This window comes from Ciconia boyciana, chromosome 6, assembly GCF_034638445.1.
Source record: "Ciconia boyciana chromosome 6, ASM3463844v1, whole genome shotgun sequence".
In the NCBI taxonomy this organism is placed as follows: domain Eukaryota; kingdom Metazoa; phylum Chordata; class Aves; order Ciconiiformes; family Ciconiidae; genus Ciconia; species Ciconia boyciana.
Genome location: NC_132939.1, coordinates 48,872,576 through 49,016,754, shown reverse-complemented (window position 1 = coordinate 49,016,754; position 144,179 = coordinate 48,872,576). Strand labels below are relative to the sequence as shown.

Genomic DNA, 144,179 nt, shown 5'->3' with positions numbered 1-144,179 from the left:
TTTAAAGTCACAGCATCTTTTGCTAACCTTCTCTTTCTCCTCAGAGAATAAAAAAATAACATAAAACATCCACATATGCAACTGTGCACAGGTATCTGCATGATGTACATTATATATAAAGAAAGTCTCTATGTAACTGTAATCTTGTGTTGTCTTATTCTCTCCCTTTCTGTTTGTTCAATTGAGAACCCAACATTTTTGCATGGCGAACAAGTGAAGAATTACGTAGTTACACATGGTAATCAATTGTATGTTTCATTGCTCATCCATCCACTTACTGGTGCAAGAAACTCTGAAAGAATCCTTCCCCAAGAAAGGGGGAACTGACCACCTAAGTTATACAGGGCTTTCTTCCCCTCCTCAATCTTTCCTCTAAAACACCCATCAGCAAAATCTCAGCAATCCAAAATTCCACTCTGAATATGACACACAAGCTGAAATCAGACAGTGCTGCAGCAGGTGGTATGAGGTGTAGAATCAGTTCTTTGCAGCATCTGAACTGAACACATACTTGAGCTGTATGGAAAAAAATAGCCAACAAGTGTTCATACAGTTCACTTAATTTGAAGCTCCATAGTACATTTTCCATGTGCAAAAGAGCAGCACATACAGGCCTTTCAGTGTAGATAGCTTATTTTAAAGAAAAAAAACTAGCAAGTTTTCTTCAGCAGGTGCAGTATAGGTTAGATGCTGATCCATTTCTGCCCTCACAGTATGCTGGTTCACTTCAGCAATCCATAAACAACTAGGAACAAAGAGATAAAACTTGAGATAAAAATGAACAATAATCATTACAAAAGTGAAATTGGATGAACTCGTAACATCAAGCTTCAGCTACATCTCCAGCAAGTCTGAAAGACCAGTTTTAAATTAGACAGCAAGCCTTAGCAACAGTTAGTCTGGAATGCATTATATAAAAATTACACATTCATCTGCTTTTCAGTCTCAAGTCAGAAAAGCATGCTTTTTCAAAATAAAATTATTTTGAGACATAAGTTGCTCAGAATTCAAAAGTAAAAACCAAGTTACCAAAGGAAGTCGGTCCCATCTGGATTAAAAAAAGGGTCAAAGTAAAGAAAAAGTGTAGAACCACAAAAGCATAAACTGTGCCCCATGTCTTTGATACAAATACTTCTCAGTCCCAGAAGTCAGATAAAGACACTTCAAACATGTTTAGAGACTGAAATGTCTCAGTCTCTGAATCATTATGAAGAAAACAGCTATTATTCCACAACTTGGTGAGGCAGATTATGCACAATGATGCTACACGTTATTTACTGTACTGAAGTTAATTTTGCCCTGCATTTACTTTTATTGTGGTGTGTACCTAGAGATTTAAATAGCCTTATTGTTAGAATATCTGAATATCGCTCCACAAGCAAGTTCTTGGTCAGTAAAGAAGGGATGCATTACTAATGCCATTTCACAGTTGAGCAACTGAAGTCTTGAGAGACAAAGGCAAGACTTCTCAAAAAGTGGACTCTGAACCAGAAAAGCTTTTCCTGTTATTTTCTGGGATACTAAGTAGCAGTGCCCTTGCTGAAGCTTACAGTACTCCGCAATCGTTAACAGTCTTCAAGACGTTTTAAGACACTCAAACCGAGATCCGCGTGCTAAGTGTAACCGGCAACGGAAACCCCTCCAAAAATGCTAGACTTCCAGAATTTTAGGTGAGGTGACCTGCCGAGCGCTTCCTCTCTGCCCAGCAGCCTCCTGCTCCCAGCAGCCGCGTGCGCGCTTGCAGCACCACGGCCGAGGCAGCGCCACCTGGCGCGGCAGCGCCACCTAGCGGCCGGCGAGCGCCCCTGCCCGCCGCGGGGGGGCTGGCGCCGTCGCGCCCGGCGGGCGGGCGGGCAGAGCGGCGCAGGGCGCGGCGGCAGCGACAGGCGCAGGTGCAGGCAGCAGAAAGCGCCTGCAGGTCCCGTGGGCGGCCTCCAGCTTCCACAGCTTCCGTACGCTTTCAGGCGCCTGGAACTGGGCGTTTCAGGTTGGTACCTAGCAGGAAACTTAAGTGAGAGCTTCAGTAGAGAGGACCGCCCTAGAATTCAGGACAAATCCAATTTACACCCCAAGCGAGTTTCTTTAAATTGTTAAGATTTTACTTCAGTGTTTAGAACAGGCACTGCTGAGGAAAGACGCCCAGTTACTAATCTTAAAGTTACATGTATGGCAGAAGCAGCAGTAAAGACAGCTTTCTGCTGAAGTGAAAATTGCTCTTAAACCTAAACTGTAATGCTCCTCCTGCACAACAAATGGATAGTTGGATCTCTAATCTAGTCAGTTTATAGCTGAGCGTACTGAAGTTTGTAACATGAACGCTGAGCTCTATCAAAACTGTTTACGCGCTGTGGGTTACAGAGCAGCTTAGCAGACAAAAAACAAGGTCGTGACAGAATTAAGCTGATCACCACTGCAACTGTCCTGAGGGAACGCTATCGAGTCAGAAAAGACTGACACACCAAACATTCAAAACTCACAATCACACCAGAGGAAAAAAATCTGAAGTGCAGTTTGTACGCCCTCCCGCTGTGAGAATCATCTGTCTATTCATGGCGTGAACTGATGGATGCTTGCCCTGTTGAATCTGTAGGCAAGCTCAAACTCCTGGAGCAAGAAATTAATAACCCCTCTTAAATAATCTCTGACTGATGATACCTTAACCTGAGCACCATAACTCTAAAGCTATTTGTGACACCTGTATGTCCTTTAACAAGGCCCAAAATTCTATGACGTGGCACACAGCGATAAGAAAAGTTAATTCCAATTTATTTCCCCGCTGCCTCTTACAGACATAGCACCTAACTCTGTTTTTGAAAAGCAGAAATATGAGCCACTTACAGGCCAAAAGCTGTGTAACCATATTAGAACAACCTCACTAAAGGCCATGCTTATGGCCTTAAGAACACAGTGTTATAATGGTACAGTTACATGTCTTCCAGATCTCAGTTGGCTTTGTCTCCTTAGAACATGCTGAATATACAAAATGAGCCTGATTCACTGGCACAATTCTCTGTCTCAGTCAAAAGTAACATGATTGTTACAGAAATTATGGCCCATTAAAATGGACCGGCAACATGTACACATTAACATTGTCACTCATTTGCTTGATAGGGGATACAGTTGTGATTCTCCAGTAGCCAAAGCATCTGTGTATTATTTACCTCATTCAGACACCAATGGAAGTCCATTACATGAAAACTAAATGAACACTTCCCTATCTAGAGATACTGGATTTCTTCACTGAGGCATGAATTTGTAAATTCTCCAGCTTACGTGTGGTGGCAGACAGGGCACTTAGCCTTAATGAGCTAACACATACCTTAGAATGATCTGCTCTGTGCCTAATAAGTCTTTTTTTACACCAAGACATAGGAAGACCTACATTAGAATATATTAGAATAAGAAAAAAGTGCCTGCAGAATGCAAGGGAAGTCATGAGCATAGGAGATCCTTTTAAACTTTATCAGGCAATTGGCAGTTGCAAGAACTGTTACTGATAACAGAGGAAGATTAATTCCACTTCCTCCAACTAAATATGCTTTGCCAGTTAAGGTCATATACATCTTCTATAAGAATATGCAGGACATCATTATTCCCCAGTATTAGTAATCTGGCAACTTTTGTTGCCTTCACTAGCAAAAAATATAAATATTATCACAAACATGAGCCAGAGAATTTGGCTCAAACTTTCCTTTGCCTTTTTCACCAGAAGTTCAGATTCAGAATTCCAACTCATTCCTAAATATCAGAATCTGAAGAGATTAATTGTGTATCATAAATCTCCAGCTGCTGGAAGCCTTTGACATGAGCATCCTGAATTTATTTTAATTTTTTTGAAGTTTCTAACCACAGCAGCTGTAGAGCAAAGCTTGAAAACATTATGAATCATTCCACGTGGCCAAAAAGCAAGTAGAGATGATACCACAATGATGTTTTTAAGGTATCATTAATTTTAAGCTATGGTCATGCATTTTTTGCAGCTTGTCTCACCAAAAGCCAGTTTGAACATTCCATACAGGATCTGAACACACCCCCCCAAAAAAAACCCCCAACTCTTAAGTGTGTCTATACTCCAACAAATGCAAAACCAAAAGCATACATACCCAGCTTTGGTATGAAATGAAAACATTATCTACTGCAATAATCTGAAATAGAAGCTTTGCACCTGTGGCATGGCCCACAGCACAGATTAGCACCCACTACTATATTCCATTACCAAGTTACTCTTTCAGCTTTTATTGTTCAGGAGGTAGTTATAATGCTGATCACAGCTACCATTTGCAGAGTTACTGAAGTTCTGCATGGGCACACTGCTATCAACCTCAAGAAATTTGCCAATTCAAAGTCATTAAGACCAATATTTACTGAGAAATACAGTAATTATAGCACTATCTGACCATAAACAAACAGGGATCACTGAAGGCCTTGATCATTCTCAGGTTTACGTACTTAAATTATCTTTCAGACAGTTTATAGCGTACCTGTGACTACTTTCAGCCCCCCATCCCCCAGGCCCCAACTTCACCTAGTGTTTCACTAAGTCATTTAGTGGTTTTATCTCTTGATTTTAAGGACAGCATAGAAATAGTGGTGTGTGAAAATACCCCAAAATATTGATGCATTTTAGTGGGGAAATCATCCCTGCAGCCAATGACAAACTTAATTTTTACTTAAATCACACTTAGAGTATCCAAGGAAACTGTATGATAGGAACAAATACATAAAATAGTTATCAGAGCCCAAATTTCTTTCATTTAATATACCTATTTCCCTGCTTCCACTGCTATGATTAATTTTCATGTCATCTAAAGGCTTGTGAGTTGAAGAAGTTCTACTCAATCAACTACAGAAAGTCCACTTTGTAGCCAGCTGAAATTATGGCAAGCCTCTCTTCCCTTTTATAACAGACATAAAAAGACTGTGCATCTTTGCTGCATGCTCTCAGTTGAACTAGCTAACCTGTTTTCAGTCTCTGATTTACTGCTACCTCTTCGATCCCTTGGAAAAACTAATAGCAATTAAAAAAGGACAGAAATCATGAGCAGGCTTTACTTCGCAATTTGACACTCACACCTTGGATTTCATATGTCACTATTTATTTTGACCTGTTTGTCCAACTTTATGTGCACATGACTCTACAGCACCACAATTTTTACCTGTCAAGGAGAATCATCTGGAACAGACTAACACACTGAGAATATATGAATATAATGAGAACCATACAGTGCAAGGTCAGCTGTTCACTGAGGTCAATATCCTGTCCTCAGTAATGGCTTGCACAAAACATCTAAGGAACAAAGTATCAGAAACAGAGCTTCTCTTGGTGATTTCCAGCTTTCTATGATCAGAGAAGCGTGTACTATTTATGGTGAAGACCAGACCCAGGTCATCAAGTTTAATCACCAACATAACACCTGCTCTTTATAACCTTCTTCACACTTTGTCACAAAAACTCGGGGAAAAAATTTCCATTAAGCTTCATTCCACACTGGGTGAAAAAGGACTCCCTCCTCTAGTTTTAAACCTGCTCATCATTCCTTTCAGTACCTGCTGAACTCCTTGTCACGAATGAGTGATTTAGATCGCTTTAAAAAATCACCGTCAAAGGTATTAGCAAAAGTGGTTTTAATGTGATTTATAAAAGTGCGACTTAACAAAGTTCAATGGCAAGTTCAATGGCAAGTTCACTCTATTAATTACTGCATGGAAGAAACATACACAGGAAAATTGGGTTACACTCAAGTTAAAGTGATTCACAGAAAGACCGAGGATACAAGAGGGTACGGAGGACCCTCCCATTGAGTCATGAGGTTCAGAATAGACCCCTTTGCTTTCTAAACTCCTGACGGAGCTTAGGTGTGGCTAGGTCCAATCTTAGTCTCAGACTTGGACAATGGTTTATGTCTAATGGAAGGAATATGAAGAGTAAGGAAGACCCTCCCATTGAGTCACGAGGTTGAGAGTAGACCCCCCCTTGCTTTCTAAACTCCTGATGGAGCTTAGGTTCGGCTAGGTCCAATCTTAGTCTTGGACTTGGACAACGTTTTATGTCTAAGGGATTATATATGCAAAATTTATCAATTCAGCATGCAATCAAAGTTACCAAGACAAAATCAAAGTTACCATACTACAAGGTTATGCAGAATATCTGTCGCTTACCAAAGATCTGCTGTTGGTAAAAGGTGTCTCTGCCTCGAGGAGCAACCTTGAGAGGTGTCCCAGCTCAAGGGGAGATCACCGCCATACAGCCACGCTGCCTAGCAGGGAGAGCTCAAAGAAGGCTCACTTTGGCTGTCATATTTATAGATAAAGTGGTTGGCTCATAGTCAAATTACATGCGATAGGAAAGACATGCATGAGGCTCCTTGTACCCACAACTTTCTTTGTTCCTTGATAAATGAGTCTTGGAAAAGCCACCTGCTATTCATGCGTTAATTGTATGATTGGTGTTCCAAACTCATACGCATCGATGCTCACTGTGTCACTCTGCTCCTTTGTGGGTTTTCAGAGAACAGATTGAAACTAGAGGAGTTCTTGGCCCGGCTACTGCTCAGGCCTTTGCCTGCTTTGGAGCCTGTACCAAATGACTGCTAGTTTGGTTAAGAGGTCGAGTGCATTCGTCACACTCCTGTGTTAGAAATGGTGAGTAATCATTCTCTACATATCCTCCCCATACTACTTGTGATTTCATGAACCTTTAACAGTTTTTTTCAACTACCTCTTTCCCAAGACAAAAAGTTCCAGTCCATTTTGGTTCCTCCCACACTGAAGTTGGTCCATTTTCTGAACATCCTCAGTGCCTGTGTACCTTCTATTAAGTCCTATTATATCCTTTTTAAGATACGATGAACAGAACTGTGTAAAGATTTGGACACACATTCCCTTTTATATTCTATTATTTTCCTGGGAATTCTGAATGTTCAATCTGCCTTAGTGTTGCTGCACACAAAACTGACATATTCAGAGAACTATCAAAGATAATTCAAAGATTATTGTAGGGCTACAGCCAAGCCATGCAACACAGGAGTTTGTGGTACACTTGCTGACGCCAAGCAGTGGAAAGCTAACGTTTCTGTAAATCCTCTCTATCTTCCCCACCACCACAAATCTGCACATGGAAACAGCTGGGCAGTCTCTCCTATAAGAGCTTTGTACAGTGATCTCCTCTCACATTGTTCCGGCTCTTGCAATCATTCCTCAACCACATTCTCTTCCCAAACACTTTTATTATTGCTCTCACTTTCCTCGCTGTTTCCTTTATTCATCTCCCTGTTCAATTATTGATTTCTCTTTTGTCCTTGAGCCTTCTATTTCTCTCCCATGAGACTTTTTTGGTTAAAAAGTATGTAAAATTGTCTCTTAAGCATATGAGCAGTATGCAGTGAAAATGAAGTCACTTAGCCCTGTATTAGGTTATATGAACTCATGAATGTCAAATTCAGTATAAACTCAACCACAGTTCACTCACACACTGCATGCAAGACCCTCTCACTTTGCAGCTTACACTTGTAACTACAGTTAAAACATAAACAGGAGCAGCTAAACCATTAGAGAAAACAGCCTTTTCACCAAAGCAAATGTATTTAAAATAAAATTGGTTTGATACTCTTCCATTATTGTCTCACTAGACATCTGATCACTAAACCGTTTCCCCCTAGGACAACAGTCCAGCTTTCCTTTAAGTCTCAGATGTTTGATAGAGAAATGCCTTTTTAATGGCTTTTAGTAAACTGAACATTGATTTTCACAGCCAAAACAAAGATAAAAAAGCACAACATTCTGCCTGATTTTACTCCCCTGCTCCCTACCACATGCTTTTACCACCAGAATCATGTCTGAATACTGTAAGCAGGCCAGCTTGGTAGTGCACCAGGGGCCTGACATGAGAGAGAATGACAATTCTCAATTGTCAGGCAGGAGAAACTTTGTGTGAATCAATGTGACAATATAATTTGGTGGCAAGGTAAGACCAGTGCAGGCTTTGCTGGAAGCAATGAAATATGGCTGCACATCTAGCCAGCAACCAATGACTTTCATCTTGCCTTCTTCAAAGCCCAGTAGCCCATTCTGCCCCACGGGCACACAACTAGTTACACCACCTCACTCATGGCAGCTACAGAATCAAGGCATGACAACAGCCTAATCCTGCAATGGGGAAGTCCTCCTCAAAACTCTTCCGAATATCCCTTGGCAAAACTTGTGCTGCTATTCCATTCCCAAGGACCAGAGGCCAACTCATAGACCTCAGTCCCAATCTTGTACTAGTCCCATTTTTTGCACCCCGAGTTAGTTCTCTGATGATGCGCTTCAAACAATCTTGGGTGGGCTGACATCTATCCTGAATATTGACATCTTACTCTATCACGTCTTAGGTTCTTTTAGACATAAGTTATTTCTACATACGTGTTTCTAAATATATACAGCTGATCAGTTTTTACCATTTCCGGTTCCCGAATAACCTCAGAAAAAAATTACTCCCCTAAGCATGTTCATTATTTGCAAGTGTTTGTTGAATCATTTTTCTGCATAAATTACACCCTGCATGAGTGCTAAGATTGTTTAATTATGATTGATAGTTTAAACCTTGTGATTGTTTTGTTTTTCCAGCTGAATGACTCAAATTTTCCAAGCAAAGCCTTATGAATAGTAAATAACCATACTTATGAGCTAACTCTGAAAAAGCCCCAGAAATAACAGTGTTGCCACAATGTAAACACAAGTTAGATACCCAAGAGTTCACAGAAGGCTAGGGGACAGTCAATATAGCAAAACACGACATTCTCAGAGAGGCACTCTTCTTCGTCTGGCTTTGTGTTCCCGCCAGAATTACAGCTCTGGGGATGTTTACCAGTTAATACCCAACCCTACTCCCATAATGAATACCCTGTGTGCATCTTTGCCTGCTCACCTGATCACTGACCAGAGCTCTTGCTTTAGTCCTGGGCCTGCACTCAGCGCAGAAAGTTTCAAGAACAGGACTCACAAGCTGGAAAGGAAAACATCACATCCAGGTCCCACTTACCCCTGAACCCATCTCCATGCTGCACTAGTTATCTTGTCCTATTTTACCTTGAAGGTTTTCAGTGCCTTTGAGCTTTTCTTACTTTAAATTAATTCAGATTACTCTAGAAATTGCCATTAATATAACTGACACCGCTACATCCATAAGTGCAAGTAAAGTGCAACATATATGAAATTTTTAGGTTGCAGACAGCATTAGTTTTAATCTCCTTCTGCATCTGCACTGCAATGCATGAGACACCTCTCAGGAAATCATGTCAAAGACACTCTAATATACCTAAATTCATATGTATGTGCAGCAGTACAGAAAGGGAACAGACTATCTCTTGCAATTTCCAATTATAGACCCTTAACTGTTAGACTATGTTTCTTCTAAATAAAACAGTTTTCCTCATTTCGTCCAGCTTCTGAAATTTAGGGGCTAGAATAGAATTCTACTGATTTTACACAACATTACTTCAATAATTAAAATGTTTTTTAAATTATAAATACTATGTTTTTACCAGACTTGTACACAGATCAGCCTGATGTCACTACACTTTATCTCTAGAGTAGGCTGGTGTTTGTTATGCTGTAACACATTGCAAACTCATTTGTGTTTGCTATTCATTGTCATCTAAAGACAGGACTTTGAGCACACAGCCAACTGGATAACATTATTTTTAGTGCAAGCACACCAACTGTCCTTTCCGGAAGGTTTCCACACTAAGCAGAGAGCTGAAGCCCTTAGCACAATTCAGAGACATAACAAATCTATACAAGCAAGTAACTCATGCCCCTGGGACTGTAACATTACAACTCTGGTAAGCATGTAATACTCAGGTTTCATTAAATCCTATAAGAAATCTCACTGAAGATAACTGGAGCTCTTCCCTTGAGAAAATGAGCAGTAAAAAAAGGAAGTGATAGCAGTAACTCAATAGCAGAGGTAAAACCAGAACCAATACAAAAAGCAGCATGATTCCAGGACCTTAAACAAACAAGAGTATTTTTCTCTATGCCACTGTAAGAGTCCGTAGAACATAAGAGCACTTGGTTCATTAAGCTATCTGGTTAAGGACTATTCAGTGTAATAGAAATAACAAGCAACAAGGAAAGCGATAAAGCAATAAAGCAAACAGACACACAAATGTTAATGAGCAGGTAATAAGGTAGACAAAGACCAGGACTCTTCAGTCACTGATTGATGGGCTCTTAAAAGCAACTACTCAGGCATAGTCTGCAGTGGGGGGAGATCAAGATTGTTGTGAGTATGATAGGATATTTGAGGGGGTTTGTGGGAGTGTACCAAAACCATGGAATAATAGAAAGAACTTGTGGGGTTATGTAAAAATTATGGGATCTTTATGGGAAGTGACAAAGGCAAGGAAAAGTGAGGGATAAGGATGGATAGCAGAAGAACAAACACGGGAAACTTGTCTGAGCCCTAGACCTGACACAGTGTATCCTAACTTCTTATTAAATCCTATTATTGATTTTGCCTTTGTAATCTCACTCTATCCTATACTAGTGCTACAATGTCCAATGCCAGCAGCTGGAGAACAGACCATGGGCCACCAGGCTTGTAGATCCAGGTGCCAACAATAGAGAGACCAGAATACAACAGAGATCTGGGTGCCAGCAACTGGGGAAGGGATCGTGCACCATTGGGAGTGGGGTGTGTGCTGCTGGGGTCTACATGCCAGCAATTGGAGCAGGGACTGTGGTTCACAGGGCCCATAGGTCTAAGTGCAAGCCATTAGAGAGACCAGACTGTTTATATTTCCCTAGGGAATTTAATTATGTGTACATGTGTGTGCACGCATGTGTACACATACACATACTTTGCTAGCAAAGCTTAAGCTGGACTAGCCAGGAAGTAGCAGACCTGTATATGGAAAGACTCCAGATCTGAGTCACAGGGTCCATGCATGAGGGTCCATCTGAGACACAGGGTTCATGCATGGACATTAGATCACCACCTGGTAATCTAATATTTGAGGGATGCATGAGCAACGGGTGCATCTGTTTTGCTACTGAACATCAAGCCAGACTACCTGGTAAGTAGGGGAGGCCCTGCATACTGAGTAAGGGCCAAGGGTCTAGGCATGGATATTAGAGTCCACACCAATATTAGAGAGATCTGTGAATGTGGATGTATTTGGGAAGCTAGAGAGCAAGGGCTGATGTTTTCACCAATGAGCTTTAACCCTTACCAGCTGGAGAGGAGAAACAGGACTGGGCTATCTGCATTTCTGTTTATGCAAATGCTGGTAGTTTACCATGTTGGCTAATTAACCTCTACAACTTGTTACTGGTCTAGACTGGCTGACAGCTTAGAGCTACGTCCTTCTTGTTCCTCTTGACTGGAGTTCTCACAGAACCCATGCCAACAACTTATTTTCTAACATAAAATGGAAGAATGTTCCTCCTCTCTCCATCACTGCTTCTCTCTCCCTCATTCCCTGTGAGTGTGCACTTGATTATCACAGATCAGGCGATATTAAGCTTGGCAATTTTCAGCTTTGCTCCCTCAGGTTGCTTAATTAACATTTGTATTGTGTCTCTTACTTTGCATATAGGCCTTGCTAGAATCTTAACCCTCCTACAGCCATGAACACTGGAGATTTAGGAATATTATTTTCCTTGTAATTGTTCCCTCAGACATAGGTGTCCAGAAACTTTAAAAACATATAGTAAAACAAAGAAAAGCAAAAAGTATCATTAAAAAGCTATGAAAATTAGTCTGTCTAAAACTATATATTTTGCACTCTAATAAAAAAAAGAGAAAAAAGGAAAGATGTGTCCTTTTTGTCAGAAAAATCTGTCAGAAAGCCAGTGTATTTTGGGACAGAAATCTTCCCTGAGATGTGGCTGAAGCTTGCTCGTTTTTATTTTTTTAAAGTAAGCTGAAAAAACTTCATGAGAATATTCTGCGAGGATGATTCTTGGGAAATTGCGCTTTGAAATGCACCAAGCTTCATACCTCTCCCACTTCTGCAGTTTTACATTAAAAAAAAGAATCATACAAGAAAGTTTCCACAATCAAAGTAAAAAAACAGTGTTGCTACAAAGGAGAAAGTTACGTGATCAAACTGTAGAGACAGAAGACAAGCAAGAGAGTATGGGAAACACTCAGAAAGTTATCATGCATATCACTAACTACTCAAAACTTAACTCACACTCTTCCATTCTCCTACCTGGAGAATGACTAATATTATATCATGCCATACAAGTACTAGGCAGTATTTAAATAGGTCCAATTCAAAAACCTCTTGAAAATTTAGATTAGATAACACTTTGAGAAACTAAACCTAAGTGTAACTAAAACACAAAGGATGCAATTTGAGCCCTTACTATTTGTCTGGTCACTTGGACTGGTGCATAAAAGACAACCACATTTTGGCATAGAATAGAGAGGAGGAACACAGCAAAAATACCTAAGTTTCCATTCAAAGCTTCATAGAAGAAAATGCAAAACTGATTAAGAAAATTAATGGGAATTTTATGGCTGCTGCACACATAAATGGAAAGGCAGCAATAAATTTACCGCACTCTTAGAGTACAGCATATACTAAATTAATTGGAAATAACTCAGTCTGTAATATCATCTGATTTTTTTAATTTGGAAGGTGATTAATTAATTCAGAAAAAAAAATCTCTTTCCCCCATTATACTTTTCCTCTTGTTCCTCCATTTCACTTAACCCCACACACACAGCTTTAGATGTAGAATAAACTTAGTTAGAAGCGACCTCCAGAGGTCAGCTAGTCCAAGCTCTGCTTGCAGGAGGGCTGATTAGATCAGGCTGAGGAGGGATTTGTTCACTCAAGTCTTGAACACCTCCAGGGCTGGGAACACCACAAGGGCTCTGGGCAGCCCGCCCCAGCACCTGACATGCCTCAGTCAGAGGAACACGGGCACTGCCTGTGACGGTGTGCTTCCCCCGTCCCCGACCTTTATCTCCTGCAACCCTGCTCAGGTGATAGCCACCAGTGGTGGTCGTAATGGACGCATCTGGTCATGACGGCTGCATCCAGCTCAAAGTGGATTTGGGAGACAGATAACAACACAATAGCCTAGGGCTATTGTGCAATGCACCCACCGAAGAAACTAAAATCTGTGCTCGGCATGCAAATATGACTATGGGTCAATCATCTTATCCCCCATAAATAGCGAGCAGCCCAAGAGCCCTTTGAGCTCTCCTACACGGCAGCAGGCTGCACGCCAGGATCTCCCTTTGAGCAGGGACGCCTCTCAAGGTTAATCCTCGAGGCTGAGAGATTCCTTGCCACAACAGATCCTCGGTAAGTGACTAATAGCGTGCTAAACTTTGAAATCTTAGCTAAGTGATATAAAGGATTGATTGCGCACATATAATCCTTTAGACATAAACTGTTGACCAAGTCTGGGACTAGGACTGGATCTAGCCGCACCTAGACTCCTCTCTGAGAAGGAGTTTAGAAAGCAAGGGGATCCTTTTCTGAACCTCATGACTCAACGGGAGGGTCTCCCTGACAGTTTTGTCTGATCCTGTCCTCTATGCAGTAAATAATCAAGTGTATCTTGCCATTGAATCTTGTTGAATAACTGTTGCATTGAACTTTGTTAACTCCCTATTCTATATCAATAAAGTATATTTTTTCTTCTCTCTTTACAAGTGAACTGCACTCTCACTCCTTCCGTGACACTGCTGCAGAGCTCCGGTACCGCAGCACCCGTGGACGGCCCCAGCGCCTCCAAGACACCCTCACACCTGTACTGCCACGCCATGCCACAGTCAAAGCTTTCACATCACCTGGCCACCCTGCCCCACGTGTGTGAGCACCGTCACCGCCACACGCGGTGGGCCTGCGCTGCTCCCCATGCAGGGCAAGGCCTCCCCCGCACAGCCAAGCTGCTCAGCTCCGTGCCGGGGAGCAACATTCACAAACAGGCGGGCTTTAACGCTGTTCTACTTAGCACGACAGAGGTTAAACTTAGGCCTGATCCAAGCGCAGGGAAGCGCTCTGGTGAAACCCCTTCAAGCCTGTACTGAAACAATAGTGGTCCCACACCACGGTGCAGCTTAGTTTTGCCTAAGTTGATGGACGCTGTTACAGCTGTACTGTAGCTAGAAAAAAATTGACTAGTACTTAGCATTCTCCTAATTAGAATCAGACCTACTTACTAGATCTGTGCACTTAAATGCTACTCGGAAGCCTCCTAGCTGAAGCAGTACAGGTGAAGCAGACCCTGTCCCAGCAGGCAGAAAACCCCTCAGCCAGCCCTGGATGGGACTGCCTGTTCCACGGATTCTGCTGTTCTCTCCCATGGGGAAAAACATGGCCACTGGTGGCTACTCTCACCCTGCAGAGACCACAACTGTAGAGCTGTAAGGATGAGATGGCTTAATGCTATTTAGACAGCATGTGAGAAATCCATTTTACAATCCAGCACAGCATTGTGTAATAGCATGGTCCTGCGATGCAGTAACATTTACTACCCAGTCGTGTTTCAGTCCATTACAGGTTGGGACGCTGGTGCCCCTTCCTTGTTTGTTGTTGCTTTTTAACTGACCTACATAAAGATGTGATTCTTACAAGAACTGAAGAGTTGTGTCCCACAGTCCTCAGTCCCTTCCCAGAGCTGACACCTTTCTAAAGAGAAAGTTCAACTAATTACATCCTTTGTGAGTTCCACGTGCTTCAGCTGGGCTGGTTTAGACAGATATTTAATTTACCACTGCTTCCCAGACACCTAATCAAGAAGGTGTGTTCAGCTGCCTGAAATTCTGTTGTCTGAAATAGGGCTCCTTGTTGCTTTTAGAAGCAAATCAAAGTAATGAACCCTACAGTTGTCCACAGGGGGAAAAAAAGGTTGATATAGAAACCTATTGACAGGATAAAAATGTGTCCTGGTTTCAGCTGAGATAGAGTTAATTTTCTTTATAGTGGCTGGTATGGGGCTATATTTTGGATTTGTGCTGAAAACAGTGTTGATAATACAGAGATGTTTTAGTTGTTGCTACACTGGTCAAGGAATTTTCAGCTTCCCATGCTCTGCCAGGTGCAGAAGCTGGGAGGGGACACAGCCAGGATAGTTGATCCAAACTGACCAAAGGGCTATTCCATACCACATGACATCATGCTCAGTATATAAAGCTGGGGAAGAAGAAGGAAGGGGGGGACATTTGGAGTGATGGTGTTTGTCTTCCCAAGTAACCGTTATGCGTGATGGAGCCCTGCTTTCCTGGAGATGCCTGAACACCTGCCTGCCCATGGGAAGGAGTGAATGAATTCCTTGCTTTGCTTGTGTGCACAACTTTTGCTTTACCTATTAAACTGTCTTTATCTCAACCCATGAGTTTTCTCACTTTTACTCTTCTGATTCTCTCCCCCATCCCACCAGGGGGGAGTAAGCGAGCAGCTGTGTGGGGCTTAGTTGCCGGCTGGGCCTAAACCACGACAAAATGCCATAAGAAAAGAAAAATAAGACTTAGTAAATTAAGCTAAACCTTTAACTTCCCTTTCCAGGTGCCCCATAAGAGAGGCTGGAGCTACGGCTCTGACTTTCGCCCTGCCGTGTGTCACGAAACCTGCAGCCAGCCGCGCGGCCCGAAAGACCCACCCCGGAGAGGACCGTTTGGAGGAGGTTTGCTCGTCACAGCCGGCGAGTGTTCTTCCCTCCCCTCTCTCTGCTACCCCCGCCCGGCTCCTCACGGCACCCCTACGGCACGGTAAGGCCGCACTTTTGGAGTTGGCGCTACCGCCCCCCCCCCCGCCCCCGCGTTTCCGACCGCTACAAACGGCCACCGAAAGGCCCCTCGCCCTCAGGACTAGCCCCGCGGCACGGGGCCGCCACCCCATTCCCCAGCCGGCCTCTAGGCTTCAAGCGGCAAGGCAGGTGCTGAGGCCGGGCCCCGGCGCCCAGCTCGGGGCTGCGGGCGGGCCGGGGCGGCTGCCGGCCGTGGCCCGTCAGGGGCGGGCCGCGGGCGCCACCGCCGCCGCTCCCTGCGCAGTTTGGCGCGGGGGGTTGTGGGTGACGTAGTCCCTGCCCGCCGTAGGTCCCTCGCTGTCCCTTCGTCACCGGCGGCGCCGTGTCCTGCGCAAGGCCCTGTGGGCGTCGTAGGAGCGGCCGCGGGAGCCAATCGGCGCCGTTATTCCGCAAGGGCGCGCTCTCGTGGCCGGCGCTCGCTGCGGCACGTGCTTTCCTTTTGCGACTCCATTGGCCAAGAAGAGGGCGTGACGGACGATCCGTACCTCCCCCGAGCCAATCGGAGCGGGCCATGTAGAGCAAGCCGTTCCCTGGGGGGTTGCGTGCGCTGCGGCCAGCAGTCGGTAGCCGATCGTCAGCGCGGGCAGCGCATTGGTGGCGGCGGGGCGGTGGGCGGGGCGAGGAAGCCGGACTCGGAGCCCCTCGGCAGCGGCAGCGGCGGCGGCGGCGGCGGCCCCTCAGGAGCCCGGCGGGATGGGGCGGCGGGCGCGCCTCGGGCTGGTGCTGTGCCTCGCGGCGCTCTGGGCCGGGGGACTGGCCGCGGCCGGTCAGTACCGGGGCTCCACCTCTCCGCGTCCTGCTGGGCCTGAGCTCTGCGGCGGCCTCGCCCCCCATGGCCTGCTGCGGGGGAGGGGGGGCGTGCTGCGGCCGCCGTGGGGTGCGGGCGCCCGCAGCGGGGCGCGGCGGCGGCAACGGGGAGGGGATCCTGTGTCCTCGCTGGGGCTTTGGGGTGCGTGGGGGCAGCGCCGTCGTCGGCGGGGCGCTGAGGCGGCGGAGGGGAGGGGAAGGGAGCTGCGCTCCTGTCAGCTGCGTGGCCGCGAGTAGCGGGGGTGGCGGAGCTGGGCTCTCCGGAGGGGCGGCGGGCTCATTGCTCGCCCTGTACCTGCTGGAGTTGGCTCACCGGGAGGGGCTGTTCGGTAGGCCTGACAGGGGTGGACACAGTGTTTCCTCTGGCTCCTGCCTTTAAGCAGCTCGTTAGGAGCCTAATTTGTAGTGCTGGCTCTGCTCAAAACCGAAAAGAGACATCTTTTTTCTCCCTAGTACGCATTTTCTTGCTGAGGAGCTGGTAATGCGGATGTTGGCGTTATTGGAACAGTTTTCTCACGCAGATACATAGAGAGCGTTTGGGGGGCCTGCATTATGTTGCTATAATACTTATTTTTCTGCTTCTTTTGTTGTTATGCAGCTTGGGGTTTGTGTGCTTCTCATATGTTGTCATGTACTTCCTTTCCTGGGGTTTCTACTTCCCACACCCTTCTTTACACCATGGGTGGGTGGGGGGAATGTGCAATGCATTTACTTATGTAGTGTTTCTAAAGCCAGAAAGCATTCCTTTAATAGACAGTCTTACCCGGTGCTACTGGGGATGTGCTTTTAGGCTGTCAATGATATTTCAGGAAAGTAACTTAACGTTTTCTCTAGAGGTAAGTTCTGTTGTTTGGGGTTCATTTGCATGTATGCAGTAGGAAGTTGAAATTTAAAGTTATGTTACTGGAGTTCAGATTAGATGTCAAGCACAATTATATGAACTTTGTAGGTAATGTTATAAGCCAGCAGGGCACTTCCCAAGGTGTAGAAAAGATACATACAAGTTCTGTGAAGCCAGAGAGATGTATCCAGACCTTGAATGATGTGTTCTCACTGATAGTGTATATAAAGAAAAAAGCTAAGATTCATGTCAGATGAACCATCTGTTGTGTACGTGGAAGATAGGTGACAAAATTAAGGGTTGTTCAGATGTGCATCTATGGCCATGCTAGTATGCAACTCTTCTGTCTTGACTGCTTTTCTACTATCACAAAGTTGTGTTTCTGAATATGAAGTTCTGATAGCTTAATTCAGCCTTTAAAAACCATATGTTTAGAGTCAATTCAACTAAGACAGTTAGTAGGCCCAAAAGCACATGGTACAGTACAAGGATTAAGGGCTGTTGCCAAACTTAAATTGCTACTGTGAGGTAAAACTGTTCATTAATAGCCAGAATTAATTAGGAGATAGTGTTTGGAGTCCAGCTTTTGGCAGCAGATTATAACAGGAAGACCTTTCTTGCTCCAATTTTTGTCAAGAATAATTCTGAAAGAAAATAAGTCATCATCACTTCATCAATGTTTTTATTTCCTACAGTAACAGTACCACTTTCTCTAGTAGAGTCTGGTACAAGCCTAGAGACTGGGTGTTAAATGCTTCCTTGAATACTTGTTCATTCCTGATGTCTGGTCTGGAAACAGTCATCTGGAATGTGAGTACATTGAAGGGAGGGGTTTTAAGAAGGATGAGTAAAAATGGTTCAAGTATTACATTTCCTGACTTCAGAAGATGTTTTTAATGAGGATTTTTTTTTTAGTAGTGAGTCTTTTAACTATAGCTTTAAACCCTAACTTTATAGTCATAAACTTTGCTTAAATCAATTTATTGAAAACTTGAGGTGAATGCAAGAAAACTCAGGCCTAAAGAAATAGGCGCTATTTTTTTAAAGATATAATATTAATACAGATTATGAAGAAGTTGAACATTGGGGGCTGGGGAAAGAATATTAAGGAGTCCATGGGGAATTGGCAAAAGCAGCTAAAAAAATGGTAACTGTGTGTGTTCCAGCCGAAGCTGGCTATCTTCTGCTTATCACTGCAGCAAAGGCCTTCTGCTTCTTCTGTTGATCATTCATTAAGAATGTTGAAAAAAATATTATCTTTTTTTTTTTCTGATTGCTGATATCACTTGATTCTTGGGGGTTTTTTCCCCTTGTTCGCAGACTAAGAGATAGAAATTCTCTCATTCTACCTGAAGAGAGGAAGTGATTCTTCCTCTGACTATCCTGCACCTTCCATGGCTATCTTCAGCGATAGGCAGAGATTTTCATACCGTCTCATTAACTGGTAGGACAAATTAGCATAGGAGACTTCTTGTAGGAAACTTCTGTACCTATTCCCTCAAAAGACAGAACTCAATGGCTTTCCCTGACCCTTCTGATTTTACTTGCCTAACTGAAAAACATTCCCTAAACTTGTTGCCTTGTTGCCTGATAGGGAATCTCAATTCCTACAGAAGAACTGCTGGAGAGTAAGTTTTGTAAATAGTTAGCCAGCAATTGCAAGGAGACTGGAAAAAAGATTTGTATTCAGGGTGAGGGTTGACCTATATCTTAATGTTGTAGTTACACTAAAATGAATACGCTGCACAGATTGTAGCTGAGAAGAATTTACTTGCTGCCAAGGATACTTTGAAACTAGTCTTGCTGAATAGATGCCACTTAAGAGTTTTGCTTAACTCACTGCATGTTTTAGAGGTTCATGTAATAGGAATAGCATTTATGCTATGGAGTCTGTTTCTGTGCTGAATTTAACAGCTGAAAAATTGATGAGAAGCAATCTGAGGTAATTTTTTTCTTAAGATTTCCTTTTTTCCTGCAAGAATAGGATAAACAGGGTTTGCATTCTCTTTCAAAGCCTAACTAGTCACTTGCACAAAAAGAACATTGAAAGAAATAACTAAAAATACCACAGAAAATCTCTGATGGATGCTCGAAAGCAGTCCTTGCCAAACCTTTTTTGTTCATGCACCCCTCTCGGTAAAAAAAGTTTTGAGCATGCATCCTGAATGCTTAACTTATTAAAAAAAAAAACCCAACATGTATGTACTACTGTACATACATAAAACATGCACAAAAACGGAAATGAAAAAAGAATGAGATAAAGGTGAAATAAACACTATATTAAGAAATGTTTTATTTATTAATGGTACAAAAAGTAATTTCTTCCTACACCCGCAGTGGGTTGGCTAGCGCGTGCCCTGGGGTGTACACACCCCACTTTGGAGATCATTGCTTTAGAGCATGCAAACTCTTACTAGTTGTTTTGTTGTGATAGTGTTTGAAGCTTGAAGAGCTTGGTAAAAACTGGAAGGAGACTGACTACAGTGATCAGTGAAGGCATTCATCAGAGCTTTGGGAGATTGCCAACTGCTTGCACTTACTGAATTTTTGGCTATTTCCCAAAGATGAGTGACCATTCTAATGTTGAAACTAATGGTATTTCTTGCCTGGTAGTAGCAGTACTTTAGCTTTAGAGGCTGTCAGTTGATTTGTTCTTCTAATACAGGAAAACTTTGGAACTATTGGGCTCCCTCAGGGTAATGACATTCTTGCTGAATCCCACTGCATAGCTTTTCTTGTTTCTACCCCTCTCTCCATAGTGCTCTCTTGAAAATGGTAATTCTCACGAAATGGTAGGATCTTTATCCAGCATATGGTAGGATCTTTTTATCTAGTATAGGCTGCCAGAATACTTTTGCTATATTTAAATAAACTGATTGAACAGTGGTCTTTCTAATTGAGGAAAAATGAATACATCTTAAAGCTGATTTTAATTATACATGAAGTGGTGGGTGGTTGAAACAAGTGTTTAGCTGTATGAAGTGCTCTGGAGTCCTAGCTGGGCATGAGAGCACTCAGCAGTGTCTACAGCTCAGCACTGTTTGTAAGTGCAGCATTCTGTACAATGTTGTCAGCTGCCCATTTCAGCCACAAGTATTTTTGCCTACTTTTTCCTTTTAATATATTACTGCATCTCCCTAATTTGTTTAACAAATGGTAGGATTAATTTCCAATTGGCCTTTTCAGAAGGGGTTTATAGAATTAGGCAGCCTTGGTAACAGACCGAAATTTTAAAAAAAAAGTCAGTTACTTTTTTTAATTTAACTGTGGAAAAACAAACTAAGCTATCGGCTTTAATCTCTGAAGCAGGTGCTCAAACACAACATCTGTGACTTTGTTCAGTAGTTGAGCCTTGACTAGTAAGCTGTTCTTAGGTCAAACTGTGACCTTCCACAGATCTTTCAGAATGGTTTTCTTAACTGTTTCTTAGAAGTAGACACACTTCTGTGAGTAGTGGGTGCATATTAGTCAGCAGTTCTGTGAAATAACAAGGCTGTAAGTGATCCTTCCTCTAGTCACAGTATCAGTCATTACTGCAACCTCATCTGCCTAACTTAGAAAGTCCCAGAGCTAAGAAAAGTTAAACTAATATTTTGTTGTTGCTTTAGTGCTGTTTTGGAACCACTGTTTTGAAAACAATTATTCAAGTCCAACTTCTTAATAACAAAGCTGTTTCCTTCAGAGATAATTTAAATGATGCAATAGAAATGAAATGGGTTTATTTACTTTTGAGGAAGAAGAGCAAACATTTAATGAGCTCTACCTTATGTGGCTCAGATGTCTCTTGCCTTTCAGTTTAGTAAACCTTTTGCTTTGCATACGAAGTTACAATAAAACTGCTCTTTGATATGTGTGCATAGATAGTATATCTGTTTATATTTGACCTGGTGTGGTCTTTTGTTGTAAAGTCAGCCTTCCACAAATTGAAATCAGTTAGTAAAGCCTTTACCAAAAAGCTAGAATGGTCTAGTCCTGTCAGGCATATAGGCCAGTTTTGAGCAGATGAAAACAAACACCCTAGCTGGTATAGCTGTTAAAAATAACATGATGTTTCTTACTGCAGTAACAGATACTGTATAAGTGCTTTGCATATATTAATAGCAGCATACAAGCTACTGGGTACGTTAACCCTGTCTTAGTTTTCCCCTACTCCAGAAGCATGTCTGAACCTCTTGACAAGCTCTGGAGTTTGAAGTTGTAGAGGTGGCATTTGTTTTTAGATCAAAATTATTTAGGATAGTAGAATGTAATTTGTGGGAAACATGGTAAATTTAAATTTGTCTCATAGTTTCAAAACAGAAAGGACCAGCAAGTATCCTAAATGCATACGTACTTTTACTGTATTTAAAAAACAACTGTTGTATGGTGATCTGAAGTGTTGAAGTTCAGTGGTAGAACTTCCTAAGACTTACCGCAATCAGCCTTACCTGTTAGATTCCTCAAGCTGATAAGCACTGTGGTCTCTGCCAAAAATGCAGCTAGCCTGTTTTTTTTTTCTTCCGCCTCTTTTGGTGTTTTTTCCAAATTGGTGTTTGTTCTTATGCTGTCTTGATTGCTACTTGCGGGGTCTGTTTCATCTGGAGTGCTCTTTGCTGTCTCCTAGTTTTTCTGAAGGGCTCTACGTGCTTTCATTTTCGGACCTGTAGGGTACAGCTGCTTACCCACACCGACTGTTCTAGATAATTTTTAGTCCTGTGTCTGCTGGCAGTCAAACTTTTTGAGCTTTATGTCCTCTTCAGTATCCTCAACAGACTATTAGCTATTTGTCTCAGTTGCACTGTCAAACTTCTTGTCACCTTAGTTTTGCAGCTTCATTTATAAGTCTTAGCATTTTTTTTCTTTATTTTTATTACACTGTTACAACTTGAAGTCAATCCTCATCTTTGGTATTTGAAGTATAACCTTTGATTAGAACAAGTAAGTACAATGTGGAAATGGCTTTCTGGAATCTGGCTTCCAAGATTAGCCCTTTCATTGCAGATACCCACAGTTGCTCTGTTAGACTAATAGTCTTCAAAACATGAACTGATAAAGTGTCATGTTTGTAGTTTGTCGCTTCAGAGATGATTTATTTCTGGTAAGACACTTTACTTGCATGAGGATGAAAAGTATGCGAGTTTTGTTTGCTGCCAAATGCTTACAGAAAGTCAGAGTTCTATAAACTTTGGGAGAGTTTTGTTAGCATTCAGTATTTGTGCAGGTAGTCTTTAATAGCTAACCATAACATACTAAATGGTGTATCTCATGTACAGGGCACTAACTTCTATCAGTTTAGGTACCTTTTCTAGTCATAGTGCAGGTCTCCAGCCTGTCAACACCTTACCACTGCTATAGGGCATTACACACCCCGGAGTCTCAGAAGCGGGGGGGATTTCTAAACGTAGTAGGAGTTCGTGGTGGCTTTGCTTAGTCATCTGTTTATATTTTGAGCTTTTATTTTGGTTTGAGTTGTGTACCGGAAAGAGGGAGGCCTGTAGCATCTTCTTTCAAATGGGGTGGGGGGCGGGGGTGGTGGTGTTTACCTAAATGAGGTGGTATCAGATACTGATGACTGGGAACAGTTACATTTCATCTGTGATAATTTTAGAGGCTTTCAGTCAAGACGATAGTGCAAACCAAGTTGTTCAAAGCACAGTGAGTAGCCCATTTAAGTTACAGGAACAAAGAAAATAAGAGACACAATTGTGCAAAACAATGGTAAAACTGTCATAAAAATGTTTTCTGATTAACTTCTTTATTGTTTTCACCTCTGTTCCTTTAGGTGTCTGCCTAATAGCCTTTCTTCTTTACCATTTCTTCTCTTTCCAATCTTTCTAATCAAATGTCATATCATAGCCCATTCAGGTAAGAAAGCTGACAGCTAAACAAGGCTTGCAGCTCTTGAACAGTATCTTAAAGACAAACTAATTTCTCACAGTTCTGAAGAGAGACCTCTATATAAATGTTTGAATATGCTAGTCAGGCAAAATTAATTGGCATTCTACAAAGAACAGTGTTTAATCATAAGTGGGGTGGTATTAATGTAACTTTCTGGTTGCTGCTGAAGCTGTTTGTACTAAAGCCGATTTGGTGACTAAAAACCTTAGGTTCCATAGGCCCTTTTCACTTGATGCATACCTTTTTAAGTGGTTTAGTTGGAGTGGAATAATTCAGACTGTGTAGTAATCTAGAGGATTGATTTGGAATTTAAAAAAAAAAAAATTTCCCCACTTTTTTCCAGTATTGGGGACACAGTTGTGTTGGCTTAATTTAAGGAAGAGGAGGATCATCCATGAAACATTTGGCTCTTCCTGACAACACTAACAAGGTCTTTCTGAAGTGCATTAGTCAACTTAGTACACTAGAATATTTCAGAACCATGCTACAATGTCATAGCTAAATTTATTTTTATTTTTGAGAAAACTACTCATGGAAAAGCTTTTTACTGACTTATAACATCTCTTCTAGATGAAGAGGGAAATCAAGATGAATCACTGGAGTCAAAGGTGAGGAAATAAGTTTCTGGTCATTCTGTTTTTCTTGTGGGGTGAGAGCAAAGGTCTGAAATTCAGAACTATGAGTTGATTCCTGTTTTAAACTGTTCTGTGGCCATTGCTGTCCCATTAATTTATTGAGTACATCAGAAGAACTAATTTTGTGCTATATCTTTGAAAAAAAAATTTTTTTCAAAGAACTGAAAGGGATAGAGTCAATGAGAGCTGATAGAGGTAGCTCAACTTACTTTGGATGCTACTGGTTAAACTTAGTGTGTTAATTAATCATATCTTTTAAAAGTAATGGGGTTTTTTTGCCAGCTGCTGCTGTTCTGTTTCTAATCTTCTAAATTATGTGGCTGCTTTTCTTCAGACTTTATCTGCAGAGGACCAGGTAAAGGACCATTCCACAGGAACTCGAGTGGTAGCAGGTCAGATCTTCCTTGAATCAGGGAAATCGGACTCTCAATCAGAGGATGAAGAGAACTTTCAAAGTCAAGAGGAGGAAAAAGAGAATTCGCTGGAAGAGTTGAACTCTCTAGAAATGTCAAATCTATTAAATAAAGATTTGGAAGAAGCAGAAATACAAAGTCCAGGTAACTGCTCACAGACTTTTGAACAACTGGCAAGAAAGATGCATCTGAGTAACTTTGGCATGTGGATGAACACAAATAGTAATTTCAAACATATGAAATAACTAGTGTCTTAACCTTTCTGGAATGGAATGGTAATTGCTGCCTTTTCCATTAGAAAGTAACATCAAAAAGTTTTCAAATATATTGTGATTGAAATCCAAGTTGTTATTTTTAGGTGCATTTGAAAGGGTTTTCCATAATTCTTGTTGTTTCCATCTTCTTGGAAAGCTTTAACTATCAAATGGAGAAAGCCCTGATTTCTTCAAATAGGACTCAGGTGCACATGCTATGCTGTGTGTATGTATACCAACCATAGAAGGAGAAATTGCATCAGTGTTTCAGCCTGCTGGCTGTTTACCTGGAGAGTCAGTTGACAGAGAAGGAACAAATTGTGATGCAAAGACAAGCTTTCTAGGACAGCATTGGGAGCCTTAAGGCAACATCTAAATTGCATGTAAACTTCAGTAAGTTTTTAAATATAGATAAAACCTTATGTCCTTGTGCCTAAATTCCCAGGAAATTGTAGTATTTCTTTTTTACTACTAATAAAAATATAAATGTAATGTGATTTTTTGACTTGCAGTTAGTAGTGGATGATAACTAGATGGCACAGTTGAGTACCCTAGCCTATGCAACAAACACTTTTCTTTTCACTTGTCCCTAAAAAGTGAATCTTCAACTTCACTGAAGAAATAGTTACATGGTAATATTAGTATTTGCCTATCTTCTCAACTCAGATTTGAATGTCAGAAGAAAGCAGGAGTTATGAAATGAGCTCTGTTATATACTAACTTTCAGTGTTTTCTAATAAGCCTTCCTTATTAATGCAGAACGAGTATACAGTTTGTGAGAACTCTGATAGTGAAAACAGTCTTGCTGTCAATAGGTGTAGTGTTGTACAGGAAAAAGGTATATAAAATCCACTAAATAGCTTGCTGCCACAAAACTGAGTTAAGCACCATATTTAGTCAGTGCAGTCTATTTCAAAAGTAAACTTCAAGATACTTTTAATCTCATATCAGAAAGAGGTAACCAGATGGCTTGCTTCCTGGCAACTAAGGTTTTTAACTGCACTTGTCAAAGTACTGCAAGTGACTTTCAAAAACCATAAATTTAAGTCTTGCACAGTTTTTGGAACCTCTTATGAAGTAAATAAGTGATGTGGATGGAAGGATTACTGGTTTTATCTAAAAAGCATTTCTGAAGGAGAAGTGCTTGTATTCTGGCAGGAAAAAGAACTGCTGAAGGACAGCTTTACTGGCAAACTTTTTAATGGAGCAGGACAGGAATCTACCTCAGGTACAGATGTTACATCTGTTGAACGAGCTACTGGTGACAGGACTGCATTAAGGGAGATTAAAGCTCTTCGAAGTACAGTTTCGCTCCTGTGTATGGTCATGAGATTGCATGGAAAAAAGTAATACTCTTCAAGCTTCCACGTGTATTTTGCAGGATGTTGAGCAGAAAAAAATGTCATCTTCAGTAATTTAGAATTAGTACTAGTAAGGCTTTTAACCTTCTAAGAAAGAAGTTGTCCTGCTTTCTTCTGATTAGTGAGAAGGTCTTGTGTGTAAAGAAACTGGTGAGTTTTAGTTATTTATCTTTCGTGTTGGAACTTGATTGTTACAAAAACATACATACTAACAGTTTTTGCTGAAAACTGCCCATGAGTTTATACAGAGCTGGCAATTCCTGCTGCGTTTCTTTTCCTATTTGGAGGAATCTTACAGTAATGTAACCAATACTTATAAGTAGTCTTTCCTGCAGCATAAAATATGAGGTGAGATATAAGTAAATAAGGACAAAATATAATTATAAAATACCATATACTTTATTCAGACATGATAAAACCGGTAAATTGCCACTTGCACACTCAGTTTGACAAAAAGTAGTTTATCCTCTGAGTAAATTATTTGCCTCAATTTGTATTTATCATTCTTTAAGTACATGATAAAATAACTGTGGTGAGCATTTTATCCTGTGATCACATTGCTGTGTTGCTTTAGGGGTTAGTATTTGTTACTGTCTGGGGGGTAAAACACCATTATGGTTGAATTTAGAATTAAAAAAAGGCAAGGGGGAGGACTGGGGCAGAGTAATTTCATAACTTTAGTGTACAGTTAACTCTTATGCAGGGCACTGTGTAAATGGTTCGTGTCCAATTGCTTTCAGTACAGGAGACAAGGTACTAAACAAAACAAGTAAAACTTCAAGTTCTCAAGTAGTGTTAATATCCTGGACCTGGAGTTTGTTCAAATGACAGTGATAAGAGGTCCCATCCGTTGTAGTTATATGTACCCTTAGCATGAGTTTGTGCATTACTCTGTGGTTAACAGATATCTAAAATGATTCTAGGCTAATTGCATCTGGACAAATTATTTTTGAACGCAATTTCTGAAAATAATGTTTTTCCTTGTGTGTTATGGGATAATTGACTTAGAGTGGTGTGGTGGAACATCTGCCAAGGAATCAAATTATGAAGAGCAGTTTGAACAGGCTAACTAAACCTGAAGACTTCCTTATGCTTCAGAAAATCAACATGAAATTTTTAAATTAATATGGTCTCTAGGCCTTACAGTTATAGACCCTAGAAAAAAGAACTAGCTTTCTTTATAACCACAAGAATTACAAACTTAACTTGAAAAAACACGGTATAATTGACACTCTCAGTTGCATGACTTTGCAAATGTCTTCAAATGAAGCAGAACCCAACTGCTGGATTTAGCTTAGTGAAAGAGAAAAACCTTTATACAAGGCTAATTGAAATAATTTCGTTTTCAAAAAATGAAGATAATTCTTAGTCTTCATAGAAGATTGATTTTACTGAAAAATATTGCAATATTGGAATTGGTAACCTTTGAAGTTCTAGTGCATGAGAAATGGTAAGTCATGCTGTTCAAAGTAATTTTGAATGCAACGTCAATATATAGGTGAAGTGAAATAAAGTTTTTAATGTAAGTATATGCAATAATAGAAAATGACTGGACTTACAGTGATTTCATTTAAGTCTTTTCTTACAGTTGCATGTTCTAAGTGTACTCCCTGCTGATACTCAGGTACTTTCAGCATCACATTTAGCAATGTGAGTGGTTCTGTCATGATTATGTCTAACCGTAGGGCTAAAATGAATATATGCACTGGAATGCACATCAAGGGTAGTCTTTTGCATGAGGAGGGGAGTGCAGAGTAGAGAAAGTGAAAGGAAGGGCTTGTTTATTTTGGTAGGCAATAAAAATGTAACTGAGATTTGCTTTCTCCAATCTAAACAAAAATATTTTCTTTGCTTAGACCTAAGGAATATAAGAAACCACATACCTTCTGTTTCATTTCCTAATTAAAAGTAAGAATCATATTTTTTTCCAGTGCTATTTAGAAAAATAATTGCTTTTTCAGGCTTTTGTAAATTAGCAATTTTATGGAAAACTTGATTAAATGTTCATAGAAATTAAAACCAACTTAGGACTGCTTTCCTATATGTAGTAGATGACTTTAATTTGTGGAATAAAGGAAAACAGTCTAATTCCTGGGTATGTATTTTCAGTTTTGACAGCTATTGGAGGCACTGCAGATGGTGAACCTTGCCACTTCCCCTTTTTGTTTATGGAGAAGGAGTATGCAGAGTGCACTGCAGATGGGAGGGAAGATGGCAGGCTTTGGTGTGCAACAACCTATGATTACAAGAAAGATCAAAAGTGGGGCTTCTGTGAAAGTAAGTAACTTGATGTCTTGTTATTGTCCAAGGAATGCTTTCTTAACCTAGTGTTTTCAGTCCTCTTAATGCCCTTTATTTCAGGGTCTAGAAGTCCCTGTCATATATTCATGGCCACTTTATACTGTAATGTACAAGTAACTATAAAGACAAAGTTCTCATGATGGAAAAGATGATAATGCAAATGCCACTTCCCAAAGCTATTTGGGAAATCTTGCAGTGGAGGAATCTATAAACGCCTTAGTTTCTGAGGCTGTAGGAGTATAGGGGTTTGACAGTGTTTCCTGTTTTACTTGCTGATTTATTGCACAAAGGCAACCCTTCCCTAGGAAACATCCTCCTGACGGAGGAACCTTTCTTCCTTGCACAGCTTGCTTTGGAGCAATGAAAAGAACATTTTAAAAGCAAACTCATAGATGAGAGACATCGCGTAAGAAGAAACTGTCTACCAAGATATCCAACACCTCCTTTAGACAGCTTTTTATAATCACTTGGGTTGTTTATTGGTCTTCAGAAACATATTTCTGGCTGTATTTTCCCTTTAGAACCAATAAGAATTTTGAGAGAATAGTCTTGAGCTGTGTAATTGGAGCTTTTAATGTACTTTTTTTTTTTTTAGCTGAAGAGCAGTCTAATAAGAGAAGGCAGATGCAAGAAGCTGAGGATGTTTATCAGACTGGAATGAAAATCCTTAATGAAAGCAGTAAAAAGGCTCAGAAGAAAGAGTAAGTCTACTTCCTCCACCCCCACAAGAGAAGGATGACATGGCTGGTCACTCCGGCTTAACTGAGTTGCCCTGGGACTTTGCACTTTATTGGACTTAGCATCAAACTATGCAGTGATAGTACTGAAAATAAATAGTAATTTCAGGGTATATGGAAAAACAAATTTATGCCTGCTTTCCTCTGAATCCACTAAAATTTGCGTAAGATTAATTTCTGAAGAGTGGATGTCGTCAAAACATTGACTTAATGCAAGATGGTGCTGCACTTCCCTAGCTACAATTTATATGTGGCAACTGCCCAGAAAAAAACTGGGAATGTGATACAAGATAATTGTCCTCTTTCAAATGTTTCTTACAGTCTGGTTCTCATTCTTCTTCAAAGATTAAGTGGGAAAAATCAGCATTTCTTGTCCTACTCTGTTTTTGTTCCTGCTTTCTGATGTTTTCAGTCCCCATAAAAATAGTATCAAACTTAATCTCAACAAATTGTTAAAACTCTAATAATTAACATTGTATGAGAGAAAAAGGTAATGCTTGTAGATGAAAAAAAAAAAAAATGAAATGAGTGTTTTGTTCATTCTGGTCTGTATATATAATTTCTACTCTGTATATATCCAATTACTGATGAAATAGTTGTCAGCTTAATTAGGAATAGCTATGTTTAATCTAGAACTCCCCGGTACTCACGTTGACAACTTTATCAGTAAGTGGTGACTTCAGGCTCCTGATTATTATGTGAGCACTATTACCACGTTAAACTTGTTTGTGGAGATAAGGGAGCTTATTTCTACTTTATGTATCAGGGAAACTGAAGCGCAGCTAGAGGTTGTCCATCACACCTTGGCAAAGACAAAGGGAGCCAGCATCTGTTAGACTCTGACTAGTATTATTTTGTATAAAATAGTGTAGGAATTGTAAAATAATGTTAGATCTTAGTTCTTTTGAATACCTTACACTTTCTTAGAAGATGAAATTATGTGAGGAACCAGGTGTGCCTCAGCCTGTCCTAAAGAAAGACAACAAGTCTGAGGATAGAAAGGAGGAGAGGTAAAGAAGTGTCTTGGAATGCTGTCAAAGGCCCATGAGAAATCAAGCTGAAGCATGCTTGACAGTACTGTGTTATGATGGTTAAGGTTACAGTTTTTTAAATTGCTGTGAAACCAGCTGCTGTGAAATTACTTTGGAGGACTAGTGTAAGTTCTGATGCTGAAACAGAAAGGGGAGTTTCCAGAGAACTTTCTCATTGTTAGCATGACTGTTTCATCACAAAATTGATCATGCATGCAGTTGTATTGGACCCAACACTTAGTGTTTTCATTGGAATGATTTTGTACTCAACAAATCAAAGAGGCTCCATAGTCTTTCAGGCTTCTTTTTTCTATCATGATCTGTGAAGCTGTCAGAGTAGTGGTCCTACTAGATACCTAGTACAGGACTTAAAACTGTTGCTACAAAACCATGATCATTTGACCTTTAACTTTTCATATACCTTACAGGGGAGGAAATGCATACTGCTTTGCATATGGAGTAGAGTGAACATTAAAATCCAGTTTGTCTATGATCTAAATCATATGGGTTGTTGCATAGATTGATGATTTGGAGATGAAACAAATAACTAGTTAGATGCATTTGTAGAAAATAGAGGCTAAAACAGAAGAACAAAACACCTCCCAAGAATCTTCAGGTTTATGAATGGAATCTGCTTCTTTGCCTCAAGGTGACTAAGAAATTGTTTTCTTTTAAGAGCATATCAATATCTTCTGAAAGCAGCTGACATGAATCATACCAAGGCAATGGAGAAAGTGTCTTATGCTTTGTTGTTTGGGGATTACCTGAAGCAGAACATCCAGGCATCAAAAGAACTATTTGAAAAACTAACAGAAGAAGGTTCTCCTAAAGGACAAATGGTATGTATGTCCTTAGATTCTACAGACATTTTTATAGGTTTATAAATTGTTTTATAGATTGTACTTATTCTAAGGTGGTGTTATAGATTGTTCTTCTTTCCAGAATAGAATGAGAACAGTAAGTGGTATCTGTTGCCTGGTTAAAAAAGACAGCAGAGAGAGTGCTGCTTTTTTAAATTGTTTGAAAATTTGATGTAAAACATATGTTTCAGGCTCTGATTCAGGAAATGTATTTTATTAAGGTTTGCCTAAGCATTTCCTAATCCTGACTACTCATTGGCTTTACCTTTTTAAATTTCACCAGTGCCTTGCTTTGGTTCAAAGATTGTCCCCCAAATGCATTTACCTGGCTTCTGCATGCTGCTAGCATTACTGAGGGTGCAGTAACAAATGACTCCTGCACCCTCAAGGTAAACTAATGGAAACAGGTCTTCTCTTTGAGTATAACGAAACAGCAATAAATTACTAGTAATATAGTATGGTGGTGGTCTTTCCATTTAATTTCTTATCTGTTGTATGACTGACTAGATTGGATGTTTAAGTCAAAAAACGGGTAGACACAGGTGACTCCAGCCAGCAAGTCTTCTCTGAAACACTGTGTTACTTTTTTCTTGTGGTTTGTGTGGGATGTTGTGGCTTTTCATCTGCAGTTTTATCTTTGACATGGGTAGATGTACACACACACAAGTTTATAATCTAGGAAGTTGTAAACTCCTAGGAATCCTGAAAGCTGTTTAGTGGAATGGGACTCACTTTGTTCATGTGCCTTTGAACATTATAGAATTGTTCATATGTAATTGTTCACGTGTAATGTCATAAAATGTGGGTGTTAGCCATTTTAATGTCTCAATATCTGCATATACTTATTGTTTAGATCTCTCTCTTGTTTTGGAAGTGTCAGCTTCTTTAGGAATTATACAGTTGCTTTTAGCTCTTTGGCTATGAAGTCACCTGCTGTTCCCTGTTTAATGATGGAGTGCTGATTTACTGTAGAAAGCAGGAGCATGTTTTCTCTAGAGACTTTATATCTCAGTGAAGACCTTGACTTTTATTAGCCTAGAATTCAATACTGTCTGCATGAGGTGATTTTTTTTTTTTGTGCGTGCGCTTTCAGAATTGCCTAGAATAGTCTTGGAACACTCTGAAATACAGAAACCTTTATATATACATACTGTTATCTTCCATGCTACTAGTTTCCTCTCTGAGCCACACAGCTGTAACAGGTGTTATAGATAGAGCAGTAATTATGTAAATTTTAAGAATAAAAATAACTTTTGAAAAAGCCTCGGCCTAACAGCTCTGTGCATTCTAACTGCTTATATTTATAGTCATAAATGCAACTAACCTGTGGCAGAACAGATGCAAAATAGTAAATTCATAGGATCTGTTAGACAGTAAATCAAACAGTAAGACTTCTAGAGAAGGTCATGGTTCTTGTATGTTTGCACTGGTGTATGAGACAAATAGGATACATGAATAACCTGACAGATATTGCTGATCTTCACTTGAGGGACTTTAAACTGGGATACTTTTACTGTTCAGGACCTTTGGATCTGCATTTGGTATTCAGGGAAATAGTAGTTTCTTCCTTGCATTCGATCCACTAGACTGAATTCTGGTGAGATGTATTTATGTTAGTGTCCTAGGTGACTGAGTAATGTAGAAACTTCATACTTTAAAAAGGGCACGGAAGGGTCTAGATATAGGAGGTACCAAAGTGAAGGTAGAGCTTGGCATATTCTTTGCAGCTTTGAATTGTTGTTTGACTTCTTTATATGTATGTATTCCAGGAAAACTGATCCTGAATTTTTCAAAGGATGTGCTGACAAACTTTATTTTATTTCTAGGCTCTTGGATTTCTATATGCATCTGGTCTAGGAGTCAATTCTAGTCAAGCTAAGGTAACTTAGAAATCTTCAGTTTGTGCTCCTGTATTTTATCTTGGAGGCAGATTTTAAATAACCGATGATTTTGTTTTAAGGCCCTGGTGTATTACACTTTTGGAGCTTTAGGAGGAAATCTGATCGCCCATATGATCCTGGTATGTAAGATAGTTAATAACTTTACACATGCAAGAACTTTTTTGTATTCTTAAATTTTTAATGTAAGATTTGCATTCATGTGAATACACTGTTCAAATATTAGATCATCATGCATGCATTGGGTGGGCAATAGTATCTTCCCCATTATTCCTTGTTAACTTAAAGAAAAGTCTGCTCATTTTAAGCTGTATACAACTATGAATTTAGATGGACCATGTTTACATCTCTTGACTTAAAGCAGAAGTGTTGGGCTTTTAATTTTTATAGGCTAATGAGAACTGTGAAAGCCAGAGATCTTTACAGAACATGCTGTTTTAATCAGTATTGTGAGATCTAAGACAAAGTGCAACATGTGTAAGTAAAAGGCTTTAGGTTTTCACCCATAAGTATAATTCTGCTCACTTGCTTTTTCCTGAGTAATATCTGAAGTATATTGGCTACTCTTAATCTTTAATGGTATCAGTCAGTTGCTTTTAATGCAGACACAATGGACTCGTGGCCTTTGTTTTGCCTATTGTCTCATCAAATCTTGCTTGAGTAATGTGAAAAAAGTTTGTAACCTAGCAAGCAGTATGTTGTCCAATAACCAATAGCCCCATATTCTTATATTTTCCTTTCTAGGGTTACCGGTACTGGGCTGGGATAGGAGTCCTTCAAAGTTGTGAATCTGCTCTCACTCACTACAGACTTGTAGCTAATCACGGTAAAACCTTTTTACTAGGCTTATGTTCTCAACTTTCGATGTATTTCAATATCATTCACCTAGAAGATACTAGAAGTACTATCAATGCTAATAGTAGAAAAATAGAGAATCCCTGCTATTAAACAAGTTATCTGTTTGGCTCTGAATCATGATATGCTGTTTTTATCTCTATCTGTTGAAATGTCTTTAATTAGAGAGTGTCAAAGTAATTCATTCTTTCTCCATAACAGTTTGAAGCTCTGTAGGGATCTGTTTTTACTAAGTTGCAGTGTAATATTTGTATTGAACAAAACTGTCTGAAAATCTATCTTAATCTGTTTTCCAGTTGCTAGTGACATTTCTTTGACTGGTGGCACAGTGGTTCAGCGAATTCGCTTAGCAGATGAAGTAGAAAATCCAGGAATGGCAAGTGGGATGCTAGAAGAAGACTTGATTCAGTATTATCAGTTTTTAGCAGAGAAAGGGGATGTACAAGCACAGGTAAGATTAAGTTCACCTGATGGCATGCAGAGGTTTTCAAGAATTACAGGAACAGCTTTATGAAATATAGAAAGATGTTGGAGCTTTAGTTTTCTTTTCAGCCTAAATCCACCTGGTTGCTATTTCCTGATTAGTTTTTATGAGAAGACACTTATATTTTAGTGTGTTTAAGGTAGAACTTGGACAGAAAATGCAAATTTTTGTGGAAAATAAGTCCAAAACTTTACAACTTTAGGAAAGAGGATCTTGGCTTTCACTAGAAACCAGCCAGACTAGTTTAAGGATAGCTTTAGATGTTGTGGAGGAAGCCTTGATCAAAAGAACTGCCCTGACAGGGGACCTCAATTTCTCACTGCTTCTGCTCTTGCATGACTTCTGCATGCTGCAGGCTGGACCATGCTACAGTGCATGGTCCAGTGCAGGATGCATGCTACAGTGCAGAAGGGGAGGACACTAATATAGGCAAATTGACACAATTCAACTTGGTCATATATGGCTTAAGAACTAGGTAGGCAGATTTCAAATTATTTTGTATGTAGGACAGTCATGTCACTTTTATCTAGGATAAATTTCCACTTAGGCTAACGTGAAAAAATAGGACTGTACTGTAGTTATTGAAGCAAATCTGCGCCTTCAGACTTTGTGGCATCTTTAACTCTGACATGGTCTGTCTTTGTGCATGTAACTAGCTCACTGATATCTGTATTACTAGAAAAAGTCCCTATGGAAACGTGACTTATTCACAGTGTAAAATTTATTTTTAGGTTGGCCTTGGACAGTTGCACTTGCATGGAGGAAGAGGAGTAGAGCAAAATCATCAGGTACCCTTTCTGTGTATCTCTCATGCATATTACACTTGGTGGAGGGGGAGAAAGTATAGCTGAGACCACAGTGAAGCAAAAGTGTTTAAGTACCACCGTAATGTATTTAATGACTTCAGTAGTCTTGTTTAATAAAACTGAATTCATTCAATAAAACTAATCTTTATATGACTAGTACATGGAACTGATTTTCTTACACAATTAGTTTAAGACTAATCATCTTAGAAATGAGGCAGTAAAAAACAAAGACCAGGTTTTCATCAAGTAGTACTTGAAACTGGCTGAGCTTTTGTACGTCTAGTAGAATCTTCATGATGCACTGTGTGCATTAGTGATGATAGTCTAGTTTATGTGGATTGCAAGAATATTTTGCTTCTGTAGACAAAACAGTGCAACTTTCAATACTAAGGATATTAAGTGTGCATAGGAAATAGAACTTCTGCTGACGTAAGCCAACCTAGCTACTGCTTATAGAAGTTAATAGCTAACCTCTTCTTAAAGTATGTATTGAAAATACAGAGCTGAGGATGTGCAGTCCTGAGGATTATTTCAGACTCAGCTAACAACCAGAAATTATTTAATGGTCATCACATTTAAAATACTTTTAAAACGACTGCTCTATAAGGCTTCAGAGATGATATCAAGTGGTCAGAATGAGTATAACCAAGCTCTGTGTAAAACTGGAATAGGAACTGGCAGATCTCTTCTAAACAGGGTTTGCAGGTACAGTAAGGAAGTAAGATTTACCTGTGTAGCTTGTGCATAGTAGCATTTGTAGTATTTTTTTTTTCCCCCTCTGCTTTTTGGAATACACTGTTGAGAGGGATTGCTGTTCAATATTCTGATAAGTGGGGAACCCTGTTACATACATTAAATTAGGTGGGACTGATAACTCTTATCCCCAGAAGAACCTGGTAACTTGGCAAACAACCTACTCGCCTCTGCTCCATTTGCAAGGAAAGGTACTCAAATCATAGTCATGGTGGCTAAAATACTTGTTTTCTTCCTTACAGCGAGCATTTGAGTACTTCAATCAAGCAGCTAATGCTGGCAATTCACATGCCATGGCCTTTCTAGGAAAGGTACGATATGAACACTCTCAAAAGTAAGCAAATTGACTGCCTTTCAATGAAAAGTAACAAATATTTCCTACTTTCTAATATCAGGCAGTCTAAAACTTGAATGCTGGAATGTAAGTACTTCTGTTTTACTACTGCTTTGAATTGTCCTGCAAGATTTGAGTGTCGTAGTCTATTATGTCCAGTCTAAATTTTCTACTTGCTCCTTCACTTTAGGAACTTTTGTTTTTTCTAAATAGTGCTTGAACTAGATTTTTTTTTTTTAATTAAATAGTTAAATATCTAAATGCCCTTTTTTTGTGGTGGAGTTCAAAACTCAGAGTAGGCCACTCTGCTCTTCTATACAGTGTGTGGGGAAAAGCTAGGCTTCTTAGTTTTGCCTAGTGGGAAATACTAAGTTCAGGAAGGAAAGGGGAAAGACATTTGTATTCTTATGTGTAGAGAACCGAGGTATCTGAGTCAGAGTTGCCAATAGGTCGGCGTCTACTCTGAACCAAAGCCTGAGTCTATCTGCAAGTTGGGTCATTGTATCAGTTTTCTCAGATTTAAGTCCTTTTTTAAATCTAAAACATGATTGACAAGCTGCTATTGGTGATGTTAATGTGTTACTGCTTAGAAAGGTATTTGGGTCACTTGCCTGAGACCTGGGTTGCAGGCTACCTTTGCCCTATGAGGAGCTAAATCCTTATTACTCCATTTGACTACTCTCTAAGGGTAGGCTGCAATAAGCAGCAGCTCTAGCTCATCTTTTTCAGCCTGTCACTGCAGTAGAGGATGCAAAATTCAGGTCCTTAGAGCATGAAAAAATAGCATAATGTGCTGATCAAGGCACCTGATGGGAGAAATTGCAGGTTCCTGCTTTCTCTACTGCTTGAGTGTTTTGTATCTAATAAATGCTGAAATGAACAGGGTTTAGTAACCAATTTTTGCTTTGTATTCAACAAGTATTTTAACTGCCAATATAGTTTGACTTCCACTGGTCTCACAAGATTTTTGCCTGATTATGTGTTCTTCACTGAAAACTTTTTAATGAAACTTTAATTTTATGGGCAGTTCATTCTCCATTAGGAAGTTAAACCCTCTGAATCTGAATTTTACAGCATAGAGACGTTTTCTGCTTCTGGGCAAGTTCTTTAATGATTATTCAGTAATGCAATAGTCAGAGTAGTCTAATAGTACAACAGACTCCCTCTCATATGCAAAGTGAAGATGCTTCATGCTAAACTGACTTCTTCAGCTGTTCTTCAATAATGCCTTTCTTCTTCAGATGTACTCAGAAGGAAGTGATGTTGTACCTCAGAGCAATGAAACAGCTCTTCAGTATTTCAAGAAAGCTGCTGATATGGTATGATTATCTGTAAGCTAGAAATACAGCATATGCACTAAAAAGTTGATTAGCTTGGAAATGGTGCAAATGCTTCTTTTTCTGCACTTCCATGTGCATACACCTACTCCCAACTTATGTCCCAGATTATCCCATAATTAAACCCTGCTTCTCTAAGATGTTGGAAACTGTCTCCAGTTCTGGTCATGGTGCTTCATGAAGCTGTGTTGAGCACAGGAACTCTAACTCTCATGAATGCTGGCATCAGTATGAAATACTGTCCACCTAAATAGCCTGCAATTCTGTTAAGTGTTAATTTTCATTAATCCAAAGTTGCCTTGTCACAGAAATTTACAATGCATTGATACTATGTTATTTTGGTTCTGTTTTGTGGTCAGTGAATAGATAATGGTTTTGGTTTTATACCTCTCATCTCATTGGAGTATTTGTTTTTTGTCTGTTAATCCCTCGCATCTGTCTTTGACCTGTCCCTCATGGTAGCATTTGTACAGTTAAAGCATGAGTAATCCTCCAGGAAAGATGTTTAGCCTGTGAAACACAGTAGGTGAAGTTCTGAAGGGACTGTTGTAAGACAAGTCTCTTCACGGTTCTTGCATTCCACAATTAGATTGCTGTTCTACGCCTCTGTCCTAGAGTAAGGATCTCTTGATTTGCTAATTTCCTACATTCACTGAAAGTTTCTGATGTGCCCCATTGCCTGTCCTGGCATTGAAGGAATATCATAGCGCATACTTTTGCAGGGGCAGCGGTCAATAATGCAGCCCACAGGACAGCCACCAAGCTCCCCTTAAATTAAGACAGATTTTCAGAGTTCCTGTAGTTGTTTTGGGAGCTTCTGTAGCATCCAGAACATTTCAAACTTGGCAAAACTAAAGATGAATAAGCTATTAATGCCTCACCTTTCTATGGGTGTGGGTTCTACATCTCGTATGACATTTTGAAAGTGCACAGTAGACTTTCATAACTAGTGTTAAAAGTTTTTCTTTTTCCTGTTGTTAACCTGTGTAGTTACTGAATAAAAGTTACCAAAGCTATTTTCTCCCTAAATAACTATTACTTACTAGGAGCAAAATTACAAAGCAAATCTATCTTAAGCACTGTTTGTTTTAGTGATGTTAAAGACATAACAAATTTGAAAGATGTAGCTGTAGATTTTGCCTTTCTTTGCAGAAGTGTTTTCCTGTGTTTTCAGGGTAATCCAGTTGGACAGAGTGGCTTAGGAATGGCTTACCTCTACGGAAGAGGTGTTCCAGTGGTAAGCTTTTGACCGTCGTCTTTCTAGTCATAGGTGATTGTGTAACTTCTTGTTGTCAACAAACTTTTTCTCTGGAGGGAAGTACTGTGGAAGACTTAATTGTGAAGATTTGTTACACTGAAAACTCCATGAGGAAATCTGTAATATAAAAAACAATTCACTATGGAGTTAGCGGCTATGAAATATGCTGGGTTCCCTCTAATAAGTTTGAAAATGTTGCTGAAGCTATTACAAATGCATAGAAGTGTGATTTTTTTGGGGGTGGTGGGTTTGTTTTTTTGGTAGGAGTTTTGAACTTGGCTCTAATTTTCTTGTGAAATAAAACAAATCTGAACTGTCCGATTTCATGTATCTTGTGAGAGTGGAGGGACACTTTTAATTAGTTCATTTGCCTTGCTGCTTTTTGCACAAGAAGGTTTCTTGTCAAATGTTTTATATTTAGCTATGCAAACAGATACTCAAAAGTTGAATTAGCCCAAAGTTGAGGAAATAACTTAAATAATTGTTCTAGAAACAAAACAGGGCATCCGTTCTGTTAAGCATAACTATTCATAGCAATGCTATATATGGATGCCAGCTTTGAGAGAGCTACAGACTTAAGACATGCTAATATAATCGTAGGCTATTTCATTTTTTATTTCCAAACTTTGACCAGGTGAATATTTTCACACTAGAACATCTCGCTGTAATCTTTCTGTAATATAGCTCTGTCCATGCACTTACACAAGTGCGCACGCATATTTTCTTCTTTACTTAAATTGTGGTCTATTGCAAGGCTCTAATGACTGGACCAAATGTTCCTGCAGAACTATGAGCTAGCACTGAAGTATTTCCAGAAGGCTGCAGAACAGGGATGGGTTGATGGACAACTTCAACTAGGTTCCATGTATTACAGTAAGTGGCATCAAAATGATGATTTGCTGGGTCTCAGCATCTGCCCTTTCAGTAACTGTTCACTAGGTGGCATTAGAAGTGTAGATATACTGCATGTAGAGTGGTATTACTGCATTGAATTTCTATTTTATTCTGTTTTTTCCTAACACTTTCACAATGTTTTTCTTTAGTAATTCCAAAGAGTAAGTACATACTGTATTTCATACAACTCTGCTTTTCAAGAGGAATGAAAAGCAATGACTTATTGTTTCTTTTAGATGGCATTGGAGTCAAGAGAGATTATAAACAAGCTTTGAAGTATTTTAACTTGGCCTCCCAGGGTGGCCACATTCTGGCTTTTTATAATCTGGCTCAGATGCATGCTACTGGCACCGGAGTGATGCGATCCTGTCATACTGCTGTTGAGGTAAGGTCATCCATTTATAAAGGTCGAATAATACTGACTTGCAAAAGGTTGGATATAACCACATCAGCTTATACAGGAAATTTGTCTTAGCTAAAATCTGCTGGTGATTGCAGAGCCAAGGTTATCAAAGGAAAAGTGATATATTATCAAATTCCTTTGTGTCTCATGAGAACAATCTTTATTTTTTATGTTGATGTGGTAAGTTTGTATTTGCTTTATTAACTTTGAAGAAAATCAAAAGAATGTAATACAAAGCAAACATCAGTGTTTTATAAGTACCAAATTCTTCATTTAGACATGGGCTTAACTTAACAAAAAAGCTGATATTAAGAATAATTCTGAGTAAGCATCTGAATCTTGGCATGTATTTGCTTAGTAACCTGTATGTTAAAGTAAGCCTGTCTTAAGCAGTGAGTTCATCTATCAAGTTTTTCCTGTGAAATGTAAATATTTTGAACATGCATTTGAATGTTAAAGGTTTACCTGTTGCAAAACCTAAATTTCTGAAGTTCCTCACAACCAGTCTTCTCCCCCTTTTTTTTCCTCTGCAGTTGTTTAAGAACGTATGCGAACGGGGACGTTGGTCTGAAAGACTGATGACTGCCTACAACAGCTATAAAGATGGTGATTCAAATTCTGCTGTGGTTCAATATCTTCTTCTGGCAGAACAAGGCTACGAAGTTGCACAAAGCAATGCTGCTTTCATACTTGATCAGAGTAAGGACCTGAATTTGTACTGAAAGATTTTTTTGGAGTTGGCCTGCAGTAGCCCGTTTAGTAGAACACTAGAGTGCTTGAAGATATAATTACATAGCTCTAGTTCAGTTAGAACTTCAGTGAGACTCTTGTCCTCTTTCCTGCTCTTCACACTGGAAAGCAGTCCGTTTTAATTTTCACCTCTAAGGATAGCTTTCTGGCCTAAAAGTTAGAATACACTTAAATTCTGATGGGATTTAAAAAATGGGATAGGGAGAGAATGCTTCAGAAACTTGCACAGTGCTGAGAATTTTCTTCCCTGGACTTCCTAAACACAGCCTTAACACTCTATTTTTAAATCTATAAAGTAGATTTAGTTGGTTCTGCTAGATTTGAAAAAACTTGTCCCAGGTCTCTTATTGCAACTAGGTGGCTAGAACTTGGATTTCTTAGAGTTTGAGATCATAGGGAAACAATGGAAGTACAAGTGACAAATCCTTCTAGAAACTACAAAACCAAGTATTTTAAACTTTCTGGATCTCAAATCTAGAAATCTAGGTGTCTCATTACCGGCTTTAGGGCTTAGTATCTTAATACAAAAATCAGCTATCGGTGGCTGATAGGCTAGTCTAACATCTTAATTTCTAGTTAATGTTTTTCAAAGGTGCCTTAGTGACTTATCTTTAGATAAGCTACAGCAATGAGTCTTGGCTGAGAATGCATTCTTGCAAAGAAATAGCATCTTTCCCTGGGTTAAAATTCTGATTGTCATTACTCAGATATATCTGCATCTTGACTGGAGATGAATTTAAAATTATTTTATACACTTTATACAGAAAATCTGTATGTCAACTGTGTGATAGGATAGCTGAACTCATATTTATAGTAGAAGTGAAAAAAGTTATAAATCCTTTGAACTGTCTGAACTCTGATACTTCAGCAACCCTCAATTTATGACACAGATGAGTAAAATAACTTCAGTTCTGAAGTAGCTGTAGCACTGCTGTGAAAATACGTGGTCTCTGGCTGGTTAAGGAGTTTAAATCTTCGTTTTACTCAATTAGTTTTGTTTTTTAGATGGTCAAACTAAAATAGCTTATACTTTAGCCTTGTATTTGAGGGCACCTTTGTCAGAGCCCGAATTGTGTGCTCTTAAACTTGCACCTTCTGGCATTCCTCAACTACACCTCAGAATCTCCCAGAGCAGGAATGGGAGAGACACTTGGTAAGCAATATTTCAGGGTGAAACTATGCAGTTTGTTCCTAGCTCTTATGTGGGCAGATATATGGAAAGACCATATAAATGAAAGGGGGTTTTATAAGTTTCAGATGGGTTGAATCTTGCTTGTACTGTAGCACAGATTACTTCAAGTTTTTAGTTCATTTCAGCAGACTGAATATAAGCATGGGGATTTTTGTGGTCTTGTGTGCATATACCATGTTCCTATTTAACTGAATTACTTTCTTCTCTAGAAGAAGCTAGCATAGTAGGAGAAAATGAAACCTATCCTCGAGCTTTGCTTCACTGGAACAGAGCAGCTTCTCAAGGTATGTCCGTACCTCACAATTCCAATTAGTTTATTTTTAGTAGAACAATTAATGTTTGATTTCATGGTTTTTATGAAACAGGGAAGGAGGGAAATCTTACCTCCTTCTTTTCAACATTAGTTATATTCCACATAGGGTAGTTGCTGTTCTTTGTTCCACTGTTAGCTATAATGTCATTGCAATATGCTTGCAGTTCTGAGCCATTCTGAGATCTTGAAGATTAAAAGAACTAAAACACAAGTGTGTTTCTTTTTGCCATTCCATATGGAATTATAGAGCAGTGTTAAACAGCATTAGGAATGTTTACACTGACTTTTCAAAAAATAAATCCCACTTGGAAAAAATAGATACAATGTACCCTTTAGGATTTTGGTACTTGTCATCATTTATAAGAAATGCAATTTCCTATTCAAGCAAGCAAAGCCCAGTGATGAAGAAGACAATCTTGATGTCCAGCCAACCCAAGTTTAAACTCTGGTGCTTGTGATCCTCTCCTAAAATAAGCAAAACTAAACTTAATCATTAAATATCAGTGTGAGGTCTCTAACTTTCATATGGGTGCATCTACATTAATGTCTGTCTACTAGCTTTTTACTTAAGAACAAGTGTATCATGCAAATGGAGCCTAAGAGTTTTGTCTGAAAATCTTCAGACCTGCTTGGCTTTTAGTAGAAAGTTAGAAATTGAGAGGATGGAATGGTTAAGAATTCAATTGCCAAATGATGATGAGAGACTTTGTTTTTTCAAGCTTTCAGTGTCTCTGTTTTAAAAACAAAGCTGAAGCCCTTAATGACCATATAACAAATGAAAAGTTTTTCTGTAATAAGTGACTATGAACAACATGATCTATCTTTTCAACTGATGCCACTAAATAGCAATAAAAATGTTGGTAGGATTACTGGGAAAAGGACTTTCCTGAAAATAGAAATCAGTTGCGTTTTGGTTGGCTAACCCAATTTACAAAAAAAAAAAAAAAAAGAAAAGCTGTTTATGTGAGAGAGGGAAAAAGGGAAATGGTTTGTGCAAACTGTGGCCTGTGTAACACTTAACACTAAAGCCCTTATTGCATCTTCATATGAAACTAAAAGGCTTTCTTCGCTTAGCTATTCTATCTTTTTTTTTGTTGTTTCTTGGTTTATAGGATATACTGTGGCAAGAATTAAACTTGGAGATTACCATTTTTATGGTTTTGGTACTGATGTTGATTATGAAACTGCCTTTATTCACTATCGTCTGGCATCAGAGCAACAGCACAGTGCCCAAGCAATGTTTAATCTGGGCTACATGCATGAGAAGGGATTGGGGATCAAGCAGGTGAGTAAGTTGTAGGCTGATAGTCTGCTTCATTACAGTGCATTTACTAATATTAGATTAAGTCCATAACCACTACTGGGCTTTGGGCACTATATAACCACTTAGTAGGAATTAGCATGTCTCCCAATGCATTCTCCAATAGCAAATGGATAAGTGTATCCACTTCACGCTTACCTATGTGAAGAAAGAGGCATAGACAGGGAAAAAACTAATTGTGAAGATTGGCAAAAAGTGTGCCATATGCTTGAGTGATGCTTTCAAGACTTTTGAAGTGTAATGAAATGAATGCAAATCAATTCCAGGTACAGAGTATTTCAGCACAAGATTGTTCTCACCCTCTGAAACACTGGTTAGTTTGTTTTCTATATCATGACATTTCAAAAACAAGTTTTGTGCATCTTCAAGTAACAAACCATAAGCACCAATAACATGATTATTAAATACGGTTTTTCAAAGTAGGCTAGGCCACAATTTGCTTCACAAATTACATTGCCTAAAAGAAGGCAGTATACCTGGTTCTCTTAGGAAGCCTATGGTGTATTGCTGTCCATGAGTTAACTAAAACTTACGGAATCCAGAGCAACATGTTCTCGTATATGTCGAAATAATGTAATTAGTAATTGCATACTAATTTTGAGCAGCCTACCTTATCTTAATGTATGATTGTCCTGGTTTCGGCTGGGACAGAGTTAATTTTCTTCCTAGTAGCTGGTATAGTGCTGTGTTTTGGATTTAGTATGAAAATAATGTTGATAACACACTGATGGTTTAGTTGTTGCTAAGTAGTGTTTACACTAGTCAAGGACTTTTCAGCTTCCCATGCTCTGCCAAGTGCACCAGAAGCTGGGAGGGGGCACAGCCAGGACAGCTGACCCCAACTGGCCAAAGGGCTATTCCATACCATATGGCGTCATGCTCAGTATAGAAACTGGGGGGAGTTGGCTGGGGGGCAGCGATCACTGCTCAGGGACTGGCTGGGCGTCGGTCAGCAGGTGGTGAGTGGTTGTATCACTTGTTGGTGGGTTTTGGGGAGCTTTTTTGTTTTGTCCTGGTTCTGCCCCGCCCCGGGTTTTGTTCCTCTCTCTGTTGTTATTTTCCTTTTCATTACATCATCATCATCATTATTATTATTAAATTATTAGCTGTTCTTATCTCAGCCCACAAGTTCTCTTACTTGTGCTTTTCCAGTTCTCTCTGACATCCCACCAGGAGGGGGGAGTGAGTGAGCAGCTGTGTAGTGCTTAGTTGCCAACTGGGGTTAAACCATGACAGTCCTTTTTGGTGCCCAACATGGGCTCCGCTGCCCCCCAATTAATTCATGCAATTAATCTATAAATTTAGTAATATCTTCTGGGTTACCTGAAACTGTAAGAAATAATTTCATTTTTCTTATTTTCACTGAGCTTCAACATTTGGTTTTTGTCTAGGTATGCACCTTTTAATTATTCTGTTGGTCTATTAAAAGACCAATTTTTGCTTCTTTTCCCCTAAATTCTTGGCAAAAGGTCAGAACAGTGAAGGGCAAGTCTGCCAGTATTGTTACTTTGGCAGCAGCAAGCAATCAACATTTGAAAACTGCTTACTGACCTAGCTGTGGAAGTGACAGTACAGTATACAAACAGCATTCTTTCTAAACCTTATCTTCAAATTTTATTTTAGGACTGTTTTCTGTTTTTAACTGAGTCCTCAAAACTAGTTAACTTCAGAAAATGAGCCTGCAGCTAAAAGCAACAGTGCTAAAGTTGGGAGGTTTTCTTTAAAAGAAAAAAAAAATTCCTTTCAGACATGGACTTCTTAATTTCTTTTGCTTCTGCCTTGAAAACAGCCCAATTCAGAGCACGTAATAAAAATTTTGAAAGTGTTATTACATCACATTCAGCATAACTGCTAAGAATTTCAGAAAAACCAAGTCCTAATGCTGTAATTTGCACAGAGTATTCTCCAACCTGAAGCAGAGATGGCTACACGTAGATAGCTGAAATGAGTACACAGGGGCTCACGATGAGCACATGCAGCCTTGCTTTATGCAGATAAATAATACTTTCCTCTCATACAGATCCACTATGGAAGGAAGAGTTGAACTGCAAGGGAAATTGAGATAGATAATATAGATATGGGAATTTCCTTGCTTAGACATTTTCAGTGCTTCTTTCCATGTATAAAACCAGTCTTAGGAATTCTGGATATGTAATGTCTTTGCTTCCTGTGCCCTAAAACTTCACAACTCTAAGATGAGAGGATGGAGATTTAGGACTGACTAGATAAGACTAAAGTGATGCTGGGCTAGGATATTCTAAAAAAGGTTAAGACTGGGTTTTGAATTAAGCAAAAGAAGGCTTTTCTTTCCCGGAATGGAAACTGCTGAATTTTGAGCACCTCTGAAAATGACTGACAGTTAAAATCATACTTCCTGATGTAGCAGGTGATGTCTACCACTGAAGTCTGCTCTTCTACTAGAGGCCTGTGGACGGAATGTATAAAGGTTTTAGCACTGTAGTAGCTAACGAATTGGGGATTTAGTCTGTTGAAGAAAGGGATGTGTGCTCTTACTCTCTCCCCACCTATGTCCACGTCATTAAGATTGCAAGCACTCCAAAGGTAGGGAGAATGATTTAATAAGGTAGCCTGCGCAACTTCAATTCGGGTCACTGTTCATTCTGGATAATCCTGAATAAATACAGTATTTTTACCGGGTTTTTTTTTCCCAAACAGCTTTTGCCTTATTCTCTCTTTACTTACTGAATAAATAGTCTTTCTTACATATAGGATTCTATGCTATTCTTCCTGTACATTGATGGTTTTCAGACTCATACCAGATCAATGCCAAATATTAAGCTCCTTCTGAAATCTCGCACTTGTACACCATTACATACCTTTCATAGATTTAATGTTGTACAATTCCTGAGCCTGCATGTCAGAATGAAGACTGTTTCCATATACTGCTCAAAATAAGAACAATTCATTTTCTCTAATTTTCTCATGGTCTTCTCATAAGATTTGGCATGGTATTTCAGTACTATTTGTATGTTAAAGCCCAGACTCCTACAGTTCTCACTTCTCTGTCAAGTGAGAGTGAAGAATGTAAAGCAGAATGAAGTGCTTGCAAATTAGAAATTAAAATGAACCATGATTTAGTATCTGCTTTTACACTGATACTAGCACAGTACAAAGGAGGTAAGGAAACTCTTTTAAATAGTTATACAAAAGACAGACTTTCCAGGCTCAAGGAGTATTCAGACTAATTCTGTTGAATTAAAATACTAAAATGTGAGCTAGTAGGTCTCATTCACATAATGTGTTGATTTTCATACTGTTAATTTCCACATGTGTTATGGAACTAAACTTTGCTGTATCAGTGAGCAGAAAATCTTTATGGTATTTCACAATCAGGATAAAATTATAAAGTTAACATGTGGCATGAAGTCCTGGAGATTTCTCTTATTTTAACTGTCCAACTTGGAACACTTTCAGAGGTAAGTCTTACACAGGCCTGTCCTTCACATCACTGAGTGAACATAGGCAGTTTGTATCCAAGTATCCTAACATTGCACAGTATGTATCTGAAGCAGAGCCAAAAAAAACCCCCAAACAAACAAGGAAAGTTAAACTATTCGGGTACACATGTGCTCTGTTCTTCTTGCTACAGTTGCCTTCTTGTTCCAGCTACCACAGAAGAGAACACTAATTTAAACTCTTCCTAAAGTTGCTGGCTGTTTGTGCTCATACTTTTGCCAGGCTGTCCTCACTAATGCAAGTTATGTCCATTTTGGACAAGGAGTAGACTCTAATTTGGGAGTATGTGCAGAAATGGTTAGGAGCTGCAGTAGGCATACTGTAGTATAACTGGGAGGAGTTGCTGCTGTGTACTCCTCTGACTTGTGTTTTCTTAGTCTTTCATGTTTGGTGTGGTGTTGGAGACACTAGAGTGTACTAGAGTTACCTAAATATGTGCCTTAGTTTACAGTGCGTGGGTTGAATATGTTAATACTAAGTTAATACTCTTTGTGAGCTTCAATTCTAGCATCAGTTACGGTAGCTTCATCCTCAGATTGAAGCTTCCCTTTACTTCTCTATTCAAAGGTGAACATTCCTCAGGAAAAAAAAAAAGGGAATTTTTACTGAATGGTTTTCGTTTAACTTGACCAAAAACCTTGTATTAAAATGACAGTATACAATAGCTTATAGAAAAAGCTCTACTTTTTATGGTAATTTTTCAAGTTCTTAAAAATTGAGCTTTTTATTTTCTTAACTGTAGGATATTCATCTTGCAAAACGATTCTATGACATGGCAGCTGAAGCAAGCCCAGACGCTCAGGTTCCAGTCTTCCTAGCACTTTGCAAGCTTGGAGTGATTTATTCCTTGCAGTATGTACGAGAAATCAATGTAAGTAATGCAGAATTAAAAGGAAAAACAAGAAATGAGTTTTCCATTTTTAAAAGAAGCTTGAGTTGTAATCTTACTTAAGTAGAAGTCTTACTTGAGCCTTCTAAAAACTTAGGATAGATGTGTTTTATGTTGTTGCGTATTAAGAAAGTTACTGAAGCTGTGATTCCTGTTTCTTCATTGTGCAATTCTGTGAAACTGAAATGTGTACAGCCAGTGCTCTTCTGTGCTGTTCTTCCCTTGAAGAGAATTTCCCTAACCTGTTTGACTGTTCTTACCCATGATCTTCTGCTATCAAAGTTAAGCAGATGATTACAATGACATAATCGCTGTTCAGGAAAAAAGAAATACTTTTTTGTAGCCCTAATTCTCATGCTATTTTATATTCCGCTGTAACAATCCTACTTGAGTTGTGTTTTATTTCTATAGAAACAATGTATTATTTATATTAGATATTTTAGCTATCGTGCAGAGTTTCTGCTGAGTGATGGCACTGAAAAAAATACCTGCCTGGAATTTAGATGAATTCTTTCCATATAGTATCTGAAATATTTCTTAGTATTCTGACATCTTACTGCCTTTTGGATTACTTAATAAATTTATATGGTATGGAAGTTATTACCACTTAGAGCAAACGCAAGTTCAGGCAATCCAGCTAAGTTTGACAAAATGTCAAACTTGTCAAAATGACAAAATGTCTTGAGACTGGGGACTTTCAGGAGTGGGCAGTCAAAATACTCTAAATCAATTGAGCAAATACCCATGTAGCACTCACAGAAGCTAGTATGCAGAACATGGATATTCCAAGTTTTAAGTCTGCTGATGCAGACTTAATTTGACAATGACTCTGTAGTACCATCGGATACAGTAGTGAAGCATAAAGTGTGTTGGCTAATGCTTATGTGAATGCAAGTCTGATAAAAAGGCAGTTCAATCAAAACTAACAGTAAGTCACTTACTTCCCTGTACCTTATCTGCACAAATCTCAGCACTGTACCACATAAGTATCCTGGGGCTTAATGTTCTGTCATTCATGGTAGTCTCCTGATGGCTTCCAGTTTGGCTGGACTGATCAGTTCACTGCCCCTGTGTATGTGGTACTTGCTCCTCTTTCTTTAGGACTAATATGGTTACATACCTCATTCTGATTTAAATTGTGTACTTTAATGCTCTGTCAACAACCTTCATCTCTAGAACAGAAAATAGAATAGCTCATCCTATATAGCATGGCTCTTATTCTTATTGGCATTTAGCTCCTGGAAATTAAGAATGTCACTGATGTGATACTATTTTTTCAGAGCGGAAAAGAGCTACTGAAGTTTTAAAACGGGTACTTGTACATGAAAAATTTTACAAGTCAAATTTAAAATCAAAGTAACTTCCCATTCTTGCTCTTTGACATGATGATGTGGACTTCTTGTTTCTTAGATAAGGGAGGTATTCTCACATATTGATATGGACCAGCTGCTGGGGCCTGAGTGGGACCTTTACCTTATGACCATCATCGCCTTGCTTCTGGGAACAATTATAGCTTACAGACAAAGGCAACATCAGGCAATTCCCAGACCAGCAGGACTGCGGCCAGCTGTGCCTCAACAAGAACCACCAGCAGAGCATCAACCACCACAATAGCAACAAGAGCCTCAGTGAAAGAACTGGATTTTTCCAAAAGGAACAATTTTCATTGTGATTTAGGATTTTGGATCAACAGTCCCTCCCCCAAAAGAGGCGCAAAGAAGTTTAAAAAAAAAAAAAAAGTCTGAAAGCTGCTTAGAATGATGCCTTTTTTCAGGGATAAGAAAATTCTTTTGAAACCTATTTGAATGTTATTTCAGTGCCAATGGAATAACACTATGGCTTTTTTTCATGGAAACACGAGAGTGCTACTACAAAAATGTTGCCTGCTGTATCTAGATCCTCTTTATTCAGAGTCCTTTTCATCTCGTAGAGAGAGCAGAAGGCTAGCATTGGAAGGTGTTTGCCTGCTTGATAGCAGTTGCCCTATATAAAAGTAATAACAATAATAATTTTATGGCCAATTTAAATCCAAGAAGCTGAACTATATTCAAACTCTAAAAAGACTAGAGCTGTATGAACTTATATTCTGATCTGCATCCCAAGTATTTCTACAATCCTTATTTTGTTATTTCTTAGTATTTCTTACACTTTGGTCTTTTGTGCTGTCTTGGATGGTTTAACATGGATTATTTATAAACTCTGTAATACTAAGCCAGCAAACATGCCACTCTCCATTTGTGCTTTTTTGTTTTGAGTGTTTTCCCTCATGCCCCTTAGACTAGACAGTTCTCAGCAGACAGTGTGTAGCCCAGGAGGCGGATTGGGACAGATTGGGTCTGTAAAGCTCATCAGTTGAAAACTATCCACACAGTGCCCAGATCTTGCATCCTTCTAGAACTTTTCTGGCGCCTGTGTACTTCGCAATACTTCATGACATAAAAACAAATTGGTAGTGTTCCTAAATTACTTAAACTTGTTCTTACGAAGAGGTTGAGCCTAGATTGCAGAAAGCACCAGTATTATTGTGGACACTGAAGAAAGGGCAGAACCAGAAATCTCAGTGAGTTAGCTTACATTTTTGGTTTGTTTGTTTTTAGAGGTGGAAGTTCTGTATTTAATTTTCAACAGTCCTGTAAGTGATCTGCACTGCAAGAAGGAAACATATGTGGTATCTCATGCATGCATCTGTTTAATGCATCTACTAAAAAGGGCCCCAAAGATGCATACTCCCTACAAAAGGGCATGGGCTTATGCCAGTGATGCTACTCCAAAGTCTGGCTGACTGACAGAAATCGTATGTTAGATTACAGCAGTGCTCTGGCTGTCGCCAACCACTCTTGTACCTGGCATACATGAGAAAATCAAAATAACGTCTCTGGCTGTGCCATCTTGAGGATCCCTTGTAACAAGAAAATCCAAAGAGAAAGAAGACTCAGTGGTTTATGGCTTCTTGATACCACCAGGTCAGTGCAAAGGCCTTTTAATGAGTGTAAATAATATGACCTGTGGACTGATGGTTTTTAGACTGCAAGAGGAATCTTCACTTAACAATTTTCATTCAACTATAATTTCAGGGGTTGGGGGTGGGAAGCAGCAGGGGAGTAGCTTAGAGGCAAGAAATGCAGAAGTTTCTGTTCTTATTTACCAATGGCAGTTAAATATTTGTTTCTGTACTAGCATTAAACCCTCTGAATGTACTGTCTTAAAGCTGAATGAAATGCAAATGAGGAGGCTTTAGCTGCTTTCTGACAAAAGCTCTTGTGTTTAAAGGGTTAAGGGCTTCCTTTCATGCAAATATTTTTCCAGTGGATTGGCAGCAACATATCAATAATGCTTTATTTAGCACTGAGATTTTGATAGGGTTTCATACTTAGCACGTTTGTAAGGAGGCCGCTGCACAATAGATCTGTAGTTTGGGAAAGAAGATAAGCAATCCACTCTTCTGTAAATTGAAATGTCATGGATGACTAGTATTAAAATGTAGGTAGAACTTCTCAGTACTTCAAAATGCTTATGCTGGTTACGTGAAGAAAAATCTTTCATTTTAGTTTGGAAGGTTGCAGCATGTGATAGAGGAATGTCTTGTTCAGTCTTAATCATTAGCAGATGGAACAGTATTGAACTTAAATGTAGTGTCTAAAATGTACAGCACTCCCCAGCTGCATTTCTAAGATATCTGTGACTTCTGAACACTCCCTCTGAAGTATTTTTGCCTCTGTCACTTAATAGCTCTTTTTAGCTTGGCATGAATAAATTAAAGATTATATGGAAAATGTTTTTCAGTTAAATACCATTGGTTCATTGGTATTGATCTCTTAGGATGTTTAACAATTTTGTTACTGCATTATTAAAATGTTTTGGTTGTTTGATCTATTAGAACTAAATTCTAAAAGCTCTATCCTATTTGCATGAGAATCTCTCATCATTGCTGCTATGTGACAGTCTTATAGCTGACTTTCACTGAACCTGATGCATTTTTACATCCAAGAAATCAGCAGAAGAAAACGATTGAAGATCAGCAAGTTATTTCACTTTAAAGAACTGCTTTTTGAAGAAGCAATAAGGAAGTCTTTCTCCTGCTTTCTTCCCTTCCACCAAATTACTACCACTAACTTTTTCAGATGACATTCATTTGAATGAAGTGGTAGTAGTAAAAAGGTACTTACCATAAGTAATGGCGAGTTAACTCAGGGATTAAAGAAATGAATAAGTTTTCTAAATCAATTGTCTACAACATGACTTAAGTTTTTGTGACAATCCCTTGCTACTCTGTTCTGAAACTTGCATTTTGAGGGAAGTATATTTAACTCTTACTAGCAATACATTTCTTGTTGTGCACTCAGTTTATCAAGCAGCTTTTTTTCCTAAAGGAGCTGGGTTGCTCAGTTTATTGCGGTGAAGTACTATTCCCTTTTGGTAGCACACAGGTTGTCTTACAGTTTATATGCAGGAGTATTTTAGAAGGGAAACTTGATTTAAGAGAAGCCTTTCTGGATATGTTGAGCATGCTTTGAATAGAAAAATTGTATTCTTTGTCTGTAGTAACATAGGCCAGAGCCTGCCTATTTGACCTTCCCAGACACATGCTTTTCTCTCCCTGCATGGAGAATGGAACTACAGAACAGTAACTGTTGTTGGTGGGAATTTTATATATAGGAAAACTGTGGAAAGGTATGGGGGAAAACATTGTTCTGCGTCTCAAATTATTAATCAAACACACTAGCTGTTCTTGCTGGTTGAAAGAAATGCTGAACTGTTGAGGAAAACAAGATTCTAGTTCATCACTCTGGTGAAACTTGTCCCAGAGCTGTCTGTTGAAATCATTTTCCTTGCTTTATATTGTCCATCATGGGACAATGTAATAGAACATAAGGCCTTTGATACAAACATCCCAATGAGACTCTTATGAGACAGTTTTACTCACTTTAGTCATATTCCACAAGTCAGCTGCTCTTATTAAAGTTAAAAAAACCCCAACTATCAAATGTTACTATTTTTGGAGAACATTAAAACCTGGATTGTGAAAGGACTTTTAAGACTATGCATTATCTATTTTCCACCTATTATATGCTAGTTTTGGCCTATAAAAGGGGATCACGCTCGCCTTTGCAAGTTGCTTCCTTTTTAGATAGGCAACAATGAACTGAAATTCTATTTTTGTTTCAGAGAATATTAAACTAAAAAGGTTTAGTTTGATTTGAACTACTGCAAATGTGTATGGCAAATAGGGACTATTGGGGGGAACCCTTTGTTTTTATCAGCTGCAGTTCTTTAAAGGGTCTTGTAGGAGTTTTTGTAAATTTATTTTGTATTTAAAATCAGTATAAAGGCTGGTCAAATGTAATATAATTGTGTAAACAAATTCTGTTAATAGAAAGATGTACAGATTCATTTTGTATTGTATCTTTAATCTTGTGAAATAAAGATACCACCTGTGTGGTTACTCTCAGTGTTCACAGTGGTTATGAGAACCAAGGATGTCAATTGTTAGTCATATGCACTGATATATGCCACTGCTAAATGCATCCCTTCCTATAAGGATGCTCACACTTCTTTCACTTCTATTCCTCTTCAGAAAAATAAATCTGTTAATTTAGGAGGGGCATAGAAAGGGGAATAGAAAATTATGCATTGTATCTTCAGCTGTGCTAGAAACTTGCCCTCTGTGTGTGTGTGTATGTGTGTGACCCTTTCTTCAGTGTATACAGCATCTGCTCTGTGTGGCAGACACAGAACTGCTGTGTGATTCGAGAATAGTGACCAGTAACTTGAGGATTACTATTGCATTTTCAATACTAATATAGTGAGTAGAAACAGATACTGGGGGAAGGACTACTCCAAGCTGACAAGTTTGTTTGCTTTTCAGGCCTTTTTCAACCCACTCATCCCTTCAGGCTCCACCTGTTGAGACTCTTGAGTCCTCCCTCGTAAATGTATTATGTTGGTTTGCTTTCCAATGTGTTTATTTGGAAGAAAACAATTAGGGAGAAGGAAAGTAAGCAGGGTGAGGGAGCAATGATATGGAAGGCATCAATAGGTGAACTGTCTTGGGCATCAGCCCAAGTTGCATGGTTTTCTGAAGTATTTGGAGGCTTCCTGTGTTGTCCGCTGCTGCTGGTAGCACTTGTTGCAGGTAGGAAACAGAACTGCTGGTACTAAAACCAGCTTGAGTCTCACTGATGTAGCTCAAGCTTAGCGAGGTTATCCTTCGCCTTCCAAAAGAGCCCGTGGCTTGAGATGCGATTGCTGCTGTGCTCAAGTGAGGTGGGGTCAGAAGTGTAGATACCTTATTTTACTTGTAGCCTGTAGTCAATAAGGAGTTGTTTTCTGTGGTGGGAATAGAGTACTAGGTATATAAACAATTGGGGGGTGGGGGTAGGGTGGTTTTGGTTGGTTTGGTGTTTTGGGTTTGTTGGTTTTTGTTTGTTGTTTGTTTGGGTTTTTTTAAAGAGCTATTGGATAATGTTCATTGAAAACTAGTATATTTGTTTTGGTTTCCTGGCTTGGTTGGTTTTGTTTGGGTAGTTTTATGTTGTTTTATTCTCCTCAGTCTAAGATTAAAACACTTGATTTAAAATAGAAAGTCTAGTTGGTAAACCTGCAACACCTGTTTCATTAGAATGTGTTATTTGGTATAATGCCAAAATGTTCTTCCTCATCTCTAAATGATCATGAGCTTAATGGCATTTATGAATCCTGACTTTAATTCCTGTTTTTATAAAGAATTATTGAGGAGAAAAGTCACTCTAGTGTACTTGTTGCAAAAAAAAAAAAAAAAAAAATTTCAGAAGACTGTAAATTGTTTCTTCCAAAGCTAAGTTGGGGGAGGGCGGTGTACCATCTATCCAGGTAATGAATACTTTAACATCTAGTCTTAATTTTCATTTTCAGTACAAAAAATAAGTGGAGATGGAGCACCATGGTAGTTTCATTTTGGTAGCAAGAGGGGGAAATGTGATTTAACTTCTGTAGCACAGTAACTAAATTCTGTAGTGAGTCTCAGACAGAATGTTTTTACCCCAAAACATATCGGTGCCACTGCTGCTTATTCTGGTAAGCTCTTCGGAGTGCAGCAGCATTTCAGACAGACCTCCACTTAAGGGATAGGTTGCTCACATTCTTATTTCTTTGCTACCCAGCTTTTTGGGCTTTCCACATAACACAGGTTGCAACTCCAGATTGTTGAAAATAACTTGGAAGAATATTAATTTTTGTGTCACAAAACTCTTAAATTTTACTACTACAATTCTGCCATCAGGCATTTTCCATATTTCCTTCCTTGTTTTTTTTCTATGTTTATTTTTCTTCACACTCATTCTTCCTTCTAAACATAGGTATAACCTGTACTGTAAAATTAGATGTTCCTGTTCCCATCTGTTAGTTATGAATGTGACTCCATTTCTGTACCAGATTCATACTAAAATTTGTCTTTTTATTGCTTCTAATTAATTGCTTTTGCTGCAAAAAAATTTGTACCTGGGGTGTGTGTTTGCAGCCACAAGGGGGCATCAGATATTAAACGGTGACTCGGACTTGTTAAAAATATATTCCAAAGATTAGAAAAGAAGTAGCTTCCACACTTTGTCATTGTCACATCATGGGAGGATGTGTGTGTATATATATATACACACGCGCATATATATTGAGAGATAAAAGAGTGTTTGGTTGCAGGAGTTTCAGAAACTTACTTATCAAAATGAAATAATTCGGTACTCTTATTTCTCTCATATTTGTAGAGCAAAAGTCCAAAATTAAAAATCACTGTAGCTTTTGGAAAGACCCGGTAAAGAATTACCTTCCCTGCACTGTTAAAGCTTTTTTTAATATGTATATCCATCAACCTGCTGTCGTACTAGTCTGTCTTGCAACATCTTTTGGAATATTATGTACAGATAAAACGTGGACTAGGTGGGCACAGCTTCCAGGACAGTGGCTACTTTTGCAGTTAAATCCAGATTTTCTTAGAGTACAAATTCTTTCCTGCTAAAGCAAGTGAAAATGTTTAGCAACAGGTGATGAAGATGTCTTTTAAAATCACTTTTTCACTGAGACTGTCTGGTGAAATATTTGAGCTATCCAAATAACTTGAAATCTGTATTTTACAGATTTTACAGTATTTGTTTCTGTCCAATCTTACTTTAAAGTTTGGTAGGTTCTGGACTTTGCTATATACTGAAATTCCATTAATTAATGGCATTTTAGGTGCTTCTAAATAAGATTTCCCAGAAAGTTTCCCCAGATCTATTCAACAACAACTGTAAAGGAAAAGCTTGCTTGCATTACTAGTATTAAAAATGGATATGTGGGGAAAAAAAATCAAATACACTTCATAGACTTTAAAGTCATTATTATAGCTGAGGTTAAAACTACCAAAGCAATATGTGGCATGTTCCGGTTTAAGGCTTATAACTTTGGATTATAAAAAGGATACTTCTTGGAGAATCATCCAGCTTTGAATTCAAAGGCTAAAGGCCTGAAAATCTGCACATTTGGTGAGTTTTCCAGTAGCTGATTACCTTTGTTACTGATGCTGTGAGATCAAGAGGACTTGAGTTAATTCTTTTCAGGTTGTATTTAGTTTCATCTCTGGTTCTCATCACCTTAATTATAGGACTGGACAGTACATTAGGAATAATAGCCATCCCAAAATACATATATATTTTATTGTGGAATCCACAGTGTTATGTTAAATGTTAATCTGTAATTGGGTAACTAAAGGAGTTATATCTTTTACAAAAAAAATTTGAGTCTGACTTGATTGTTGAAATCTGGGAGACATTGCACAGAAGGGAGGTGACTATAGTAAGAGAATTCAGACCCAGTGAGATAAATGCGGTGATCTCACTGCACACAGCTGTGTTGGCTTTTTCTGCCCCTTTGCTAAACAAACAGCCTTACTGAGTTTTCTACTAGGAGTCTGATCTTTTACTCTGTGGAAGGCAAAGAGTAAGTAGGTAGGAACTTCTCAAAACAGAGCAAGAATGAAGGGTTTCTTCATTAATGTATTATCTCTCAACTAACAAGCATTTTAGTGAATGCTGTATATTAACTATGTTTGCCTACTCTGGTATTTTGCATATTCAGTGAAAAGCTCCACAGAGATACAAAAAATATTTAAGTTTTTTTTCACATGTAAAATTTCTTTGTTATTGTTTTGGTTTGGGGCCTAATTATTACGTTTGAGTTTACAAGTCCCCAAAAGTTTGCTCTTTACTACATTTGTCATTCTTAGTTCAGCTCCGAAAGATAGATTGATAGGAAATAATTTTAAATGTTTCTGGTGATACTAGTTTAGCATCATAAAACACAGCTCTCATATTCAGCGTAAACAGTTTGCAAATAATCCTTTGGCTGGAAACTGAAAAGCTCTATGGTAAATACTGAAAGTGAACAGAAAAGTAAGCTAAAAATAAATCCCGTTTCCTAACATTTCAAATCTAGTGTGTCATTAGTCCTCTCTCTGGTACTGTGAAAGGTGCTAGAACAAAAGATAGACTCTGTCAATTTAGAATACTATTCCTTATCTAAACACAACAAATAAAATATTCATTTCCACTGTCTCCTCAGGATTTCTAGATGCCAAATCATAAAGACTTTCTTGCAGCTACAGAAAAGGAAGTTTTCAAGTTACATAAATAAACATGTTTGAGTCTTTCACTCTCCCTGTGCTTCTTATATTAAGCATTTGATGCGTCCGAATTCCTCTACTAGCCATAACACTGCTAGCACTGCTATTCTACAAACTCTTCACTTGCTCGAATCGCAGGCAGAATGTGCTCTGCAGCTACTGATTACTTCCGTTTGCTGTTACATGGCAAAACAAAGGTGCCTGGACACCTGAGCAATTTCTTTCCTTGGGAAAAATGCCCAGTCTATGAATGGGAAATGAAGTTAATGGCCTACCATGCTGGAAACAGTACCTTTGTCCCAGAGCAATTGGTTTTAAACTAATCTTGCCATAAGAGACATACAATTACACAAATCTCTCCTGAAGTATGATCTTTCAGGCTTGCCTGTGTCAGCTGAAGCAAAGACTGTTCACGTGCATCCACATGTGTACAAGGTAAGGAAGCTAAGCAAACAATCTTTTGGCACAAGACATTTATTTTCTCTTACTGCTCTTTGCTTTGTGTCAATATCAACCCATGGGCTGAGGAACATGCATGAACAAACACTCCTGTGAGGCTGTACTCTGTGATACAGTATAAAGAAGTATGTGAAGTACAGACCAACTTAATCGTGGAAGCAGGTCCAGATGGGTAAAAAATTCTGGAAGTGCTTCTGTACACTTCTGAATTGGGCCTCTATTGGGACACCACTAAGGGTTAAATCACACTTCCTCACTTCATTTAATACAATGAAATATATTTAATTCTGTTAACTGATAAATTCAGTTAAATCTGCAATAAAGCTTGCATGAGAATCATTGTTGGTTTATACTGGAATAAAATAGCATAATTAAGAGTTTCCCAAGATGTAATGAATTATTAATATTGTCTTTATAATGAAATTTTAGCATTAAGAGCCCTAATTATCTGTCAAATTGAAAGAACAAAAAGTTGGGTGATGTGTATATTCAAAATAAATTAGAATCGGGATCGTTCTAGCCTTTAGTTATTTGGTACATGTGTTTATACTTATGATCTCACATGCTCTAACCCTGTAGAGTATCATCATAAATACATTTTCAACATAGGTCAGAATACCAGCAATAGGATGCTGTATTTTTATGGTTAATATGCAACATTATGTCATATTCTAGAAAATGGAAGGACGTAATCTTTGTTCTTCAAGACCAAACTACTTGAAGTAGGCAAACCAGACCCTTGGGGGTTTTTTTGAGTTTGGTCATCATCGTCCGTCCCCCCCCCTTACTTTGGGGGGGGAAAAGTTAACATATGTTCTAACTTCTCTTTCTATGTATTATTCTATGAATAGCAGTTTTCAACCAGAGACTTAATGTATAATTATTCAAATGGTGTAATTTAATTTCTGATTCTCTGATGTAATAGAATATTTCAGTGGAAAGGACCTACAACAACCATGTGGTCCAACTGCCTGACCACTTCAGGGCTGACCAAAAGTGTTCTCTGTGTTTTCAATTCTGAGAAGACTCAGGAAAACATAAGAACCTGTAACATGTATGTTACCTGCTAGTCCTTCCATTCTAGATCTTAGCAGTAAAACTATTTTGGAAAAAAAAAAGTAAAAATTTCTTACAAGTCCAGACAGAATAATGGTATTAAACAGAGCTGTCTGGTGCTATGGTAATGGTGTAATAACTTTGATGGAATAAATTGTTTAAGAGAATCAAAGTTCTAAATCATCTTCTCCTCCCCCCATATTTTAAAAGGATGTTGAATACAGGAGCTGCAATTTACGTAATATCAGAAAAAGTAATTGGTGCTAGAGCCAGCTTGAGCCTGTTAATCTACATAAGAGGGAAAAGTGCTAAAATAGCAATACATTATATGCAAACCTTTTTCCTTTAATGATTTTTTTAAAATGAAGAAACATCCCTTTCCTCAACCTTTAAACCATCTAAAGGCTATCAGTAAACACGCTTGGGGGTGAAAAGGACAGCAAAGATGGAAAAGGTAACTTATATTTCTGGTGCTGAGTCTTATTTACAACCTGATTGATGAAATTTCCATGCCATGTGCGTTAGCAATGCAAGATACGGCAACCATTGCCACTGTTGGACTGTTTGTGACAGCATTTGTAGCTGAGTTTGTGACTACAGGCTCATGGTACTGTTGTGAAAAGTTACTCTGTAATGGCTGATCCTGATGCTGATATTCAGAAAACAAATGAGGAAAAAAGAAAAAGAAGAAATGGGGTTCAGGACTTGACCAAAAGCAGGAAAGGATTGATGGCCTTGGAGTCTTTTTCTAGTCAGGATCTCTCCCAGGCCAGTCCATCAGAGGTCAATGATGTTATTCTGGATGCAGGCTTTATCAAAGATGGGGAAGATAGAGGGAAACAATTGGAAAACTAATCTGTAGTTCTTTTGGCTCATAAAATTTAATTATGAGAAGATACAAAGGCACCAGTTGTACCTGAGCAGAACTATCCTGTGTTCTTGTTGTAGTTAACCTTTACACATGTAAATGAATATGGCTACCAGCCTAAATCTGTCTTGGCCCATGGGCAGTATATGCAACCAAACATTTTTTTTTAATGACTAGTTTTGTTTGGGAAATCAACATTTTATACTGCTGGATAAGACCATGGATGATGAGGAAAGGCTGTTTGGAAGTGTTTGAGTTGTGTGCTACCTTCTCCCAACCACCTCTAGTTGGTACTCGTGTCAACGGTTTGTGCCAGAGGAGATCCCCCACTTGGATCACAGGGGCTTTGGGTTTTTGTTTGAGTGGCGGTGTACTTCTTAATGCGTGTCCCCAGATTCGTATGTACCAGTAGTAAACCTTCAAACCGCTCTGGAAGCTCCTTCAAGAGAAAATCAGGTGAACCAGATATGCTAAACTGCCGAGCGTAACATCAGTTATCATAATTGCGTGGTTATCTTGCACTTTTCATTGGAGATTTTCCCAGTGTTTTACAAGAGCGCTTTACAAACTTAGTTCACCTGGAGAAGTTAAACTTGCGTGATGATTTTTTTTTTACAGTCAGTCCCCACTACTAATTAAGGCTGTTACAATAATGTTGAATGCAAATGTTAAGGTTATTAACATTTCTCAGCTTGCAAGGTTCAATTTTCTTGGAAGCTCTTTGGTGAATTGATACCTCCTCAGCTCTCCAGAGTCATGCTCTGAACCTGCTACTGGGTGTATACGTACACATCTGTGCTGACGTTTGTGTGTTGTACGTTGTTCATTTGCCGTAACTTGCTTTTCATCAGAAGCCTTGAATTGTAGTAGGGTTAGAAATTAAAGCCTCCATAAAGAATTTGCATATGCAACTTGCGATTTGAAATCTGTAAAGATAAAGGCAGAAATAAGATTAATATTTTAGATTTACGTTGTTAGATGTACAATTATTACATTATTACCCTGCTACAAGTTAACAGCTTAAAAACAATGTGGTTCATAGACCTTGCAGTTAGCTTTTAGCCCTGACTAATACATGACGTGGGGGTATTTGCCGGTCTGTGGAATTCATCAGGGTCTAACAAAAGAATTGAGAGACCTCTTAATTTGTGTTAGAAGTGGGCAGACAAAATCATCGGTTACAAATAAATATGGTGGTATTTCAGAAAGCCACTTGCACGACCCCGCGCAGAATGATTTTTTTTGCCTTATTTTTTATCTACACTTCTGTATTTGTGTTTGCGTTCCTAGGAGAGGCGGCTACCCCTGGGGCAGGAAAGTGCGACGACTTCGAATCGTATTTAAAAAGAGGCCCCGACGCTACCGAGCGATTCAACCGCCGGTTTCGGCCCTGCCGCCGCCGCCTCCCCGAGGGCTGACCCGGCAGCCCCCCGCCTCCCGCCCGCAGCCGCGGCGGCCGCCGCTCGCCGGGGACCAGCCGGGCCGCGGGCCGACACCGGCCGGGGCCGGGCGGGGCGGGGCGCCCCCGGCCAATGGGGCGCCGCGGCCCCCCGCGCCGCCGGGGAGCGCCCAATGGCGGCGGCCCCGCGCCGCCGCTGCCCGGGGGGCGGGACGGGACGGGACGGGGCCGCGCCGCCGCCGCCGCCCCCGCTCAGCGCGCTGTCCGCCGGCGCGGGCGGCGGCACCGTGGCCCCGCGCAGCGCCTCGGCCGCCGCCGGCAGGTAGGTCCGCGGGGCGGCGGGGGAGCGGCCGCGGAGGCGGGCGCGGTGCGGCGGGGGAGCGGGCGCGGGCCGGGAGAGCTGCGTGCCCCGGGCCGCCCGGCCGGCCCCCGCGCTCTGCCCTCCTGACGGCCGAGGAAGGGGTGCCGCGGGTCTGGGCTTGCGGGGGGTGGGTGTGCGGGCAGCGCCAGCGCCGGGGCGGGCGGAGGACATCCGGAGCCGAGGAAACGTAAACCGAAGGCAGGTGGCCTGCTGGCGGAGCTGGGGCTGCCGCCGTCCCCTCGGGGCAGCCGCTGCTGCGGCCGCAGGGGAGGGGAGGGGACGGGACGGGACGTCCGCAGCTGCACGCCCCGATGGAGCCGAAGTTTCTCCTCCGCGCTCCGGCCCCTTCCCCAGGCCGGGGCTCACGGCACCGCTCCCAGCCGTGACCGTGTGGACCGCGTTTCAGCCTGTCCCCCCTTGGTCCTTACAGCCTCCTTCGCGGCTGCTCACCATGAAGACTGTTCGTGACAGGCACCTAGCAACCCCCCAGCCATCTTCTCCCAAATGAGCGCTCTCCGCTGTGATTTGTAATAACGCACGCTGTGTTTCTGTGGGCTAGCAGTGTGGGCTAGCAGTGTATTACTCTGCGTCTGCAGAAGGGTTAATGAGTCATTAGCAGCAGCGTGTGGAAGCTGCTTGTATCCACCTACCCCTCAGCTGCTCTATGCAATTACTCATGTTTTGGATTTCTCCTTTCTTGAGTGCCCTGGATTGTGCTGCTTTTGAAATGTTTTCCTGTGGTTAAGATATTGCAAGGCAAAGAAAAATCGCCACTCATCTTTCTGTCGTCTCGTTTGAATACACTATGTAAATTATAGGTTTAAAAAAGCTCAAATTACATATTTCCATGCAAAGTGGATCTTTATGTTGATACACGACCAGACAGCCCCTTCCCTGCGCATTTGCCTAGTTCATGTGTTAAATATCTTTTCTGTACCCCAGCTCCACTTTTCTCTGTTGATTTTTGTTGATTGTTTTGTTGCCTAATTGGCTGTAATCAGACTCAACTTTTCTGATTTTTTCTTTTTTTTTTCCCCGTGGTTTAATCCTTTTTGAGACTTCAGTTTTGCAGAGAGGAACAAGTTAAAAAAATGCTCAACTGGTTGACTAGGTCAGGCAATGCTTTACAGCTCAGGTCTTCCCATACTTAGTTGTGCCTTTTGCTGGGAATTATCCTTAGAATAACTTCACAGTATTGGTTTGAGGGCATTTTTAGTATTGTCAAGGCAAAAATTTGCAAACATTGGTGTTTCTTTACTTGTGAATCAGCTATGAATCATTCTTGTCTTTTGTGAAATATGCATTTTATAAACTTACTAGTTTGGGCAAGTAAATGTCAAATTACAGGTTGATTGCAAAATGCTTGTGTTCACTAATTGTGGCACGTGACTCTGATTTCTTTTTTTCTTTTCTCTGCCAAGATGACTGAAACGTACCTTGTGTTACACAGATAAGTGAGCTCTGGACTTTGCCTTAATATTTTCCAGATAAACAGGTTTCTGTTAGTAAACAAAGTTTGTGTTATCACAAAGAAGCTTGCAGAGCAGTTTCCCCCATCTCCAGTGAGATGTATTACATGGGATTGTGCAACGCATATCACTTTCCTAAATACTTCAGTTTCCAAACGTTCTCTCTTCTCCAAGAATTTTCAGATTGATTGATTATAACGTAAAGCGGTATTTGCTATTAATTATGTTTAATTTGTTATATCATGCTTTTGTCAGGTAAATCTTTGACTTTTTCTGTATAACGTTAAAGGCTTTTCATGACATTCCTATGGAGATCTCACGTACAAAGCAAGTAGCAATAACTCCCAAGCAGATCTAACGTATCATTTTCCTTAGATATGGGAATACAGCTGGCAACTTTAGTGCTCGCTGCTGTTTTATAGTTGTAGCTTTTGAATTATTTTTAAAATATGAATGCCATCAAGAGCATGACCATTAAACTTTCCAATAAGAGAAAAGGTCAGATTTTTTTTCCTCTCACGTGTTGCACTGTATCTCAGTTCTGACTAGCTGTACTCTCTTATGATTCACTTCCTTAATGATAATTAAGGACTTAACAGTATAGCTTGGTCTTTAACTGCAGATCTCTCCTTTACACAAGTTCCTTGGATCCCTCGTTACATCAGTGGCATAATTCATACTCTGCTGCGTGGTTGGTTTAGATAACAGTCCAAGGGACGCGAGGTAAAAAAGCAACAGCTACATCTCAGTAGTGGCCAACTCCCCATGTTGAGTCCTTGTTTGTGCTACCTTGCCAGCTATCTTGTTAAGAGCTGGCAGTTGGTACAGCTCCCTGATTGAGAAACCCAGACTGTGTGGGGGTTAAAACCATATTGTGAGTGGGCTAAATACATCGTGTTTATAGAGTCCTTAATTTTCAGCTATCTCAAGTCTGGCATCAGCAGATGAAGATGAGAAATGGTATCTATGTGTGTTACAAATCTCTCAAGATGTTCTGCTCTGCAAGGCTTCTGTTGCCCCTGTTGTAGAAGTGGTGACTTTTGCAGTCGGTGAGGCAGTTGCCAAGGTGGCATCAGCTACAAGATCGTGGCTTGTGGATTCTCCTGCTCTGAGCCTTTGTTCCTGGTAGTTCCCTTTCTTCATACAGCTTTTAACCCAAGTATTGCACTGAGGCTTTGTGCAAAGCACCTGTCATGATCTTTGCCAATAAACTAACTGAATAAGTGGATTTTGAATTGTTGAAAAGCCCTGTTCTTAAAGGCAGGCTGAAAGTAAAGGTTTTAGCCTCAGAAGCTTTGCAACAATGTTAGCTTTCTCTTTGAAAGTTGGAAAGCTTAAAAAAAAAATCATCAGGAAATAAGCTATGGAACTATAAGGATTCATGTGATGGTGGTGGCAATCTTCTAATGTCATCTTGGCCATCTAAAAGTTGGATGCATCTGAGCTAATCACTTAAGCTCACTCTGCAGTCAGCTCGGCAAGGAGAGCCTTCAGAAGGCAATTCTCGGGCAATTTGTCTGAATTGTTAGTTGCATTATAAAAAAGAAAAAAATCCATAAAGTAGTCAGTGGCAAAACCAGATTTTTTTGTCCTCTGATTTCTTAATACATTTTCTTTGCAGTCTAACCATGCTGGGTGGTTTCTTAAAGGATTGCAAGTTCTGCTAATGGATGTAATAACTTCACAAGTGGTTAACCTCAAGGAAGGAATGCCTGTCTCTGTATGTGTTGGGTATGAGCATGTGTTGTCTTCGGGACTATGGCTGTAATTGTGACCAGATGCACTTGAGTCAACGAGAAGCCTTACAGCTCAGCTCATACATCTGGAAACATTAGGGGTTAAATCTTTGCTCCTTATAGATGGCGAAAGTTTTGCCAGAACCTTAAACAGGGCGAGAAATCCATCTGAAGGTGTCTAAATGGGTAAGATTGCTTCCCAGGTAGGGATTATGAATCCCCTATTGACTTCTGTGGTCAATTTTCACTGTCTTTTAAATGTGCAAATAAGGATAATGGTGTGGAAGGTCCTATTTCTTTCAGAACTGAAGGGTGTAAAATTTCAGAGATTGAGATCGAAAAAACTGAGAAAATGCAATCCTGTGGAGATACCAGGACACGAGCATCAGGGTTCCGAGATTCCCTTCTTTTCTGAAAAACTACGGATGCAAATGCATTAGTGCATTAGTTAAAGCAGGAATGCACTTTTGAATTGAATGTCCTGATCGTCTGCACTTACTGCACTTCAGGTTGCATCTCAGAGCACATAAACTAATTTTGTTTGGGATAAAACTGAGTCAGAAGAACTCCAGGAGCTCATTGAATGTACTCCAAATGCTAATGCAAATTCTGTCTACAGGATCAGATTGGAGATGATTGGAAATAAAAACCACAAAAAAGAAGTGTGAAAGCTGTGCCCTTAATGCCAAGTATTTCACCCTACAGCTCTGCTCCTATTGGTAAGGTTTTATACTGCTTGCTAGTGTAAACTTAGGATATAGCAACTTGTTACCAATTTTCTTAATGTAACATAATCCTCAGTATATATTTACAGAAAAAATACAAGGGAAAATATAAACATCATAGCATAATGTTAAAAAAGTTAAGAGAAGACATCGATGCATGTGTCAGATAACTACAGAAACAAACAGTGCTTTATTAATGGAAAATACTCTTAAAGGAAGTAGGTTACTGAAACGTATAGATTTCTTAATATCAGTTCTATAGAGATACAGTTGGTGAAAGGGAGCCATAAAATTAAAGAGCTTTTGCCCTCACCCATCCCAAAAATCCTTCAATAGGTACTTTTCTGACAGTAAATATTGCCTAAAATGTTGAAAATATTTTCTCAGCAGTGATATATTAAGGTTTACCAGTCCACTGCAGTGACATGTCTAGAAATATGTATAAGACTTTCTTGAAGTGTACATTTTTATTTATTGGAAGAGGTCATGCTATAGGAATGTCTTGATTAGTTGTGCCATTGGTTCAAATCAGCACTTGGTGATTTCATCTCGTATCGCTCAGGGGCATTCATATGAAATGAGAAATAAGTCTCTGAGTAACGACCCACTGCTGAAGTGCCTCTTGTTCATTCTTTGCAGAGTAAGGCAGTTGTTCTGTGTTTTGATACTGACAGGGAAGGTGGGATAGACAGATTGTGATCCTACTGATATCTTTTATTGTATAAAGTCATTTATCTTGAATATTAAATGTGGGTTTTAAGCTTTGTTGCAGGCATTTCCCTCTGGGAAGACAGAACTAAGTGAAACTCCTAGGAAAGAGTCCTGAAAGAAACAAATAGCAGCCCTAGAAGTAATGAAGGAGGGAGCCAAAAAGCAGCATGGGAAAATAACCTGAAAATGTGTGTGTAGGTTATTTAGTAATAACAATAAATACCTGCATAGAAGCCCTGTACGATCAGGAGTGTGTGCTGTAGAGTTTGGGGAATTAGACTCCCGGGAAGAGGGGAGGACCTGCGCTAACACAGCATATCAGTGGAAGGAGAAATGGAGTATTGGTACAACATTGGTTTTGGCTGTGATTCAGTTGCCTTAATTTAGGTGTGAAAAAGACGTGCAAGCCTAAGTTAGTTGCCATAGTCTTTCTGGAGGGGGATTCACCTCATTCGAAAATAGATCGGATGAAGGATCCTCTGCAGGTGTTGTGTTCCTTCTATTGACTATAAACAGAGCATCAGATGACTATCTCAGATGTCTAACTGGGTGTCCGGAGTTAAATGAGATGTGATTCATCTGGCTTTATTAAGGTAACTGAACTAAGTGTCTGGGCACAATTCCTTCAGCTTGAAACAGAGGACAGAACTGACCGATACGCTTCAGGATCCCATGAAGGTGCTCTAGCAGTACAAAACTATCCTAATATTCAAAGAGCAGGCAGTGTGCTCCAGAGCTGAGATTCAAAGCAGAGCTCCTGGTCCAAGGGCAGCAGACCTGCCTGGTGAACTGGAGAGAAAGGATGTCTTTCTGCTGAGCTGTGTTTCTTCTTTCATTATGCTCTTTTAGGCCAAGTTTTAGTTGGCATTTATAGACATGAGTATTTATATAAACTAATTCTCTCTGTGGGCTCTTGGGTTTGCCAGCTGTGAAATGAAATGAAAGAATTATCTTTAATTTACTTCTGAAAATGGGGGTGGGTATACGATACAGTAATTTTGCTCTCTTGCTATCTGAACCAGGGGCCTCTTGTGAACAGAAGGTACCATTTTGCAGAACTGCGTGGTGGTTTTGTGGTTGTGTGGGTGATGGAAACACATGGAAAAAGCACTGCTAAGCATTTTTGAAGAGAAAAAGTATTACTAGCTGCATAACTGAAACTTGAGTTGGTCAAGCTCCACAGCACAAGGCCAGTTTATTTTCTAATAAAGTGGTTTCAATGGAACAGCTGTAGGGAAGAATTTGGCCTATGAAGTTTAATGATTAGTTGCTGTTTAATTGCTAGCTGCTCCTGAGGACAGAAACTTGCCACCAGCAATGCTCCTTTCTCTCTAATCCTTGCTATGTTGTTTCCAGTTCACTGGAGTTCAGTTATTTACGTGGCTAAAAATTATATCCCGTATATAGAAATTATATATGGTGGAAACATCAGGTGCATGTTCCTAAATATCATTCCAAATTATAAGGTACAAGAGTTCAGCATGAGAAATAAGATCTCAGCTGATGGGTGCATGGATTTTTGGGAGTATTCACTGCCAGAATCTCAAATGTCACTGAAGGGGATAAAACCGAGGTAGAAGAGATTGGGCATATCTGGGCTTTCCCCTCCTAAATAACTCATCTCTGACCTCTGCAGTTGTCCAGGTCTCTTTGAATGGAGGCAGCTGCATTAGTTTGCCACACTACATGCGTGCTCAGAGTTTGGCACCAGCATTCACTTTTTTCCAGAAAAGATTGCAAATTCTCCCTGTATCAATCCAGGCTATTGATACAAATATGCTTGGGGCTAGGACTGATTGAGGGTGGCCACAGACCTTGGGAGCTGCAGCTCCAAACAGCTGCATTAAGCTCTTCAGTGGCACTAAAACAGGCGCTACCTTTCAAGTGGTAATCCCTTCTTTTCAGGAAGTTTGTTTTGAAAAAAACTGAAATTCTTCTAATTCTGCTAGTTTTCACTAGTTTGTAACATGTTTTTCTTTGTTTCTGTGTGAATTATGCTGGTGTCAAATTTACAACTCAGCCACAGTGAGTCACTGCCAGTCTTGGTAACAGAAACAGAGTGTCCCAGTCCCTTTGTGGGTCTGTGCCTTTATGAAACAGGGAGGTAAATAGCTCAAATATTTTCAAATCTACTTGTCTGCATCCCATTTCCAAAACTTGTCCACTGGGTAAGGCAGTCTTTGCCTAAGGTTAGCTGGACTCAGCTTCCCCAGAGCTGGCAAGAGAGCTGTAATGCTGCGTTGGCGTTGCTGTGAACTGGTATTTCCACATATCATAATGCTGTGCAGCTGAGACGTATCGTGGGCTGAGGAGCAGAGTAACCATGGTCGCTTATGGCTACGTGAGGTTGGGTGGGGAGGTGGGGTGACCTGACTGCATTACTTCCATTTCCAGAGCAGGCTCAGTAGGCAGCCCTGCTGTCAGCCACGCAGCACTGCTTGTAGTGTTACCTAAGACGGATTGCACAGAGGAAGATATTCAGATTCCAAACCTTTTAATGAAAAAAGGCCTTGCCAGTATTGTCTGAGTACCCAGCGCCCATCTCCGTGTCTGCAGTGCTTTATATTGATTTTTCAATGAAGTGAGTGAAGTCTTCATAAAGTTCTTTCTGCTTTTTTTTCCTGACTAGACTCCAGAGTCTTGAAGGCAACAGCAACCCTGTCTTGAGTTTCTGGGAGCCTGGGTGGGAAGGGAGTGTTGGGGTTGTGGGTTTTTTGGTGGTTTTTGGTTTTGTGTTTTGTTGGGTTTTTGGTTTGTTTTTTGTTGGTTTTTTTTTTTACACTGTTGCTCTACTAAAGCACATGGATAACACAAAATAGGTCATGCATAAACCAGACCTGATGCCTTCCTTTCAAGAAAATTACCTTTGGGTTACACAATGTCTGACAGCACCCAGAAATGTAACATGAATGAAATTCTTGTCTAAAAATTTGAGAGGCAAGATACTGCATTACCCAAGTCCCGCTGAAAGCTGGGTATGTTCATGACTTCACTTGTCTTACCATGTGACTTTCATCTTACTCTTTTGGTTTCCGCATGCATAATTTGGAAGTGTAGGTAAGTAGAGCATACTTCTAGATATACAGAATGGCTGGTCACCTAATGCAGTTAAACTTTACATGATTTAATGATAAAACAAACGTCTGCTATTGGAAACTGAAGTGTTAGTTGTCTGAGAAGGAAAGAATAGTGAAATGGCTTGCTGTGGGTTTTTTGGTTTTTTTTGTTTTTTTTTTTTTAAGAGTATTGGTTTAGTGTAGCCAGCTAAATTATTCTACATCCTCAAAACACAGAATTTTGAAAGATCAAATCACATTCCTACTTCTGTGTGAAAACTGGAGATTTTTTCATGCACCTATAAATAGCAATTTGTTGTAGATTCTGTGTACCATGTGCAAGTACATATACCTGCAGCGCTTGTGTACCACTGGCTCAAGCCAGGCATACAAGGAGCTGCCATCGCAGAAGTTTCCCCAGCAAACAGTTTGGTTTACGGGGGAGCCTCCTCCCCAGGCTGTCTGCGTGGCTCTGTCAGTGTACCCGGTACGCAGTGCTATTGCAGTTTTGACAGTTTACTTTGACAATAATGCCCCAACCATTGAGTGATTAGCCATTGTACGTGTCTTTTTTTTTTTTTTTTTTTTTAGTCTCAATCATTCTGGTTTATGATCTGCTGGTTGATAGCCTTGCAAATGCATCGGTGCAATGACTGTTTGAGCCATTCCAAGCACTGTGAAACCAGGGACTGTGCCACACACTGTGGGAGCTGATTCATGTGAATTTCCATGTATAATACTGCATATTTGTCAACACCCTGAATGCTTCATAACTGGGCATTTGTGTCAGATTAAAAGATTAGCACCTCATGGAAGCCATACAATAATGTTGGTATTAACTATTTGATGCTGTTGAGCATGAGGTGCAACTGATCCTCCTTCTTGCTGTTGATACTCAGACTTGCAATGGCTCCTCTTATAGCTTCCTCAGCAAAATACCGAGTGTAATAAAATATGAGTGATTTGCTGCCTCCATATGCCACCGGGGTCTGCCTCTCACCGTGTACCCCTGCAGCACGTACATGATCTCACGTAGATAGGTGGCAGCGTATCTTGGATTCCTCTTCTGGAATGCACAAGGCTGCCCGCTGTCTCTCAGGCACAGCTAACTATCAAAGGGGTAGTACCATAAAGATGAGCAGCTGCTGCTCGCTGAACCAGACGATGCCAAAGTGTTGGTAGTTAAAAAGCAGAGTATTCTGAACTTCATTTTCAGCAAAGGGCTCTACCCCTTTGCACCAGAGGAAAGCTACCTCTTGTGTTCTGTTCCCTATGAACTTCCAGAGATGAGTAAGCAGCACTCTGGAACAAATATTACCTCTACTGTCATCTTACTGACCCTGCTCTCTAGATGTGGACCTGCTGACAGAGATACTACAAAAAAGGTTCTTTTTGTCTCCCCTGAAACATGTTTTGTTTTTACTAACACCACTTATTAGTGTGTGTTAGTAAAACCAAAACAAACAAAAAACCTAATAAGCCCAAAACTAAGCAACAAAAAATGAAGGATTTTCTCATACCCTGTGTTCTACATCATGCTAGTATACCATGCATTCTGATTTCATGTTTTGACAATTAGACAAATACAATAGACACAAGTGTATTAGACGATAGTGTTGCAAACATAATATTTTGTACTGTGTATGAATTTGACTTGTCAAGATCTTTGTTTCTACTTCATATGTAGTTTTTTGTAATAGTATATAGAATAGAGTCCCTTTAAATTCAGTCTTTGCTCAAGCATGTTTTTCTTCTAGAGTTGCTTTTCATTCTCTTGAAACAGGAGTAGTCATGCTAAACGAACAGCACCATCAAGTCTAATGGGCCTATATTTAGAGTGTCTAAAATAGAGTGACAACAAACGTGATATTTGTGGGTTGCCCTGAAGGGCTGCAGTGTCCTGGCATCACACTAAGTTGCATAATCTCAATTGACGCTCCAGACATTGGAAATGAGGAAAGACCAGTTGGATCATCCAAAGAATTTTCTGCCAGGGCAGGCTTGTTCCCCGTGATACCTCTTCCAGAGTATGGGGTTTTGTCTGGCTTTAAATAATCAAGCAGGACTTCCTTAAACGGGGAGACAGCCTCACGTTTTAAGGATGCCTTTTATATAACCATCAAACAGGATCTGCCTTATAATGAAAATCCCTTTTTAAACTCTTTTCCTTGGAAAGGTGCTGCTGATACAGCTTAGAAGTTATAAAATATGTTACGTAGAAGTACAGTTATATAGAAGTTATTTATATATATATAGTTGTTATTTATATGGAAATACAGGGAAGGCTTGAACAGAAGATGGCTTTCTTGCTCAGTGTTCCTAATCTTCCTTTCCAGCCAACATTCAGCACAGGAAAACTTCTTTGCTTTCTTTCAGGGCTGCATCACTTCCTCAATGGTCCTTGTCTTCCTGATGCTTTCACAGTTGGATTCTGTGTTTTTCCCTCACTCTGAATCTGTTCTCCCGTTCTGGGCGTACTCACAGCCCAGCCAGATGAATGCCCATCCTCTCTGTAGGCATACAGCCTCCAGTGAAGCATCTCTGTCTACAGTATCCAGTTTCTCCCTTGTCTTGAATGTGGCTAGTGTTTGAGGGCTTGACTTCTTTCTTTCTGTCTTTCTTTTTTTCCCCCCCTTCCCCCAGCTTTCTTAGTCCAAAATGAGTTTAACTAATACTGATTGATGGCAACTAATTATACCCACCATTTTCAGTGAAGCTTTTTCACCTAACTTCTAGCATGAACTTAGTTGTAATTCAGAATATAAAGCCCTGATTTCATTTGTGCAATTGAAACCAGTCCTGAGGCACAGGAAGAATTATGCCGGCTCTCCTTTTACTAATGGAGGCAGGATCAGTTTTTGAGTTGTGCAGTGAATACTGGTAAAGCAGTAATTTGTTGCAAGGCATATAGGCAATGCTGGAATGTTAGTACCTGGCAGACCAGGATGGCATTTCATACAAGCCAGGATGTGTGCTTACTAGAGGAGTGTTTCTCATCTAGCACAATATTCCAGTAAACTTATGATCGCTTACTCGCTTCCCTGTTTCTTTTGTCACTAGCCCCATTTTAGAAGAAGGGTAGGTCCAGACAGGGCTTTGCGATCTGTGCTCACCTCTCGACGGCTGTCTTCAGTGATGTCACTGATGTCAGGCTTCAGTGACATAGCTGGCTCAAGGGTGATTAATTGTAGAACATCATGCTTTGTCCATCGGTGAGAGAACTTAAAAACCACACCTTGATAATCATCACAACAGCAAGTAAAGTACAATAGTTTTTGGAGGGTTTGGTAAATGGAACACATCCGGCTAGCTTGTCTGTGCACAATTTAGACAAGAACATATGAAAGCATCAATATCAAATGTGCAAACCAGGGTGCTCAGTGGGAGCTTTCTTTTGAAAAACATGTTCCTTGTATGATTCGCTTTTGCAGGTTTGAAATAAGAAACCAGTTTTTAAACCCAGTTCCCTCCCCATACTATGGTTTGGAACGTCACTTATCGTAGCATTATGTTGTGCAATAGTTGTGACTATTGCAAATTCACCATCCTGAAGCAGAGAAAGTCTGGCGCAGGTAATGGTCAGATGTGGAAGTCTGGGATCGGGGTGCTGCTTTGGAGTTCTGCCTTGTGAAGACAAGGAAGAGCGGTAAGGACAGCGCACCCGCGCTCTCCGAAGGGGATGCTACCAACCTCTCCCCCCGACTGCATTTAGATTTCTTGTTGCCTGCTGTTACTACCAACAGAATTCTGTTGAACAAAGAAGAACCTGATCTGTAAAGTGATTCTGAATTAGTCTAGCACTTAGGAAGTCAAACGCTTAAATTAGTGTTTTGCTTATTTTTTTCCTCCTATTTGTGCAATACTGACTAGAAAAAAAAAACCCCAAACATTTTAGAGATGCAAATGTTCTGCTAAACAAATCGGCATGTTGCCTCTTTCCTGTGATCTTTTCCCAGTCTAGTTTTAAAGCACTGTTGCTCTACACAGTAAGAGAAGCATTTGACTGATCTTTGCCTCACATTCTAGTTTGAGTGGGCAGGCTGGCAGTTTGGGAAATTATCCTTCAAGTTTTAGCGTAGTTACATGACTGGAGGCCTCAGTTACACTTTGAATGCATCATGGCCCCACAGCGAGCTATAGTTAAAGACCTGAACTGTAGAGCTTCTACTATCCTGATGTGACTGTGGATGTGAACTATCACTGCCAAACATTTTCTGGCGTGCTCCCTTCATTTCTGCCTGTTATACAGTACTTCTAATTGTAAAAAAAAAAAAAAATTAGATTCCCATTCTTTTTCTGTATTGCTGCTCTTCTACAGCGCCTTTCTATATTTCTCAAGGTCTTGGGAGTACAAGGAATAGAGGAAGAGGTCGTACAATTTCCCTCCAGTATCAGGTTTTGAATCCCTCTAAGCATTATCTTGTCTGACTGACTCTTGTTACGAGGCATCCAGAACCCAAGAAGCATTTCTAAGGCATGGCCTTGGCAGAAGGAGAGAAACCATTGCCTGCTGAACTGCCTAAATATCCTGGTATTGCCTGCAGGAGAGCATCTTACGTGTTTTCTCTCTCTCCCTCTCTGGAAAACAGAGGAGCTTGTGTGGCAGATGAATTGTGGTGTAGAGAAAACAGCAGCTGTTGACCTTTCAGATATTAGCCTTGACGCAAGTATTCCTGAGGGAGATGCTTATGACTTTCTTACCAACGCGGCCCCTACGGGCTCTCTCCTACTGTCAGGACACGTGAGCTTCCAGCAGGGCTGAGATGTGTATCTGTGGGATGTGGTTTTATGTGTGGTGGCTGGGTTCTTGTGGCCTAGAGAAAATAAGGGCATTCCAGGTCACCTCGGCTTTAACACTGTTTCTGCTGCTGACTTGCAGTGTGGATTTAGACAGATCGCTTCATATCTCTTGGAATAATTGGGTATGGCCATTAATTAGTCTGGCTGCGCCGGGTCCTGTGCTCAGGGAGACCCCCCACCGCTTTTCTGTCATCCAGCGTGCCAGATGGCTGTAGTCATCTTCAGTACCACACTCTGCCTCACCCCGTCTCTGCCTAAAATTGCCAGGGGACAGTAGTAATGACCCGCCTTGTAATGGCACAAAGTGGATTTGACAGGGCTCTGAGGACAGAGCACTATCGAGGCTCTTGTTACCGGTCACTTAGGTGTGATCTGTGATGGGCAAAGCCAACCCTGCTTCCTTTATTTCATTGGGTTTCTCAAGTTTTGGGGTTTTTTTTCTGTCATTTATCACTGGGGTTTCGTTTTGCTGTGGCACCCTGAAGTACTTGGGACTTTCTTTTGGTGCTTGAGAACAGATTTCCAATTTGGAGTTTGTTTGTTATTCAGGTCATGATGTGCTCATGGTCAGTGCTTGTTACAGGCCAAGTTGAGAGGAAGGGCCCTGAGCGCTCTCTCACTTGGAAATTTGCCCAAGGCAGCAATCATTGCTCAGTTCATGCTACTGGAATCGTTTCATCTGTACAGGTTTGCCAAACACGTGGTCAAGATAAAATTACATATTTTTCCTTGAGACTTTCCTGGTGTTAGTGAACCTTGATTGTTACAACAAAAGCCATGGCCAGAGTCTTTCCTTTTTTACTGTCCCTTTGGCTCAGTTTCTTTTTCTGCTACGTAGAACTTAACAGCTCATCTAGTTGTTTTCCCTTCCATGGTCTCCTACAGTAACCAAATGCAAAGTACAGTAACCAATTAACGTTTAGGTCCTGAGGATTGTAAGGTAATGTATGAGCAAGAAAAACGGTATCACTGTATGGATTACAGGATTTTTTCAGTGGTGCTGCCATGTAAGGCAATATACTTAGAGAGTGTATACATTTAGCACAAACTTGCTATTGATACTACATTTGCAAAATAAAACCTGAATTTAATCCTCTCAATTTTTATTCTAATTTTTTTCTCCTTCTGTTTTTCCATGTAACTGTAATCTAGTAACTCTGGGTAGTGGTGATAAAGCCTACTGCAGCATGCATCATACGTATGTAACTTGAAGCAATGGGAGAAGTGACCCTTAGTGCTTAAAATGATTAACTGGGCTAAGCTGTTTCTTTTGAGCAGAGTTGAAATGTACTGAGAAACAATGTTTGAGTTTGCTGTCCAAACACATGAGTAATTAAATACTTTGAATGGTATGTTTACAAAAACACCATTCCATTACCGATACTTCTAAAGCGTCTCAATAGTGCTATGGACCATTACTACTGTTGGTGTTTGAACTCACGTAGTGTGTAAAAGTCCCACCTAAAGTGAGGGCTCATTGTACACGGTGCTGGGTGTGAGACTTCTGAACAAGATAATTATGTCACTTGCTCAAATATATGTTTTTGGCTTAGCTAGAGTGGAATCGTACAAAAAGGCAGATAGGTAAGCATGTCACAAGAAGAAATGTCTACGTACCGTGAATTTACATAGATTTGAAATGAGGGAAGGTTTCTAGTTATCAAAGCAGTGTTGTCATTTTAGGATGAAGGTTCATCAGTTTTAAAAAGGGATTATGTAATGTGGTTGATCAAAACATTAGGAGGACTAAACAGGCAAGGAGGTTTTTTCCCAGCTCTATGATCTCTGCCCTTTGGAGAACTGGAAATAACTGTCATCCACTTGTCACGCAGATTTACATGTCCCACTGTGAAACTGTAATGTGAAAAAGGGACACGTGAAGCAGAAATTTCAGCTTCTTAGAGTTTTATTTCCTCATGGTCAAATCACTGCACGGGAATTGATGATAAGGATCATTGGGGTCAGCATGTATAACATCTGCTTTACCTTGTATGTACTGTGTAATAGTAACAAACAAACTTTTGATTTGCAATTTTTTTTTTCCAAAGATCTGATAAATTAGTTCACTTTTTTTTTTTTAACTAATTCAGCACCAAAAGCTTAATGCACATAATAACACAAATCCAGAAGTAACAAAATCTAAACTGATACAAATCCCATTCATGTACAGAGGTGTAATGCTTGCCTGGCCTGGGAATATCTTGTTCCAAGAAATGTTTCCATCTCCTTTTGCTTGGGCTGTACAGCATAAACTTTTGCTTTAACTGCAGCTCACTTGGAGTATAGAGGATCCATTTGTTCCCTTGGTCCTTGTAGGCTCTGAAATCCATTTCTCTAGGAATAGCCATGGATGTTTGAGAATTCTTGAAGCACAGGGAGAAAAAATCCAAAATTCACTTGCAGAGTATTTGCTGCAGTGTTTAAATAGTGGTTACTGATTGCTTTGCTACAGAGAGGATTCAAGTTTATCCACAGTGTCAAATGGTTCCTCTGGAGACATGTACCTCTGTAGTAGTTCTGCAAGTTGCAGCGTCACTGTGTTAAATGAATGCACAACGGCATTGGTATTGTGCTGGCTAAGGCTCCTTGGTTCACAGTGGGGTTGGCTTAGGTTTTTTTCTAAGGACGACTTTGGAAAGTGAAGAGAGGTAAAAAATAATTTTGGGATGAAGTTGTATCTTTTCCACATAGTCTGCACAGGAGTTAGCTGTACATGATTCATAATTCTGTACCGGCATTTAGGTCAGGGGGTGGGATTGATGCTTTCTTGTGAAAGCTGAGAGAATGCAAAATTCTGTCTTTTTAATTTTTTTTTTTTTCATCCTAACACACACATCATCAGAGTGCCTCTATTCTGAGAATCTTTGACATTATGATCTTCTCAGGCTGACTTTCCTCTCTTTCAGGCTGCTTGTCTAAAAGTTGTGGTAACCCTGATAGGTCAACATAATCTCCTTTATTTACCAAACTGGGAAGTCTATAGAAAATTCCAGCCATGGGGAAGTTGCGTAGCTGGAGTATGCACCTCACGCTGCGCTGCACGGTACTCTGATGCTTGTCTGGGCTCATAGTGCTCACTATCCATTTTAAGGTGTTTAAGTTTTGCTGTCTGGTACTGAGTGGATTTAGAGAAGTATGCTTGTCATGGGGCAGTAGGGTAAAAGAGCAAATCCATCCTAAAATAATGGTATAATTCTCCCACATATCTGCACAGCTGAAACAGTCCATTTTCTTGCCTTCTTTCATGGCTTTTTTCCCCTGACATGTTAAAGAAAAAAAAAGGCGTTCTACTGGAGTCTCTGTGCATTAAGGGCGAGAGAAACTGTTTTCTTTTTTCATTTCCTGCCATTTCATGCTTCCGTCAGGACTTTTCCAGGAGAAAGGAGAGGTCAATATTCAGTTGTTTGGGAAAAGAAGACTTGGTAACAGATACTTAAACAAGCCCCAAACAAACAACTTCATTGGTCACACGAGGAAAGCAAGATACCAAGGTCATCCTCTCCTTCCCTCATATGGCATCCAAGTGACCCTAAACATCTGATTATTCTTTTTCTCTTAGCTTGCCTCTATGTTTAGCTTTGTAGCTTCTATTAATAGCACCCAAAATGGATGCTGTGCGAGGCAGGCAAAGGTATCTGCCCACACTGGGTGAAGGCAGATGTCCTGCCATGGGAGTGGAGGAAAAGGGGTTAGGGCTCAAGTGCCGCTGTTCCTCCAGCATTAGGGAACTGGTTGTGCAACAAGGGGAAGGTACGCAGGGTGAATGGCTGCGGGGTGCCCGTAGGCTCTGGAAGTCTACGGCGAGGGGATCGATCTTCTGGCAAATTGCACTTAACCATCAGGATTGTCTCCAGGAATCCTTTTTTGTGTTTGCAGGAAACTGTACATTTTGTATTCAATTCTGCTTGAAAAGATTAATCTTCAGACAATGCACATGGGCCCATGAATTCTCTCTGGGTGTCAGGCTGGTTTGTGACTTCTCAACTTGTGAAGTTTTCAGCTCTTTCACACAGCTCTTATTTGCTGATCTGCCTTCAGCAGACTAATAACTTTATGGCCCTGAAGGGAATAATCATACTGGAAGCCATTTAATGACCTGCTGCCTGCAGAAAATGCTTAAGGAGTGAATGCATTTAAATACCGGTCTGCTCTTTGGACCTAAATGTTGTTAATGTAGGGTAAAAAGAAGTCTCGGTGAAGTATCCGTTCTTGTACACCAACATGAAGTTTCACTCTAAAAAACCCTTTAGTTAGGTGAGAGACAGCAGGCCAAGAGATGCCGCTTAAAGCTCTTTGAAATAACAAAGTCTGAGTTTCAGTATTTTCAAGTACTTGAATACCATGGCAACAAGAGCTTCAGTGCTTGAAATAATTGGGGACAGAATTCACACGCTTCCCTAGGAGGAGGCAATAGTCCTCTGAGGATTTTGAAGTGGTCTGCAAATCTGAGGCGGTCATGGGTGCTTGTCAAAGATAATTTCTCTCCCTGGACCTGACCTTCCCAGTTACTAGCCAACAACCAGAGTACTTTGCCGTGCCCCGTTCCCTCTAGCAGATTCCCAGCTCTGTGTGGGGTACATCCTGTTGGAGTGCCTCCTAATTAAAGTTGCCGTGTCTGTGAAAACATTTGCTGGCCTACAGCAAAATCATGCTTAACTCCAGACAAGATCTAAGGTGTTGGGTTTTAAAACACAAAGTTCCAGTCAAGCAGCAGAGTTGAAAGTGCAGAGGGCACTAGATGCCCTAGCTGAGAGGGCATCTCTTCATACCCAGACCATGATGAGAATCATGAGCAACCCATCCCAATCCCAGAACCAGCTACATAAATGTTATTGATAGAGACATGCAGCTTATTGTTTGCTCTTGAGAGGCATGAGACATTGTAGGTAGCAAGATGGGCAAGGACGTGCTGACATCTTGGAATTGGGATTAAGTTACGGCATAATCAAAATTTGCTAAACCTGGGAGAATCTCCTCATCACCTCTCTTGCTGGGGTTATGAGAGGCATGGCTCCCTGAGTAAGGAATAAAACATTGTTTTCTGTGATGGACTGTTTTAACATGAGGGTGTTGGAAGACCCTCGGATGCTTTAGTCAAGGAGTTGCTCAAATGTAGCTGCCCTCTAGACACAGGTGACATTCCTGTCTCAAAAGTGTCAGTATGACAGTACTGTGCCTGTGGTACATAAATTGGTTTAGCATTCTGTATTATTAAAATGGTGGCACTCACTTCTCCCACTTAATTTTCTAAAAGACATAATTTACTCCTTTCTTATCTTAACAGCACCTGAAAAGAAAAGAAAGTGCAAAGGAGGTGTTTCCCTCTATTGGTTCATCTTCACCGTACCTCTCTCCCATTCTGCTTCCTCCTTATAATCCCCAAGTGAAGATGAGTAGCCTGCTGCGAATATGACGTCTCTGACTAGTGTCATTGCCTCCCACCAGTCCGAGTGGGTGTCCTTCACTGATGAGCTGCTCCTCCCTGTTAACCCACGAGGTAAGCTATCTCTGATTTTCTTTGAACCTTGTGAGACTTTCTTTGTTTGAATTAGACCAGCTACTGTCGTATATCTAGCCTCACAGAGCTTGCCTTCTAAGAGGAAGCAGTATGTGCAGAGGTTGAATTATCTCCTGCTACACCTACGTAATAGGAGAATTTGGGCCAAAAATGTAAAATACTCTCCTAATGTGAGATTTCCTTAGCATAGATCTATTACAGGGTTTGGATCTGTCCTTCAAGATTCAAGGCAGTATCCAGCTGACCATGGAGGAAGCTTCACCTATTACAATTGAGTGCAAAACTATGCCCAATGTTAGTCTAAAAACTACATTAGGTAAAGGGAATTTTTCTACGTACATTCAATGGCAAATTTTAGATATTTCAATAAAAACCAATGAAGTAGTGGTGAGTCCTACCAGTCTTTCTATTTTGTCTCTATTTTAGGTAGCACTGCGGAGCCTCTGGAGAAATGTTTTTCTTCCTCAGACACCTCCTCAGAAGAGAACCACAATGCAGATGGAGAATTTCAAGACCTTTCCCACACAGAGCTGGAAGATGCAGCTGACCAACCCAAGGTGGATTCTGCTGTGTTTGGGAACCATGTGTGTCCCAGCACTGATCTGTCGTCATCCATCAGTGCTTGGGTTCAGTTTGAAGATGCACCATGGACCAGTGCTCCATCGACTCACCCACAAGCAGGTGAGGCAAATGCATGAAAGGATCCATTCCAGTAACATAACAGAGTACACTGAGAGCCTACAGGATTTTTTCCTTACTCTTTGATTTCTCAAAGGTTGAACTTTGACTCGTTTGTACTGTATTTTAAAACAATTAATGTTATCAGAGTTTCAAAAAGGGCTCATAATTTCATTCTGGGTTGAACTAGCAGTATTTTCTTTTTGTAAAGAAAATGAAAGGCTTCTGTGATTCATTCCACCTATGTCTTGACCCTGGAGACTGCCAAAATGCATTCATGGGGAAACAGCATAGTGCTGTTTTCAGTAGTGACATTTCTTATGAACAGCCATCTAAAAAGTCTGAGCCGTGTTTGCCTCTGTAATCTGGAACTGAAAGAATGGTGATCACTGTCCTCTGTGGTCATAGTCTTATCTGCTCATAGGCCCCATATGGTTTTTGCAAGAAGCTTAGTGAGACCAACAGCTAGTGTGCCCGTGCCCATCAGTACTTTCTGCTGTCTTTTGACGGTATGATTTAGCAGCTGGAGAATTACAAAGACAACCACAGTTGACCCTAATTCTAGGACTGCATGCACTTTTCTTCAAATGTAAAAGTTCTTTCTGATATGCTTTAAACGTGCATGGAAAGCCCCTGGCTTGCCTCCTCAGCTTATGCTACCTCATATGGCTATATGAGCTTCTAGCTTTTCTGTATGAACAGACTTTTGTCCCTCCTTGCAGGAGGCTGTGGAGTAATTGCCCAAGAAAACATTAGTTTACTTTTTCATGTTTAAATTGAGATTCTCTCTTAATAATTCCAATTCGTTACTGCTAGTTATTAAAGCAGTTTAAAGAGTTATAGCTTTACTCTGCTCACTGAGTCCATCAGATACTCCCTGTGACATGAATAATACTTCTGTCAGAAAACTTGGATTGGCAACTTTGGGTTGGGTTTTGAGTAAAACCCAACAGCTTTCCATCTGCTCTTTTTATGGGTGCTACAGGCTCGTCTGTTTGAGACAATGGTTAGACCTTTGTGCAGGAGAAGTGTGTGAATCTTCAGGCAAAAAGAAGTTTCTCTTAAGCTCTGCTTAAGACCTTCATATATATTTATTTGTTGGTTATTCTTCTTAGTTGTAAGTACTGATCCTGGTGATGAGGAGAGAAGGAAGAGCACCCGTAACTGTAAATCTGTAAAACTGAGGTGCTCTCTATTACTTAATTTCATGGTTAGGTGATCCTTACTCTTACTCATACAGCCACATACTTTCTCACATGGAGCTGTTGGTTGCTCTGACATCATATTTCCTTCCTAATGTTGTGATGTCCTTGTGGATTGGAAAACTCTAAGTGCACCTTCTTATTAAATGAAAAAAAAAATCCTTTGCTCAGCCTAGATAAAGCTAGCCATAACAAAGAGACTTCCATAAAACTAATTTCATGGTGTATTACTTGATTTCCCATCCTCAAAGGTATGTGGCCCAGTCTTAAGGTATGTGCTTAGCAAAAGCACTGCCTCTTGGTTTGTGTTTTCAGTCATAGGGGACACTAGGTTGTAGGCAGAGGTCTAGGATATCCAAAAGAGGTGATCAGAGAAGACTTTCCAAAAGCATTGCGGTTTTGAAGAAGGCACCCATTTGTGCCCCTATAAAGGCTTGTCCTAAGTGATCCATGCCACTGGTGGGGTATTTACACACTAATTTTTAGCATCTGACTGAGATTCATGGAGGAGGATGGTTCCCTGGGCAGTCAGATCAGGATGTACTCCATGTAATCCTTGCGTGGGAGGCTGTTATTCTTTAACTATATAGGAACCTTAAGGAGGTGTTGTGGATATTTTAAAATCCTTATTTATGAGCTAGTCCCACTTCTGTTCTGGGCCCTGTATTATAAATGGCCAGACCGGTGCAGCTGACAGCCTCTAAAGGGAAGGTCGTGGGGCAGAAGAGATGACAGCTCTTTGTCTCTGGCCATCTACTATGAGGGCGTTTGACAGCAAGAGGTAGGATAAACTTCAGTCTTGTTCTCAATTAATCTGCAGGTCACGTCTTTTTTGTTACGGGGCGGCAGCAAAGCTGGAGACTTTGTGTTATAACCACGATACGCTGACATGCTCAGTGGAAAGCCCGTGGTGACAGCACTTATTCATTTCCAGTAGCAAACAGCCCGCATAAGAACAATAGCGAATAGCCAGATGCGGGGGGGAAGAGTATAAAGGCCAAGTATGGACAGACGGATTGGTGTGAGAAGGATGGAGACGTTTGAAATCTGTTTCCTGTGCAGGCAGCTGTGAAGAGCAACGTCCTGAAGGCTCAGCACCCCTGGCCACGTTCCTGTCAGGGCTCCAGCGCTGTTAGGAAATCGTCTGGCTGTCTGTCCACGCTGAAGCAGCTGCACATCTGACTAGATAATTACCCAGGCTGATGGCCAGGCTGCCTGGAAACACATTTTGAAAAGGTCTTGCAAAGTGGCATTTCCAGAGTGCCGTGAGAGCGGAGAGGATAGGCCCTAGGAGAGAGAGATGCTGTCTTACTCTGACCCTAGGGTTACAGTATTTTTGCACAGGTTCCCCCAAAAGCAAATCTTCATCCCAAAGTGCTCACAGTCTAAAAAATAAAGTAATTTAAAGACAACTGCCATGTAGTGGTTATCCTATAGGAAATACATTTAAAAGAAAACCAAGGCTAATGCTGGACCCTTGTTGTTCTGGGAAAAGTGAAGACATTATCGGGGGAGCAGAAGTTTGGGGGACTGACAGCAAGAAAAAGGGCTGAAAACACAGGCAAAGAATTCGAAAGGTGAGAAGAAAGGTCAAAGCCTGAGGTATAGAAATGAAAGGCACCCATTGTGAGCCTCATAGTGGAAATTATCTTTATTTAAGACATTTTTGTAAACCCTTCATTCTGCTAGGTTCAAGTAGAGTAAATGCTAGGCAAAATCTTTCTTTCAAAATATTTCTGCTTTTCAGGTTTATGCATAGATAACTGACAGCTGCCAAGTCATGTGGAGTTCTCCCTGGGAAGCAGTAACTCTTGAGCAAGGCCACAGAAATATTTCATCACAGAAATGTTGCATTGTGGTGCCCTCTTCCCCATTTTCTTTTTGCTGGGAAAAGAAGAAATTTGATTTTTCTGATAGTTACTATCAGGCTAGTCAAACTTGTCAAACTGATACTGCAAAAGTGAAAAATGAGAGTTTTAGGCTCACCCAAATGTTCCTCTCACAAACGTTACATAATCTGTAAATGATCACAGCCAGCCGGTGACATAACATTTGCATTTGTTACACAATGGGCCTCCAGCTCGCAATCTCATATTCTGTCGGTGTTAGCTGCACTCTTGAATTGAATGAGGTATTCAGCAAGGCACCAAAATTAGAGCAAAGCAAGATGTGCTACATCATCTGTTACACACACACCCCCCACACTTCTTCCCGAGAGCTTGTCTGGTTTTAAATGGCTCAAGTAACTTGGACTCCTACCATGCTGTCCTAAAATCAGAAAAATCGGAGGACCTGTGTGATAGGAAAGGAAATGATGCTAACCAGGTTGATTGTAATACAGTGTAAGGATCAAGGAACAGGTCCTCAAACATCAAAGAGGAATGAATGCTTAAAGATAAATCTGCATATCAAAAGCCAATCCATTGTATTAGGAACAAACACGTCAAGAAGGGTAAAATGCATGTGGAAGGAAACATTTTTCAGTTTGGGAAACAATGAGTTGATTTTCAGTATCCTATGCATGCTACAGGATTTGCCTGTTAGGGACAGTTCTGGCACTGGTCATAGAACAGTCTTTCAACACAAATAGATTTCTGAGAAATTCCTGCAGCTGAAAGGCCATGACTCTGCATCTATTGACGTAGAGACCAAATTCCAAATTTCTAGGGAAAAACCCTACCTCATTTAGGAGTTTGGTTGCAGCACTTCCAGGAATCTGGAGAGCAGCAGGAGCATCTGAAGAGGGACCTAAACATGCGCAGATGTTTACTTTTGCTTGTCTCACTTTTTGAGATTAATAGATCGTTTTTTGGCTCAGCATAGGGGAACATGCACTTTTCCCAGTTCCAAGGGTTAGTGTTGGGGAATCTAGAACAGTCATAGGTGGAAGTTGACTGTAGTAAGATTTTAAAGAACATCTGTTGCAGAAAAAGCTCCCTCTGGTTATGGTTTTCCAAAGTACAAGTCTCTTTCTTTAGAAAAACCAAATAATTATATTCTTCCAAAGTGGCACAACTTATCTGGAATAAAATTAATTTGCCCTTATATAGAAGTATTCTGCAACGCTATTCCAGTCCGTCTCCCTCTTGGACAAAAATTGGTTTTGGAAAGCACAAAAGTTGACAGTATATGAGTTATTAAATCTTATGTGTTTCTAAATGAGCTTCTGTTTTTCATATTGCTGTGACTGACTTTAGACAAAAAAGGAAACACTGCAAATCTAATATATTTTTTTTTATAAAATAATTCCACAATTTCTAGAATTCCAGATATAAAACACACTTTAAAACTTGGCTCTTGCTACTGGTTCATGTATGGAGCTCAGCTTTTCAGCTTGTCCTCTATGTCCCAGTAAAGCACTCTGTCCGTCAAAGCAACTTCAGGTGACACTTTAAGGGTGGCTTTTCAGACGCCTCATGCCATGTTTAACAAAAGGGCTGAGAGAGGGACTGACAGATTATAATCATACACTTGTCATCCTTTCTCTACAGGCATCGAGCACAATGCAGTGCAGAATTACTGGAGGGAGAAGTGAGGGGTTTTGGTCATGTCATTATAACACAACAACTGTCAATGTGTGCGATAAGGAGACAGATCTCCTGACTTTCAGCTCCTCGTCCTTAGGGATGACTCTACTTAGAAGCAGCTCAGTATATAGGCTCACAGCTGTACAAATATAAATATATTAGTGCCTGCTTACCTGGGGGTAACAGTGCAGCTATATAAAATAAATGTGCACTTCTCAACTGGCAAGGCAGGGAGCACTGCTTGGATATTCCCTCTATGCACACAGCGAGGTTTCCGTAATGAGGTGGTGTCCCATCATACCACTTGGATGGAGCAGAGAGAGATAAATCCTCTTTAACATTAAATTGCCATTTTCTTCCAAAGTATCTGTCAACCTAATAAGGGTTGTTTATGTATTACATGCTGAGAAGAGAACCTCTGTGTCAGTAGTTGTTCTGTAACTGCAAGATTTGGGGGGCATTGAGACCTTTGTTGGTTTAAAAGATAAACATAGATATGCTAACTTAGAAAATAGTTATTATGCTGACATTAAATTAGAATTAGTCTTGACCAGTACACCTTTCCTTAGTTCAGGAAGATTTTTTTACCACATCTTTTTTTTTTTTTTTTTTTTAATTTCCTCACTAGAGTCACCCGTTACTCCTAATATTCAACTGATGTTGTGGGCAAAGAGTATACAATACAAAGAGTATACAATACAAATTCATAGCAGTGGATCTATAAGATTGTGTTCTGAACTCTGGATGATGGTTAGGCAGCACTTAACTGTTTGACATGCAAGTCTGGCAAGTGAGTAGAACAGGATTTTTGGCCTACACTGAGCAGAAATGTGATGCGGTCTATTCAGATTGGCGCACTCCATCCTGCATGTTTAGAAACAAAAGCCATTTCTAGTGCACATCAGTAGGTCAATTTCAGTTTATTTTTATACTCCTTCTCCCTTATGGAGAATTCCTGAGATTACAACTACATTTGATTGGGTGCCATAGATAGGGAATGCTTAATTAAATATAATAAAACCACTTTATAAAAATCTGTGGTACTATAAAAACTCTACCGTGTTGCACAACACAGATATTCAGATCTTGTCAGCAATGGCAGAAACATGAAATCTTCCCATTCTGAAAAGTCACAGCTCCTGCAATACTTGAACAACAGGAAAACATACAGCTGCGAGCAGTATGGGATCTAAGGCAGAGAGCTGAATAGCGCTGGAGGGTAACAGTGCCAGGCACTAGCTAAGTTGCTGTGTGTTTGTTATAAAATAACTGTGTTGCTGTGGATGTTGGGATTTATATTTACAGAGTTTCAGTACACTGATAGAGCGTGTCTTTGGAATAGTTGTGATCTTCTGGAAGATTGCCCTGTAAGTCTCTAACCGATACTTGTTTGTTTTCTGCATCCAGTGTCTCCATCAAAAGCACCCAGCTGGACTTCCCCCTCCTCCAACTCTTCTGAGAGGCAAACCCGTGCCTCGGAGAGCAGCTGGACAACCAACTCAGAGGATACCAGCAGCCCAAGCATTGCTCCCTCCTACACAGATCTGCAGTCAATTAATACTGAGGACTTGACCAGTGGTGGAACGTCTGCAGCAGATTCAGCTGGTAAGAGGGAAGCCTTCAAGCTTCCATCTCGATCTTTTTGATGCTGCTCAAACTCACTGTTCAGAAGTGAGCTACAGGGAATAGAGCCAAAGCAGAACAAACTCGAGGATTAGGCAGACTAACACTTTGTTCTAGTCCAGTTCCCAAAAAATCACACCTGGATTTGACACATCCCTGATATGTGCAGGGTCCCAGACTAAGAGCTAAATGCAAATAGGTACCTGTTGGTGGACTTGTCTGAGTGAAATGTTGGAGAATTTCTGGTTTTCGCATACCACATCAGCTTAAGCTGATCTAGGAGCTAGTTCTCAGTATATTGTGGGAGAAGCTGGATGCCCTTCCTGAACTTCCATGCAGAAATTTTCTTAACTCGCCAGTGTATTCAGCTGAGGCAGGTCCAACTCTGCGTGCCCCTCTCTGCTTCAGTGAGTGCCAAGACACAGATCTAGGCTTCTGGATGCAGTATTTGCACTGTGCTTTGCACTGTTACTGTAAAGTAATGCAGAGAGAGTGTAGGAGATGACAGAGGGTGGTTCAGTAGCAGATTTTGATCATTTAAGGATCCTCTATCTGACCTTCTTAAGATCTGTTCAGATGGTGTTTTGACTGTGCAAAAATGTGCTGCATGGCATTGTAGCTCCTTGCTCCTCAGTTGTACTCTAGATAATCTCTGAACCAGGAGAAATAAAGCAGAGTAGTGCCACGCATGTCATGCAGAGTTGGGTTGACAAGAACTCCTGAATGACAAAGCAGACTTTCACGGAGCATAAAAAGAGCTGGCATGTCAGGACACAAAAAGGAAAAAAAATACACAGCTCCAGGAGGAAGCACCTGCAGTATGTTGGAAGCTGTTCACCCCAAGCTGAGGAAGGTCAGTAGCTACCCAGTTTGATGAAAACCGATTCACTGGTGTCATGATAGCTCAGACACGTGAGGTATTTAATGTGTTTTCTGTCAGGTGGTGAATGTAACAATATCTGTGAAATAAGATCTGGTTTGGGAGAATGGACTTCCTAAGACCCACTGAGGTCGTATGTCCCTTCCATGAGAAACATATACATACATCACCTGAAAAGAGTGTTGTTTGATGGTTCAGTGCAACTGGGTTGGACATCAAGGCAGGTTCATAAACAGCAGCATGGTGGGTTCTGGCTGGGTACTTAAGGATTTGTGGTGTGGTATTTACTTTGGATAAGTAGAGACCTTTCTTTCTTCAAATAATACAGTTACCACAAGTCTGTCTGACCGTTTTTATTTTAGAATACTCTGCTTGTCTGTACCTCCAAGTTTGGAAACCACTGGTAGAAAGGTAGAGTAGGCAAGCTGGCATCGTGTGCCAGCTGTTTGGATGCCAGCATGGGCATCAGTTCTGTTCTGATGAGCTCATGTCTATTAGGGTGAAGTGTAAGAGTTTTCATCTGGAGTGTGCGCTGGATATTGCTGTTTTGTTGATTTGGTATAGGTTCCCAAAGGGTGGCTGTTTTCACTGGGACTGTCTCCACGTGAGCAAGGGAAATGAGGGATGCCCAGTTCATATGTAACTTTGCATCATATAGAGAAATGAAAGGCAAAAGTGCTGCTGTATATCACTGGCATACATATGGAATTATTTGCTATATATGACCAAAAGAGAAGTTGATACTTCAGTAAAAGCTTTGTATGCAACCTTCTTACTTTTCTTTCTTTCCCAGTCAGTCACAAACTGACATATTTATTAGCAAAACAGGTACAAAAAATCATTCCAATCACCTATAAATTTTTTAAAGTAAAAAAGTAGGTAATATAGGCAAGGCTGTGTCATTAGCTAAAACATAAGATACACTACCTTAGTGGTACTGGAACTTGAAGTAAGAAATACTTTGAGCCTTCCTACCACCAGGTATGGAGTTAGCAGAAGGGCAGCATAAACAAAGCGCATCTGCTTGTTGCTGTTCATGGGATGTCTCACAGCCCACCCCGCGAGGTGCCTGCTGGCATCAGGCAAGGTTTGTGGAGGTGAGGGAGCTGAGGACCTGGTGGCCATGGAACTGTTGTACAGTTCTGGCTGCTTTTCTGTTGTTCACTCCACCTTCATCCCACCCTTACAGTGCATAAGTAGACAAAAATGCTTGATCGCTTTCCTCTCTCCTTCCTCTCTCCAGAAATTCAGTTATTCAAACCTGACTTGATTCAAGCATTTGATTTTCATTTCCCTTCTCAAAAGACTGGCTGCCTCAGTCTGTAGTGGAGTTTGAAGGCTCCATCAAGGCAATGAAATAACATTTATTTTTGCCATGAAGGAGAAGAAAGGAAACCTCATGCTCTATGTGATGGTGAAGTCATGTTGACTGTTAGCTAGTATGTTGACTCCAAGGTCAAGCTTGATGGAGGGGAAAAAAAACCTCAGATTAATTTCACTGCTAAAAATCCCAACAAAAATAAGAAACCCATTTTTTATCTACTTAGTGATGGTAAAGAATCGAGTCTATAGGAGTAGCTCGGGTTTAATATTGTTTCAAGCAAGAAAAACCTATTGGTGAGAAAAGCATGAAAAAATTCTACTTAGTGGTCAGGCACTGAGTAAAATAACTATCCTAGCTATGGTGAATTTTTATTGCCTGAAAAGCATAGAAGAGAATCCATGATACTCTGTTCCGTAGTTTCACCACTTGTCTTGAATTTATCCTGCGTGCAAAACACTTAAGCATCAACTGCCTGTCAAAGTTCGGGCCACAAGGTTTTGTCGGGGAGCAGATGAAAGCCTGAGGTAGGTCTGACCGCAGGCATACACAGAGTCAGGTCCTAGCAGTGAGAATGCACATCTTGGTGTCCAGGGCTGGTAGGCTCCAAGCAGGTGAAATTGGCTGGGAATCAACGTTCTCACAACTGAGAGAAGATTTGAGTGTAAAAATTCCGTGGGCTTGAGCTTTGTCTAGCGCATGTGTTTATGTAAGATATGACCCAGGAAGATATCCGAGAAAGATGGTAGAGACCTGAATGATCCCAGCCTGAGAGTTTACCCTCACTAGGGGGGAGACTGCAGAAAGCCTCCTGACTGATGGAGTCAGGATAAGCTCAGTGATGCCCTGTAAAGGCAGCAGAGTTCACAGCAGTGAAGGTAAATATTGCACGAGGAGAGCTGAAAAAGAAGATTGCTTTTCAATCAAAGTGCAGCTAGAAGATGCCGCACTTTATTGTCTCTGCTAGTTTGAACTCTGTCACCAAGAAGCCTTTTATATTCATCTCTGTCAGCGTGGGGGGCTATTTTAGCCTGCAGCAGCTAGCCAATAAATTTGGGTCAAGTGATAGCAGACTGCCCATTTAACGTGAGCATGTTTATATGGTTATAACAACAAGCACTTTACAAAAGCTAGGGTTTCACAGTGTGTGTGAAGCTGTATTTGGTACTGGTGAAGTGGCCCGTTGCCTCAGAGCTTCCTACCATGCCTTGCCGTGCCGCTCAGCTTGGATCAATGAGCATGGAAGGAAGCGGGAACTTTTGGCATTTGTGCTGTACTCTGCAAGATAAGTAACACAGGACATCTCTGTTACTGTTACATACAAGTATTTATTCGTTCTGAAGCAGATGCCTGTCTCAGCTTTCAAAAAAGGCCAAATATCTACATGTCAGAGGAGCATGGGAGAGGCCTTCTTGTAGCTGTGATTATAGATCTGGAAGCGCTGGGATCTGTTCTGAGGTTGTGCACACATATGTCACAGCTTGATTTGAATTTCTGCATTTCACCATTCATCTCTGAAATAATTTTTATTTATATAAATTAAAATTAAATATTGACTCATATACAAAATAAAAATAATTGTATATGATCAATGCATATATAATAAAATAGATGATATATTTGCATAGATCATAAACTATATATTCCATTATAAACTTAATAGAATATATAATAAGTTCTATCTATATTATATAATAATGCTCTGTGTGTGTATATATATAAAAAGCCTTGTAGACATAAGTTTCCTGATAGCTATTTTAGGTATGTTGTTGCTAGTTCTGTTGTTGTTTCTGTTGTGATTTGTATCTTAGGAGAGCTGCAGCTACGCCATGTTTGATGTTGACGGTTCAGTTTGCTGACCAGTTGTTCTGTTTGGCATTCTTCTGAAGCTCTGGGACTACTGGGATACTGAGGAAATTGCTATGTTGTTATTTTCTGAGAACATCTGCATGTTTGGAGATAGAGGGTTGCACGTGTGACCCCTAACTGCTCAAAATCCAGAAAGTTAATAAATAGCACAAGGAATTAATTCTGAGAATGTTGTTATTTTCAAAGTAAATTGTATGGTTTAAGGAGGTTCTGCTGCTTCTATTTTAAAACTTGGAGATGACAGTTCTGGCAAGCTCAGCTCCAGCTATTTCTTGAAGGTAATGGAGGGCAGGTACTAACTTTTCAAACCTTTTCCCGACGCTTTTCTGCAGTAGTTCTCTTACAAATATTTTTTCTGTAACTGTAGCCAGTTAGATACTGAGTCCTGATACGATGATTGCAAGAATGGTGTTCTGTACGTTTCAAAGAAGTGACTTTGAACAGATTATACAGCTGTGCAACGTGTTTGCACTGAATGCCAGAAACAGGCTACAAGCTATGAAGATATTCCACGTTAATTACCAGAGAAAGGGGGAAAATAGCATATGCTAAGGGTTACCACCTTCCACCCAGAACTGCACTTCAGTTATGCTGTGTAACTACTAACCAGGTTGTTCTGGTGTCCCAGTCCCAGACACATGAAAAAATGTGTATGTGAGAGCCTGCCAAAGCCAGCTGGAGAGCCTGCAGAGAGGAACATCGAACCCTTGCTTCAAGGAGGAGGGGACTCCAGAATAACATAAGCAAATAGCACCTAAAATGTGTTCTTGCACAACTCCAACCTGTAAGGGCTAAATTCAGCACCAAAGGCAGGGGTTTTTTTCTTCTTCATGTCCGATAACCAGCCACCAGCTAGCAATTCAGGAGTTTTATATCCTAGTTGTCGTCCCATATTTTTTCTCAAGGCATTTCTAACTTCTTTAAGAGTAATGCATTGGTAGGGCAGAACTGGGAAGCTAGGTCTAGATAATTCATAGCAGTATAAAAGTTTTGATCCCACATCAGACCTGTGTACTGGAAATCAGCTCCTCTTCAACACTTCATGGCCGCTTTAAGGAATCCACAGTATCCCAGTGACCTCTGCAGCAGTGTTGAATCCTCATCCCTGTTTTGCAGTTGGGAAGCCTGCAGCTCCGTTGTGCAGGCTGGACCTAGGTGAAGTAGAAATGGTCTCTGCTGTATAGCCGGGCAGTCTTGCTCTCTGAAGCAGCCGGAGATTGCAGGTTTAAGCAGTGGACCAGAGTCACTGTCTCAGTCCCTCCTTATGGCAGGAAGGAAATGCACAGAAGATCTGTCAGGAGGAAGGGGAAAATGTTAGAATGAGGAAAGAACAGGTACAACAATAAGCAAAAGTTTATTTCTATCTAGTCAGTAGAGAGAATAACAAAATAAGCTTGGTCTGCAGTCATCTGATTCATAGACTTTAAGGTCAGAAGGGAGGACTATGATATCATTATTATCATCTGATCTGGCCTCCTGCATGTCTCGGGCCAAAGAACCTCACCCAGTCATTTCTGCACCAAACCCATAACTTCATTTTGAGATATAGCATATCCTGAGCAAATATCTCCATAATATTTTTCTGATTAACATCAACTGCAGCAAAGTTTGCCCCTGTTCAGCCATCTCCAACCCTTCAAAACTTCAGTTTTAAAAAGGACTGTCCTAGTGATAATACTTAAAGCAGAACTGAGATGTCACTGAGCTCAGCTCTTCCAGCTCTTGTGTCCTCAGCTGGGGCTAAATGTAGTCTCTGAACCTCAAAAGGTTCAATATCTGCCTCATCTATGCCCCATATTAGTTATCTTCTCTATTACTCTGCCTCCTAAAGAAGAGTGGTTGAAGCTGCTGTAGGACTATCAGATTTTTGCTTTTTCTTCAGCAATGATGAGGAATTTCAGGGTGCAGGAGGAAGGGGTATAACATCGCTCTCATAGCAAGAAAGGAGCTAGAAGAAAGCTCAAAAGGGTCTGTTCCTACTAATTCCTACTAGGCTGAGTCTTATCCTGCTTACTCCTGTGAATTAATCAGGCCTCCCTTGCTCCTCCACATTCTGAGAACACCGGGTCTAAGACAGCGAAGAGGCAAAGTGTGAGAGGAGAAAGTGGTAACATGAAAGAACTGGGTCTGATTTTCATTATTGCTTAGAAATGTTTTAATTTAAAACATTTTTATTTTTAAAAATATATTAAAAATATAGTAATTTTGCTGTGTTTTCTTGCCTGCATGCCAGCATAGAATCAGTTCTGATCTCATCCATGTCATTGGCCCTGCACTGCAAACAGCTAAAGGAGCATCTTAGTTCAGGTGCTGAGTTTTCTCCTCATGGCTATTCTGAAGAGCAGGCTACACTAACTGTGGATTTGTAGCAGGGTTATACTTTGTTATAAAAGAGCTGAGTGCTGAGCCTCCATGTTGTTCTTGATGAATTTTACTCTTTCCACACTTATTCACTGATGGTTTTAGATAGTCAGACCAGCTGAAAGGAAGCTGGACAGAATTCCAGCCTGTCACGGGACTGACCTGCTGATCTCCCTTTATGTATGCAGTATCCCAAGAGAAGAGATGTGGGTAGATGCTTTGTAGTTTATCTCATGCCAGTGAGGCAGACTAGGTGGTATGAAACCCTCTATTTGTGTTTGTAAGGCTGTGATTCCTCAGCCACGGTGTTTACATTGGCTCCAGTTGCTCTCTAATACAGTGCAGAAAGCCACATGCCTATCTGATAAGCCAGAGGAGTTCAGCAGGAGATTTTGCAGCTGGGCAGGACATTTCAGTTTGAAGCTTAATTGGAGATGGAATACTTAAGTGCAGCGGCTATATGTGATTGCTGTGTTGAAAGAGGAAAGACTAGGTTTTGTTTGGAGCAATTCTGCAGGATGCTAAATAGCTTCTGAACTTAAAGCCTCTGGGAGGGAAGAGCATCAAGGCATCTCCCCACATCCAGCTCTTTGGAAGTGGAAAACCTCAGTGGCAATCTTCAGCGGCGTTACCTCGCTTTTTATATTCGGTTCCTGGCGGCATGCTGCTGTACCACTGTCAGGAGGCAAAAATGGCACTATAGTGATAGAGCAGTGGTGCAGCACTGTCCCAGCTTCGTGCTGCACGGTGACATAGCCGGTCCCCCACGGAGCTGGCTGCACCCCAGGAACCTAATTCTGCAGCTCTCAGACAGCAGCGGGGTTCACTGCGGGGAGAAATTACCCACCTGAGAACTTGCATTTTCCACTGTTAATTCTACGTGCCAGAGAAGTAAGCAAGGTTTCAGCAGTAGTACTAATTAACAGGAGCTGTAAAGCATTTCATGTGCCCTTAATTAGAGATCCCAGTTCTGTGTGGAATTTCCTGTCTGAATACGAAGGGGCTGAATAGAAGTGGCAGTGTAAAACAGCAGGTGAAAAGGCTGGCAGGAGCAGACAGCGAGTAAGAATGAGAAATTACATGATGCCCAAATGCATGGATTTGCTTGTTTCTTCCTTACTGTGGTACCATCTGAAACCTAAGAAAGGCTCAGGGGATCACTGGGCTACGCAGCACAGGAACTGGAACAGTGCTGATGAACGCTTTTAGGGGATCAGTTATAGAGTTGTCTTCTCAAAGAACAGTGTGGGATAAAATGGGAAGCAGGTTTGTTAGAAACAAGAAGAATGTAGGAATCATTTAAGCAAAACATCTAGCTTCTATGGTGACAATTTATTCTTTTGTGTTTGCTTAGGATCTTTTTGTGATTATTTTTTAATGACCATTTTTATCAGAACTTCCGCCTCATTTATTCTTTTATTTGGCCCCAATGTTAGGGAAAAGATGTAACACTTTCTGCTCTTTCAAGACAGAAATGAACGGAGTCGGATGAGAGTACTGTAGGGAGATTGCTGATGTATGCCTTTACTTCAACATCTCCATTTTCTAGCTGATCTACCCTTGATCAAAGAAAATAATGCTGGAACACAGATATAACATGAATCTTGCATAATGAGATTGTTCATCAGTTATTAGAAGCAATTTGGTCTTAATTGTCCTTATGTTTGACAGATGAGACCAAAATCCTCTGCCTAATCTTAGAACAGATACAAACTGATATTTGCATTATGACCATGCTTGTTACACGAGAGGAAGAGGAGACTTTGTGCTACTTTCTTCATTCTGATCTTGGTTACCAAGAGTGATCCTGGTTTTTGTGATATGGATGCCAGTCCGATTTACTTGTCATAAACTTCCTAATGATGTTGCACTAAATCTCATGGAAACTGATTTGAACGAATCACTTAGGATTTGATTTTTATAAAAACTCTTTCAAGTGCTTAGCACGTATCATGGGTTTGGCACCTAAAACTGCTTCCAAAATACTCAGGTCCCAGCTATTCCTGTTATGGTGCAGCACAGTTTTCAAATAGCTGCAGCTCTGCGTGCTCCTCTCCAAATCCAGCCATTTAGTTTAGTCCCTAGAAGGAGAGTAGAGATCCTTCCAACGTATGTCCTGTAGCTCTGTGTCCTCATGCACATTACAGGCTTTGTAGAAATTACGCGGTTTAAGTGCAGGCTTTAGTCACCGATTTATTGAAGCTGGTGTATTTTCACATGTAAACATTTCAGAGAGCTTTGAACAGGATTCACTTAAGATCATAGGAATGGAAGCTATTTCCCAGGACACTGATGTAAATGTATTCATGACCATTTCCTGTCCACGTGTTCCTGTGCCAATATTGTCTTTCACATAGCTTTTTGCCCTCTCCAGTGCAAGCCCTTTAATATATTTATACAGTGTAACTATATCCCTCTCTGTTTTCATTTGCTAAACTGAATGAGACAAGGTCTTTAGTATTCTGGTTCTCCATTCTCCTCCTCATCCTAGCAAGTCCTTCTCAGCTCGTGTTCTGTTTGAATTAATCTTTCTTGGATGTGGTGACCAAAACTGTGCCTAGACTGAGGTCTCACCATAGCCTGATACCAAGATATTACTGTTTCCGTGTCTTCTGGAATTCTCTCATTGATACATCCCAGGATCTTATTTCCTTTTGTACTAGTGCATCAGGCAAGTACCCTTTCATTATATTCAGATTGACTGTCCTAGATCCTATATCCTAGATCACTTTCTCTTATACATAATTGATGAGTTCCTTCATTATAACAAATGTATCTGTCCTTAAATGCCTGATTGTGAACTTTGTATTGTTCATTACATTTCATCTCATTTCTGTTACCTCAGTCCTCAAGAAGAACCACTCCTTTCAGTAGGATGTTCAGAGCTTCCTTTATATACTCAGTTCCTCCTAATTGTGTGCATTCAGCAAATACCATTAGCATGTTCATTTCTGTGCCATGATCATTATTTTAAAATGTGGATAAACGTAGTCTTAATCATGTAGTCTTAATCAAGAAATTCTACTTGTAGCCGCTGTAACCTAACATTTCTCTTAAAACTCAATGGCTATCTTCCTTTTAGATTGGTTTTTACTTCTGTCTTAATACCAGTATCAGTCTCCGTTTGAACTCCTTCCCAGGTGGCACCACATTAAAAGCTTTTTCTAATACAGACAGATTTATTTTTTCTTCAGAAAATCAGTTGTCAAGGAAATCTGTTAGGTTTGGCTGGAACAAACTACCTCTTTTAAAGCTAGCTTCCATCCCCTTTTTTATCTTCTGTTTTTCACTTTTTCCTTCCAAAGTCTTGCATACTATTGCAGTCAGACTTTCACCTTGTATTTTTTGAAGTCATTTTACCCCTTACAAATACAGTTACTCTATATGCTATTCTCCAGTTGTATGGTACCATCCCCATCTGAACCGATTCTTTTAAAATCCCTGTGATGAAAGCTGTACTTTCATATGTCAGTTCTTTTAGAGTTGTGGAATGGAGCTTATCAGACCTCCTGATCTGAGCACAGTAACCTCTCCAAAATGTTTTCTTACCTCATTAATGTTAATTTCCATTTCCACTCCCTCCTTTTGGTTATCTAGCCTACCTCCTGTGCCCTTATCACTATGTTCTGCATCGTCATTCTTATTAAAGAGCAGTGGCAAGGTATTAATTAGCTTTGGCACAATGTCTAGATGCGTTAATGTTTAATTATCACCACAGCCCCACTTCCTTGCTCTTTATATATGCATATATGTGGTTTGCTTTAGCTCCAGTATGTAACGTTACCACCAGAGATTATTTCTGAGAAAGGCAGGGCCCACTGAAACCCAGCTTTCCAGGTTGAGTAGTCCTGTGTTGGCTTTATTGAGCTTTTATCTTCAATAAGAGTTCTAGTTGTAGGGGAGAATTAAACAGCAAGACTGACAAAATAAGTAATCTCTCTAAGAAACAAAAATATCCCTCATTTTGGTGGCTTAAGCATGAGACCACGGATGAAGCTAACCCTGCTTTGAAAATCAAAAGGCTAGGGCAGGATCCCTTTCTGTCAGGTTTACGTGCTGATTAGCGCATGTGTAACCGAACTAACATTTGGGAGTGAAGGAAAGAAACGCTCCTTTGGCACTTATCTTAGAGCAGTGGCAGAACTGTGTTACCGCATACTGTGCACTCTGGGCAGGTGAGGAGCGTGGGGAGAGGAGCTGGAGGTGGGCAGAGGTGGCCGACGGTGGGGAGAGGGGCTGCACACGAGTGAGAGGCCCGACGTGCCAGGGCGCTGTGGAAGTGGTCAGGGGACCCTCTTAACTCTTCCTCTGCTTCTCTTCCCCTCCTTACTGCCTTCTGCTTCACCATGCCTGAGGACCTGTCTCCACAGCATCCCATGCTTGGCCCCTCACAGTGGAGGGTGGGAGCATGAGGGGAGTTGGGGCCAGGGTCTGTTTCCACTGCAGAAAGGGGAGCAGCAAGGCCAAGAAAGACGAGGAGAAGAGCAGGAGCCGGAGGCTTTCTGGTCTGCCTCTGTTAAGGGTGTGGGAACTGCTGCTTGCAGGAGAATCTCCCACACCCTTGGCGGGACAGGGGCAAGGACCAGAGGGCTGCGGCAGGTAGGAATCAGCTGTTGGAGGCAGAGCAAACAATCTCCATCTCCAGCACAGGGCAGCCAGCGATCTGCCACGCCTGGCAGTCCAGTACCGTTGGCTGCCATTTGCTTTTTTGCTTTTAGCTGGCTTTGCATATGCAGACACAAACATGCACACTGGCACTCGGAAGAGGCGCACACTCGCTGAGCGTAGGCTGCGAGATTGTGACCTCCGTGGGTGCAGCTGCCTGCAGGAATCTCCTCGCTGGTTGAAATCTCGGTGTGGATAGCATTTGAGAAGGTAGGTGCTGTAATCGACACCTTTTGGCTCCAGCCCCAGGGTTTGTTGATCGTTTTCAAAGTGCGCTGTTTCCTGAAACATCCTAGGGCGGACTTTGGAGCAATGGAATAATTTAATGTATGAGCAGCATAAACACAGATAAATTAACACTTGGGTGTCTCCAATGCTCCATACCAAAAGTGAGAAGTAAAGTGTAGGACAAGAGGAGATCAGTGGTTACTAACAAGGGGTAACTCTATATAAAGCGGCCATGTTGAAGTAGGTGTTTCAGCAAGTAGTTGGTTTATTATCTGAAATGCAGATAAGGTGTAAGCTTAGACTTGCCGCTTTCCCAGGTTTCAGGTTATGTTAAAATGGATCTTTAAAAGTCTTGGTTTTCTGGCGACATGAAGAGGATGGCTCTCCACAGCAGCACTGACATGGCTGGAGGGAGCAGGGTAGCTCAGAGTCTGGATTCAGACTGATCTGAGAGATCTGTGAGTCTTTGGAAGAGACGGGGTGTACACCATACTGTCATTAACTGCAGACGTCTGATAGAAGTTAAAATAATCTGTACAACTATCTGTACAGTTCTGTCTCTACACAAAGAATAGGTGCCTAGCACAGGCAGATGCCAAGCTTTAGGCCATTTTCCATATGCTTTTTTTAAGTATGTCCCCAGTTTGGAATGAATCCTCTCGTTCTGAAAAATTTTTATGTGGTTGCATAATGGTGAGTGTGGTGCTAAGACATACATGTTCTTACAAGAAATGTGTGGTAAGAAGAGTGTCAGTTTTGAATAAAGTGAAATAAATTCGTGTTCTCGCATAAGCACCAAGAATATTCTTGACTCTGTTCATCAAAATGTAGCCTGGTCCTCCTCCTGAGATGCCCAACAGAAATGTTTGTTCGGTGCAAAAAGGAGAAGGATTTCTACATGTTTGTGCCTTTTATGTTCTGCACAAATCATGCATTTATATGCTGTGTGGTAGGCATGAATCTTCCGGAGGGATCAGGATGGAAAGGGAGCACGTGCCAGCGCGCATGGTACAGAAGCACATGGTCCATCCGGCAGAGCAGACAACTGGAGGGTGTCAGTGTGTTTGACGTGCTGGCCAGCACGCCAGCTTCACTGCTTCGCTGCACTCCAGGGCAGCAGAGCGCTGTCTCCAGCACGACGAGCTGGCTCTGAAGCCGGACACGAGGTTGGCCCAGGGGGCTTTGCTGTGCCTCCTCTGCAGCAAGCCCTTCACCAGCCAGCCAGAATTGGGATCTGGGTGGGAAAGCTTACACAAAAGAAGTAGGGGGCTTTACTGGAGGCTTTGCTTTCATGAACCCATCGTGCCTCCTCCCGCGGACTGATTTGTTTGTTCAGGATTGGTTGCCTCCAGCAACACATTATTAGCATGAACTATGGTGTATCCTGGGAGACCTGCAGGATTCCCTGCAAACCTTTTGAGTTCTTCGTCTCCAAGGAGGGAGAGAGACAGAGGCATTTCACTCTGTTGACGCAGTTGCATGTACATTGTTCCCCTTTGAATGCTGGTGTGTCTCTTCAGCAAATGCTGTAACTAGACTCCACAGTCTTCATCTTGCTTCTTTGTCTCAGTCAGTAGAATATACTTTTCTTGCTAAAGCCACCAAGCTGCACTGCTTTAAAGGCTGTGTTTGAAACCAGGCAGTCTACTATGCTTAGCTGAGGTTTCAGGAGGGCTGTGCACTTGTTATCTCTGTACCCACAGGTCAGTCCTTGCTGATTGTAGACTTCAGGCTTTCTGGGTATGTCTAGCCTTAATGTAAATACAGATTGCGTCATTCATGAGCAGCTTTCTGCTTGATTTAGCGTGGCTACAAAAGCAGTGAAGACACAGTCACATAGGGTAACAACATGGGTATGTACTTGGGGCTCTGCTAAGATCATACATCTGCTAAAACCTGTGCCACTGCAAATTCTTTAGATATGAACAAGGGTTACGAGAGCCTCCCCGTGATGTGGTCAAACCCTGTAGGTACACTTTGCGTCTCTGCTGTGTTTGAAATTACAGGACTCGATGATTTTCCTCAGAAATCTGTCTCAGCTCCTTTGGCTGTTTCGTGCCCCAGGCTTGCAGGGACCAGCCTATTTGTCACAGCATAATTAAAACATCGTGAAAAGCACTTCATTTCCTGATTAGTCACATATGCGTCTGGAGATGGGCAGTGTCAGATGAACCGATCTCCCGTAAAGGTCAAGGCAGGTTAGTTAAGAGAGTCAGTGTGCCAGTAGTTAAGGCACCAACAGCAGATGGCATCTCAGTAACGGAGCAGAGTCGGATGCAAGGCACATGAGTGTTCCCATGAGAGGGATGCTGGTGGTAATGGGGCGCTATTGGGAGGGCGAGGGGGTTGAGGAAATACAGAGGAGGTGTCTTGTGTGATCTACTTTCACCAGGCTGTTCAGTTAGCCAGAGGCTTCAATGCTGAAGAGCCGTGCGGTTTCTTCCGTGTGTCACATTAAGGCTGCGTACATTTTGCAGGAGTTTTGCAGTGAGGGACGCCGGGTGCAGCTGGCTTCTAGAGGCTGTAACGCAGAGCTGTGGCATGCTCACGGCCGTGTGCCCTGCCCTGCAAGGCTGCCCTGTACCTGTGCGGAGCTGGCTGCTGCCTGCAGCTGAGGCTTCAGCGCTGCCCTCCGTCCCCTTGCCAAGCTGCTTCTGGCCTGGCCGGCGGCTGGGGTGCTGCTGGGGCGAAAGGGTTAGTTGTTCTCTGCTGAGATTGACAGTCCAGCTGTGTCCACAGAACAAAACCAGTTTGTCTCGCACATCTGAACAACCCAAATGCTGAACTAATGGAGCAAACAGGTGTGAAGGGAGAGATGGGAAGGGGAGAGGGGTTTTGCCTGAGCCAGTGGCTCCTTGTCTGCAGGATAAAAGGAAAAGCATGTTAGTAGGAATCAACACATCTCTCATCAGATGGAAGGGAGAGGAGTTGCTCTTCAACAAGCAAAGGCACTTGAGATTAACCTGTTAATTCCTGGGGCTTGCTTCTAAGGAGATCTCAGGTCAAACAGCATGGGACCAGGTCTCAGCAGGCTTCTCCTCCCAGACCTGGAAACCCAGCTCAGGTGCCTCTTCATTTCTTCTTCCAGGGAAGAAGTGAGGAGGAAGGAAATATGAGGACAGATGGCTAGGCTATACTTTTTCTGCATTTGAATTCTTTCTTACTATGTTAAGTAGTGAACAGCTTTAATCCACATGTTCCAGCCCATCCCCTGCTTTACAGAAAAGTTTCAAAGTGGCTCTTGAGCTGCCAGTACTTTCTGAAGAGAAAAGGGAGCCCGCAAAGGCTTCCTGGTGAAAGGCAGCTCTGTTTCAGGTACAATAATTGTAAATGATGCTGCCTCCTTACATGTTCTTGAAGTTTTAAGGAGAAAAAGCTATTTTTCACTGGCTAATCTTTGTACACTTCTAGAAAGACTTTGTATTCTTTCTCAGAGGTGACTGTTACTTCAAAATACAAAGTTTATACTTCCGTTAGTGAAGTCCATGCAGTGCTCTGGGATCCTTTTGGTTGGAAACTGCAGTGTTGTGTGTAGATAAGATCATAAGTGAGGTCATTCTTTTCCTGCAGAATTGCCAGCCATACGCATTTACCAGATTTTAATAAAGCACTCTTATTACATTTTCTGAACAGCCCAACAGCCTGTCTGTTGTACAAACTGCACTGAAACACCATTTTAACAAAGCCAGGTAAAACTTCTACCTGTGTGGGCTTCGTCCGAATTTCTAGTGTCATCCAGGGTTTCTTTTGCTATGTTACATGGCTTTTATACACCTATGATGTGGAGGGATTCTGGGCAGAGACAAAACTTTGCCTTCAATTGCTGAAATCTCTAAAATCCATCACCTAGCTCTAGGAAATGGTCTTTTACCCACGAGGTCCCTTTTCCCTTCCCCCACCTCAGGATTTTCTCTCTTCCTGTCCATTTTGCCTCTTCTGGATGCTGAGTTAATTCTATTCCTTTCCAATTTAAAATAACTTAAGTGCTTAAGATGTGTGCTGCAGTTGGCTTCAACTTGTTCCTAGTGGGTGAACCTGCTGCATCTTGCCTTCTGGCAGTGAAGGTACAATGGGTAAAGGGACAGTCATTCCCCTTTACTTGGCAGAAGACTCCTCTGTGTGCAGAAGAATTTCTTCATATTCTGCTTAAGAACTTAAAATGCTGTTCATTGACTGGATAATTACAGTAGCACTGTTGCAAAGTAATGAAATAATGGTACTCTTTTGAGAAAATACATACCAATTCTAGCAGTAGCTAATGCTATACTGAAGTGCCCTGCAGTGTCATTTAAATTTCATCAGTGATGATAATTTTTGCACCTTACAGGAATCTGAAACTGCAATGTTTTTCCAGCCATTTTCTCTTTCTGTATTGTGCTCTAGTATTTGACTCTTGTATCTGGATTTCTACTGTTGCATGAGAAAAGTGTGTTATCTTTAAAATTCCATTTTCTGGATGAAAACGTTATGGATATTTGTATTTTTCAAAATTCATTAAATCATTCCCCCACCCCCCAAAAAAATCTTTATTTCCTGTACTCTAACACCATGACTCTAGTCCCACTTAAACTAGCATAAATTGGGAAAATGCCACTCAAGTCAGTGAACAAGTTTTGGAGGCAACTGATCACTACGCTTAACAGTGTCATCACCTACAGTGCCCCATGCAACATGCTAGAGAGCCACATAATACAGGCAAATTTGCTAGAGTCACAGAAAACCTGTCATATAACCAAAATGAAAGTGTAAAATAAGTTCTTGTGCCATTTTTAATCTAATTGTATAGTAATCGTCGGGAGGTAAATAATGCCTCACTATTTTTCTTCAAAAATTTAAGAACCTAACACTCCCTTTATATTCCTTTAGCTTTTTGTTTTAAAAGCCTTCAATTCAGAAAATCACAGCTCTGTTTGGAAAATGCTATCTTCTGTATTTTTTCATATAAATGGAGTTGGCTTTGCGATGTGTTTAACAAAGTCAGTTTCCACATTGACTATGTGCAATCAAAAGGGAAGATGTTTAAAAAGAGGAAAACATGATGGTGAATATACAGAAATGTTTAAAGTTTCCAAGCTGTATGCTGAATCTGCCAGTATAGTTTATTTTAAAGTAAATTTCAATTTAATACCTGTGTAAAATGGTGAACAAATGGTGAAAATGGTGGAAATACAAATTCTGTTGAAAAATAACTCCCAGAATTACTAAGGCAATGAACTACAGCCACGGCATGTTCCTTGCTATCTCACTGTCCTCTGTGATGAATGGCAGGACTGTTGATAATTCTCTTTATTACTATTACTATAAGGATAAAGTCATTTTTAATTCCTGTGATGAGGTAAGATGGTGGGAACAGTGAAGATCCTCTGACATAATTTTCTACTCTGTGGTTTCTCCTGCAGAAGTTTGAATACAAAGGCTGCCTTTATCAACTGCATGTTTATTTTCCTCAGCTTCTCACATTTTATAATTTGGCTATGAATTTTAAAGAGCATCAAATGGAGCAGAGATTAGAAATTAGCACCCTTTGTGTCCTATTGAAAGCAGAGCAGCCCCTCCTCCTCAGGCACTGCGGAGTTCTTTGCTAATAAGACTGACTGAACAAGTCTTCATTAAACTTCATGTTGTTGGGCTGGAGAATTTATTTGGCCCTGTCATCCGTTCAGACCATGACCTGGACAAATCAACCGTGATGCCTCAGATGTGAAAAGGCTTTGTTTGGCTTCTCGCATTCTTAACGCAATTAGTAGCTCTGCAGCTTGTCTCCTTGGGCAAGGTAGGGTCATGCCATCGCTGACTGCTCTCAAGCTAAGTCACTTGGAGCATCCCTCAAGTGATTCAGTAGTGTGTCATTTTAGCCATGTAACTCCCAATCCCATGGAAATGAGTGGCAGATGAGGATAAAGCTGGTTACACCCAGCTGTTGTAGTCGCTCTGTACTGTCTGTGCTGGCAACCTGCTAGGAAACGTAATAGGCCAAAATTTCCTCTAAATTGCTGTAAAGAAACTTGGTTATGCAATATGTCTGTCATTAGGATGACTGAGGCTTTTCTCCACTTCCAAACACTGTGGTCCAGATGTTCACCACCTCTTTTTTCAACCAGGAGTTAAGTTACAATAGGTGTGACTTCTGTGTATCATGGCAGACTACACACGAGTCTTTGATTAAAAATCAACTTCCACTTGAAGGTAAAGTTATTACAAATAATACCAAATAAAGCAGACAGCTTTTTGTAATAATCATTAAAGCCTTAGGAGTTGTTTCACAAATACATAATTCCTTGAGCATGTCGGAATTTGCTTTGCTCCAGAAGAATGAAAGGCCAGAGTTTTAAATTGTATTTCTTCATCATAAATCCTGAGGATGAGGCATTTACTTTGGCACTGGTTTTGCTGCTTCTTCAAATTAGGTCTCTGTTCCCTTTGGTGTTACTGCACTGGAGGGAGTGGTATGATTTCCATTCATTACGGTTAGGCGTTAAGATTTCAGGTTTCTTCCCCCAGGCACTGGTTGAAGCCTTTCCCTTTTCTGTGCCTTAAAGTCACAAGGCAGTGGAAGCATGCAGCAGGTGAGCCAGGGCGCTCCCTCTTTCTGTGTGTCTATGCATATAGTTATGTATATTTCTATATATGTGTGTGTGTGCATGTATACATGCTCTTATTTGTAGATTCTTGCAGGACATCAAACAAAAATCTAAGTCACGGTTTTTGTTGGAAGGGATGAGCAAGCATCAGATAAACCCAACTGAGTGGCTGTTGAATCAGACAGGTCTTAATGGTGCTACAAATAATACCCCTGTCCCACCCCGGCTTTCTGGCCCACCTCCATCCCTCACTACACTCTATATCCAGGTCTCCTCAGCCTACAGCACAGATTGCTTTGCAGCACCAGGAGAACCATTTTCTGTCAGGTGGCATCCAACCAGTGTATAAGGAAAATAACATTCTCAGGCTCTTCTGAGCCAGCCTCATCTTTGAGGGGGACAGAGCTCCTGCCTGCAACTCGGAGTTGGAGAAAAGCTTGGTTACGTGTGATAGGAGATGCATTTGAAGGGATCCATTTCTAACCATAGCAAGACTGGCGTGGATTTGAATGGCAGGCATGGTCAGGCCACCCTTGGGGGTGAAGGAGGCATCCCTGAGAGTTCCCAGCATGAGAACTGGACCAGCTGGGCAGTGGTCTGTGGCCTGCGAACTTCTCTACACACTTGTCTTCTCACAAACCTTAAAGGCTTACTGGCAAAACATTGCTTCAACCATGTGGAAACATGTAACGAGCAGATACCCATCTGAGACCATGTCTCAGAGCTCCCGGATATTAGTAGGTTTGGCTATTCATATTTTCAGTCATGAGAAGCCGTATTTAGCTCTGACTAGTGCCTGGATTGAGCCATGTGTTATATAGCTGAGGATTATCTGGCTTTCAGTTAATCTTTCCTCCCAATGTATCTTGATGCCTTTCATTCCTTATGTGCTCTTTTTGCTTTGAATATATCCTGGCCTAAACCATCTTGTCCTGCCAGGATGGTACTCCGGAAACCCATTCTGGGACACTGAGCTTTAATTTTGCCATCTTTTCCTCCCAAGAAAAGGATCCTGGGATGGCTCCTATTCAGAAGTAACTGGTTGCAAGAGAAATTATAAACGCAAGCCAAGTGCGGCTGACAGGATTGTGTTCAGCTGAACTGTACAGGCTGGGCTTGGTTCCTTGTCTCTCTCTCTCTCTTTCTCAACTGCTGCAGGATGAACACAGGCCAGCAGTGGCAAGATACTGCTTAAGAGCAAGTCCTTATCTGTTATCTGTGCTTCAAATGCCTCAGGAAACAGAGTTGAAACAGACTTTCATCCAGGTTTATATTTTGTCAGGATGAATGTGAATAAAGCCTGGTGAGGTGTGATGAAAAATAGACCTTATCATGGGTAGCTGGGAGAGCTTAGGGACTCTTCAGCGATTTGTTCTGCAATGAGATCCATTAGGCTGTCAAACAGGCCCCAGCAGTAAGAGTAAAAGCTCCACTGGGTAGCTATCTGCAACAGTATCTGCTGAGGAAGTGTCAAACATCAAAAGGACCATCTTGGAAGGGGTGAACTAGACACCTGACAATGATCAGCTGTTTTTAGGTTTTCTGCAGGGGTTGTTGGAAAAGTTTTGTGTCCGTACTGGTTTTGACAGAACTTCCATCGAGGTCCAAGGTGGAGTTTTGACAGGCTGGACCCAAACTGGCAATAGCAGGGTGGGCAAGGTCCTTCTCTAGGATGAAGGACACGAACCTCAGGTTGAGCTCTTGTGTAAACAAGAATAGAGTTGAACCTAGGTTTCCCACAGTCAAGCAGAAAGCCTGAGTCACCAGCCTAACAGGCATTTTGGAGTGAGTTTATCCTTCTGATTTTTCACAAAGGTTGTTGAGAGTCTTTGAGGTGTTCTGCTTAGAGATAACAGCAGCACTTTAGTGCATGTATTTTTTGGAAAGTAGATTTTTTTTCCACAATTTTTTTTCTGATTCTTCTCCTAATTTGAGTTAATTGCTGTGCACATTTACAAAGTTTTTTTATCAGACAAAGGGTCAAGGGACTAATACCATGTCAGTAAAAAACCTCTGTTTCCTGAGAAACAAGTTTGCTTCAGTATGTCCACAACATCCCAGCACCCCATGCAGTGCTCCATCGCGGTGGCCAGATTAATTATGGACTTTAATTGGGAACAAGAAACAAAAGAGGGAAGATGACTTCATCTCCCTGCTCATCTTACATTGCTGTTCCACACAAAAAGATCGAGGCACAGACAGAACAGCAGACCAAATTATCTACATAAAGGTTTCCCTTGGCTGAGGAGAGGAGAGGAAGGATAAAATGAGAAAAGGATCATTGTTCATCTGAAAAGTCACAAGAGCAGGTCTGAGTTTTCATCTTTTCCAGCCAGCATGTTTGCTTAAGCCCCACACCTTTGAAAGTTTTTGTTCAAGCAGTTTGGAATTGGGCTTGGGCTAATTTCTCCATCTCCTTCTGCCTTAGCCTCAACTTGCTACAAGCCTGGGAATTTTTAGCCTCTGTGAAACAAAAAGTGCTTTTTCTTACACTGATAGAGAAAGCCCTATCTGCTGTATAAAGCTGTTGCAACAAGGTGCGGGAGGGAAGTGAGCAGTGACAGCATTGCATAAGGGACAGCTTCATGGTTGGCAGACCTGGGGGTATTAGAAAACAAATGTTCCAGTTGTAAGCCGGATACTTTCTGGCATGATTTCCAAATTATCCAGATAACCTTGCCTTCAAACAATCTGTTTGTTTTCCTTTGTGTATCAAAATCCCAAATACATTTTGTTTCTCCATAGTAACCACTAAGGGGAAATGAGAAAAACCTGAGTAACCCTAGAAATATCACAACAGAGCAGAAGAATGCTGGCGGTTCCTCAGAGGCACTGACAGATTGTCCCCATGACTTTCAGTCTGACATCTGAACTGCTTGGGGCAGGGGTGAGGGCAAGGACAGAGACGACATAGGCTAAAATGGGAGATTCGGGAAGACCTAGAGGTGTATTTGGCAGGTGGAGCACTCTGTGTTGGTGGATCTGGCTGTTCGCTGTATAGGGTACGTTTCCTTCTTTCATTTGGCTTTTATGGAAAGAACTGGCAAGAACTTTCTGGATCGTTAAGTCTAATCCCCTGCTATCACAAATGGATGTATCCTGTTATCTCTGTCATAAATTTGTCTTGTTTGGTCTTTAAAAACAGGATTTTCATGCCCTTTATTTTCCTTCTGCAAGACTGCACTAGAATCTCATATACTTCTAATGATCAGAAACCGCTCTCTAATTTCTGTCCTTTAGTTTGAGAGAGACATAGGAAAATATTTCCAAGGAGGTGCAAAAGTAGAGATTAAAAATGACTGACTGGCTGACTTCTTTAAAATGTGGTAAGTACTTTGCATTTAAAAGTTATCTCCGTGTTTACCCAATCCGGAGTAAATCCAAAACAGTTCACCTGAGAGCACAAAAGAAAATCCCAGTCCTAAAACCAGATGGTGTCTGAAGAGTTAACTGGACACGGTGATTCAGCTGCTGACACAGGGAGCAGCCTGCTGCATTTCTTGCAAGGTGATCAGTTGAAATATTTTTGGCTTTGGTTTGGTTTAGTCTTGCCCCCAAAAAAGGTAGCTTTTCTACGAAAGAAGAAGAAACAAAAACTTAGGCATTTTGTTTGGCAGTGTTTAACGTGAAGTTTCGCACCCGTTCAGCCTGCCGTTCCCAGCCTTTCTGTCCGTCTCCCACCTCCTGCTTTTCTGGGTGTGCCAGATCTGAACGTAACCTGCACAGTTTTTCATCTACCCGCCCTGCCCACCCGGCGGAGAGGGGCTGATTGGCAGGCGGCGAGCCACGGCTCCTGCTCCAGCACGCAGGGTGCATACCTCCCCGCTCAACTCCCACAGCAGGCAGCCATGGACAAATGCAGGCAGAGGCAGCCAGCCGGACTGACACGCCAGTGGCTGGCACCGCGAAACTAAAGTTATCTGAGCCCCGGGTAAGTGCAGCAAGGAGAGAATCCATTCATCTGAGCGGTCTGGATTTAGTTTTTTATGTCGATGGGAGGAGGAGCATATGAACTTCATTTAGAAGAAAGGTGCTATAGCAGCAGGGGCCGATAAGTGCCTGGATAGGCGGGTGGGTGGACGGGAGGATGGCCGATGGATGAACTACAGAGAGAGAAGACTGTGCAAGAAGTGTCTCAGCCCATGAAGTCCAAGGGAACCTCTAACACAATACCACTGACTTGGGAAAGTTTTATTTACAGGAAGAGTTTGATGCTGTGAACACTGGTAGGATGAGGCAGAGGGTTGACTTCTGGTCCTCTGGGAACAAGTGATTAAAAAGGGGATTGTAAGTTGTATGTATACAACTAAATCAGCATGTAATGTCCTCCTGTGCCTTATTCATAGTGCCTGCTGCACTGGTACAAACGCACCGTGTTTTAAAGCCGAGGAGGATGTGGGGGAGGAGGGCAGTTTGGTTCATGAACTTTTGTGGGAGGTTATTTCTTTTCTGATCAGACGGAGGAAAAGTAGGCTGTTTCCTTGTTGATAAAAGCTTCTCTGTGGTATAAGAAGATAAACTGAAACATACAAAAAGAGCTATATTAATTTTCTCCAAATATTGCTGATGGGATAATGAAAATCTGTGTCTCTGCCTGCTGAGGTGTTCAAGAAAGGGAAGGTTTGGAAGCAGGTTTTGCTGTGAGATTAACAGCTCTGAGCTGCTCTGTATAGAATTTCAGTGGGTGAGTGAGCAATTCAGATTCGTCAAGCGCGGCATTGTTAGGGGACTTCAGTGTTTCGGTATTTGTTGAAAACACAAGAAATGCATTGCCCTCGTGTACACAGGAATAAGCAGCTGTATTTACACATTAAGTGTACATTTGGAACCGAGTTCTGAAGTGCAGAAAGCAAAATTCAGCTATGTTGTGATCTCTAAGAAAGGATAATTTGATGCAACTCCTTTTTTTCTTCCTCTGTTGTTTTAAACAGCAGTTGGTACTGCAGTATCATTATATGTAAGAGTATGTATGTCTGAGCACTTTGAGATCAGGTTGTGTGAGGACATCCTCACAGATATGATGATATTTGGCCTCCTGAATACTGGCCTGGCTTTCTTTGTAACTTTTACTTTCCATTCCTTACAGCCAATTCCAAAATGCTCAGTTCGACTTCAACTCTCCATACTTAATCTAGTTACATTAATGTTTTTCTGTGAGGGAGCAGCACTAAAATTCATTCAGCTACTTCTAAATTCATCATGCAACAGGGGAGTGAGATGGAGCTACTTAAATAACCATTGCTATATTTTTTCCCATGCAGATTAAAAGGTCAAAAAGCTTCAAAGCAATCATGTATCTGGAGCTTCTGCCTATCACAAACCATAGCACATCCCTGACTTAGTTCCTGTGAGAACTAGAATAATCTTACCTGCCTAAAGCACTCCTGTGATGTGGGACTTCACTACGCAGAGTTTTTGGTAAATCTGTTCAATAGTTAATTGTTCTTGCTATTAAAACTCTGCATGATTTCTAATCTCAGTTTCTCCATGTTGCCTTCCAACTATCACATCTCACTTATTAGATCACAGCAATTTTTCTTTTATAATTTTCTGTGTAGGTGCTTACAGACTGATTGTTCCTGAATCTCCTGTGGAGCAGATTAAATAGATTGAGCTTTTGTCTTTTGCTCTGTGGTAGGATTTTTATTCCTTTATAATTGTTGTGGATCTTTTCTGAACCCTCCTCAGCTTTTCTACATCCCTGAATTCTGGACAAAAGATCGGATCATAGTAGTCCACCAGGAACCAGGCCGTGCTACATACACAAGTGAAATTATTTCCCTTCTGCTTCATGTTTCTCTCTTCCTAAATCCTAATATTACCTCAGTTCTTTTAGCCTCAGGATTGCACCAGAGGTGATAATTGTCCAAATCTTTTCCAGAATCACTGCTTCTAAAGGTGCCCTCCATCCCATAATGTTGCGCTACTTCCCTCTGACCCTCCTTACCTGAGTGAAATCCATGCATGTTATCCCTAAGTACGTACTATTGAACACACCATTCACGGTAAAGCACATTTACAGACAACAGTAAATGAGATGTACAAAATTATTTCCATCTAAAAGTGGCTCCTACTGGCTCAGCGTAGCAAGAGAGGCTCCCTTTTGTCTCTTTAGCAAAATTGCTGCTCGCAGAATCCAGGAGTTCTGCTTTACATCTCTCTTATCTGCTGCATCGGGCAGAGCGCAGACAGCCTAACCAGCCGAGGAGCGTCTTCACTGAGTAGTGAAATCTGCTTGGCATCTGGCCATCCACGGGCAGACGTGGCGATGCCCTTCCCAGGTGGTCCCTTGCTAGGAAATGAATGAAGTAATGTAGATGAAAAGAATCAACCTGAACTTTCTCCTTCCCAAATATAAGCCGAACTCCAGAGCTTTCCGAAGCTGGAAGCTGTTCAGTTGAGCTTAGCTTATTGTCTGTTTTGCAGCTGCCTCAGCACGTACAGGTTCCAGCTGGGACCAACAGAGAATCACTGAAATGTTGTCAGGAATGCTGATCCAGGAGACTTTCTGTCCTGACCTGAAGTTCAGATACTCTCATGAGAGCTCCTGTTCCCAAGAGATTTTTCAGTCTGCTTTGCAGGCCAAAAAGACGATGAGGGAACACTCAGACTTTGGTGTACTTACATGAACATAGTTTACAAACTGTTGGAGTAGACAGCTGCTGCCGGCAGGATCCTTGTTTCTCCAACCAAATCAAATGTAAGGCTGCTCTTGGCTGAAAAGGGAATTGCTTTGTCTGCTGGACGTTGTTCCCTCCATTTCTGTACCCTTATTCACTCCATTACAGTGAATAAGAAGGGAAATAAGAGGATAACAAGTGATCTTTTTTCTTTTCTTTTTTTACATCAGAGATCATTAAAAAATGTATTGCCTATCACAAAAGCAACCAGAAGTTTTTAGTTTGAACAGCAAGTCTTAGGTGTGGACTGTATAAATCTGCATACTCTAGAGCTGCATGTACATACAGAGACTCGATGCTGAGAGCCAGAAGTTAGTTAAAGCATACAGGATTCCAGTAAGTGCCCTCCTATTAAACTCTACCCTGACTTTACGGAGTATGATGCTACCAATGCTAGCTATATTTATTCTTTGTGCTCGGGAAGTGTTTGCCGCTTCCATTAAATGACTTGCTAATGGTTCATGCTGTTGCATGCTGTGCAGGAGAAAGAGATAAAATATGCAGGATTAGTTCTTGCTGTATGTTACAGTTGCAAAACCACCACTCGGGGTCCCTGATCAGCCAGGGCTTCCTGGCAAATGGCTACAACCAAGGACATCCCGTGTTTTCTCCATTATTTCAGGTGGACCCAGAAGGATGCCAGTTTCAGGCATGCTAGGTCTTTAACCTGTGCGGCGCTTGTTATTTTGATGTATTTCAAACTCTGCAGTTAGCACCAAGGCTGGTCTGTAGAAGCAGATGCTCCAGAGGAAGGCCTTTCATGAAAGCTGCCCTGCACCCACTTGCACCAGCAGTGCGCTTCACGTCTGCTGTTTCTGCTGCCTTCCCCGTCCGGAGGAGACAGCGTTTATCCCCAGCACAGCAATCCTGCCTCCTTCCCCTTGCTGCTGGAGGGCAAGCAGGGGTTAACGTTTCTTCCTGTTCGCTCATGTCTGCGCGTAGCCCATGGCGGGTGAGGGGCAGCCGCCATGATGGGGGGCAGCCGCCATGGTGGGGGGCAGCCGCCATGGTGGGGGGCAGCCACCGGCCCGGCCGGCCTGCCCGTTCCCCCGCTGCTATAGCAACAGGTCGGGAATGCCTCTGGCTCGGCCGTCCCTGCCTCCATTCAGAAATGCCTGGTTTGCAGACAGCTTTGTGGTCTGCCGGACAGTTGTCTTTCCATCAGCTTCCAGCGAAGGCAGCCTCTTCCCCAAAGACAAAAGGCCCGGCACAAAGAAGGGACTAAACAGGGCTAAAAGTTTAAAGGGGATAAAAAAAAAATCCCTTAATTTATGTTTTAACTGTAGGGGAGAGAGGAGAAAAATAATTCTGGCTTCTCCTAAATGATAGTTCGTGAAGGAGAGGGGGCATAATTAGGTTTTGCTGGGATTCCGTAATTGCTTCCTGATGCCTCATGAAACAATTTACAAGGAGACTGGCTCGCCCGCAGAACCGCGTGGCACAGTTTTTACCCCAGCATAGTCAGGCTGCTGCCAGCTGCCAGCTGCTCAGATCTTGTAATAAAGGAGTTGGATTGCAATTTGCTTTAGGGGTGAACCAATTTTCATGTCCAAAATCACCGTCAGAGTTGACCCCAAGGAACAGTTTTGTTCACATCCAGCTCAGAGAGCTCAAGCACAGATTTCGCCACGTGTCAAGTCGATACCTTGTTTTCTAGGGTTGCCCGCTTATGTTGTGGGGCACAGATGACAGGGAAATTTAGGGGGGAGGATACTGCTGACTTAGTAAATACAGGATTTAATCTTCCAAGCTGTCAGCATTTCTAGAACATTAAAATTCTGGTTCAGATAAACACACTCCCTTCCAGTACAATCTCTTTCCTTGTCCCAAGCAGAAACACGCTTTCATTAAGCCGGAGCGAGGGCAGAATTCTCCTTCATGGCTTCAAGCGCTCATAAGCTTGTTCCTTAACAAATCCTACAAGAAATGCCATTTCACAAGAGATGTTAAATTCAAAGCTTTCCATAAGGTGCACGTCCTTCTCCGTGTGACTGGCCTTTTTGTTTCCACCATTTGACCTCGATGTGACCTAGAGGAATGGTACGAACCTGCGAACTGGGGAGAAGCAGCACAGAAGATTAGGTTAGATCATGTTCCTAAGCCCCATTAGATATTTCTTCTAGACTTGTTAACCTAGTAGAAGTCGGCTGATGGTACATTTCCATCTGACCTCTGTTTCTGACACTTTATCTAAGTACTTTATCCACCATACCCAAGTAAGCCAGTGGGCAAAAAAACTTCCCCCCACCTCCCATTTCCATAAGGTACTGAAACAATTCTGCAATATTATCTCATGAAGAAAACCATCTTTTTTCCTAGGAATTGGTCAGCTTATTTCTTGAAACGTTCTATTCTAATGCTCACTAGTGACTGAAGCAGTTGTTCTTGTCCATAGCAGTGTCGGTGTTCTTAGGCAGCTCCTCTCAAATCTCCTGCAACAGTCGGTGCCACTATATAACAAGATATTGCTTTAGGGTACTTTAGTGACCTGTTAAGTGTTTGTTGCCCATTCATTTCTTGAATGTCCATTTGATCTGTTTATAGGAATACATTAATAATTATTTTTTCATTTTATAGTCTGGGTACCTTTCTTTTCAAGCTCAATGAAGTCCCCATATTATCTTATTATCCCATGTTCCTCATTTCTCTATTCCCTGTTGTTTCCTTCGGGCAGACCTCGGTTCTTTCAGGGCTCTTCGGCAGATTCTCACATGGCCTTTCAGAAAGCCGTGCTTTGTTTACAGGGCACAGCAGCTGTGGGGCCCCTGTTGTTTTCCTTCACATCGGTCACATTCAGTGCTCGGCTCTTGTCTCTCAGCCACCACCAAACCAGCTATGCAGTTTGGTGATACAGGCAGTAGGGTTTCCAATCACATTGTCCATCTTTTTTTTTCCCCCCCCTAATCTTTTCCTGTACCCTGAAGACCTGCTAGGTCTTGTCCACATTGCAAGAATGCAGAAGTTTATTTCCACTTAGCTTTCTGTGGTGTATTTCGTTCAGGGATTATCCTGACACTATCAGAGCCCCATCCCATCCGGCCCCTGTACCCTGCCTAATTCCTAGTAACTGCTACCCCAGCACAGAAATTTTCAGGATTCCTTGTTCATCACCTTTAAAGCTGGCAATTTATTCTCTCATGTATATGTGTGTGTATGTATACACATATATGGGAACGGGCTCACTGAGATGGCTGACATTTGGGGTCTCTTCTTTACTTCTCCACAGGATTATTTTAATGTTTTCCACTCTTTGTCTATATCTTACAAAGAAAAAGAGATTACTCAGCAAAGCCACTAGCTGAATTCCTTCCCCTCTGCACCCCCATCAAAAGAATGGGGAGCATCATTTGGGGAAGAAAGGACACACCGCTAAGACTAGGCGGTGATGGGGGAAGCTAAAACTTAACAGTACGAAAAGAAATCAGTGTGGCTGAGAAGTTATGCAGGACTAGCATAAGGGAATTTGGGCCCTGTATACCCTGTGTTTTGCCCCCAGGCAGAATCGTAGCTTGGAGGGAAGATGCCTGCTAGAGATGGGAAGATGGGAAGTTACAATTTGTGCAGAGAGGAAGGAAGCATGGGTTTCTTCTTCACTTGAGCACTGTGATAACATCATGAGTTACTTCTTTCCATTCTTCACACGTGGGTCTCTCTTGGTCAAACTCTCACATTTAACAGTGAGGCCCGTGCCTTTCTGTTCGCTGTAATCACACCAGCATGGCCCAAGGGAGAGAGGAAGAAATGGCTTGTCGGATCATTTCTGTTCGGCTACTTCTGTGGTGTGACCCTGAATAATCCCGTGTACTGTAGTGGCTCCACACACACATACAAAAAGGAAAAACAAAACTCCAAATGACATAAAAAAGATAACAGCCCAGTCTTCAGTTCTGTTGATTTCCTGTAATTGTGAATAGCTGCACAACAGCTGGGCTTTTATGGTGGGAGCCTGGGCTGAAGGAAGAGGCTGCGCTAAGAGAGTCCGAGACCTGGAACAGATGAGTGTGGAAAGAGGGGAACGGCCTCATCAATCAGAGCAGTACATCGTAAAACAAGCCATTCCTTCCTAACAGCTTCCCAGGCTGCTTGGCAGCTGCCTTGAGGTTGGAGATGAGGTGCTGATAGCACCATGGGATGATAACAAGACTCTCAGACTGGGTCAGAGGGCCTTATAGCAGGAGCAGTTAACTAAAATGTAGTTAGATAAACATGCTGACAAGTTTTCTGTCTTCCGCCATCCTTGGGAGTCCTTTCGTTATGTGCATACGAAGGGTGAGCTGGGTCAGCTCTGTAAGTTTCCGAAGTTGGCTGAAGTTGTCATTAGTATGGTTGTGCTAGTCAGACTGGCAGGGCAGGGCAGGGCAGGGCAGGCATGCTCTGCTGATACAGCCATGCTGTTAGAAACACTCTCCAAGACAGCCCTTGTAACATTATTATAGTTTTCCTGGGCAGACAAAAACTGAGAACAGTCTCTAAGTGTCACTGTAAAGGAGGCTAAAGTTAGGTTACCACCAGTGGGAATATTTCTTCTTACTATGTCCTGTCTCCCTAAACCATCTTGCTCAGCATGTATCCAAACCGCATCTTTAAAGGCGTCAAGAGGTGAGAAACAGCAATGCAGCACCCTGACTCAGCCCTGCCACTGCCTTAGCAAGAGGGTAGTACAGATTTTGAAGACAAAGTTTACGTTTATTTCCAGAATAAAGTGGTGCCTATCTTACTGTACCAAGCATGTTTCAGTATCTGTTGCAGCAAGAGTCTGCTTTCCAAGGTCTTAGTAGCTGTTTGGAAGCTCTAGGGTTTTTCTCAGTATTTTCACTCAATGCAAAGCTTTTCTTGTTTGGGATCTCTGAGCAACCCCATAGGCCCTACTTTTGTCATCCCAATTTCTACCTGAGCAAATATTTAGGTCTTTCAGGTGCACAGTTTAAAAGAATGGGTATAAGTTGTCCTCCTGCCCTTACAGTCACAGGGTGAGGAGCAACCCCATGCTCACCTAACCCTTCTGGAAAAACTCCCAAATCTCTTTTAATTTCATAAATGCTCTCTAGCCCACCTTACCACTCAATCTTGGTGTCTGAGGCCTTTCTTTGTCCCAGTCCTTGCTGCCTACCTGAAGCTAAATCAAGTATGAAAGACTTTGTTTTTTCTAACAAAATAAGAGGGATATTTTCTGTATTTTGTTTTTGTGTAAGAACATATCTGCCAGATCATAATTTTTAGTGTCCCAACATTGTGCAAGGCAGATGCATTAAAAATAACTATTTTGAAACATTAATTCATATGATAGTTTCCACTGAGAGCTGGTAAGAGATCTTCTTTCTATCCATCATCATGGATAGAATGAAGATCTTTCTATCTATCCCCCAATTAATATCTGGTCAGTCTTGGCAGAGGGAGCTGTGCCATACACTCTCTTTAGAAAAACCAGTATTTGTCATACTTAAATATCAGGAGAGAGTATTGCTGACTGGTACTAGAGGCCTTTTTGGCTTGCCTCCAGTATTTTTGGTGGAATCCTTCTTGCTTGTAAACAATGTGGACAGTGCTCTGTTTCTCAGCGTATGGGAGGAACAAACAGTAAGAAGCAAATTCCCAACATTTCTCCTTGCACTTCACAGCCAGTCCTGTACTTAAGCATCCAGTCTTAGCTGTTTACTGCAGCTTCTCCACCTCTCTATTTGTTCTCATCCAGATATACCTACTTGCAAGCAGCCAGTACACAAGGAAATTCCTTGGCACGCATGAGTTACATTTTGCTCAGCCAAGGGCCACAGCTTCTACTGTCTCCAATTATTTTATTCCCTACAGGAGCTCCCTTGCTTATTCCATTTATCCCGCATGGTCCCTAGAAAGCCCACAAGCTTTCACATGACTTATGATAGCCTATTCATCAGACACACTTGACAATAGCCGTTAACACTTTCCATTACATCAGTATTTTTGCTTTGCTACAGAGAGAAAACTTGTGGAACAGAGGGCATAAATTGCTAGCGGAAGGTCACTTAGACAATCACATAGTTCAGATTAGCACCCAGGCCTTTTGCAGCCCATTCCTATGTCACATCCTTTGCACCATGCTGCTCTGAAGCACCTGTAATTATCATTATTTGTTGAGGGTGGGGGTGTTGCTTTGGCAGGTGCATCCTCAGCAACATCTACATGGGTCAGGCATTACAGGTAAATCAGGCTGTCCTTTCTGTTTTCTCAAACTATTTCCAGCTAGTCTCCTTCAGTCCTTTGAGTTATGTGTCAAAAATCCCTACAGGAATTTTTTTTTAAAAAAAGGAACTTTACCTACACATGGCTTTGCTATAGCTCCTCTCACTTTTGCATTGATCACCTCACTTGTTAATTCGTAAAACTTCACTGTAGCCTGGGAGCTCCCACGTGCTTTGAGTCAAGAAGGACTGGCCAAACTGGCTACCCTCACATAGTTACATGGTCTTCTCTGTGCTTTAAACAGAAAATGTTTGCATGACAAGCTACAGGGGGAAAAAATATTAGCATAAGCTTCAGGCAAAAGTGGAGCACTGTTAACTTCCATAATTTATAAGTACATATCAGCTGTGTTGCCTATGGAACAGATCTGTCTTTACAGTTAATCAGGTAACTAAATTATTAAAATATGTAGCTGAAGTGGAAGTTTCCACAGAGCCTTACATTAGAAATTGGGAAATGAGTCCGGGTTTTTTGAAATAACAGCAGTGGCATAACTTGTAAATCATTTTGATATTGCTCAGGGTAAAGGTAGTATAAATATGAGATTACCTCTTGCCTGGATAACCTGAGATATGCAGACAAATCTGGCAGACAGGATGTGAGCTGCTGACTTGATATGATATAAAACTTGATCCTGGGAAATGCCTTGGATGTAGGAATGAGGAAGTTAGTGCTACTATTTTTAAATGTTGTGGGGAGCCAGAAGTGTTGGGCAACAGTGCATTTTGAAGATGTAAAATAACAAACGTCTGGGTTTTCTCCTCTTTCCCCCATCACTTTTTTCTCTGCAGTATAGAAGTTTAAATCTTTTTCTACCAATATAAATTTTAATTTTGTACCTTTTTATGTCAGTCATCAAGCAAAACATATTCCTTCTCTCCCTGATACGCTCGTCCCGCCTCCTCCTAAATGATGTGCAGATATGGACATCATTGTTATTTTTGTAAGCAGTGAATTGAGCACTGGTTCAGGCTTATTTGACATCCCTGTGTACTGACTTGTCCTTTTTTGCTACAGAATCAGCACAAGACTGAGCAGATAGTTGGGGTGATGTTGGCTTCAGTCATGCGGGAACTGCCCACCTAGGAATCAGAGATGAGACAATTATTTTGCACCAACTACCAAGTTGTCATTGGCTGGTGTTACCATTTGTGGTCACTACCAGTACAGTTTCGGAATTGATGGACTGGCAACAGCAAACCCAGACTGTTTCAGACGTCTGACACACACGATGGTCTCATGCCTTCAATTTTCCTATGGCTATGGGAACATTTCTCGCATTTATTCAGCAGAGCCAGACTCCCATGCTTATGCAATACTGCAGCTGCCTTTTGGATCCATAACTTGATGCATGAGGCCATAGTGTGTTGCTTTGCAGCCAAAGGTTGTGCTGCTTAATGGGACCCCAAACTCTGAGAGGATCCACTAGCTGGCACATTTCCACCTGAAGTCTGGCATTGCAAATGTCAGGCTTCTTCCACATGGTACTATCTCAAGCACTGAAGACAAAACTTAGGTCTGCAAACCTCTGTGTTTTGCTACCAGTCCATTACATATTGCTTGTAAAATTATGACATAATGAAGTAGCATATTATCTGTGTATGAGACATTTATGTAACTGCTCTTTACAAAAGACAGCTTGTTCCACGCATGCTAGTATCAGCTCCTCCAAGATGGAGTGGGATTGTCTTTGCATTTGTAGGATTGGCTACAGATTTATTCTGCTTGCCAAATATCATGAACTTCCTGAAACATCCTGGGCTAGCAGGAGCATTTCTCCTTCCTTATTTGCTCTCAGAATATTTATTCACGAGCTCCGTGGTCTCATCTCAGTGTCAGTTCCACTATTGAAGGATATGCTCTATGTACTGCTGATTAAAATCAGAGGGAGGCAGACCTCCGTGGGTAGAAGCAAAGTTCAAAGTACGTTCAGAGGCAAACTGACTTCGTTTATCTTAGCTAATGTACTTTGAAACGAACTGCTTTTGAAAAATGTCTGTTGTTCTCATTTGGTCCTTGTTCTTCTGGATAAAAGATGAAGCAGAGAGATTCGTTCTTCTCCAGAGAACCTGTCACTCTCTTATCGATCCCTCTGCTGGAACAGGTTCAGTTTTGTATTTCCCAGCTCTGCTCTGTCCTCTCACACACAGGCTTTGTCTAGCCTAGCCAAACTGGGAGTGTAAGTCTCCACTGGTAGTAATAATGACTAAGGCTGGGGTGTAGTCATAGTCTTGGTAACCTCTAGACTGAGCACACCTTGCTGAGAACAAAGTTAGATGACATAGTGATAAAAATGTCAGTCGTATCTATGCTATGACTTCAGGGATGGAAACAAAGCTGCTTTATAATGAATCATGTAGGTATGCTTAGTTGCTTACTAAGATGCTTACTTTATGAGTATATTATGTTTGTTTAACAGAATTAAGTTCTAAGGAAAAACAAGCAGGTTTTAATGCTTTCTCCACCACTTACATGAGGTCTGTTCACAACTTGGCTCAAATGATTCCTTATTATAAAACAACAGTATTATGTCACATATATATTGTGAATTCTTCAAACACGCATAGTCTTGTCTAAATTTTGTAAAAATCTTGAAGACTTCCTCTAATTATATCAGTCTTAATGTACCACCTTCTGGCCAGCTAATGGAAGCACATGAACTGATCTTCAGGAGAAACACGTGCTTTCTAGATCTGTGACTCTCAAAGGGGTTTAAATCAAAAAGCCTTCTTTTCTGTAATAGTTTTGGGACCCCTTGACTGCCATTGTTTAACATGTAAGAGAAGAACTCAATTTTTTTTAAGTATGTTACAAGAACAAAACATATTTACTTCAATTTCTTTTGAAGTCAATTTCTTTTCAGCCTTCTATACTGAAAAAAAATCAAAGAAAACTGGGTTTAAATGACAAATAATGCTTTTTCTTAGAGTACCTAATGTCTTCTAGCTATAGCTAGGAGAGTTTTATTCCCTTTTAAAGTTCCTTATTGCCTCTTAGTGCCACATAATTCCTACCTGACATGAAGATCTAACAGTTTCTTCAAGACACTAACAACCTTGTCCATGACTTGCATGAACTATGTCTAATTTGGAATCTGCTGTTCAAATGATAAATTGGTATTAATTGGAGACCCAGGCATATAGGCACTTATATTTCAAAGCTATATATCTATCTTTGCTACAATGTTTTGGTGATTTCTGGATAGGTTGTGTGTTAGGTTTTGAATGTAATTCTGTCTAAGAGTATTAGTACACTAATTTCTAAACTTACAGACTAAAACCTAAACAGTATATTTGGAAAGGACATTTTCTGAATATGGACATCTGCTGTAGGAATCTAATTTACCAGTTTTGTGCACGAGGTGTGTTACAGATGCTTGGTTTTGTTTTAAGACTAGCCAGATCCATTCTGATTGCCTAACCTACTGCACAGTACAGACTGCAGAACATGTCAGAAACTTTTACAAAACTGTAGTTTTAGCTGAGAATAGATGGCATAGCTGAGATCTGTAGAAGGAAAAGGAGAGCTAACTGTACATAGATTATGAGTTGCTGAAATATTGTTTCAGTTATTCCATATCACATCTGAAATTTTTTTTCATAAGCCAGAGTTTTAACTACTCAATAAACATAACACAGTAAAAATATTAAGTATTTTTAAATTAATTCATGCAGGAAAGTTCTAAGTTACAAACTGATTTTGTTATGTTGAACATTTTCGTTACTCAAGGGATAACGACAGGGCTCTGATTGAATTTCAAGCTTCATTTAATTAGTTTCTCCAATTGAATAAAGATAAACAGAGGAGCGGAAAACAAGTGAGACAAAAAAAGGCACTCAGGTAGCATCATACATAGCTGGTTGCAATGAAACTTCCAGCTGCGACTACCACTGTTCTTATGGGTACTCTGATATCAGTTTCTTAATGATTAGGTCAGGCTTGGTGGTTGGGATGATGTTCTCTTCCCTCTCCAAGCCACAAGAGGCAATGTCAGTGAAGGAGACAACATTAAATTATTTAGGGCAATGAAGCACAGTGAGCAGCAGTGCCTGAAATGCAGTAGTCCTACCTTCTCATAAATACATATGTTTGTATAGCTATAGAGTGATAAGAAAATGTCAAAACACCAACAAACAAAGTCCACAAAAACTTCTAGGGCCCTTTAGGATAGTACATGGAGTACAGTCTTTTTCAACAGTTTTCTTGCAGTACGAGGACTGCTGCAATCTAGCTGTGAGAGGCTGAGTCATAATTTGCTTGTATTTCATTTTCAGTTTAGTATCTGCATTATGGCTTCCATTTAAAATGAAATATAGCAGTTCTTGTAAAGATTAGAGACTTGTGGGGATAAATTAATTGAACATAGATGAAATTCAATGTGTTTTAAATAGAGCTGGAAGCTCTGTGATATAACTTCTTTGTAACTTCAGATGATTTAACTTCTTTTGACAATTAAACTTCTTTTGGGACCTGTGATGAATTTGCAATAGTTAACCAAGCAACAGGAATCATATTTAAGTAGTCATTAACCCACTGCTGGGAACAGACTATTTAGTACTTCAGATTAGAACTACTGCAGATTTGGGATAAAACTACACTAGGTTTAATCAGGCCACTGATTTACATGGCCTATATTTAGATACCCAAGTTCAAAGGGATGTAGCGATAGGATATGACAGAGTATGATGAACTCAAAAGTTATTTAAGGATGAATCCGTTCAGCATGATCTGAGAAGCTTGTCAGGTGGGAGGAGGAGAAGGAATAAGAAAGGGAACCGTAGAGATCAGGTCTGTGACTTCAGTCTTTCATCTTGCACCTTCTCCTGCTGGTTACTTAGTCTGTGATGATTTTTAAACCTGTCTTAGCTGTGCCATAAAGTATGAAGTTAAAATCATAATTTTTGTATTAACAGTTCAACACGCTGGAGAACTAGATTGCTGTTAAGTTTTTGTATGTGATGTGTTCAGCAGCAGGAGTAGAGGGCAAGAACTGTGTGAGCAGTCATCTCTTCCACATGTCAGATCTTGCAGAGACACTCAAAATCTGCAGGAATGCTTACATATGTACCTTCCAGCCTGTCGGGTGTTGGTGCTCAAGGGGTTTGGGGCTTTCCAGCCCCTCCCCATAATCCTTTTGCAAGGAGGCAAGGTAATTGCCTCTTCTTCTGTCTCCAAAGTCTATTCTGAAGCTCATGGGAAGAAAGTGTCCTGCAAGCTGGGAGAGGACATTTCTAGGTATTCCTTTAATGTTACCATACGCTGATTGATAGCATAGGTACCCAGGAAGCATGTGGAGGTAATAACTGATATCCTTACAGGGATATCCTCTGTGCAAAATAAGCAGGTAGTAACTTCCCACAGACAAGAAGAATTGTAGATTCTTGCAACTTATTTCCATGGCACTCTTCTACTATAGCTTTGTTTAGCTAGAGAAAGTTATGCTGATGTCTGCAGTAGTAACACATTTGACCTTCCACCATTAACAGAGCTGTGATAAACAGGAAAGCTTACAACAACAGGCCTGGCTTCATAGCTTGTACCAAACTTGAAGCTCTTTGCAAGTGCATAGATATAACAGAAATATTCATTGAATCAGTTTATAGGTTTATATCCAACTCTGTGACGTTTACACACTTACACTGTGTTCTGTGAGAGTCTTAGAAACACGCTGGATAGTGTAGTACAGAGGAACAATCACTGTTCCGCATTTAACACTCTTATAGTCAAAAATTACAAAAAGGGGGAAGAGAACGAGAAGCTGTGAGAGTGAAAGCGATGAGGCATTTTCCTCAGAGCCACATAGCAGGTCAGTGGCCAGGCTGGAAATAGTCTGGTTGTATCACTTCAGAACAATAGCCCATTCACTTTAAACTACACTATCTGTCTTGGGAGAATCAGAAACAGGACGGACCACAAAAAAAGTGTACAGACACAGTTGCTGTGGCTTGGATATGAGAACGAAATGCAAGGAAATGACCAGATATGGACATCACAGAAAGTATGTGAAAGTATAACCTTTGTCATGGAGAGATAACTGCACAACAGCCTAGTCCATGATTTCTCACAGATTCTGTCTATCTGCTCTTTCTGCTTTTCTATCATTGCTTATGAATACAGAGACGCTACAGGTTCTGTAACGGGCATCCTCTTGACCTGGCTGATCTTTCAAGGCCAAGTCTGAAGTACTGCCTGCCTGTATGTCAATGTCTGGTGGGCTTTATGTAGATAACTTTCCCAGCAAGCATCCTAGAATAGATCCAGCTATGCCAACAGAAAAGTTAGCAATGCTTACTTTGAGGGACTGGTGTTGCCTACATCAAGGAAGCGAGTACCCCATTGGAAGGTGTGACCATGTTAAGGGTATGCCTATACTACAGACTGCAGCGTAAAGTAGAGCTATCTGAATTAAATGTAAATTAATATGTTCAGGTAAGAGAAACAGTCACGCCATGAAGCTCTGAGATAATTTCTGTCAAGAGGCAAAATAGACGAGTACTCAGAAATTTCAAAATCCAGGCTTTTGCTCGGATCCATTTCTTAAAGTCGTTATCTGCCTTTCTTTTTGAAAGGTGTGTAACACTCTCAGATCTTCTTCCTACTTCTGTGGCACAGTTTCGGTCATGAACAGTTTGCAATATCAATGTCCTTTAGCAGCTGGATGGCTGCCTTTCCCCCAGGCATAAGTAACATAATACTACCTGGTGGGTTTGGCCAAAATGGTTTAAACAGAAAAATGCAAAGATGAAACAATAAAGAGAACCAAACCTTCTTTCCTTGTAGTGAGTCACAAGGCTGATCATAGCGAGATGTTCTACATCCGTTATAACGTAATGCTGTTTACCAGTTTATCATACCGAAATTATTAACCCTTTTGCTACTGAACATTTGTAAAGCCAACAAAACATTAAGAAGCCTGTGGATGAAAAAAAAAAAACAACTTACAATGCAGGTTGGCATTTTATTGTTCACCAGGGACTTAAGCTTCCAAATTATTTAATGGCTTGGTAATGGTGTTCAGGCATGTATGTAGTAAGGTTCGGCCAGTACTGGTTGCAGGCACGACTTATACGGCGGAATGAATGCAGAGAAGAGATGCATAGTTGTGTGGGCAGGCTGAGGCTGCTTGCCCCAGAGCTCACATGTTGCTGGTGTCACTGGGAAAGGAGACAGAGCTACTGTCCCCTTCACCTCCTTGGTAAATTTGCTCCTGTGTTTTGTAGCTGGCTGGAGCAACCTGTCAGGTTGGAATCTGGCAAAGTCAGACAATTAAAAGATATTTTAATTTTGCAAAGTAAACACTTATCAAAGTCATTTGCTTAGGAAAGCTAAGTCAGTCAGTCAAGAAGGAAAAAACAAGTGCTTTGTTTTGATCACTTCTTCCATTTTTATGCAGATCTAGTCTTTCTCAGTCAGAAGTCATTCTGGGTTGAAGATGGTCCGCACCCCATCAGCAAGCAATTGTCTTGATTTATTTTGTAGGAAGGAATTTTGAAAACAGTTATGAAAGCAACAAGTAAAATAATGAACTTAACGTTCATCTAGGGAATCGCTTTCTTAAGTGTCCTCTCCCAGACCTACTGAGGTGCTGCCACATTGAAGGACATTCGCATTTTAAACGTTATCACCCACGTTCAGGAACTCGTCAAAAGTCAGGAAGGGAAAAATCTCAAGTCATTGTCTAAGCCATGCTCTAGCAAAGTCAAGATTTTTCACCATGCTGTATTTGCCTTTGCAGCAGAGGTGCCAATATTTCTCTTGGGATATACACACTGTTTCACGTAGTTCTCAGGAACTTTCTTTGGATGCTTAGCTGTATTAGCATATTGTTATTTTTATCCTCCCTGCTATTAGTCATTCTCTTACAGACATAGCTAAAAACATGTCTTTTCTAGAACCACCTCTGTATTCTTCAAATATTTGTAAACCCAACCATATAGTTCTTTGGCAGCAGAAGAATGTACTTTTGATTTTAGTTTGGGAAGGAAAGATTATTTCACTTCCCAGATTTGATGCTTCCACATATCCAATCAAATAACAGTTTATTGATTTTTCTACAAAATAGAATTACACAAATGCTTACATTTATAAAGCCATCTTTTCTTAAAGTTTCTTCTGTATTTCTGGGCATCTGGATCAAATAAGCAATTTATTTTATAAAATTTGTTCAGTTTAGAAATAAATTTTGTCAGGTGATTTCTGTGTGGTTTTCACATGGACTCTCAAGGAGGTCTTCTCACCTGCCTCTCAAACTTACCAGAAGTGTTAATACTTTATTTGTGGAATCACATTTGGTTTCTGCAATTCAAAAGCTAAGACACAGGAAAGGGGAGTATTATAATTGCAGATGGCGAAGAGGTGGTACACTCTTAAGAAACCCTGATCTTATCAACTTCTTTTAGAAGTCCTAAAAGAAATGGGGAATGTTTTGCTGGAAGTACCGTAAAAACAGAGAGTCTTATCACATCTTTATATTGCCTTTGCTTTGTTTCAGAGGATTACATGCTTGCTAACCAAAGTACTGGAAAGGCATGAGACAACATAGAAGGTATTGGTGCGGACCTGAGGATCAGAACAATGTCATATTATTCTTGTTGGGTTTTTTATTACTTCCTCATGTAGGGTGTGGTCATGGGTGATAATCAGCTGACTTGGGGTTTTTTTCCCCCCACAAATCTATTTATAGTCTTGTGGCAAAACTTAACAGATAAAGGACCCGCCACTGTACCCAGCAGTGCAAGCAGTAGCAGGGACTACAGAGAGGCATTGTGCAAAGCTGGGAGTGAAAGGGCAGGGTAGAGAAGAAAATCTGAGGAATTGAGATTGTGCCACTTCTTTTGAAATACACTTTGAAATGCATGGATAGTCTGTAAAAGCTATCTGTTCTTGGTTTTGCTTTGTTATTATTGTGACCTGAAAAACAAATTGGTGTCATTCTGCTTCATATATAATTCTCAATAATAACCCTTAGAACTTGAACGATGTGTTTTGTCCTTAGATCAAAAGGTTGGGTGAACTTCCATACAGCTGGGCTGAGAGGCCCAGACAATCAAGTTACCCAAGACATTATAATGAGCTAATGGCAGGACTTTGGCTCACATGAATATTCCCTATTTCATATTCTAAATGGTAACTGGAATAAAAATTCAAATTGTCTGTTATTGTTGAGGCAGAATGGAAATCAAGCTCATCTTTTTTGGGAACTGGTAGCAATTTAAATAACAACTTAAATAGTTTGTTGTGGTTGTTGTTGTTATTGTTGTTAATATTGTAAAATATGCTCACACCACAGGTGTGCAGCCATACCAAAGTGCTACATTTTACACTCACTTTTCTGCTTGTACTGAAGAACAGTGACTTCTGTAAAAGATGGGATCTATAGATTGATCAGAAACAAAAGGCACAAATGCTAGCACTGCTGTATCGTATGTAGAACAAACCCATGGTGCAGACGCAGAGTATAATTTCATGCTAGTTTGCTCATTTTGAGGAGCACTCTAATTCGTTAGCCCAGTGGGAAGAAAATGGGAAGAAGACCCTTTAATTTCTGAACTCTGAGAATTTATGCTTATTTTGGAAAACACCTTATTAACACTGCCGCTATCTCCTCCAGGTAGAGCTGGGACTGAAATAGCACAGTATGATGCAGGCTTCTGGGAAGTGTCTTGGCAAAGCCTGAGACTAGGAAAATAGCAGTCAAAGGTGCCATGTCCTGACAGAGGATGAGGACAGCTTCCACAATACAAGTCAAAAATACGTTTTTCCTTATCCTAACGTACATCCCTAGATCACAGCTTCTCCAAGAGATTTTTCAGAGACATCCAAGAAGTGGCAGACTCTTTCCCACTGGGTAAGCCAAAGAGTCTCTTTGCTGAACACATCCTGGGCAAAAATGTCACCTAGGCACCTTTTATGGTGCCTTCACCATATCCCCATGTGCTTTTGTGATAACAGCAAATGTGCAGACAAGTATGTGGGGATGGAGTGGAGAAGTGCTCTTCCTCAATGTTCATTCCCCCTCCCCACTGGATTCTTCTGTAGAGCAAAGGGTATGGGGACAGAAAGGAAAAAAATGAGAACAAGGGAGAGAGGGAACAAAACAGGCAAATGACAGACGATAAGTGGAGAGAAGAAATGCAGCCTGAAAGTTTAGAGAGGGAAGATTTAAAAAATCACTACAACATGTGGGATAAGTTTCTTTTTCAGGTCGTTATGTTTGAATGAGAGCAATACAATCATTGCTGTCATTCCTTTTGTATATCTTCCTGCATTCCTTTTCTGTGTTAAGCTGTCCATTTAAAACTGCCTGAATCTATTTCTTCATTAATTCTTGCCAGACTCTTCAGCATTTTAACTAAGTCTTTTGATTATCTTTCTTGCCCATCATATGAATAGGCCTTTCTTGAGCACGCAAACTATTGTGCAGACAGTGTTTTTCTTTTAGTGGAGAAAACTAGGTAACTTCAGAATAATTATCTCAAATTTCCTCCCCTCCCCTTTTTTTTTTAAAGACAATTCCTCATCTCTCCAGGAAGATGAAGAGATAGACATGGAGGCTGTCAACTGGCAGCTGAACAACACCTCCATGAATGGGCATTCATCTACCCCAACCACAGTTCGCTTCCCTAGCTGGGTGACTTTTGATGACAATGAAGTCAGTTTTTCACCACAGAATCTTTCTCCCTTGAAAACAGACACCCCACCTGCAGAAACACAGACTCCAGATGTTAACTTTAACCTCACTACATCCTTTAAGAAAAGAGAACGTCCTAAAAGCACATTGGGTGACCTCTCCAAAATTCAAAAACTAGATCTCTCCTCCTTAACCAAGTTGCCTTCTGTTGAAACACCACCATGGAGTGCTACTAATCCCTTCCTGGATGAATCTCTGCGAGATGTCCAACCCTCACCCATCAATCCATTCAGCTCATTCTTTGAGGAGCGAGACAGGCGTTCCAAAAGTTCTTCTGTCTCCAGTGCTCCAGGCAAAAGCCAAAGAGACTCTCTCATTATTCTCCATCAAGAGCCTGATACCATCAGTTTCCATGAGGCAAACAAAAGTGTAACCCACACAGATGCTGTAGAGCAGCTCAAGCAACTCCAGATTGGAGACCCAGATCGTGTGAGTAGTCCTACCTTGCCTGATGATGACCCCATGATGCCATATGATCTGGACGCAGCCTTATTTAACCTGGCACCAGCTCAGCCAAAGGATGGGTGGCCAATGATGCTCAGGATCCCAGAGAAGAAGAATATTATGTCATCCAGGCACTGGGGACCAATATACGTCAAGCTGACTGACAGTGGATGTATACAGCTTTTTTATGAGAAAGGACTGGAGAAGCCTTTCCGGGAATTCAAACTTGAAATCAATCATGAGATTTCAGAGCGTAAACTCCAGAACTATGATGAGAATGGAAGGATACACAGTGTGCGGTTGGACCGCACAACCTACAAGGAGAAAAAGAAGTATCAGCCTAAGCCAGCTATTGCTCACACAGCAGAGAGAGAGCAAATTATCAAGCTTGGGACTACAGATTATGAAGACTTCCTTAGCTTCATCAGTGCTGTGCAAGACACGCTGATGAACTTGCCAGCCTCATCAACAGATCTGAGCACAGTGGGACTAAACTATCAAGAAGAAGAAATCACAGTTGATGTCAGGGATGAGTTTCATGGCATCTTGGCCAAAGGAGACAGTGTGATTCTCCAGCACAGTGTGCTGACCCATATCTATGTTCTCAGCTTCCTTTCTGGCCTGGCAGAATGCAGACTGGGCCTTAATGATATCCTGATCAAAGGGAATGAAATAGTTGCAAGGCAGGATATTATGCCCACTACTACCACTAAGTGGATTAAATTATACAGCTGTCGGTTCCATTCATGTGTAGATGAGGATATGTTTAATAACTCCCGTATTATCCTGTTCAACCCCTTGGATGCCTGCCGGTTTGAACTGATGCGATTCAGAACTATCTTTGCTGAGAAAACTTTGCCTTTTACTCTGAGGACAGCTGCCAGCATCAATGGTGCTGAGGTGGAGGTGCAGAGCTGGCTGATGATGTCCACTGGGTTCTCTTCCAACCGTGACCCTTTAACTCAGGTCCCGTGTGAAAATGTGATGATCCGCTACCCAGTGCCAAATGAGTGGGTGAAGAACTTCCGCAGGGAGAGCGTCCTGGGGGAGAAATCTTTGAAAGCCAAGGTGAACAAGGGGGCCACTTTTGGATCAACCAGTCTGTCTGGTTCTGAGCCAGTAATGAGAGTAACTTTGGGAACTGCCAAATATGAGCATGCCTTTAATTCCATCGTATGGAGGATAAACCGACTGCCTGACAAAAACTCAGGTGAGTGGTGCATACCATCTCTGCAGGAGTAGACTAAAAGGAATTATGTATTTTGGAAGATAGGGAATACTGGGTTTACCTGGTGAGGGATAAATCATCTTCCGTAGTACACCAAAGGACACTGGTTAACTGCATGAAGCATTTATCTGACCCTTCACTGCAGTAGTTTTATGTATCCTACAAACATTGCTAATGATAAAAACAGGTTTAGGTTTTACAGATCCAAAAATAGGCCTTCTGTCTCTGCTTTTATGAGTACATTATGGGACTTAGGCATCAAACATCTCTGTGTGCTTAGCACTGTTACTGGAAGCAGGGCTTTTTCAGGTAACTTGCAAAGGCAAGATACTATGCTATAGGGCTGAATGACAGGACCAGATAAATTGCTGTAGTTCCAGCACATGCGATTTCTTTTCCATCCATTGCCAAGCATACTGGGCCAGTGCTATATATTTCAACATGTATACCACAACTAATGCCTACAAAGTGGAATGGGGATTGTAAGAGGACAGAAGATATTGTGCGACCATTAAAAAAGAAAAAATTTCCAAACACCGGTTTGTGGCTATGTTTCTGTAATCAGTGCAGACAGGTAAATACAGCTTAAACCTGAAGAGAGAATACCAACATAAAACCCACAAGTCTTTGTATTTCTAGTAACATGTTCATAATTAACCATTTAAATAATAAGAGCAAGCTACTGTTCCCTTTGGCCATTGCTGCCAGTCATTCCACTTCCTGCCTTTCATCCATGGTGTGCAATAAAGCGAGACAACTCAGGTTTATTTTTATTCATAGTGAATTCTACTTCTTGATTTCTTTGATCTAGACTAGCTTTTTACAAATGAGATGCACTTTTTGGTATTAATGCTGTAGTAATGCAGCTGGGTGACTGGGTGGGTTTCTGTATTCAGTGTTCCCTGAAAGTTCAGTTTTGTACCAGATTTGGCACTTTCTAAGGACATATGTTTTTCCTGAGTTAGAGCTATAGTGTCAGCAAAACAGTGATCCAAGTCTTCTAATCTTTTGGATCACATTTCAGCCCAAGGATGCCAGCTTACACCATAGGTTACAAATTTGGAGGGATATCACTGACAAAAGTGAAGGCTCCATGTTTTCTGTAGCGCGGGGCATAAGAAGAGAGAGCTTGGGAACTCAAGAGAAATATCGCAATGAAAAATTAACCTCAGGCTGTTTATGAGCAATAACATGCTTGTGAGGAAAATCTCACTATGCCATCTGCATGAGCTCTGGGAACGAGATGCTGTGAAATTGGGCCTTCTGTGGCATCTTCTCTCCAAGTTGCTCCGTATACCGTATAGACATTACAGCTGGGGAAACGAAAGCCCCCAAACTTTAACACAGAACGTGCTGGTAGCAAACCAGGAGAAGAGGCAGAACTCTTGGCTCCACTGCCTCCTGCGAGGTGATGCTCCCTTACCCATCGCAACTTTGAGGGAGATGTTGATCTATGTCTCCTGTTTCCTTGATCTCGTCTCTCCCAGCATGAGGCTTTATTATATGTACCCTGTGTCAGGGGGAAATGCATCACAGACTTGGTGCTGCTCTTGGAGTCCTGCCACAGAGCATCTATCCATCAGTGTCACCGTGCAGAATGCAGGGCAGTTAGTATTTGTTTACATCCTGTGAGGAAGAGAGTGTCCTCACTCGTCCGGTCAGGTCAGATGTAATTTCAGGGAAAGGAAGGGCCTTGCAAGCACTGTCTTGGCCAGGACACATGAAGTACACGAGAGAGGGAATCCCAGAGTGATGACAGGGCAGGCCAAGTATAGTTTAAATCTGACCTTGCCTCTCAAGTACAGTTTACATTTCTTGACAGTACTTGTCCCATGGTTTTCCTTACTCAAAGGAAAACAAAGAGGCAAACAAAGAGGGATATAAACGGTACTCAAAAGCATTGATTCCCACTCCTTCTTAGATTTGCCTGATGCCACAGATTTGCCACATACACTTCTGACCACATGATACTGATGTGTGGTCTACTCCCAACCTTGTGCATGCTTGGCTGTATCCAGTCCTACCCACAAGTCATCTAATAACTCACCTCCGCCTATTTGCAGAAGCCCCTATAAATGATACAGTTCTCAAGCACTAAGTATAAAAATATTTCCCTGACTCGCACTTCATACTCTTTTACTGGGGCACCTGCAACTCACCCCTAACAGCACTCTGGGTCCTCTGTAAATGTCTGGTCTGCTAATGAACTGCTGGTGCCTGAGGCTCCAGAGCAGGAGAGAGGTGGCGGCATCACCCTGCAGCTGGTGAGAAATGCTGCAGGTAGCCACAGTCTCCAGCTCCACCCTGCCTCCAGAGGCCACACAACCTGTCCACACGACCTGGGCCATATGCATTGCATGGCTCCCTCCAGCACACATGCCTATCTGCCAGCCCCATGTGCCTATCAAAGAAGTACATACGTAGGCACAGACTTACTATTGGACCCTTTGTTCATCCTCGTTGTGTGCGCCAACGCATCAGTCCCTTGCAAACGCGATCCCAGGAACTCCAGAGGTCTCCAGGTAGCCACTGGGACCTCTTGTGCTTCACTCCATTCCCTGAATGCAGGCTGGTGCAGGCTTTGTGTAGACGTGAGGCGTATGACACCATCAGCCCTGCCCTGACGGCCAGTAGCACAGCCCGGCAGGGGAGGAGAGCCGGTCCCTCCTGAAGCTCTCTGCTTGCATTCAGCTTGTAGTGTCCTAGCACCCAAATTGTTAAGAATTATTTCAGCAGCTTCGCTGTCTTATCCAAATGTTTTCTCTTTGTGCTTTCTAGTGGGATGGGGCCCTTTGCACTCTTACTATAGGAACTTGTTATCAGCACTGTCTGTATTATTTTGTAGCCAAAGCGTCTGCTTATGACTGGACGCTGAAAAGCATATGACAAATGAAGGACTGTGTGTACTCTGCCTGTGGTTTGACCTAAGAAAAAACTATGGACTGGATTCTACTGGATTGCTGAAATCCTTTCCAAAATAGCTTGTTAAACTTTATTGCCCTTCTCATATTCACAATTAATATGATCAAAGCAGTTGATAAAGAAAGCCTTTTTACAGGCTCTGCAGAGCTTCAGTTGCAGCTGACTGAGCTCCACGTTTGGGATTTTTAACCCACCAGCAGAATATTAGGAAAACATCCACATGGTCTTCGATCATGGGAAAACACTCTTCCAGCAAAGAAGGGATGTAGCCTCTATGCAGAGCCTTGGATCTGGATATTTGAGCTTTGGTCTAGTTTGGCTGAGGATCCCAGGCACGCTGCCTGGTATACTTTCTGAAGTAAATTAAATCCTTTAATCCAAACGTGTTGGGACATCAGAGTCGTTTGGAACAGATTCCCTCCAATCACAGTAACCCATGCATATATATGAATTATATTATCAGATCCTTTATTGTCAGAATGAAATGTTAGTAGCTCAAGGAAGCAAGAGATGCAAAACAAAAGCAGTCTGTGTATTTCCTCCTGATTTTACTAAAAAGTGTATCTGTCCATTAGAGAAAGAGCTCTGAATGAACCTGTTGAACAAACAGAAAGTTACAGAAGTTGTGCCTTGTGTGCCTCACACTTGGGACACTAATGAACACTGATGTGCTTGGTATTTTTGCTATAGCTTCAGTGGAGGAGTTGCTTTCTTAATCCGTTCATCTGGTTGCCTACCATGCTGAGCTAGTTTAAATTAATAACTTCCATATTTCTTTGAGTGTTGTGCATGGTCTTTTCTGTTAGTGGGTACTCCTACTAGAAGAAATTAAATTATTGAAAAATTGCTTTGTCGATTGCATTGCATTAATTTTTTTTTGCTTTTTAGCCCTGTATTCCCCCCCCTTTTTTTTCGAGCCTGTGAATATCCAGCAACATTCAGGCATGTTAGAAGAGTGGTTGCTGGTTCCCAGTGTCCAGTTGAAATTATGAAGAGTTTAAAAGCTCACATCTCCAAAGCACCTGTCACACTGTGCTCAAGCCCAGTTAAGGACTTCCCAGTGTTACCTTCACATGCGTCCATCCCAAAAGCAACTGAGCACATGCCCGCTCAGGAGGGTAGCGGTGCAAGCTGAACATTTTGTAGCTGTGGATGTGGCTTGCACCAGAGCACAGAGCCACCTCTCCTGGGCTGCTGTGGGCCTCTGCTGCAACCCAGGCAGTCTGAAGGAGGGAGCAACCCACAGCAAACTAGAGGAGAGGAAAAGCATAGCAAAGCAGAGGAGCAGGAAGGATTACAATGAGGAGTCTGCTGAAACTGGTACAGGCTGAGAAAAGAGACATGAACGGATGGGGACCCTGGGACTGGGAGTTGGTTGCCAATACTGAGTGCTGACCACAGAATTTTTGAGCCAGGAATGACTCATTTTTAGGCATCTTCATAACGCAGTGCAAGAGAGCAGTGATTCCGGGTACATGCAGCGGCACCCAAGTGTCCCATGGCAGAGGCTGAAGTGCACTGCCACTGCAGGTGTGCCCACCACAGCCAAGCTCAAGAACTGGGCAGAAGCAAAAGCCCTGCAGTGGTGGAGGGCACAATGTTCTCCATGAGAGCACATGGGGCTGCTGCTAGCCCGTGGTGGGTGGGATCATCTTGAAGTTCTGCTGTGCACTACTGCTTTTTAACCAGAAAAAGTGAGATCCAGGTATGAAAAGCTGGGAAGCGCTGTCAGAGAGAGCTCCCGTCTCACTCTAGAACCAAGGCAACTCTGCTTGGGATAATTAATCCTGATGAAAAGCAGGTGATGTATTTTAATGCTCACAGAACTCAAGCTTTTATATCTGCTTGATACTGCACGCGCTCATTCATACCTTGGTTCCAGCGGTGGTGCTGCATATCTCTGTGGTCTCTGCCGAACTCCATAGCCTCTTGTTGGATTTGCTGCACAGACATAAGTTTATAAACCTTCCCGTTGTGAGGAAACTCTGGCTAGACTGTTTGGAACTATGAGGCTGACTCTAGATGAAATTTTTATCCAGACTTACACAGGGTTGAAATTTTTTTTCCACCTCTATTTCAGAGGTTAAGTGGGATGGTGCAGTGCCTAAGCCCTCTAAAGACTGCTCAATTTCATCCTGTTGAGACAAGTAATATCTCAAAATCCCACATCTTGCTTTTCAAGCTTCAGCTCAATAAGGCTGACTTTTGGACTAATCTCTGGATGAGGAGCTGACTTCCTTTTCAAGGCCCAGGCTTGCAAGTCCTTCACAGGTGGTGTTTTCCTCCTCTTCCCAGGGAGAGCTTCTGGGCTTTCCCCACCCAGTTCTTTTTACTCCCCCTGCCTTCCTCCTTCCTCGTCTCTGTCCTGTACACCTTGCTGAGCTGTATGGAGAAGAACTTTCCCAATGAACAAGTAGTCAGAAATCCTAAAGCCTGTAACAGTGGCAGACAAGGATTCCGTTCATTTATTTACACATTGCTTTCATTTACACATACTTAGATAATAGTATCCCTTCAATCAGAAAGCCCAAGGTGGCTTTGAAGGCTCTCATCCTCATTTTGCAGACAGTGAGGCACAGACCTTAAATGATTTGATCAAGAGCTTAGGGAGTTGGTAGCAGTCAGAAATAAAACCAATCTAGCTTGACTAGCAGTCCCTACTTTAATTTTTAAACATCACTGCTGTCCAGCAAAACAAAGGAGAAAAAATAGAAACAAAGGTTATCATTTACAGATGACAGAGCTGAACATGATTACTTCCTCACCTTGCCATCTTTAATGACTGGCCACCTTGTCATGGGTTAGAGTAAGGAATAAGCAGTTATTTCCAAGCTGTGCACAAATTTGCTTTTTGAACCCAGGAAAGTTATTTAACCTTATCCAGTATATTTTCTTTTGCTAAAAATTGGGATAACAATTTCACATAAATGTGAAATATCTGCCAAATCCCACCTTTCCTTACTATCAATACATGACATTTCAGAAGGATGTGCCACAATGTACTTAGCATGTTACATACACTGGGGGAATCGGAAGAGGAGAAATACTTTTACCCTACTGTGCTTGATTTACATCTTGTATTTTCACCCACTAAAAGCAAACTAGAGTGATTGGCAGTCCTTTTTGCAGTTTGTTTAATTCCTCTGGAAACCCCAACAGCATTGAAACAGGTAAGATACTGTCACTTGCTACGAACTAGTTCACCCAGGCAGATTCTCGGTTTCTTGCAGTTTTGCGATGTTGCTTCCTCCTAGATGTTGTGTTTTCTGATCCATCCAACACAACTTTCATATCTGTTTGCTCTCTTTTTCCAGCTTCTGGCCATCCTCACTGCTTCTTCTGTCACTTAGAGCTTGGCTCTGACCGGGAAGTGCCTTCCAGTTTTGTCCGCTACGTAGATGTGGAATTTGACATGCCCACCACTTCTGCGTCCAAAGCCACTGTTCGGTCCATCTCTGTTGAGGACAAGACCGACGTGAGGAAGTGGGTCAACTACTCAGCACACTACAGTTACAAGGTAAAACTGAGCATGTGGCAGTCACCATGGTTACTCTGCATACTTCATTGTCTTGAAAAGTGTGGGCAGAGAAATAAAATACCATGGGCAGATGAGGTGGGAGTTTGGCACATGCCAGGCTCTGTGCAGTAGCTACCCATGTGCAGCCTATTGATTCATGGCAAACAAGCAGTGGATTATCCCTCAGCAAAGATGGAATAAACTTGCTTGCAGTTGCTTTGTGGAAGAGCATACACACAGCCAGCTCCTGGGGATTAGCTGATACGATAAGAGTGTGAACAGGGAGTTTTGCTGCTCTTCATAGCAGCTACAGTGGGAGTGCTTACAGTGGGAGTGCTACAGCAGACAAAAGGATCGCATTATTTCTCTGCTTAAATATTTCTTCTTCCTGCCTGCCCTAAGGAGAGGAGCAGATGGGAAAATGCACTACGTATATACCTGCCAAGAATCTCAGTATGCCAAAATTTGCATGTTAGCTGATCGCTCAGCAGAGAAATTGGCATCCTACCTGCCTTCTTTAAGAGCAATGATGAGAGATACTGAAAAGATTCTCATGACAAATATTTGTAATGGTAATTGTAATTGCATTTGTAGTAGTCTCCTAAATTCCCTGGAGATGGTATCTGATCTTCCTAAGTATCCCTTTTAAGAATTAAACATAGGATTATCCCTGACTTTTCGGAGGTGTTGAAATTTAGAACACAAATGTAGATGTGCATTTTGAAAATTAATCTCTTTGCTTTATACATCAGTCCTCGCAAAGTTTAAAATTTAGGCTGATCTTCTGCTGTCACTTAGGAAGCCACCTATCCTCTGCAGATTTGGTTCTGGGTTTGGATTCAAAGTACAGCTGGGGTTGGTAATGAATATAAAATCATGTGAGACCGGTTCTCTGCATGACATTATATCTTCTGGAAATGATGTCATGACACTGTTGCATTGTAAAACTGTTCAGATTAGACTGAAAACACTTATAGTAAATAAAATCCAGCTTTCCCTCCTCAATCTATTTCTCTTCACAACCCTTTCAGTTTACCAAGAGTTTCTTCACCTGAGCAGGACACGAACCGCCACTAAGGAAGATTTTTGAATCTTTTGTTTTCCTTTCTCATTACAAATGTTCTCCCTCTTTTTCCTCTGCCAGGTCGAAATAGAGCAGAAAAAAAACTTGAATGAGGATCTGAAGGGAGAAGATACTGCAAATGTCAATGAATGTGCTACGCAGTGAAGGAAAATCAGTCTGCAAGTCCCAAGAGGGGTGGTCAAATTAACAGACCTGGAAGGAAGGACTTGCAGGGTTTTGGTATTTTTCTTTAAAAACGTATGGAGTGCTACTTTTAAAATAATGCTCTGAAGAGTATTATTTTTCCCTGTGATGATCCATACTTTGAGAAGAAACTACTCAGTGGTTTGTTTGGAGCGGACCCATGGGCTTTTGCCGGAACAATTTAAGTACAGTTGGGGTATAGACAGAATGACTCGTATTACAGTCAAGCCTGCCTTCTCTGCCTTTTCACCATCTAGGTTCTGCACTGAAGTATGGTCTGGCCACCATCACAGCCAAACCAGACAGCAGCCTTTATCTCACTTACAATCTTGCCCTCCTACATTAAGCTTTTTTTTTGTATGCCTGTTGATTTGGTCATTGGCAGATTCACTTCCTTCTGAACTGCCAAATAAAACCCAGGGAGCATCGAGTGAAAAATTATACAAAATCTCATTTCTGAAGTGGTCAACAGAGTGAAAACCCTGAGCATCATTCTGGAGAATCAACAAACTCTGCATGTTGAACATAGTAAATGGTCAAGCAGATGAACTACAGACAGGACAGCTAATCATGTAGCTGTTCTTCTATTCACCCCTTCCTGTCTCATCCCCTGAACAACAACATGTCATTGTGCACATTTTCATGGGGTCTGCACAAGTTACAAGAAAGCCTCTGCAATTTCTTAAAATTTTTATTTGTTAGTCTGGGCTGTTCTGTTATCTTGACTTAATATGGTTATGGCTGCTAGTAACAGGGAATGTGTGTTATAATAGAGGTGATACAGGAGGGACTTTGCTAAGATTAGATCATTCCTGCCTAGAAAGATATTTAAGGGAAAAACATTGGGGTTTGGGTTTGGGTTTTTTAATGTGTTTTATTGGATGGGTAAGGTGGGTGGTTATTGAAAATGTCAGAACACGATTACTTTAACAATGTTGTTTGCCTTCCTGAAAATCCTTGGAAGTCTGTCCAGCGCAATATAACTTTCATGTTCTATCTTGAACCTACAATATAAGTAACTTGTATCTTTATAAAACCCCCACTAACTGGGACCTAAAATCTCTTTTCAAAAATTAACAACAAGCTTCCATCATGGAGATTTTTTTATCTCCACTTAGCTGAAAGTAACAGCAGGTCTTAACACTTCTTTCTAAATAAAAATGCAGAAGGCAAAAATCACTCATTCATATATATTTTCAGAGAAAACAGTGTTCAAAGTACCCATTTTTTGTAGTTGTTTCCATGGCTTGCGTAATATTTTGTCTCGAGGTAATTTTAAATGTAAAAAAAGTAATTTATTAAATCATTTATCTTTTGAAAGGTTACTGCTGACTTTAAAAATCACACATTTGGAAAGCCTTGGCAATGTAATTTAAAATCAAAATGAATTAAAATGAAAGCTTTTTTATAAATTTATAAATTTATGTTATTTTACATTTCATATAACAGAAAATTAATACACTCTTGATTTCCTACTTTCACTGTGACTCCTATAAAAATCACTACAATGTTAAAAACCCAAATAAAACATGAGATTAATTACATTAAGTCTAAAACTGGTAGTGGTAGAATTTAAAACAAATTATAGGGAACTTATAAATGCCTTTTTATATGCGCCTAAATGTCAGGCCTACGTCAACCTAGTGATAGATATTTACACAGGAACACTGCTGTAAATATGTAAAGTCTCAGTCCTTCTAGGACTTCTTAATAAGCATGGAATACTCTATTGCAGGTAGTCCTCCTGAAGCCCAGGGAGCTCCTCAGAGCACACCAGTTAGTACTAAGCATTTGCAAGATCTCTCTGTAAATGGAAGAATGCTATTAATTTTATGAAGCATTTTGAGATCAGTGGATTAAAATTACTGATAAAGTGCAAAGAATTATTATTTATTAAATGATAGCTTGTATAGGTTGTGAAATATCTGAGAGCATGGGGCTGAGTTCATGACTGATTCTCAGCTCTGTTACAGGCTGGCTGTGATGAGTTGCATGGCACCTCCTCTCTACAAAATTCACTTTTCTTTTCAAGGGCATTCAAAGAACTTCTGGGTGTTTTTCCTGTTTTTCACTGCAGCTCCTAGTGTAGAGTTTCTGAAAAGGACCAGCAAGAAATCCAACAGAACCAAGCTGAAGGAGTGCTGAGGCATTGCTGAGGAAGTGTGAGAATGTTTTGTGAAAGAGTCAGGAGATTCCCTACTCTGATCTGCAGGCTCAGTGTCTGAATTTTTGCCTATTGCCCCCTAGCCATTGAAAACACAAATAAGTAATAGCAAATAAACAAAGTTATGTTGTTCTCCTTAAAGAGAGGAGAAAATAAAAGGAATATCATTTTCCATCTCTGTTGAATTCTTAAACTATTCAGTCTCTGTCATACTCAGGCTACAGAATATTTCATGCCCCAAAAACTGAAAGATGAACACATTGGAGGTTTCTGGATTTACTTAATTTCTCTACCTCTTCATCACTGATTCTTTTTTTTTAATTCAAAGTTAATGAATGAAAGAAAGAGTATGGGCCTGACTCTGATCTCTCTTATATAGTTAGTTGTACAACAGAAGTATCTCTTCCAGTCGTCATGGTGTTATGCAGGCAAAACTGGAAAAGTGTTCTGGTTTATAAAAAAGCTATTTTAATCCATTCTGATCTCTGGAGAATATTTTTCTGATGTACTGGCCACTGAATTTTCAAGAGTTAAGGATGAATACCTCAGCCAGAGTTTCAAAAGATCTTATTTCCTATTGAAGCAGTAGTGTAAGTAGTTTCATTTTTCAAAAGAGCACCGACAACCACAATCTTTAGAAACTCTAGTGTTGGTATCACCAGGTGTCACCATGGGATTTTTTTTTCTGTCCAGCACCATTACGAGCGCTGAGCATTTGAACACCAGGATCCTGAGTGCCCTTTTTGAGGCTTCCACTGTTCTTGTTTGATTAAACTGTGCCAATTTTGCAGTGTTAGATACTGTCACGTATGAACTTCATGTACATGAACCATATACTCTTCATCCACAGGGGTACAGTACTAATTTGGACAGACTCCCATTTGTTGATAGGAGTGAGGGGAGAAGAGCTGAGAGGTTTGTCAGTTTTAGAGTAGCAGACATTATTTAGATACAAGCTATGCCTGTAGCGGGGATGATTTTTATTTTTTTTTATCTTGGGGAAAAATCTCTTTGAATAGTTTCAGTTTAATACTCCTTTTGAGAAAGATATAATCACTGTCCTTTGGTTTATTTGAAAGCTTTGTAGTACTCAAACACTTCATGCAGGAAATGTGCCTTCAAGGTAAGCATATATTTACTCCCTGAAGCTATTCCCACTTTCAGCCTTCTTTCTATTTCTCATTATAGTTTTGTTTCATTTCTGTACTGTGGTAAGACTTAAGGTATTGCAGGGAATTTTGCCTAGAAAAATAAACTTAAAACAGTCTTTGATCACAAGGGGTAAAGATGAACAACATCTCCGGGCAGCTGAGCTTATTTTAGTGAATGCCTCTTACATTTATTAACTATGGACACTCTGCTAGCAAAGGAAAATGGGCAAATTCAGCAGAGAAATACTGTAACTGACTGATGTTATTTTTGTCCTTTATTTTATTTAGACTTAAATTTAGTCATCCTATGAAGGAGACAGATTTTAGGTTCTTCATTGTAGCAGTATCATAAGAAACATTGCAGAAATAATTTACCTTTTCTGGTGGGTTGCTGGCTGACATATTTACTTAGCAGGACATCCGAGACCTGTTGGTCTACCTGTCCACATGACATAGTAGCTGCTAAAACTCCCTCTTGATCATTCACCTCCCAGGATAGAGAGCAATTGCATGCAAAAGAGCATGAAAGCAAGAGGAAAAGGTGTACAAAGTTCAGCCTGGAGGTACTTACTCTCTTGCTTACATGAAATTCTCAGTAATTTCCTTGGCCCTTGAATGCACACAAACTAATCAAACCCTTGACAGGTCACCTCTGTTCCAGAGGGTGAAAAATTCCTTTCAGTGACTCTTAGCAGCTTGTGTTTATAGCTGTATTCGTCTCCAGAACTGGCCAGCACAAGAATTTGCAGCGCACAGAGGTCACTTATGGATGAAGTACTTACCCTCTTCTGCCACTAAAGTTAAATCTACATCATGAGTTGTCTGAGCTACGAAATTTTGGGTGATAACAGGCATAGCTGTTCCTGGCCTTCCTGTTTTGTTCAGCCACGCACCCACCCACAGATCCAGCCATCCATCCTCCCATCCGTCCTACCCTCCCTCCCTCTCATACTTGCAATTCGTTCTTTGCACTATTGACATTGATTGGTTTGATGATTATTTTGTAACATGTTCCTACCTTTTTGTTTTGTAAAATAAGAAAGTCTGTACACTGGCTAACTTTGTAGAAGTGGTTTATTTTTTTTCTTTTTATTTTATCAGCTGAAATGGGATGTCATGTTTTGTTTGAACTATGGGAAGACTTAAATAAATGTTAAGATGAAACAGCATATCCACATTGTCACTGTGAAATTGAAGTTGTATGTGCTGTATATTCTGGTAAGTCAGAAGTCTTGAATTCAGAAGAGGAAAATGGAGTGTTTTGAATGCCACAAAGAAGGACATAAATTAGAAGTAATGGGACTATATACAGAAAAGAGATTATTTCTTTTTATCATCCAGACTGAACGATAGACTGCAAAGGAAACGGAGCAGGCCTAGAGCTTGAGGCACATAACAGACGTGTGGAGCAGTGCTACCATAATATAGAAGAGGATCCAACATTTGATGAAGCCATCCTGAAAAAAAGCAATTGAGAATTGAAGCTTCTGCTCAGTGGGTCTCTTCTGTTCTCTGACCACTAAAGGCAGGAGTACATGCGAGGGCAGTGTCTTCTTGTGATCAGAACATCTGTTTGCAAAGCAAGTGTAAGGATAGGGTCTAAACTATTTACAGAGTCCTCTGCTATGATTCTCTGTGTTCTTTCAAACTTGAGTAAGCCATGTATCATTTCATACATCTTTCCGCTTCTGTCAGAGTCACTGAGACCAATTGCAGTCTGCTGTTTTTCTTAAAAGCACTCCCTGAATCAGACTGAAGAGCTGGGCAGTCTCATTGACCAAAGAAAATCAGGTACCCATCTTAAAGGCTGCTCAAATTATTGCTCTGAGCTCAGCACATTCTCCACGGTATACCTCAGTACAACTGACAGTAAGTCAATCATTTGGAAATGATACTATCAAATTGGGAGGGTAGGATTATATTAACCATGATAGCTTGATAATATGCAAAATGTTTTTTAAAAGAGTTGTAGAAAAAGCTGAAAGTTTGAAACCAGGGAGCTCAGAGTTCCTTGGCAATAGTGCAGTCCTTCAAGACAAGCCAAAATAACTCCCTACAAGAGATGGAGAAGTCAGAGTGCCAGCGCAATGTGTACCCAAACAAAAGACATCACTAGAGTGAGAGAGAAAAAAAAACCACCACAGTTTTCTTTCAGTGCTCTTAGTTGCCATGATTGTCCTTACCATCTGATCCAAATATGCTGTAAATTTATGAGTAGGACAAAAGCTGCTGAAGGTCAGCTGAGGTAAAGCAAAAGATAGAGGAGCAGCCCATTGCTTCAGCTTAGGTGCAGGTCTGTGTCACAGCACGTGTCCGAAACATGAAGCACACCAGTCCCAGGAAAAACTCCTGTCCTTTTGGTCACAGTATTGGATGCCTAACAGCAACTGCCATATATAAAAAAGCACTTGGAATAGTATTTTAAACGCCAGCTACGAAAAGTGTCTTTCTCAACCCTGAATAATGGGACAGCAAAGCCTGGTGGCGAGGGGTGACTGTACCACTGCCTGCAGCTGCCCTGGGGTGCTACACCAAGCGGCAGACACACGCTGGGGTTCAGGGGGTGTGGGCAGACCGGCCCTTCCCTGCCTGGGGCCTTCTGCAGTCTCCCGGTTGCTGCTGCCCCACGGGCTGTAGATAAACTTGGAACAATCAGCTTGGCCTGAAGAGCTTCTGAAGGAAAAAGGTGAATACAGGGCAAATACAGCTCAAAGTAATTTCCTAAGGTGAGAGCCTCTTTTGTAAAGGTTTCCCTTATGCAGAACAGAAAAGGAGAGCTCTACTCCTCTGTGTGGAAGCAAAGAAATTTGTTAGGGCATGGTCAGTTCAGCAGTTTTGTTAATACAGAGAGTACTCGGATTAAAAGGGAATGAAATGGGAAAACCTCATGTCAGTGCACAGATGCAGGCAGAACTGTAGCGGAGTTCTGGCTTCTGGTCAAGAGAAACAAAAGCAAAATTGCAGACAGTTTTCAACTAAGAGATTAATAGAGTTCAACCACCTCTATCCTCTGTCCCCACCTCCCTTTGATCAAAATCTTGCTTAAATTGCCCTGCATCAGTCAGCAGGCTTTTTTTTTCCCCCAAGCTGTTATAGGTACCCTTTGCCGAGGAGGAAGAAATGTCCCTGGCAGTCAGGAAGTGACAGTTGGTGCGAGAGGAACAACCAGGGGAGTGCGGGTGGCAAAATAGGATACGCTGAAGTTACAATCTCAACAGAGAAAAATGTGTGCTAATACCTCATGAGGTCCTGTCACAAGTCAGGAACTACGCAAAAAATGTGACTTGGGGAGTCCCAGTCTACAAACACTGGCCCTGGGAACAAAGGGAAAAATAGTCA

At 41.0% G+C, this 144,179-nt stretch overlaps 2 protein-coding genes across 4 annotated transcripts; both read left to right on the top strand.

The window, feature by feature from the left end:
- The first annotated feature begins 16,349 nt into the window (after nt 1-16,349).
- On the top strand, nt 16,350-53,291 carry SEL1L (SEL1L adaptor subunit of SYVN1 ubiquitin ligase). 2 transcript variants are annotated; one of them, XM_072863728.1, is made up of 21 exons: nt 16,350-16,522; nt 23,852-23,889; nt 24,251-24,473; nt 28,054-28,221; nt 28,841-28,946; nt 30,690-30,852; nt 32,700-32,753; nt 32,834-32,893; nt 33,516-33,597; nt 33,923-34,077; nt 34,842-34,898; nt 35,912-35,980; nt 37,245-37,322; nt 38,515-38,577; nt 39,384-39,471; nt 39,729-39,877; nt 40,429-40,594; nt 42,050-42,121; nt 43,263-43,435; nt 47,691-47,819; nt 49,248-53,291. In XM_072863728.1, the coding sequence occupies exons 1-21, from the start codon at nt 16,450-16,452 to the stop codon at nt 49,449-49,451; spliced, it is 2,370 nt and encodes a 789-aa protein (XP_072719829.1). In that variant the 5' UTR covers nt 16,350-16,449; the 3' UTR covers nt 49,452-53,291. The 2 variants fall into 2 exon arrangements, with proteins under 2 accessions (XP_072719829.1, XP_072719828.1); XM_072863727.1 differs by having other exon boundaries at nt 16,351-16,522; nt 42,047-42,121.
- Nucleotides 53,292-61,473: 8,182 nt separating this feature from the next.
- On the top strand, nt 61,474-141,992 carry STON2 (stonin 2). 2 transcript variants are annotated; one of them, XM_072863527.1, is made up of 8 exons: nt 61,528-61,569; nt 65,433-65,532; nt 79,390-79,602; nt 80,050-80,304; nt 86,438-86,635; nt 127,966-129,801; nt 136,056-136,258; nt 137,403-141,992. In XM_072863527.1, the coding sequence occupies exons 3-8, from the start codon at nt 79,515-79,517 to the stop codon at nt 137,484-137,486; spliced, it is 2,664 nt and encodes an 887-aa protein (XP_072719628.1). In that variant the 5' UTR covers nt 61,528-61,569; nt 65,433-65,532; nt 79,390-79,514; the 3' UTR covers nt 137,487-141,992. The 2 variants fall into 2 exon arrangements, with proteins under 2 accessions (XP_072719627.1, XP_072719628.1); XM_072863526.1 differs by lacking the exon at nt 65,433-65,532 and having other exon boundaries at nt 61,474-61,569.
- Nucleotides 141,993-144,179: the final 2,187 nt, after the last annotated feature.

Excerpts from the sequence above, each read along its gene's own strand:
- SEL1L (XM_072863727.1), top strand. The coding sequence starts at position 16,450 with ATGGGGCGGCGGGCGCGCCTCGGGCTGGTGCTGTGCCTCGCGGCGCTC. Across the intron at positions 23,890-24,250 it reads ATGAATCACTGGAGTCAAAG|ACTTTATCTGCAGAGGACCA; the intron begins GTGAGGAAATAA and ends GCTTTTCTTCAG. Across the intron at positions 28,947-30,689 it reads AAAAAGGCTCAGAAGAAAGA|AGCATATCAATATCTTCTGA; the intron begins GTAAGTCTACTT and ends TTTTCTTTTAAG.
- STON2 (XM_072863526.1), top strand. The coding sequence starts at position 79,515 with ATGACGTCTCTGACTAGTGTCATTGCCTCCCACCAGTCCGAGTGGGTG. Across the intron at positions 79,603-80,049 it reads CCTCCCTGTTAACCCACGAG|GTAGCACTGCGGAGCCTCTG; the intron begins GTAAGCTATCTC and ends TCTCTATTTTAG. Across the intron at positions 86,636-127,965 it reads GTCTGCAGCAGATTCAGCTG|ACAATTCCTCATCTCTCCAG; the intron begins GTAAGAGGGAAG and ends TTTTTTTTAAAG.